This window comes from Ochotona curzoniae, unplaced genomic scaffold (assembly GCF_017591425.1).
Source record: "Ochotona curzoniae isolate NIBS_2020 unplaced genomic scaffold, NIBS_Ocur_1.0 contig_908, whole genome shotgun sequence".
NCBI classification, from domain to species: domain Eukaryota; kingdom Metazoa; phylum Chordata; class Mammalia; order Lagomorpha; family Ochotonidae; genus Ochotona; species Ochotona curzoniae.
In genome coordinates this window covers 30,656,398-30,765,525 of record NW_024466607.1, presented here as the reverse complement: position 1 = coordinate 30,765,525, position 109,128 = coordinate 30,656,398, and the positions used below count along the sequence as shown (strand labels likewise).

Here is a 109,128-nt window from a genome sequence, read left to right as displayed (position 1 = left end):
GATTGTGGAATGGCTTCCTAAGCAAATTAGATAAAATGACAAATATTTTCTAATAGCCCAAGCCTCTCTGAGGACGACACAGGCTGGGTATCTTGGCTCCAGAAAACCCTTGCCTCATCAGTTGCACAGCTCATCCTGAGGCCATGTGGCCATGGGTGAGGGAGACGGAAGGAGACAGCTAGGCGTTTATGCCACACCCACCGAACCCTCAAGCCTTCTGAGCCAGTGCGCAGAGCCCTGGTGATCCAAGCCAGATTGCACAAGAGAATAGCATGCCACACACAGGACACGACAGACTGATTTAGTAACGTTGGAAGTCATTTCTAGAAGTTGTGTCCATTTATACCAGGTGGTTGAAGATGAGGAAAGAGATGGGGTGGCTTATCCACAGAATTCGTATCCTGAATGAATGTCCAGTGGACGTGTCGATCTAAGAAACAAGTACTCGCTCCTACAGCCAGGACTTCTCATAAATGTGTTGAGCTCTAAATATTGTTCTATGTGTGTTATACACACTGTTTTAGAAGAAAGTGAAAAAGTCATTTATTTTTGAATCATGAACATGTTGGAGTTGAAGTCTTGGCTGCTCCACGATCCTTTTGATGCTCCTGAGAAAGCAGCAGGGGATATCCCAAGTACTTGAACCTTTTTCATCTATGTGGGGGACCTCCTATGGCCTGGCCCAGATCTGACTTTTGTGGCCGTTTGGGGATTAAAACAGTGACTTACTCTGTGTGTCTGCCTCTCTGTCTCTCTACCTTTCAAACAGAAAAATCTTTAAAAATTCTGTGAAGTGGATGTGCTTAGGATTGGCTGTTTGGCATAACAGTTTAAGATGCCATTTGGGAAATCTGCAAACCGTGTTGAAATGGTTAGGTTTGAATCCTAGCTCTACTCCTCTTGTGGATCAGGTAGTCAGTGTCATGTGGTTACCTAGGAGTGGATCTGGGACGTGAATACAGGCAAGCTGGCTTCAGATCTTTCTCATTTATATTTAGATCTCTATTTCCCCAAGTATGAATTTTTGGAAAAGTAATTACACATAGCATTAGTGGATGAGTTAACTAATTTCAGTGAGTTCAGTAAGGTTGGCATTAGTTAAACAAATGAGTTTCTTTGCGATTTCTCAAAGTCTCAGAGTTAATATGCTTTACAAAGATCTAACCACACATGCAGAAGGTAGCATTTCTCAAGCCTCCTTGAGCACAATCTTTTGGTCAAGACTTCCTAATTCTTTAATTTTTACTTATTTTCTTTATTGGAAGACATGGAGATTTTTGAGCTTCTAATTTACTCCGCAAATGCCCACAACAGCTCGTAGTAAGCTCGGTCATGACCGGAGCCTGGAACTCCATGGCGGTCTTTCAAGTGGATGGCAGGGACCCACAGACTTGAGCCAATACTGGTGCCTCCCAGAGAACATGTTAGCAGGATGCTGGAGGGTAGAGAAAGGGCTGGAATCTAGACACTCTGATACGGGGGATGTGGGCATTCTCAACGGCAGCTCGACAATTGTATCGAATGCCTGCCCTGGCTCAGTGTCTCTCGATGGCTGTTCTGTGTGCTAAGTCCATGAGTTGGTGGTCTGTGCATCAACAGGCCGCATCTCTCACATCACAGCCAAGCTCTTCCTTTGCCTTTACTGGGACTAAAGGGAGAGCTCATGTGTGCGAGGCCAAAGCAAGGTTGCCCGTGTGTTCTTGTGTTTTAGTTCGTCCGCTGTCATTCAAGTACACTGGTCGTACTTCCCAGGGGATAACATAACCACACGTGAAAAAAGCCTCCCAGCCTTGAGGTGAACACCTGGAGTGGGAAGAAAATACTGCAACTTCCATTTAAAACTTCTCATATTTGATTCCTACCCCTTTTGGGGGGCAAGTTTTAAGACGTCATATATATATATAGTTATCTTTTGGTTTCCACAGGGAATTGTTTTCAAGATCTCTCAAAAATACAAAAATCCATAGATGCCCAAGTGTCTTCTATAAAATAGCACAGTATTTGTATATAATCTACATAAATCCTCTACAGTATTTTAAAATCTGCGTTGCTTACAATTCTTAATACAGCATGAATGCTTTATAAATAGTTACACTTTATCATGTAGGTTTTGAAAAATGACCAGAAAAAAGCTTGTGCACATTCAATGTAGAGACAAAAAATAAATTTTTAAAAAGATTTATTTATTGTTATTGGAAAGTCAGATATTCAAAGAGGAAGAGAGACAGAGGGAAAGATCTTCCGTCCAATGATTCACCCCCCAAGTGAGCGCAACGGCCAGAGCTGCCAATCTGAAGTCAGGAGCCCAGAGCTTCTTCCAGATCTCCCACATGGGTGCAGGGTCCCAAGGCTTTGGGCTGTTCTCCACTGCTTTCCCAGGCCACAAGCAGGGAGCTGGATGGGAAGTGGAGCTGCCAGGATTAGAACCAGTGTCCGTATGGGATTCGGGAGCGTGCAAGGCGAGGACTTTAGCTGTTAGGCCACTGCGCCAGGCCCACAAAATAGTTTTTTATTGTTTTTTTTTTAAGATTTATTTATTTATTGTTACAAAGTCAGATATATAGAGAGGAGGAGAGACAGGGAGGAAAATCTTCCATCCACTGATTTACTCCCCAAGTGACTATAACGGCCAGTGCTGTGCCGATCCAAAACCAAGAGCCAGGAACTTCCTCCAGGTCTGGAGGTGCAGGGTCACAAGGCTTTGGGCCATCCTTAACTGCTTTCCCAGGTTACAAGCAGGGAGCTGGATGGGAAGTGGAGCTGCTGGGACCTGAACCAGCACCCATATGGGATCCTGGTGCATGCAAGGCAAGGACTTTAGTCACTAGGCTACCGTGCTGGGCCCCTTTCATGAACTTCTTGAAGAACCTTTATACTAAGCTTACAGGAATCCCAACAGCCCTGTTTCTATCCAGCTCCCTGACCGAGGGAGTATACCCAGATGAAAAGACTGGAAACGTAAACCAAAATGCTAATAGGATAGCACTTAGTGGTGAGATAAGTGCAAATTTTGTTTCCTCTTGGCCTCTACCATCTATGTTACCTTAACTTTCATACAATAAATGTGTATGTCTGAATAAATATTATTTTGGCAGAGCTGCAAGTTTAGAAAATCTAAGAAGGTATATGGTACCGTTCCTTTTCCTGTCTCCCACTCAGCGTATTTCTTTTGCAAATTATTCAAGGGTTTTGGTTTCTTGTATATCTTTCCAATGATGTATTATGTTTACAACGCGTCTTCTTTTGAACCTGTCAGGCCGATATTACGTACACTGTTTTGTACTTTGCATCACTTTGTACGTCTGTCATTTCCCTCCAGGCTGGAATATACCAGGATAGTTTTTGGAAAATGGAATTCTGAATCCAAAGAAAACAAACCTTTATAATTTGGGTAAACCAGGCCATGTTGCCCCCTGAGGTAACAAGAAAACTTGTCAAAGTTTCTTCCAGCACTGTGGTGACTTGAGGAATTTCTCAAATTTCACTTTCGATCCATTTCAAGCTTTCCTGGCTTAATGGCTACTTTACAAGAGCAGTAATTTAAAATACTAAACTCCCTACTCACGGTGGAAATTCAAGTGCGGGGCAGCCTCATCTAGATCCTATGATCTAGATGCAAGTGAGGAGACCTGGAGAAGGTTCAGCTTACACGGCGTCTGAGCCGCATCACCTCTGCTCCACTTTGTGCAGTGTCGCTGGCTGCCAGAGCGGCACGGCGGGCAAGTGGCAGACCCCAAGGGCTTGCCTGGAAGACTTTCACTACTCGGGATCTCCCACGGGCGGTTGGCTTTCCCCTCTGAAGTGTTGTAAGTTGCTGTAGTCGTTTCAATACAAAGGAGCAGCTCTCCAGGAGTGTGTAGGTATTGACAGGGAGAGGGGTGTGTGTGAGTGTGTGAGAGAGAGAGAGGACATGGTGAAGGAATGAACTTGACTCCTAGGGACATTTTGGAGGCCAGTTACTCACTGGCCAGTGCAAGCAGCTGTACCGAAATGTCAGACGGATTTGCACAGCTGACTCAAGTTGCCGAAAAGGGAGCAGCATAGTAGTTCCATAAATCGGCCTGCTCCCCGCCTCCCCCGTCAGCCAAATCCTGCTTAATATAGATCCAGCAGGCGCTCAGCTGCAGTCACTCCTAGCTGCTTTGCAAACACCACTGAACTTCTTGGAGGAAAAAAAAAAATCTCCAGGGTAGATTGATTGGGACCTTTGCTAACTGTTGGACCCTCTAAAGTTGATTTATCTTTTTCATTTTAAGAAATCATCTCTTGATTATTTCTTCTTTTCTACTCAAATAGAAACAGGCAGAACAATGTCTGAGACCAGCAGGAATTCAGATGAGGAACTCCTTGATGGAGAGATTGATGAAGACGCAATCTTGGCCAACCTGTCCCCCGAAGAACTGAAAGAATTGCAGTCAGAGATGGAGGTCATGGCCCCTGACCCCCACCTGCCCGTGGGAATGATTCAGAAGGACCAGACTGACAAGCCCCCGACTGGAAACTTCGACCATAAATCCCTGGTTGATTATATGTATTGGCAGAAGGCATCAAGGCGCATGCTGGAAGACGAGCGTGTTCCGGTCACTTTCGTGCAGTCTGAGGTAACCAAGGGTTGGTGTAGAGGAATGGCTACGGGGGGTCTAGGCCAACAAGTGGTTGCCTTGTAGCTGTTGTGTCTCCAGACCCCGGGGTTTTTGTCACGCCAGTGTTAAATAGTCACGTTCAATCCTGCTACAGAGTGGAGTTTTCTCATACACTGACATGGCAGGGCTCTAAGAAGAAAGTTGGCCGTTTCTTACAAAGATCTTATGCCAAAGATGACTTTTGAGTTTGCTATTTTGGAAAACCTTTATTTTATAGACACAATATTTAATGACTTGTGATGACCCAGCAGCAGTTGTCCTTAATATGAATTTTTGCTTGTTTTTTGTTTTGTTTTGCTTTGTTTTGTTTTGTTTGTTTATTGCAGGTGGTGCCTGTGAGAGGCCAATGAATGCTCTGCTTTCTCTTTCTCTGATACATCCATAGCATGTGGGCTTTTAGATACAATGGCCAAGATTCCATCATTTCCTTGGAGTCTAGGCCACCTACCTAGCAATTATATCAAGTTGAATAACAAAACATATTAAATATTCTCCATCCTGTACTGGGCCTCATTGATGGCATTTAGAACTAGATAGCTATTAAATTGTTTTAAAGAGCTTTCTTGTATTTTTAAAAATTTAAAACTAAATATTTGATTCTCAAGACTTACTGTGTATCAGCACAATTCTTGCGCTATTCCACCTAAAAACTTACTTAGCAAAAAACAAGCAAACAAAAAATGACTTCACAAAGTTGGACGAGAACCCTAAGTCAAGTTTCTCAGTTTTGCCTGTTGACACAGAAATATCTTGCTAAATTATTGTGCCTGTGTTTAAGGAAAACCAGTGAAAGTATAGTATTAGATTGTTTCACGGCCAGAAGAGTTGAAACATGAACTGAGCTCTAGGAATTAAATTGTTACCTTGATTAAGTTAAGGTTTTAGGTACACTTTGGGGAGCATTTACCATGAGAGGTCAGAGAATTAAAGGGCAATTGTACAGGAAAGCCAATTACAAAAGTTAAACACGAGTAGTTGTCTTCCTTGTGTGTAAACGGCCTGATGGTTGGCCCCCCCCTGCTGGGACAGATGGGAAATGCAGGGGTACAGGCTTTCATTGGTGAAGGTGACTGTGTATCCTGAACATCAAAGATTGAGTTTTTGCTCACAGGAAGCTGAGCCTAAAACTGCTATGCCTTCCCAAATGACACCTGAGATGTAAGACTGTATAGAAGAGAATAATCACTGATGTGCAAAGATCTAACAAAAATTGTTGACAAACGTCAAAGCCTCAATGAAAATGATAGAAAATACCGTTTTCTTCCCCAAATGAAAGAATTCTCTCTCAATCTCTGCATAATCCAGTTCCATTTCATAGCTGGATTTGCCTTACAGACCCTTCCGTTCGGAGAAGTTGCACTGGTAATCCTGCCCGCAGAACTGGAAACACAAAAGCAAATAAAAATAAAAATAAAAATTTTAAAACGCATGAGGTCTTCAAAAAGTCCATTTAAACTGCACGTTTTTGAAAAACCTATTCATGGATTTCCATTTTTTTTTATGCCAAGAAAACCTTTCTGAAATTCACTTGAATAATCTAAAATACCAGCCTGCTCTCATGTTCTCCACATTATGGTCTCAGGGAAATCTGATGCTCTTGTTAGCCTAAATAGCAGACATTTCACATATATAAATCTTACTTAGGGCAACAGAGAAATGTGAGTCCCAAGGTTGAATACAAAGATGTATCTTGAGCAACATAGGAAGAGGAAAAAATGTAGTATGTTGATAAATTTAATATAGTTTTTTCAAAGGTTTATTTTATTTTCATTTGAAAAGCAGATTTACAGAGAGGAGAGCTAGGGAAAAGGTCCTCCATCCACTGGTCCACTCCCCAAATGGCTACAATGGCCAGAGCTGGGAAGATCCGAAGCTAGGAGCAAGAAGCCTCTGGATCTCCTGTGTAGACAAAGGGTCCCAAGGACCTGGACCATCCATGGCTGCTTTCCCAGATCCTAAGTAGAGAGCTGAATGGGAAGTAAGGTAGCTGGGACACAAAACAGTACCCACATGGGATGCTTGTGCCACAGGGTAGAGAATTAGCCTGTTGAGCCATGGCGCCAGCCTCCACATAGTTTTAAAACAATTTTCACTGGTTCTAGAATTGAATACCAAAAAAATATATATGATCTAAAAAACTTAAGTCATTTTAACTTACTGAATAGATCAGTATAGCTTAAATGGGTATCTAAAATTATCTAGTTTTAAAAAAGATTTAATTTATTTTACTTGCCAGTCAGACTTGCAGAGAGAAAGGGAAAGACAGATCTTCTGTTTGGTGATTCACTACCCAGAAGGTTGCAACAGTGAGAACTGGACTGATCTGAAACTGGGACCAGGAGCTTCTTTCAGGTCGTCCATGTGGGTGCAGGGGCCTTGCATCCTTGGGCCAACCTCTGCTGTTTTTCCAGGTCATAAACAGGGAGCTAGATCAAAACTGGAGCAGCTAGGAATTGAGCTGGTGGCCATATGGGATGCAGGAGGATTAGCCTGCCATAAGCTCCAATTATTTTAATTTTTAAAGATATATATATATATATACACTCTATATGTTGTTTGTTGTTGATATATATATTTTTTGTAGTATTTTGTAAAACAAAAACAAGATTCATTATATAACAACCAAAGTGAATGTCCTCTAAATATTTTTCCACCTCTGAGTTTTTTGTTTGTTTGTTTGTTTTGTGGTTATCCCCCTTCCACAGAAACAACCACAGATTTGGTAAACATTCTAACATATTTGCCCTATACATATGTAAACCTTCATATGCTCCATTTGTATACACATCCACATATTCTTGAATGGAATACTGTCATACATAAAACTTACTGGTTTTTATTGTTGTTGTTACTGGAAATGTTTCTTTCCCAGTAGACACTACTCTACTTCTATAGACTGCCACATATTCTAACCCTCACCAACCTCTCTTTTAGGAAAATCCTCAAGAAAAGCATGAAGAGATTAAAAAAGGTATTAAAAATGTGCCCCAATTTCTAAAGGAAAAGCTCAATAGTGAAATCGTAGCACGTAAAAGAGATTCAGAGAGCAGTGATGATGACAATGAAGAGGAAGATGAAGATGATGACAATGACGGAGATGACAGTGAGGAAGAGAGTGAGGCAAATACAGAAAGAGAAGATCAAAGTGAAGCAAAGGACCCTATCAGAAATGGTAAGAGCAATTGCCAAGCAGTAGCTACAACCGCATCAGAAGAACAGGGAGACAGACCCGATCCCCAGGAGACCAGTGAGAAAAAAATATCTAAATTAGACCCCAAGAAGTTAACTCTAGACACCAGTTTTTTGAAAGTAAGCGCAAGACCTTCAGGAAACCAGACAGACCTGGATGGGAGCTTGCGGAGGGTAAGACAGAACGATCCTGACATGAAAGAGCTCAACCTGAACAACATCGAAAACATCCCCAAAGAAATGTTACTGGACTTCGTCAATGCAATGAAGAAAAACAAGCACATCAAAACGGTCAGCTTGGCCAACGTGGGCGCTGACGAGAACGTAGCATTTGCGTTGGCCAACATGCTGCGTGAAAATCGGAGCATTACCACTCTCAACATCGAGTCCAACTTCATCACAGGGAAGGGCATCGTGGCCATCATGAGGTGTCTCCAGTTCAATGAGACGCTGACCGAACTTCGCTTTCATAATCAAAGGCACATGTTGGGCCATCACGCCGAGATGGAGATATCCAGGCTATTGAAGGCCAACACCACTCTCCTGAAGATGGGCTACCATTTTGAGCTCCCGGGTCCCAGGATGGTGGTCACCAATCTGCTCACCAGGAATCAGGATAAGCAGAGGCAGAAAAGACAAGAAGAACAGAAACAGCAGCAGCTCAAGGAGCAGAGAAAGTTGATAGCCATGTTGGAGAACGGGTTGGGGCTGCCTCCCGGGATGTGGGAGATGTTGGGAGGACCCATGCCAGACCCCAGAATGCAGCAGTTCCTCCAGCCTCCTGCTCGCCCTCCCAATGCCCAAGCAGTGCCATTTGGTCAAAGAAATGAAACCATGACAAAGCCCTCACCGCCACCGGAGGGCAAGGCGAGGACGGATCCCGATTCCTTCCGCGTGGTCAAGCTCAAGAGAATCCAGCGCAAATCGCGCATGCCCGAAGCCAGAGAAGCTCCAGAGAAAACCAACCTCAAAGACGTGATTAAAACCCTCAAACCGGTGCCACGGAATAGGCCTCCGCCGCTGGTAGAAATCACTCCCCGAGATCAGCTCCTGAACGACATTCGCCAAAGCAATGTCGCCTACCTTAAACCTGTAAGTAGGAGGGAGCAGAGGTGAACTAACGCCCTACACGACGGATCACAGCTCATTGTAGCAAATGGAGAAATTCACCAATAGTGACTAACTGGGGGAGACCAGTGAGTGTTCGCAGTAGATGTGAATTACTGCTTATCCCTAAGAACAGACACCTTTACAACGTCTGTAACAGTAACATTAGCAGCTAACACCCATCAAGCAGTTATATAGGCCAGAGCTGTAGTCCCCTAAAGGTAGGTATTATAATTGTCAGTGTGGTATAAAGAAGAAAAATGAAGGCTTAGAGAAGTTCATACCATGTCTGGGAGGCACAACAAAGAAACCATAGAGCTGACATTGAAACTCAGTCCTGTGTCCAAGGCCAAACCTCGATTCATCCCACTCTTCTGAACCCCGCAGGTGCATATTCAACACAGTTCTAGCCACTCAGAACTGACAGTTAGGATACCCTTAGGAGCCTGTGATGAGGAATAAGTAAGAACAGGTCTAATTTAGGCCAAAAGATAAAGAATGCTTAGCAACCATCTAATAGATGAACAGTATGACTGCAATTGCATTTACATTCCTCGCGTTGTAGGTGGATACATGAGTGGTAAACTCCAGATCTGCACCTCTCTGAATGCATGGAGTTTTAAAATATTTTAGTCAGAATATTGACTCAATGGACTATTACTGCCAACAAGTGAAAATCTCGGAATGGATGTGTTTCAGTTATGATGGTGCTTACAGAGGCTGAAAGGTGAACCTTCAAAGACCACAGGCGACTAAACCAACTACAGTATTTTAAAATCATGTATGAAGTTTAGCTAAAAGTAGCCTTAGAATAGTGAATATGAGATTCACAAATTTAACAAGACATGTTAAACCAATTTTCATGTCAGCTTCTTTTTTTCCCTGAAAACTTTTGTGCTATTTACACACAAATGCAGGTATCTCAAAGTTTTTTTTTTTTTTTTTGATCAAAAGCTTACTTGGCTATAAGAATTTAGAAATCCATAAATACAGGAAGATCTTCAAAAAGTTCAGAGGGAATGCATATTATGAAAAAATTTTGCATGGATTTCAAAAATTTGGGGGATCTAGAAAACTCTGAATTGCATTTTTTTTTTCCAACAAACTTCTGGGAGGTTTTTTTCCTCCAGAAGGATGCGTGTGTGTTCCATCTCCAAGTAAAGCAAAATCGTCAGTATTCAGTTTTTGGCCATCAGAGATGGCTTTCACCTACAGCTCTGTTCCTGAGGAAAGAGCCAGGATCAGAGCCTTGGAGGTCACATGAGGTCAGACAAGAGTTCTTTGCCTGCCCTTGGACACAATGTTGAGATATGTCGCACCTGTTCTTCCCCCAGCAGCTGGACCTCCCTCCACTGCGGGTGAATAACAGTGTGTCTGATAGGAAAGAGCTCTGTGACTTCCTCCACAAACAGTCATCAGTAAAGAATCTTCTAACCACCTTTGTGGCAATACCAAAATTAAAAAAAAAAAAATCTGAAAAGTACCTTTCTGAAAAGAATAAGCTTCCAAAAAAAAAAAAAAAGTCTATAAAGACTGTGAATGTAGAGGAGAAGAGGAAGTTCAAATTTCAACCTGAACCAACTCCTTGACTTCTGGGTATGTGCCATGGGCAGACTCGCTTCTGCTGAGTCTGTTTCATTCATTTATTCATTAGTACGACAAACACTTCGAGGGACATCAGTGAGTCAGACAGTTAGTGTTAGCTGCTCACAGTGTTTAACAATTTCAGGTCAAGACTCCTGGCTTTTTGCTCAGCAGAGTTCAGCTTTGGGTCCATATCTCAGAGCAAAAGCTACTCACGTACCTACATGATGCTAGCCTCAAAAACACTTCCATTAAGTACTACATGTTTCATATTTTAATCAGTTCCAGGATGCTGTCAGTTTCAAGCGTGCTTGCTTGCTTTTGAATAAACTATGAAAACGTGCCACGAAGTAAACGCTGCTGTGCTTTTTGAATGGCAGTCGTGGGTGCTGGAGTCTGCTTTGAACTGGCTTTCCTCTGTCCTGAGGGCCTGGTGGTCTGTGCTGCTCTCATTTGCAATCAGCATCTTTTCGCAGGTGTCGCACCACTTCATCTGTTGGGGTCTGCAAAATGCGCTTCAAGAAGAGTAAGAAAAGGCACTGATCTGCTGATGAAAAAGTGCTTCACTAACACCCATGTACTCCCTGCTGCTGTTGGGGCACCTTGCTGCTTACACAATATGGTTCTGTTTTAAAGCCATGTTGTATGCCATAGTCTTCCAACAGACATTTTGATTGTTTAAGTCTTTTTGTTTTTAACTGAATTTAGGCTTACAGATGTTCAAAAATAGTACATTGAATTCTTTAAAAATAATAACAACACTGGAGCTGGCACTGCAGTGCAGTGGGTTAAGCCACTGCTTGCCATGCCAGTATACCACATTTGAGTGCTGTTGTAAGTCCCAACTGCTCCAATTCCTGTCCATCTTCCTGCTAATGTGCCTGGGAAGGAGTAGAACGTGTAATAAGTACTTAAGTCCCTGACATTCAAATGGGAGTCCCAGGTGGAATTCCTGGCTCCTATCCATTAGTTCTGCAAAATAATAATAATAATAATAATAATAAAGTAATACCTTTGCATAAAAAAGAAAACAACTATGTATTTGAAAGGCAGAGTAATAGATTTTCCACCCACTGGCTCACTCCCCAAGTGCCAGCAACATCCAGGAATTCAGAACTACGTCTAAGTTTCCCATGTGGGGCTCCAGAATTGGGCCATCATCCACTGCCTTTCCCGTGCACTAGCAGGAAGCTGGACAGGAAGTGGAGCAGCCTAGACTCAACAAGTATTCCGGTATGAGTTATGGAATCAGGTGGTTTATGTGGTGGTTTCATCTGCTATGTCACAATGAATTCCCCATGTACAAAGAGTTCTTACCTACTCATTATATTCTGCAAGATTACCTTTTCATTCCTTAGAATACGTTTTTTTAAGTGGCAGGAAATCTGTATAGAGTCCCAACAAGACACACAATTCATTGCAGGTGGTAAGACCACAAGTAACTATGATTCTTGCACTTAGAGCCAGCTGTTATAAAACACCATGGAGTTAAAGATGCATTCTGGCTTCAGAGCTACTGGAACATCATAAAATATGCATCTTTGACTCAACAAAATACTAGAAACATGAGCAGTGATGTTATAAAATTGCTACAGAAAGGGATGTTTTGGTTAATGAGACATGGCAATGCTTACATTATAACGGTGAAGTTTTGGGGTTTCAGGCAGAGATGTTCATTATTCTTAGCTCTTCACCGATCAGGTGAGGTAAAATTACAAGGTTTTGACATCTTGTAATTTTTTTTCTTGGCTGGGATTTTTAGCAGTGATTTTTTTCCAAAGCACACACAGACACTTATTCTAAGAAAACTTTCAAAAAATAGTATTTTCCTTTCATAATTTTCTTTCAGAATAAATGTAAACGTTTTTGTATTTTGCAGAGCACATTCCAATCAGTTTATATTGAAAATTTTTTTCATATTTTGTTTTACTGCTTCTGACACAGAACCTAAGCTGAAAAAAAATCCTCAAATACCACTTCTCCCATAAAAATACCATTCAGCTCACTCTAAGAGAGGTGTTCTCTGTGGACCAGGTATTGAAAACTGCTGGTGGACAACAGGCTGGCTCTTCAGGCCCTCTTACTCTATAAACTTTTGAAAATGTCACATATAAAAATGCCATGATGCTTCAGTTGTTGTTAGGATAAATTTAGGATTATCATCCTTGAATGTTTACTTCATCTCTGGATCTCTCCTTGCTTCATTCATTAGATCTTTTTTCTCTTGAACCAAGTTCTTCAGAGTTTTTTCTTTTACACTCTTCTTTCCAATCCTATCCCTTTATTTCAATGCCACACAATCAAGGCCAAATCCCAAATCTCTTTCTCTTTGAATCACTTGGAGTTTTCTTAGCATCCCTCTCCTAAGTGAACTCTTGGCTTTGAGGTCTGATGGTTGCCTCTGGTTCCCAGTTATCCAAGTTTTCTCTGCTTTCTGGTCTGAAAGCCTGGAGTTATCATTAACTGCTTTACTGCTTTTTTCCTAACCCTGTTTCTTACCTGTCGAGATCTAATCAGGAGAGTCTACAAAAGCCAAAGCCAGAGGTTGGTCACAGCTTTGACAATGTCGTGATTCTTGGGAAGGGTAGTCTATCTTGGAAAAAGCAACGTAGCATTTCAAACTCAGGAAAAAAAAAACAGATTTCAGGAATTGTCTCATCATATCTGGAGAGTGTTTGGTCTATATAAAGAATATATCTCAAATGTCCTAGTGCATCAAAAGTCACATTGAGGAACTTCAAGATGAATGGGTGTTCCTGGTGGATGAAGTGCCTGGAGAGCATGTGGAGGCTTTTCCCTACAGCTTGCCTTGTGCTTCCGTTCATCTAGAGTTACCTCTGGTCATTATTCTTCAACTACTTTAGATAGATACATCAAACTAAAAAGGTGAAGTTTATATAAGACATGGAGGAGTCCCAGGCCAGGCTGCAGCACAGTTCTAGACACAATGCTGGCCCCTGCTCTAAGTTGGTTTTTTTTTGTTGTTGTTGTTTTTGTTTTAATTTCGTATTACAAATGTATTAAAGGGTTAAATTTTAAAAGGATTAAGAAGCAGTAGATTCACTGTATCATTTTCTTTTCCAAGTGATTAATCAAGGATTGTTTGGTGGCTCATTCTCTTTTTTCCCAAGAGCTAACTTGGCTATATTTGAAACATGTCAGTATGTCTTTAAAAATATGTTTGCTTCTTTATTTACGTTCATTTGAAAGGGAGGGATGGGGGAAAGGGAATAAGGGGGTTACACAGGGTTCCTAAATGATTGCAGTAGCCAGGACTGGGCCAGGCAGAAGCCAGGATTCTGAAGATCCAGCTAGGTAATCCGTGTGGATGGCAGGGAACAAAGTACTGTAGCCATCACTTGCTGCCTCCAAGGCTGTGCATTAGTCAAAAGCTGGATCAGAAGTAGAGGTGGGATTTCTGTTGTTCAAGTGGTACATACTGAAAACTAGTACAATATGGGATGCCAGCATTTCAAGCAGCATCTTAGTGCCGAGCAGCCCTTCCATAAATATATCAACATACTCCTAGGTGCAGGATGTTACATTGTGTAACATTCTTCCCACTCCATCACAGAATTTACTGTTTTAGCTATTTATTGCTACTTTATATTAAATACATGGCATAATTTTTTAAAGATGTATTTATTTGGAAGGCAAAGTTACAGATGGGATGGGAGAATAAATAGCTTTTAATCTTGTGGCTTGCTCCCCAAATGGCCACAGTGGATGTGGCTGAGACCAAAGCCAGAAGCCAGCAACTTAATGCAAATCTACCATGTGAGTGTAGGTGCCCAAGCCCTTGGACTATCTTCCACTGCTTTCCTAGGCACATTAGTAGGAGCTCATAGAGGATGTGGCATTGCAGGCAGAGCCTTAATTTGCAGTGCTAGTTGTTCTTTTATCCATGGATGAGCTCTGCACAGGTGCAATCATAACCTTCCTTTCTCCCAAAGTCTGGTATCAGAGAGAGAGAAGGTCAGAAGCCCAATGTGGGTGGGAAGGCTCAGGTTGAAGGCTGGCTGGATATAGCCCATCCAAAGTCCTTGCTGGTGAGCAGGATCTGGGAAATGTTTCAGGCCAAGATCATGGGCAGAGAACTGGCTGCAAGAACTGGCAGGTGACAGAAATGTTGGATCCCGTTGGCAGGTGAGCATGGGCAAGGGAGGGAGAAATATTGCTGTCAGTCAGATGGAGATAGCATCCGCTGCACTTTCCAGTGTCCTCCAGCAGGTCCACACAGGCTGCATGCGTCACGCTCCTAACACATAGAGCATTTGGAACCCTTATTGTTTGCTTTTTGGGGAGAGGTCTCCAAATATTTTACATTTCATTGAGCTTCAAATTAGAAGTATACTTCAAAGAGAAAAGACCAATCTAAAAAGAACATATAGTTTTTGATGTGATGTTTTTATAGGATATATAAAAAGTAAGTACTGAAATTGGGCAAATGTGATTGATACCTCCTATTTCATTTGTTAGCTGTGTGATGTTAGGCAAAACACTGTCTTCTCTAAGCTATTTTCTTTCTTACAAAGTTGTAGAATGCAATGAGATAATGTTCCTAAGACGACAGGTGCAGGCGTTTGGCCTGCTAGGTTAGGTTGCTGGTTGGGACATGCACATAGCACATGGAGTCCTCCAATTCCAATTCAACTGCCTACCAAATGGACATGGGAAGACAGGGGAAGGTCACCCAAGTCCTTGGGCCCCTGCCATTCATGTGGGAGCCCAGGATGGGGCTCCTGACTTCAGACAATATTCCAGCACAGCCCAATTTAGCCCAGCCCTCACTGCTGTGGCTATGTGGGGAATGGACTCCATAAATGGTGGTTGATATTATCTGGGAGGTTTTCTGGCCAGAATTCTGAACTCTTTCTACATCCTTTGAAACAAGTACATTTTGGCACTTTTTGCTGTAAATTTACAGAATCAACTTTCTTACTTTTGTTTGAATGTTTCCACCACAGGTGCAGTTACCTAAAGAACTGGCCTAAGGAGCAATCAGGTCATCTAGAAGAACAAGAATTTGGCGTGATGACTCTTGAATCAGAGCCTGGAGACTTTTGGATACAGGTGGCAGAACCGGGAACAATGCTGATTAACATCTGATGGGTTATCTGTAAAGGAGAGCGTGATTGAGCCATGGCAAAATAGGGGCTGAAAGGAAGGGGGGAGAGGAGGCAAAATAAAATTCAGGGCAACATTCTGTAGTTCCAGTCAATCTGAATGATTTAGGGGACATTCGGTTACCCTTCTAGAAATAGAAGTTCCCGAACATTGTTTTGGTCTTTGCTTTTACCACTACTTTCTTCTGGTTAATTTACAGCAAATGCGATAGAAGTATTAACTATTCTACTCCCATTATTTTTCTCTTTCTGTCTCCTGCATTGAGTGAGATTGATCACTCAGAGTCATAAAGGGAACAAATCATGTTTCGCACTGTGGAAATGTGAAGGGTGACATGAGCTGCAGACCCTTTGATGCTCTCAAATGGTTAATTAGTTCTTCTTGGGACTATCAGTGCTGTCCAGTTTCCACCCTTGCCTTGCTTTCACCTCCTGTTACTCCTCTGGTGTTCCGGGGCATTCTTCCAACCCGACTGGAGAGTCCTTGAGAAGCAGAACAAGCTGGAGGATGCAGAGAAGACAAAAGAGAAAGCAGTGGGAAAAGTAAGGCCTTGGGGTGGGTGAAACTTGCCAGCAGCGAGTTCCACACACAGAAGAACAATGGGAGATAGCACAGGTTTTGTAGAAAAAAAAAATTGTTTTGGATTAGTAATAAAGTCACTGACAAGCTTAAGGTTGTCATGGTTTTAACTAACTAGTACACACATACAGTCAGCCCTCTCAAGGTTCCTCATCTGTGGATTCAACCTACTGGATACTGACAACATTTGAAAACAAATTGCGTTTGTATTCAACATTCACAGATGGTTCTTCTTGTCGTGATTCCCTACACAATGTGGTAAAACACCTGTTTTTAGAATATTTACATTGTATTAGATATTCTAAATCATCTGGAGAGGATTTAAATGTTTTGGGAACAGGTTGCATAGGTTACGTGCAAATACTCCATCAATTTGCCTGAGAGACTTGAGTATCTGTGGATTTTGGTATCCTTGGGGGATACGGGAACCACTTCCCAAGAATGCCAAGGGATAATTTTCCTGAGTTTGTGAATCTAATCTCACCTCCATTACTCTCCTCAAAAATCTTGTAAAGAATACTTATGTACAGGATTTAATTTAAACCCATGCAATCCTTCAACTCTCCCATTGCCCAGCCTTAATTAATGCAATCTTATTGCCCTCCAATTATCTACGCTTCTCTTGATAACACACCATCATGGACACCCTATGCCCTGCTGTTGACTTTGCCATAGAACACACCCACTGTCTTTCGCTCCCCGCTTATCAGGGTCCTACCCAAGTCCACCCAGGTCACATAACCTGCACAAACACTTCCCTGACAACTCCTACATGTGTTTTTTCAAGTTTTCAGCACCCTTAATTCTCCTTCTCGTCATTAGAGACATAGCCTTGAGAATTTCTAGTAACAGTAGTGGTGTGAACCCTGAAAATGAGGAAAATAAGCTTTGGTGCTTTTTCTCCTTCGGCCAAGTGAATAACTGGCATCCGCCTTCTTTTAAATCACAAATTGCACATAACAAACCAAGCAGGCTAGTAATGGATGTAATGTGGGGAAAGCAATGCATTACTTGGAAGGACAAGCCATGCAGGAAAGATGGCGGGCCTATGTTTTAAAGAGAGAGTGCACTAAAGTATGCAAATATAAACTTTGAATTTTTAATCAAATAACTAATTTTAGAGAGGCCAACAGTTATAAAACATTTTGCACACAAAGCAGGATAGTTAAGAAAGGGCTGTAATAGATAAAACTTTTTCAGTGTCTAGCAGTTTCTACAGATAAGGGGCTAAGCTCTGTTAGGGCTAAGTGCTGTAAACATATTTGAATGCCTAGTGCATATTAGTAGTTGAATTTCTGAAAAGCTCTTTTGCTTTTGCTTGTACAGCCACAGCATTAAAATCGGCAATCTGAAAAAGTGCTCATTTTTGTGAAAGCAGATTTTAATTCTTGATGAACAAAAGAAAAGATGATCCAATTTCATAGCTTACTGCCTCCATACACAGGTTTTGTCAAGAGACGAAGCTCATGTTGTGCTTTTCCTGTCTGTTGCCCTACCGCAAGATTTTTGTGGAGGATTTTAACTTGTTTTTAAAATTTAATACTAGTCTACATTTTTTCTGGTTTTTTTTTTCCCATCATTATCACTCCATAATAGATCACTGGCTATTTGTTGTTATAATGTGTTCTTTTTTATCCAAATTGCAACTTTTTTCCAAAATTCATTGCATTTAGTTGACAGCATTCACCACATACAGAATGCAAGAGGGTAAAATGTATATATAACCTATGTCAGGTTAAAGAAAGAATCCCAGTGGAATTCAGTTTTATTCTAGTTGCAAATGAATAAAGTAACAAGGTTTTGCTAAACCGTGTTTACACATGTTAATAGTATTTGCTGTATGGTACTTCCTCATGGCTTAGAGTGTTGTCACTGAGTTTTTTCAGATATTTAATACTATGTGCATTCAATAAAGTCTCACCAAAAAAAAAAAAATCCCACAACTTCAATCAATTTTATTCTTCACATTTGGGTAAGAGTACAGATTCTAGACCATTTCTGTGAAGTCATGTTATAACAATGTGTGATTCTGAAGGTTACACCTTAGCTGAGAAACTAAGAAGGAAGAAACGCCAGGCACAGCATGTACTATTGCTTCTTATTCTAGGACACACAGAGAGTTTCTTCGTTAAGTACTGCTTGGTTGTCTTCACAACTCTCCATTAGGGACACCTAACTCTTCTCCACGTCACCTCAATAATCACTCAGTTGGTAAGCAGAATGTTTTTATTATCTATTTCCAAGTTCATGAAAAATAAGGGGATGAAGATAATAGAATATATGAACTCATGGTATCCTGATTCTAATGTGTATCTAAACGAGTGTATGGTCATGATAGTTACTGGGGAAAATTCTGACAAATGATAGAAGCTGGTGGATTCTCATTTTAAAAGTCTTTCCATCTAAAGATGTCTTGCAGATTTAAAAAAATACTACTGCTTTTCTCTCTGAGCACAGGGACTATTAAAATGCAAATTCATTTCCTTCTTTCCATATGTAAATGTTAAGAATTAAACAAAAAAATACTTAAAACTCTGTTGGACATATTTTTTTTTCCATTGTTAACAACAACAACAAAAATGCCATACAAACAGAACTCATTTATTTTATTTATTTTTGTGGTTTTCTTTTTTAATAAGTCTGTCAAGAATAATACAGGTAACACAGCTGTAACCTCCATAAGGAAGAAACCATTACCTTTGCAGCGAATACCAGCTGGGGAAAACACATGACTAGCATTTCAAAAATTTACAAAAATTTAACAAAATATGCTCCTAAACAGCTGTCTTTATATTTGTAAACAAAGTATAAACAACCGGTTTATCCAGTTTCCACTGCACAGCAAACAGGCAGCCAAGTGATAGAGATCATCTGTGATTTTAAAAGAAGAATAAAAAGTCAACTAGTTTATGCCCCACACATTACAATCCTAGGGAATTTTTGTCAGGGAGGGGATTAGAAACAGGCTAAATGCACAGCATTATCTACCTCAGCAGCCTTTCACTTACTCCTGTGGCCTTGATACCTTACAATTACTTTTATTTTTCCCTACTAGATAGCAATGTTGTTGCTGTGGAATCTAATTTTATTCCTCTCAAGAAATGGGCATGATCCATTTTTTCTTTTCATAAACAAACGTGAAGCTTCGGACACGCTAAGGGGACTGTGTGGGTTTCTGAGGCCTTTGCTCTGCTCCGTCACAGATGGTAACAGCTGGGCCTACACATGCATGCTGCCATCCATGGTTGGGTGTGCATGCACCTCCTATTTCAAAAACACAAGCAGAAATTGGGTCTGATCGAGGGAGAACTGCAGCTCGATTTCTGCAGCAGCCCTCTCCCCAGGTGAGCTACAGTTACTCCTTGACTTTGCTGATGTATTCCGTGAATTTGCTGATGTTTTCTTCCTGCTGTTCTAGGGCATCCAGAACAATGCCCATGGGTGTCCTCTTCAGCCCGATCCCTTCAATTTTATTCTCCAGCTTGTTCTTGAGGTTCCTGAGTCGCAGCGATGCGTGGATGAACATCACTGCCGAGAAGTGACATGTGATTAGCACCAAAGCAGCAACTCTCTCCCACCACATCAACTTTACTCCCCCTCTTTCCATTTTCAGTAAGCTATCTGTTAGCTGCAGTCCAAATTGACTCTCAAAATAGACCCAAGCTTTCAAATCTTTCTGTCCAGCTCTTTGCCAAGCACCGTGGTTGTGCAGGAATCAATGATGGGTACCAGTGATAGGCAGGTACATTCCTTCCTGCTGATGTCATTTCCTTTGCAGAGCCATGCAGCTTTGATGCTCTGACCTTCCAAGTGAATCCATGTCCTTCCAACAGACATGGAAAGGGAGGCACCCAAGCTTTTCCACCAAGAACCTCCTGCCAGTTTGGAGATTATTTTGTTCTTGCCACAAGGCAAGAGGGTAAAGTTTACTATTAAGGAACCTCCTAACATGCAGTTTTCCAAAGTGTTGGATGTAGTTCCGCATTTTAAAAACCTAAAGGTTTTCTAGAGCATTGTGTGGCCCACAATTGTTCACATTTGCTCCATCATGAGGAATTTTAATTTGTTCCTAGAAGAAGCAGGTGCCTTTGTCACTCTTTGGGAGCTCTCAGAGTCAGCTACACCTCCCCCCAGCCCAGGTGATCTACACCAGTGATGCTTCAACTTCTGTGTACATCCAAACAACTGAGACAGGATGGCAAGCAAATCCCAGGCTCTACTGCAAGTTGAGTGTAGGGCTGAGGTCCCAAGAATCAGTCATTTTCCAACTCCCTCAGTAGGGTGGAATCTGAAAGCAGGCCTGTGGAATCTGAAAGCAGGCCTGGAACCCTTATTCTGACTAATGCTGTTGTGGATTATTTCTGAAGGTTTCCAGAAACATCTGAGGAGCTTAGATTATTTCTGGAGGTTCCAAGCCTAGACGGGTTATCAGAAACATCTGAGAGGCTTTCTGAAAACACAGGGTCTGTGGGCATCACTGTTGCATTAGAATCAAGATTCCCAGGGGGTGTGACTGGAAAGCTTCTATTACTAAAAAATCACTCTGGATGATTCTCACAATCATCAAAGCTGGAGAATTGTTGCTCATAGGTAATTTTTTTCACGTGATAGGTGAGCGAGGATGACTGGTCCCAATCACCCACTGGCTTCTAGCAGAACAAGGAAGAGAGGTCACCACCCCGGACTCACCGCCTATCACAGATCCCATTCACCTGGCCTGCCTCCAGTTCTGAAGTGGCAAGGTAACAAGCAATGTTTAAACAGTTGCTGAAATATGAAGCTTGTGGCATGTATGGAAGAAAATTTCAATGAGTCTGAATTTGCGGATTTTCCTCAGGAAGGTGTAGAATTCATCCATAAGAGTCTGAGCTCAATCTAACAAAATTGCAAACAAGTAAATACTTAATAGAATAAATGCATTGTGAAATGCAATGATAAGTTAAAGGGATGTTCTTGACCCTAGAATTTTAACTGGCTTTCTACTGATGACATTGGGATCTGTTTTTGATTTCAGGCTTGGGATCTTTGTAATCCACTCACAATTTAGAAAATATTGAGTTCATTCCTCCAGAACCCAAGTACTTGATGTGTATACTCAGGTCAATCAGGTTAGATCTTTCACTCATTTTGACACTATCATTTTCTAAGGAGGCAAAATGACAAGTAAATTCTCTCCTGTGTCAGGAAGAGGAGGAGTAGATTCTAGGATCAGACAAAACAGGGGTTCAGTGAAGGCAGTGCCATGCTCCTGCTGCATGGCTTGGGGTTTGTATGTGTTGATTGTGTCCCCACCCTAATGTTCAAAAATACTTGTGGAGTTAATCAACAATTAGGTCTTGATCTGCTGTTTCAGAAGCTTCTGAACTTTTATAAACATGCCAACACATAGATGTGTATCATTCCCACCAGACATTAACCACTTGCTCCAACATCTGTTTTAGCAATGTAACAAAAGCAAAGCTCAGGTTCACTTACACAGCAAAGGGAAAGTGATGCCGAACACAAAGACCATGACTCCGCCAAACATGGAAATGAGGAAATAGCTGGCCAGCATGACCACCATCACGAAAGTTGTGGGGTATTGCTTCTTCATCCGGCGGAGGATGTCTTTGTTGTGGGCGGCCCACACAAACCCTGTGAACACCAGCACCACCACAATCCCTCCTAGGATCATGTTGAAGGGGCTCAGAAACCTGCAGTACAAAAGAAAAGACAGACTGGATCAGCAGGAGGAGCAGCAGACAGAGGAAGAGGAGGAAAGACAAGGGACCGTATGAATGAGTATTACTAATTCATACCTCACAGGAAGAAAGGCCCAAACGTTAGCAGACGGTGGTGCTAAGACCACACAGGCAGTTGGATTCCCACTAAAGTGGTCAGGTCATTTTACCTACAGGCCCACCCTTTTTTTTTTTTTTTTTAGGATGACAGTTACTTTTGCAGTGATTGCTGTGTGGTACTTCCTCATGGCTCGTAGGGTTATCACTGAGTTTTTCAGATACTTAACACTGATGTGCATTCAATAGTCTCACCATACTTCCGGGCTCTAGTATGTACAGGTTGAATTTTATGAGCTCTTTACAAGTATTTCATCCACCACAGATGCTTGTCTGATAGATGAGTGTAGAGTAGAGGACTCTATGGGATAGATCCAGCTTAAATTCATATCTTTGTATGCCCTGGAGAGTGGAGATGGTGTTGTGTTTGTTTTTGTTTTTAGCCCATAAAATATTGGGTTTCTTGCTTCTCCTAAACCAGGAAATTTGACAACAGCAGACCCATGCCAACACCTGGCTGAAGCATCTTCTAATTTCTATTAGAATAAATGTTCTCTATTTAGCTTCAGTCCCCACCACTCTCTGTTGCATGTTTGACAAAGAGGCCCAAAGTGAGCTGTTGTTGATAATTGTGTTTCTAAGAGGCTGATCTTTTTTTTTTTTTTTTTTTTTAAAGATTTATTTTTATTATTTTTTCATTGGAAAGGCGGATATACAGAGAGAGGAGAGACAGAGAGAAAGATCTTCCGTCCGATGATTCACTCCCCAAGTGAGCGCAACGGGCCGATGCTATGCCGATCCGAAGCCAGGAGCCTCTTCCGGGTCTCCCACGCGGGTGCAGGTTCCCAAAGCTTTTGGGCCATCCTCGACTGCTTTCCCAGGCCACAGGCAGGGAGCTGGAAGGGAAGCGGGGCTGCCGGGATTAGAACCGGCGCCCATATGGGATCCCGGGCGTGCTAGGCGAGGACCTTTAACCACTTGCGCCACCGCTCCGGGCCCTAAGAGGCTGATCTTAATCACTATCTTGTATCACCCACTTGCTCCATAGAGGCATTTGAATGGATGGCCTACGTGGTACATTACAAGTGTTTCTAAAGACTCAAAGTACCATTAAGAGCCAGCTTGCTACCTGATTTCTGAGTTGTCCAGAGTCGTTCATAATGAACCAAAGCAATTACACTACTCTTGGCAATGGAGGGAACGTACTAAGAAAAAGAAACCTAGGCCAAGTTTTTTTGTAAATGAGAATGGGCATTAGAGTCCCCACCCTCATGGTCGTGTATTCCCAACACTCAAAGAAGTGCTTGTGATGGAGAAGTAGAATGGGCTACTAAGTTTTTATCCTAGAATTTAACAGATATTTTTTCCTTGTGAAGGACAGGGTTGGGTGTTTGTATCAGGCTCTGAGTATCAACATAACTGTTTTGAAAATGAGAAACGAGGGAAAAATAGGGCAGAGAAAGGTGATACAAGAGCTTACTTTCTCTGAAATGCAACAAGGACTCAAATTGATATTTAGGATAATCCTGGTTCTTAAAAAAAAAAATCCTTCAGGTTTTAGCTCTGCTTCTGTCTACTGAAACACATAAGCTTTATTAAATAGTTTTTAAATAAGAATGAAAGATTTTCACACATTCTTGAGTGAAAGCAAGAAATATAATGAATGTCAAACTGCTTTGAAAAACTTAGAAAAAAAACTGATGAAAAGTACAGAGCAGCGGGGTGATGCTATGGTGCGGTGGGTGAAGCCAGTCAAGTCCCTGCTGTTCCACCCACGTGGGAGAACAGGAAGAAGCTCCTGGCTCCTGATTTTGGCCTGACCCAGCCCAGCCCGCACTGTGGCCGTCTGGAGAGTGAATCAGCAGATGAAAGATTCTCGCTCAGTCTCTCTGTGTGTATCACTTCCCTCTCTCTCTGTAAATCTGGCTTTCCAAATAAAGCAATATTTTAGCAAATAGATATTTGGAAAATGTATATTTTGTACTTCTTTTACTTGAAATAGTTAGAGAGGGAGAGACAAAAAGAGAGGTTTTCCATCCTCTGGTTCATTCCCCAAATGGCTGCATTGGCCAGAGCTGGGCTGGTCTGAAGCTGGAAGCAAGGAGTTTCTTCTGGGTCTCCCTCATGGGTGCAGGGGCCCAAGGATCTAGGCTGTCCTACACTCTCCCAGGCCATAGGCAGGGAGCTGAATTGGAAGTAAAGCAGCTGGGACTAGAACCAGGTACCCATATGGGATGCCAGCGTCACAGGGTGAGGTGTCTGCTATGCCACCAACCTGGTCCCAATAAATAAGTATATCTATTTAAGGATTTATTTATGTTTATTGGAAAGTCAGATTTACAGAGAGAGAAGGAGAGACAGAGAGAAAGATCCTCCATCTGCAGGTTTACTCTCCAAGAGGCCGCAATGGCCAGAGCTGAGCCAGTCCAAAGCCAGGAGCCAGTAGCCAGGAATTTCTTCCGGGTCTCCCACATGGGTGCAGAGTCCCAAAGCTTTGAACTCTCCTATGCAGCTTTCCTAGGCCACAAGCAAGGAGCTGGATGGGAAGTGGGGCTGCCGGGGATTAGAACCGGCATCCGTATGGGATCCCTGCTCTTATAGGGCAAGAACTCTAGCCACTAGGCTACTACGTGGGTGCAATAAATATTTGTAAAATAACAACAACAAAACAAAAACAAATCCTCTTTGGCAGGTGGAAGGAAATAGAATGAAGAGGCCCCCAAACTCTCCCAGTCTAATAAATCTCATTCCTCGTGGAAAAAAAAAAAAATCAGAGGGAAGCTACAGCAAAAACTATACTAGTTTTACTGGGCATTTTATTGCATGTGCTAACATCTACTTTCCTTTTTTAATAACCATTACTTGGCTTTAAAAAAAAGATATTTAAAAATGTATGCATAAAACTGCTAAAATGGGGCCCAGCACAGTGGCCTAGTGGCTAAGGTCCTCGCCTTGAACATGTGGGGATCCCATGTGGGTCCCGGCAGCTCCACTTCCCATCCAGCTCCCTGCTTGTGGCCTGGGAAAGCAGTCTAGGACAGCCCAAAGCCTTGGAACCCTGCACCCTCATAGGAGATCTGGAAGAAGCTCCTGGCTCCTTGCTTTGGATCAGCACAGCATCGGCCGTTGTGGTCACTTGGGGAGTGAATCATGGGACAGAAGATCCTCCTCTGTTCTCCTCCTCTCTGTATTTCTGACTTTGTAATAAAAAATATATAAATCTTTAAAAAAAAAAACAAACTGAGAAAATGTGTCTGTCAGCCCACCCAGACATTCCTGAGCTATATACTGAAAAGCAAAGGTTGAAATTCACACAAAGAACTACGATGGAGGGTTCAGGTTTCAGGAAACTGCATAAGCAGCAAAATAGATGACCTGCTGTCAGCAAGGTCCCAATGGTCTCCTCCTCAGCTCTTTCTAGCACACCTATTAGACTAATTCATCAAGTGAAGCTTATAATCAGTTCATGTCAAGTTTTATTTTCTATCTTACTCTGGATACGTGAAGTATACCTCTATGAGTAAAGTATACCAGAGCAAAGAACAATGAAAAACCCACGCCTGACAAGCAATGAGCTTTTCACCTGTTTCTGTGGCTCATGTTCAAGGGAACGGATCAGAGCAAGGAGTCCTATAGAACTGGTTTTAGTTTACAAGCCCAGCCACAAGCTATAATTAGCAAGCAGCCACGTTTCTAAGTTGAAAAAAAAAAATCACAAAGTTACTCATCGCGAAAATTATTGTTTCTTCCATGTTCTGATTACATACAGTTCCATTCTGAGAAATGGGAAAAACGCGTAACCACTGAATTGCCTTGGCAACCATCTGTACTTGGAGCAAAATAAGACACACCCACACACACCCACACACAACCACGGGATTAATTTGATTTTCCAATGAGTGTAGGCATTTGGGAACCAGTTCTTGAACCAAGTTCTTGTTCTTTAGTCAACAGTTGGTCTGTTTGTCACACCAGTCAGGACAAACCCCAAGAACATTTAAGACAAAACTTTCCAAAAATATGCTGCCCATCTCTCATGTGGACAACTGGTGCTGGGCTCTGCTGGGTGGGGTTTCACTTACTGGCAGGTGTGAGTAACAGAGAGGGAGACGAGGCAGGGAGGAGGGGAGAGAGATGAAACACTCGACCTTCTTCTGGCCTTGGTGTAAGGACCTAGTTTTGTGGATCAAAAATGTTCAACGTCTTTATTATGAGATTAAAATATTTATATGTCATATGACCCCATTCCAAAAAATAATATTTTTTCTGATATAGTTTAAAAATTTTTAGTGGAGTCATTTATGGTTATACAAATATTTTAGAGGGGTTGGCATTGTGGCACAGCAGGTTTATCTACCACTTAGATGCTCGTGTAAGAGTGCCTGCTTCAAGTCCTAGCTGCTTGGCTAAACGTGCGAAGGAAGGCAGTAGATGATGACTCAAGAAGCTGAGTCTGTGCCAGCCATGTGGGGGACCTGGATAGACTTCCAGGCTCCTGGCTTCCGTCTGACCAGCTCTGGCTCTTGCAAGCATTTGGGAAGTACTCAGTGGGGCAAAGATCTGTCTGTTCCCCGCCCCTTTTCTGTCCCTCTGTCTTTTGAATAAATAAGAAGGTAAATAAGTAAATCTCTTTGAAAAAATAAAGCTTCAGGGGCCGCTGGTGGAGGAGCCTAGTGGCTGAAGTCCTTGCCTTACAAGCACTGGGATCCCACATGGGTGCTGGTTCTAATCCAGGCAGCCCTGTATCCAATTCAGCCCCCTGCTTGTGACCTGGGAAAGCAGTTGAGGACTGTCCAAAGCCTTGGGACCCTGTACCCATGTGGGAGACCCAGAAGAAGCTCTGGGCTTCTGGCTTCAGACAGGCTCAGCTCTAGCCTTTGCAGCCACTTTTGGGACATGAACCAAACTGAGAGAAGAGCTTCCTCTCTGTCTCTCCTCCTCTCTGTATATCTGACTTTGCAATAAAAATAAGTAAAGCTTCAGAATCCCCCTCACAGAATTTTGTGGTAGAATCTTCAAAGATGTCAATTCAGGCCCATTGAGTGGAGGAATACATTGGGGCCCAGAAATATGAATATATGCAAGGGACCTAGAAGGGGGAAGGCTGCCCTTGGTGACACCAAATCACACTGTAACCCACTCTGCCACCATTCTAACCAGACCCGTTCATCCATGTGGGCCAAGACACCAAATGTCACCCTGGGAGATCTTCTAGCAATATCGTATCTCTCGGGAGGACGGTGGCTATTCGTGGGCATGGACACAGGTACCAAATTTACCAAAAAGTTCAGTGACCCAGAGCCAGTTTCAGCACAGTGCTACAAGTGGAAAAAAAAATCTTGGGAAAACACAGAATTATAGAGCAAGGAGTTTCAGATGCATGAATATGTGTGTGTGTGTGAGTTTTGGGGAAAAAAAGGCATAGATTTAAAATTTTTTGCATCAAAATAAACTTTCAATTTCATTTTCCATGAATTGAGAAAAATACATTTGAAACACACAGAGAGAGAGAAAAACAGGGCAAACGAGAGAGACAAAGTGTTCTTATCTGCTATTTCACTCCCAAATTCCCCCCAGAGCCAGCACTGAACCAGGTCAAAACCAGGAACCAGCAGTTCGGTCCAGGTCTCTCACATGGGTGACAGGGACCCAATTCCTTGAGCCAACATTGGTGCCTCCCAAGGTTTGTATTTTCAATAAAATGGAAGTCAGATACTGGAGCCAGGACTTGAAGCAAAGTATTCCAATATAGTATGCATGCATCCAACCCGTTAGGTCAAGACTCCTCCCTTATGGACGAGCTGAGGCATAGACCCATTAACATGTTTGTGCAAAGCCCCTGATGACAGAGTTGGCAGTGACAGTTTACAAAAGCAGAAAACCTGATCAACTCGAGTGCACATTTGGTAGCTCCCAGGGTGTTGCAGTGCCAACAAGACCCAAAGAGGCAGCGAAATATTTCCTAAGCGTTAGAAGCAGCTTTGTACTCAACTCCAATTTTCTAACCCAAAAATCTATTTTTGAAGTACACTTCCTGAGACAGCCTGACTCACCAAGAAAGCGGGGTTGGTTCAGTTACTGACAGCGTACTTCTGTAAAACGCTGAGCTTTCTCAGCATCCTCCAACAGACAGAGGTATCACAGCAAATACCAATCTACCCGCTCATCTTCTTGCTTCTCATTGCTCTTAGGATAAGAACAGATTTTTTTTTTTTAGCCCATCCTGCAAGGCCTCGCAGCACTGGCCCCTGGCTGCCTCTGCCACCAGGAACATCATTTACAGTTGGCACCTGGGACAAAAGGGCCTGGTGGAAGGCGTAGGGGAAGCCTGAAAGCCTAAGCTACACTCAGCTGGCCACGCCTGAACACTTGCCGTGAGCTGGGTCCTCCAGGAGAGTCAGGCCTGTCATTAGCATGACGGCCCCCTGCAGGCCAGCAGCAGCCCTCCCTGACAACTTGTTTATGCCATTTCCTAACTCCATGTCCAGTCCATTCCAAACTTGCATCTTTCCCCAGAGCTTCCTCCTGCCTCTTGGCCATCCCCAGGCCTGCACACAAGCTGTTCTCCCTGGCTGAGTCATTCCAAAGTCCCAGCTCAGGCAGCCTTTGCTCAGTCTTTCTGAACAGGCACAGAACCATCTGGCTCAGCTTCACAGAACTCACACACCAGCACATGTGCATTTGAGCTTGTATTAAAGGAACATCGCTAGCCTCTCTACAGACTAAGCTTCCTAAGGGTAGGTCAGTGACATTTTATCACCGTACAAAACCTGACACAGAGTAGGAATTCAGTAAGAAAAAAGTCAAAACCTAAAACACTTTCCCATTATTTAAACCAACTCAGTGTGAGTTAAGTGACATGAGTCACAAACATCAATATTGTTCTTTTTTTTTTGTAAGATTTATTTATTTAATTTATTGGAGAGGTAGATTTACAGAGGAGGAGAGACAGAAGGAAGATCTTCTGTCAATTGGTTCACTTCCCAAGCGGCCAAACAGCCGGAGCTGAGCCAATCCAAAGCCAGGAGCCAGGGGCTTCTTCTGAGTCTCCCACACAGGTGCAGGGTCCCAAGGTTTGGGCAGTCCTCACTGCTTTCCCAGGCCACAAGCAGGGAGCTGGATGGGAAGCAGGGCTGCCTGGATTAGAACCGGTGCCCATATGGGATCCCGGTGCTTGTAAGGCAAGGACTTTAGCCACTAGGCTCCTCCACCATGCCGGGCCCATCTGTATTGTTCTAATTGTACACTAAATAGTCTGGAAGGGAGGAAAGTCCCTTTCCTTGTTCTTTTACAGGGCTATGATTAAAGGGACAAATGAAAAAGCAGAAGTGAGAAAAAAAAATACCTAGCCTCCTATGCAAAGATAAGGACCAATTCTGAAATGACTGGATGAGGCAGAAGGGCACCTTGCCTTGCTGGAGGAAGGTGCCATTGCATACTTTAATGCACCTGCAGGCCAAGGATGGGAAGGAGTCAGGACGAGATGCAGGAAAATCACTCCCTCTGAACACCTGTCCCTCCACAGGCTGCTCTTCTCTTTGATTTCCCTTACAACTCAACAGATGTTTGTGAGGGTTTGGGTTTCCTAACCAGACTGCCATTATGGCAAGAACAAATGATGACTGATAGCAGGTTAGACCTGGGTTATAACCCCTAAATGGAGGCCAGCATTGTGGCACAGTGGGTTAAGCTCTCTACTAATGCATCAGGGAAAGCAGCAGCAGAGTTGAGTACTTGAGGCCCTGTTACCCATGTGGGAAACCCAGATGGAGTTCCCGGCTTCTGGTTTTAGCGTGGCCCAGTCCCAGCTACTCTGTCCTGTTGGGGAGTGAATCGGCAGCTTGAGGATATGTTTTTCTGTCTTTCAAATAAATAAAAATCAATCTTTAAAAGGAAGAGACTCTATAAATTTGACACTTCCACGATGAATCTACAAACAAAAGCACAAGATTCCAGTTAGACTGTAATAAGTCTCTTTAACTATTTATTACAGAAAATTTCTAACATATACAAAGGCAGAAGTATATAGTGTATACTTATCAGTTTTGTTTTGTTTTTAACAATTAAAAACTCATGGTTGGGCCTGGTGGTGCGGTCTAACAGCTAAAGTCCTCGCCTTAAATGCGCCAGGATCCCATATGGGTGCCGGTTCTAATTCCCGGCAGCTCCACTTCCCATCCAGCTCCCTGCCCGTGGCCTGGGAAAGCAGTTGAGGACGGCCTAAGGCTTTGGGAACCTGCACCTGTGTGGGATACCTGGAGGAAGTTCCTTGATCCTGGCTTTGGATCGGCATAGCATCGGCCTTTGTGCTCACTTGGGGAGTGAATCATCAGATGGAAGATCTTCCTCTCTGTATATCTGACTTTCCAGTAAAATAAATAAATCTTAAAAAAAAAAAAAAAACTCATGGTTATACCCACAAATAGTAATTTTTGGGACCTAGTGTGGGAAGATTTTTTTTTTTACTGCTTGTTCTTTCTGATTGCTTCAGATAAATTTCAAAACAAGCAAATTCTAAATTATTATCACAGAGCAGGTTCTGTGAATTACTGTCACAGGGCAGGTTCTTACAGAGCCGTGGAGATGGGGACTGGATACATGGTAATGAGTTTGTTGACATATAAATGCCCTTCCCACAAGTTTCCTATTCACCTTGCACTAACAGCCAATTGCTTTATTTCCTTCCTTTCAAAGAAGGAATACATACTCATGGCATCTGATGCAGCTGAGCAGAGGAGAAATCAAAGCATTCATTTGCTACTTGTGCTCTGCATTCATAGGTATCTATCTCAGTTAGAACATGCTTAATGGGAGGGCAGGCCAGGAAATCCTATCCATTCACGGTGAAGGTTTGCAGGATGGGAGTCAACCTGCAGGTCTTGTCTGAGATGGCAGATCTTAAGAGCACTCCCTCAAACAGGAAGCCAAACCCCTTGCAAGAAACAAGAGTGGCTAAGGGTAAGTATTCTGAGTGATAAAGGGTGGAATTCATTTGTGGAAAAGGAAAAGTAATAAGAAAGGTCAATATTGCCATTTAGTTAGATGTCAAGAGCTAGATTTTGCCCTTTTCTACCTGGATTTCCTGTCTAGAGCTCTCTGCCTGCAATGTGATTGACAACTTCCGCTTTCTAGCACATGGGGCCAGGACCCCAGAGCATGCTCACTTACTTGCACACCTAACTTAGAATCAGTGTAAATCCTTATCTAGGGAAAGGAGATGGAAACTGCCAAATGGTTAACAGCGGGGAGGGGGGCGGGGGGGGGGGGAAGGAACCTGTGTGTTGGGGGAATGGGATGGTGAAGGTAGGGAAAAGTCAGTTACATAATCAGTGCCACAAGGTAAAATAAGAAAGACAATTCTTACTAGGTTAAAATTGTAAGAGTGTTAACATATCCCTTAAAGCTCTGCACTCATAAGAAACTCATGATCTATTAGGGGAACACACAGATCAGCGTTTCATTTGTAAATGAAGCAGGAAGAGAGGGCAGGAGGAGCTTTGTTCTGGAAGGTTTGGGGAATACTGGGTGGAGCTCTATTCCTGACTATCCTCAGAGCCCAGACAGGGCCTGGGCTGTGCTAAGTGGCCAGTAAATAAATAGCTGTTCCACTGAGTAGCAGGCATCCGAGCTTCCAGTGAGAACAAGTAAAATGTAATCACCGTCTTGCTGGTGCATATACATAATTCCCAACCAGTGAGACTTACGAAATTTGGGATTATAATGCACAGGGAAGAGCAGACAAGTCAGAAAGGATGTGTGCATGTGTCTGAACACTTGGTTGTCTTGGTGCTTCTCAGGTGTCTAAACTTGATGAAAGAGTGAGTCGGTGTCACCTCATCTCCCAGCGCAGTGTCCGAGAAATTGGTAATAATTTCATACTCTTTGCTGAGTGAACGAATAAAGCAATAGAAAAAAAGAGCGATACTGCAGAACCAGTGTTGAAGCTGACTAATCTCAAAAACACTCCCAGGAAGCAGGTGTTTGGCACTGTCATGGAGATGCTGCTTGCCACAACCCCTCCCACCCCCCCACATCCCATCCCGAAGTACCTGGGTTTGAGTTCTGCCTTGCCTCTGATTCCAGCTTCCTGCTAACACATACCCTAAGCAGCAGGGGATGCCTCTGACTTCGGTCTGGCCCAGGCCATGACAGACATTTGGGAAAGGAACCAGGGGGTGGAAGATATCTCTTTATCCTGTGTCTGTGTCTCTCTGCCTTTCAAATAGATTTTAGAACAATGCAAAAAAAAAAAAATTTTTTTAAGACAAGCCTTAGCAGAAGCAGACTACGATTCATTTTAAATGCCAAGGCTTCATACCTACATCACTTTCTTTGTCTACCAGCTGGAAACTTCTTCATCCTTGGAGCATTTGAAGGGACAAATAATACCAACAGTTCCTAGTACCAGTTGCTGCCAGGGTTAGACTTAAAACATCATGGAGCCACAGTCACGTTGAAAGGATAACCAATAATGTGCTTCTCAAGCTGACAACTACCAGGGTTCCAGAAACTCCTTACCATCTTGAGAAACCACAGACATCAATCGGCCGCTGTCAGTCCCACCCTCCTGTAACACATCCACAGACCCAATTATCAGGACACACGGTGAGCGGTTACTTTAGCCAAGAAAACATGGGCTCATTCGTTCATCAACCACACTGTCCATGCCTAGGGCAGTGGCATGAATGTATGCACATCAGAGGAAATGTACCTTTTTGGTTGGAGAAGCAGAGGGACATTTAAACAGAGGTAAATTTAGTGTATTCTTGATGATTCTGAGATCACACTGGAAAATACCAGTTCAGAAGGAAGGAAGAAAATCTTCTTTTTAAAAAAGATTTATTTATCTGAATGGTTGAAAGAGGGAGAGACAGAACAATAGGCTAGTTCACTCCCCAGATGGCTGCAAAAGCCTGGCTGAAGCGAGGAGCTAGGCTCTTCAGCCTGGTTTCCCACCAGGGTGGAAAGGGCCCCAGTCCTTGGGCTACCTTCTACTGCTTTCCCAGGTGCCTTAGTGGGAATCTGGATGAGAAGAAAAGTAGGCAGGGCTCAAATGAAAATGCTGACGCAGCCCAAGGGCAGCCTAAACCACTGCACCACTACAACCTCCCCAGAAAGTGATTTTTGAGATGAATACATTCACAATACTGTAAAAGTTAAGATCAGTTGAATTTGGTTATCAAGAGCTCTATGAATTTTGTAGTATGCTCATATAAAGGAAAAATGGTTTCACTTCCTGTTCAATAAATGAAGCTTCTATTAGCAGCCTCAGTTCCAATTAACCATATAATATCAAGTCTTAATATTCCTGAAAGTTAGGGGTTCAGTAGAATCCGTATGTCTCAATTGTAACTTGGAGCTGTTTATCACACTTGGGGAGTCATAAATAAATAAAAAAATCAATAAAACCAACAAAACCAGGTGCCTGGATTCAGCCCAAGACCTAGACATTTAGGATCTGTGAAGGTGACACCTAGGCACACAGGTAGATTTATGCAGATCTGTCAATGTTTCTTTGGAGCCAGACAAAGCCAGCGCTTCTTGGATTTCAATGTGCCCATCTGAAGCTCATACTAAAACGGAGTCTAACGCAGCAGGTGTGAAACAGGGCCAACGATGCTTTATGGCTGACAAGCTGTGAGAGTGAGAGATAACTGCTGTCCCATGTTCTGCAATTGGAGTTGATTTCTCTAGCTCAAATCTTACTGCATTCTGTTCAGTTCATAGAAATTCCCATAAGCTACTAGGCTGTATCACAGGCTCAGTACTTCTATTGTAAGTGCAATTAGGCACTAGTTTGCAGATCAAATAGAGACTTCTTGAGGCATGATGTGAGAAGACCTTCTCTGTGTGAGTGCTTAGAGACCTTATGTCACAGAGTGGGAGGGCAAGTCACCAGTTCTTTAACCTTAGATGCCTTTCCTTTCTGAATTTGAAGGACCCAAAGCCGTTTTCAGTGCCACGTTTACTCCCTGATTGGTTGTTTATGCTACTCCTTTGAAGTCATTCAATCTCTTCTGCAGTGACACCTGAATCTCAAAAAGAAATTCAAGTCTCTGAAGGAAGCAAAGTTCTTTTAAGAAATATAAGTTCCAGGGCAGGTGTTATATAGGTTCGCCTCTTGTATCTAAATACCTGGATTTGATTCCAAGCTGATGTAACAATAATAGTATAACATAATAGCAATAAAAACTGTGTGAAACTTCTTGTGTGTGCATTCCTAGGTTTGAAAGGCCGGGAGCAAGACACTGAGGTCAACATGCTTTGCTACGTAATTGTCAAGAATTCTATTTTCGAAACTTGTGATGAAGCAACTTATATTTAGGGAATGCTAATGTTATGGAATCATCATGACTTTCCTGGTAAGTAGTTCTCAATGTCTATGAAACATTGCCGGTGTCATGACCCAAAGTGGGTTGCTACCAGTTCCAAGAGTGAGCAAGGGGCAGAAATGGTGCTAACCATCCCACAATGCACAGCACAGCTCCATGGACACAGAGGGTTACCTTCTTAAGTGTCAGTAGTGCTGTGCTTGAGAAATCTTACAACTGAGTATTTCACCAAGATTTTACAAAGACAGTAAAAAATAGTGAAGAGCATAAATTACAGCTTTTTCAGCTAAAGCCATCCTATCCAGTCGACAGCAGCTTTTTTCACTGCAGGCGTGTATGGCCGTGTGTGTGTGCTGCTAGCAGCTTCCAAAGAATCTATTCTGTTCAGTAGGTTAAATGTGGTACCTGGGAGCATGCCAAGGTCTTGTGTTCATTTATGGACCCTTTGCACTCATCAACTGTGTATTGTTGTATAATCAGCCTTGGGCATTATAGAGAATAAAAATGACAATAACAACACAAATGAGAGAAGGAAAAAAAAATGATCACAAGCAAAACGTACAGTGCTGAGTCCAAGGAGTCCACAGATTAGACCAGAGACAGTATGCAATTCAAAATCCCAGTGGAGGGGGGTGGAGGTTTGGCCGAGTCGTTATCACAGTGATTAGGCTGCCACATGCTGCCATCTGAGTGCCTGACTTTGGTCCCCTACCTGAGGCTCCTGACTCCAGCATCCTGTTAGTGCAGACCCTGAGAGGCAATGATGATGATTCAAGTAACCTGTCACTAACACGGAAGACCTGGAATTGCAATCTCAACCCCTGTCTGCAGCCCAGCCCAGTCTTGACCCTTGAGGGCATCTTTGGGCAAGAATGGGCGAGAAGGACTGGAGTCTGCTTTGCACATGCTGCCGACGCTTCTCAGGATCTCTGTTAACACCAATAATAGAAATAATTAACATTTTGTGAAGTAAAAACTAGGAGCTGGGCTACAATCAGACCCATTTTTACAGATGAGGAAACTGAGACACAACATAGTCCACTAGGGTCACACAGGTAGTCACCTTAATTCAAACTCACTTACTCTGGCTCTGATGGTTAAACTCTTAATCACTTAGTTTTATCACAGAAAGAGCCAGAAGACATGAACAAGTGGCTTTAGAAGCAGAACAAGTTCAAGAGATTCAGAGTTTTCCTGAGGTTTGGTAGCTCATCTGTGTGGTTGTCAGGTGCCTGGGAAATTGTGCTTTCAAGATGAAGGCCAAACTTTCCACCATGGCTAGGAAGCTGCTTCAGCAGGACTTCAAACAGATTTCTTGCTATCCTAATCCCGTTTGGTCTCCGTGTTGGTATAGACAGTCCTTTCCTATGTTTCCAGATCTAGAATATGCATGCCCAAGTCTTCCCTCTTCCTTCCACCTTCATGAGCAGGCTCTCTCTCACCTCAACCAAACAGCTGTCAAGAGCAGAGAGCTGAGGCTGGTACCCAGCAACACCCGCACACCCTGCTGAACACAGTCCCTGTCCCAGGTCGCATTCAGGCCTGGCTTCCATTTCGATTGCAGCAATAATTTTCCCCCAGAAACCATCAGATGCCAGCAGAGGATCCAGATAAACAGCCTCCAGATGTGTGTTGACCCGCATGTCCACTGGTCCTCATCAGAATGAGAATGTTCCAGAATGAACTAGGCTCTCTGACTCTGAAGGTACCTGGTATCTTTCAGCTTTAAGAGACAGACATTCTAGATCTCCTGACTCCTGGAAAGATGCCATATAATAGCTAAGAGCTGGGACTCTGGGTCCCTGAACCTCTCTAAGATTGGGTTTAATGCTAATCACAACACAAACAACACTTTACAAGTCTGCTTCAATTCACAGATAGTTAAATTCAAAGACACGTCTATCTTGGTCACAAAATCTAAAATCTTCACACACAAGGAGTTCTCTAAAAGCTCACAGAAAAACAGGAATTATGAAAAAAAAAAACTGGCTTTCCAATTTTGGCACTAAAATTTTTCCCACAAAATTTAGGAAGCACCCTCATATTTACTAAGTTATAAGACACTATGTAGGCAAGATACTTCACAAGGTAAGCCCATACAACAGATGTTCAATTTATTGTTGTTGAACTATAAATAAAGAAAACACTGGGTGCTTATAGATGCACAGAACTGAAGGCTGTACACCAGACCTTCCCTGAATTGTGCAGCAAATTTCACATTTTATACTGGTGTTCTTTTACTAGGGGTTGGCATCTTTTGTAAGCTTTTATAAATGAGATTAATTAAAAGGAAAAAAAAAATTCTTCCTGGTTACTTTTCACCTTTTCCTTCAGACAAGTACCTGACAGTCAACATAGCATCATTTGAAAGGGGAAGGAGAACAGCCCCAAGCAGCTAAGTGGCTGACCCAACTCACAGGCCCCACCCCAGGCCTTCCCAGAGGAAAATGGAGTCCATCCAGGCAACCTTTCTGCACCTCTGATTGGGCCACCCCAAACCTTGCCTCAGGTTTTTAAGGTTAGCTCAACAACAACATTCCTCCTAGACGAGATAACCAACCAGATTAGAAGCCTGTAGATTTCTTCAGAAAGTACAGATGCAAGCCTTCTGTCTATTTCCTTGAGTTGAAAGGGATATTTTAGTATACAGGACAGGAGCACCCAGCATAGGACTGGGCAGACCCAGAAAGCAGCTGCCTCAAGTCTGCCCTTCCTGCCAGCCACAGTCACAGTCCGCACAGGACCCAGGCCCTTTCTCCGCAGGGTCCTTCTCAGCACTCCCAGCTTCCCCAGGTTAACTGAGACAGACCTACGGGTCTTAACCACACCCTGAAACCTTGCCCTCCCCCCTGCGACCTGTGCAGCTCCCTAGGCTTCCCAGCAACTGCCATGTGCCCCTGGGCCAGAATTCAAGTCTGATTCATCCTGGTGTCCTCCAACCTTGGCCTGGGGCCTGGACCACAGAGAGGTGGCTCAACAAAGCATGCCAACCACCAGGCAGCCCATCACCCTCCTAGGCGTAGCTTCTCCACTTCCTCTTTCTCTGTGTTGACCAGGTCATATCTTAAAGGGCAGATGAAGTCCCTGTTCAACTCTAAGGGAGACCCTTTAAAAAAAATACACAGGAGATAGCAAGATGAGAGACTGACTGTGGGAGAAGCATTTCTTGCAGGCTTAAGGGCATGGAAGGATGGTTCCAAGGGAAGGGTGTGTGTGTGCAGTGTTGACACAGGATGCCTACCAGCACCAGGTACAGCAAACTGCCTTCCCATAACACTGAGCAGCCTAAGGGCGTGAAGACAAGGAAGACAATTAACTCTTGCAAGAAAAAGAGCCAGGGACCCCGGTTCTCACTGTCAGGGAGGCCTCTCTCCACTCAGGGCCACCCACCCACCAGCTCCCAAGCCTGGCTTTCGTGTCCCAGGCGGAGTCAGATGCCCTTTCATGCCACCATCTGGGCTTGCCCCAGCCTGGCCTGGGCGGCCTGCCCCAGCAACACCCCCCTCCCCAGGACCACTCTTCCTCTCTCTATTGTCGAAAAGGTGCTTCAAGTACCTCCCTGGCCTGGAGGGGGACCCGGGCAGAACAGAACGCTGCTAGAGAAAGTCATTGTCCCTGTTCGGGGCTGGCCAAATGTCCCCCTCCCCTTGGCCTCCCCTTAGGGCTTTAGCTTGGCGCGGAGAGACCCCGGACGGCTGCGGCCTGGCCTTAAGGACAAGTTTGTACTAGCAGAATTGGGGAGGCAGGAAGGGAGGCAGGGGCTGAGCGTGGACTGGGGGCGTCCCTGCCTTGGGGGCACCTCGCACACACAGCCCGCTCCGGGTGGACCTCGGCTCCATGCTCTTCACCTACCCCTTCTCCACTCCCACGTAGGGAAAAACACCACACTTACCCCACGACGGAAATCATCATGGCAGCCACCACTAGGTAGTTGGTCTGGTAATACAGCAGGTTGCTCACCACGCGGTTGTTCCATTTGGAAATGTCCCTGAAATCCGGCCGAGCGAAGCGATCGGAGCCCGGGAAGAAATCGTCCCAAGCGCGGAGCGGAGCGATAGTCACGTCCATGTCTTCTTCTTCTTCTTAGCTTTCCGTTCTGGGCCTCCGGAATCCGGCGGCGGCGGCGACCCAGCTGGGCGAACCAGATGACAGCGGCTCCGTCTCGATCGGCTCTGCGGTTGGCGAGCCGCCCAGCAGGGGAGATCGGGAGCGGGAGGGCGTGTTTTTCTCCGCGTCTTCACTTCATTGGCTCTGAGAGGTTAGTTACAGGAAAACCGAGGCCTCGCGGCAGAGCTAGGGGCCCAATCTACAAGAAATGACAGAAAGCTATCAGCGAAAATCCCGGCTGAAGGGAGGTGGCAAATGCGTTCCCTCCCTCCTGGGACTGAATACAAAGTGTCCCGTTTCTAACACTCCACGTTGAGCACTTAACCTAGGAATCTAACCTGGAAACCTGCCTTGCAGAAATAATACGCAGCTATTTAGATGCTGCTGTAAGAAACAGACCGGAAGGAGACCACGGTGTCGCTGGAAAATGAGCTGGCTTTAAGGATTGAGTGTTACACACCGCTGCATGTCTGATTACAATCCTCATATGTTTTTGGTTTCATTCTGAGTCGCTGAGGGTGAAATCAGATGAGCAAAAACGAAGGGCGGGGAGGATGGGAGAAGGGCCTTTTTATTTCTTGGCACTTCTCTTTTCTGTTCTCATGCCCTATTCTCTCCTGATAAAATTAGTGAAGTGCTGTGCTGTTCTCAAAACAAAACAAAAATCGACCAACTAGGCACCCAAGTCACTAAGAGCCAGCCATTGCCTGCAGTGAACTAACAGTTCCACACCCAGAATTTTCCTGGCAGAAACAGGAGTTCCCACTCCAAAATAGCTTTCTTACGTTCACCCCCTTATTTGGTGACAACTCTCCTTAAGGGAACACGGTGTTATCACAGATAAGGTGAGGGTGTGTATCCCAGCCATGGATTACCTGTACATCTTCTAAGACCCTAAAGGGCTGGCTTCGTTTCCGTTAAGGGGCTGCTTGGTGCGGTAAGCCTTGTTACCTGTGATATTTAAGAAGAAGAAGGAAAAAAAAATGCAGCTGTCCCTTTGTATCCACGGAGGAATATGCAAATCTGCAGGTGCTCGGTGACTTAAGAAAGTGAAGTACAACCTGCTCACATTCTCCTGGGAGATCATCTGTACAAGCCTCACAATGCCTAATGCAGTGCTGCTTAGGCAGAAATGGCAAGAACGTGTACATGTTTGGCACATTTTTAAAAAGATTTATTTTATTTTTGTTGGAAAGTCAGATATACAGAGAGGAGAAGAGACAGAGAGGAACCTCTTCCATCCGTTGATTCACTCCCCAAGTGGCTGCAGCTGCGCCAATCCGAAGCCAGGAACCAGGAGCTTCTTCTGGTCTCCCACACAGGTAGAGGATCCCAAGGCTTTGGGCTGTCCTCAACTGCTTTCCTCAGCCACAAGCAGGGAGCTGGATGGGAAGCGGGGCTACAAGGAATATGAACCGGCGACTATATGAGATCCTGGGCGTGCAAGGCGAGGACTTGAACCACTATGTTATCATGCTGGACCCTGGGTGCCGATTCTAATCCTAGCAGCCCCACTTCCCATCCAGCTCCCTGCTTGTGGCCTGGGAAAGCAGTTGAGGAAGGCCCAAAGCCTTGGGACCCTGCACCTGCGTGGGGAGACCCGGAAGAAGCTTCAGGCCCTGGATTCAGATCGGCACAGCACCAGCTGTTGCGGTCACTTGGGGAGTGAATCATCAGACGGAAGGTATTTCTTTCTATCTCTCATCCTCTCTCTTTATATATATCTCTATCTGACTTTGCAATAAAAATAAAATAAATCTTTAAAAAAAAAGATTTAAAATGTGAAAGTATTTCCAAGTTGTTTCTTGGCTCTGAAAATGGGTGAGGGTTTAAAGTCAGAGACAGCACAATTAGAACCCGGCTCCTCCCCTGCTGGCAGGTGCCTTGGGGGAAATTTTTTCACTCCTCTCCCAGCCCTGGTGACTTCATGTTAAAAGTGTGGACAACAGGATGTTAGCCACATAGGTGAGGTTAAAGAATGCTTAGTGTGTCAAATGTACTTAGTATACTTAGTCCTTAGTGTGTAAAATGTGTTCACAGATACTACTGTTGCTGTTAATAATAATATACCTAGTAACAATGGGCTTTTACGATGACATCCACTGGCGTTTGCACATTTTGTGGCCACGTTAGATAGTGCTGGTTTACTCAGGTAGATCTAAAAAATGGTGGAGTACTCAGTGCAATAACGACTGGCATCTTAAGTCCTTTTAGGCTCTGTGAAAGCACCGCGGAGCCACAGCAGGGCAAGAAGGGCACAGCTCTGCCTTACATTCAGGGATCCCGCCAGGCATTGACAACTTCACTTCGATGTGAGAGTGCTAAATCGAGATGTGCCAGGCCTCAGGGTTCAGTTACAGGAAGTCAGAGGGTGTGGAGGAATTTCCTGGAGCTGAAGAATCTCACCCAGCAAAACAGCCCTGCAGGCAAGCAGAGAAAATGACCTTGCCACAGCCAGCAATGTGGGAGCCCGGGTGGGGTCCACACCTGTCGGAGAGCTCTGTGGGCATCGGAAGCTGGGACCAAGGACTCTCGCCTTCCAACTGTTCAGAAGGGCATCATCAAAAGCTGTCATGTGTACATTAGTGACACTGTGAGAACTCATCGATTGCAGGTGGCTAACAGCCAGCTAAGAGTTGCTCAGTGCATTATTTGTTTGCTTAAGCCTCTAAAAAGAAAGGGTGGATCTTTTCCCCTTCAGAAGTTCACTACCATTAATATGAAAGTATTCTGAAAATGGCACTGTGAGAGGCACAGCTCAGAGGAGACCATTTTGACCAGGGAGGATTGAATCTCACAGCTGTCTGGGCAAGAAAAAGAGATTTCTGCGTTGATAATGAAACATGTGACCTAGAAAGGGGCTGGCATCTGTTGCCGTGACGCACCTCCCGCACCCCGCTGCCTGGCACTGAGTGTCAGCCCCATGAATGCCACTGATGAGCCCAGCTGGGGGACGGCAGAGGACAAGGCTTCCTTAAGGATCAGCAGAAAATACCACAAAGAAGAGATTAAATATCACGAATCAGTCACAGCAGGTACACACATGGAGTACCCATAGACTGCAAGCACTCCCATCAATGGTTCTCAGGCAGGAAGAGCCCAGGGCTGCACCAGATTCACAGCAGATTCCCAAGTGATGTGGTGCTGAATGTAGAGACTTCTCTTAATGCACACTTTTTTTTTTTTTTTTAAGAACTTGTTTATTTGAAAGGCAGAGTTATATACATAAGAGAGAGAGAGAGAGATCTTCCCCCTGCTGGCTCTTTCCCCAAATGACTGCAACAGCCGGAGCTAGGCCCATCTGAAGTCAGAAGCCAGGAACTTCTGCAGAGCTTCCCATATGGGTGCAGGGACTCAAGCACTGGGGCCATCCTCCACTGCTTTCCCAAGCCATTTAGTAGGGAGCTGGATGGGAAGTGGAGCAGTCAGAACCTCAACCAGAACCCTTTCGGGACAATGGTGTCCCTCTGCATGTTGTGCTTGATGCTTGGAGGGAGACTCAGAAGAAATTTTTGGTGATTGGCCCAAATCTGAGGTTGGGTGGGAGATCTCTCTCTGTCACTCTCCCCCGCCCCCCTTAAACTTTGTCTCTCAAATAAAATTTTTAAAAAATTTAAAACAGGACCTGGCACAGTGGCCTAGCGGCTAAAGTCCTCGCCTTGAGCACTCCAGGATCCCATATGGGCACTGGTTCTAATCCCAGCAGCTCCACTTCCCATCCAGCTCCCTGCTTGTGACCTGGGAAAGCAGCTGAGGACGGCCCAAAGCCCTGGGACCCTACCACCCACGTGGGAGACCTGGAGGAGGTTCCTGGCTCCTAGCTTCAGATTGGCTCAGCACTGGCCATTGCGGCCACTTGGGGAGTGAATGAATGGACGGAAGATTCTCTCTGTCTCTCCTCCTCTCTGTATATCTGACTTTCCAGTAAAAATAAATAAATTAGGGCCTGGCACAGTGGCCTAGCGGCTAAAGTCCTCGCCTTGAGCACTCCAGGATCCCATATGGGCGCTGGTTCTAATCTCGATGGCTTCATTTCCCATCCAGCTCCCTGCTTGTGGCCTGGGAAAGCAGTTGAGGACGGCCCAAGGCTTTGGGTCCCTGCACCCTTGTGGGAGACCTGGAGGAAATTCCTGGCTCCTGGCTCCAGATCGGCTCAGCACTGGCCGTTGTGGCTCACTTGGGAAGTAAATCATCAGATGGAAGATCTTCCTCTCTGTCTCTCCTCCTCTCTGTATATCTGACTTTGTAATAAAAAAAAAATAGATAAATCTTAAACCCAGCGTTTAAAAATGAAGTGCTCAAGTTTTATGGTTAATAACTAAGGAGTGAGTCTTTAAATGTGGTTCTTTTTGACTCTGGAACCACTCCTGCCCCTCTGCAAACAAGGAAAGGTTTTCTGAATATATTCATTCTGATTTGCCTATGCATGGCTTTTTTTTTATTCTGGAAGAAAAGTTATGATTTTATCACATTTATTTATAGGTGATGGAATTATGAGTTTAAAAAATTTTTCTCCTTTTAAAATATTTTCCTTCTACCTGTATATATACATTTATCTGCCTCTCCAAAGGCTTAAATTTAATCTCGTTGTTTGTTGAATTTACCTGACAGAATGGGATAACGTTAAAATACTGATTTTCAAAGAAGAAAAAAATAACATCTCTATGCTATAAACGGGTTTAGATAATCTGTTCTTACATTGCGGACCTGTACATACGGGCAAAGACTTTGGAGCAGTTCTGAAAAGTAGAAAATGAACATTCTCCCGGTTCTTGGCCTATGCGAGTGATTCTTCCACAATTTTTTCATAGAATACACCAACATCCTACATAATTATCAGCATATAGATTGCATAAATACACAATCTTTTGCTGCTATATTTTCACCCTGTATCATAACACTGTATATCCGATAAGAGTTTTCTGTTTAGGGGTAGTTAATTAAGATTCTAACTACAGTGAAAAGCTTTCAGGTCCCTGCGCTGGCCCGGCCCCATCACTCTCCGCCAGCTCCGCCCCTGTCACTCTCCACCAGCTCCGCCTTCCGGCTCGGTCCCTGTCACTCAGCCCCGCCCCATCCTTCCCATCCGGCTCCGCTCCTGTCACTCCGCCAGCTCCGCCCTCCGCTCCGCTCCTGTAACTCCCCGCCAGCTCCGCCCCTCCGGCTCCGCCCCTCCGGCTCCGCCCCTCCGGCTCCACCCCTCCGGCTCCACCCCTCCGGCTCCGCTCTTGTCACTCACCGCCAGTTCCGCCCCTCCGGCTCCGCTCCTGTCACTCTCCACCAGCTCCGCCCCTCCGGCTCCGCCCCTCCGGCTCTGCTGCTGTGACTCTCCGCCAGTTCCGCCCCTCCGGCTCCGGCCCTGTCACTCCGCCAGCTCCGCCCCTCCGGCTCCGCCCCTCCGGCTCCGCCCCTCCGGCTCCGCCCCTCCGGCTCCGCCCCTCCGGCTCCGCTGCTGTCACTCTCCGCCAGTTCCGCCCCTCCCGCTCCGCCCCTCCCGCTCCGCTCCTGTCACTCTCTGCCGGCTCCGCCCCTCCCACTCCACCCCCACCAGCTCCGCCCCTGATGGCTCCGCCCCCCGAGAGGGCGCCTGGGAAGAGGCGGAGAACAATATGGCGGATGGCGAGGAGCCGTAAGTACCGGACTCCGCTGGCGCGCCGGGCTAGGCTGGGATGTGAGAGAGCGTGGCGGAGGGCGGTCGCCGCCCCCACCCGGGGTCCCCTTCACCGCCCCGCCTCGTCCCCTCGCCCCCCCCATCCTCTCGCGGCGCCCAGTGTGTAGCGTGTTGCTGACCCTTCTTTTATTCTCTCTTTCTTTTAGGGAGAAGAAAAGAAGGAGAATAGAGGAGCTGCTGGCTGAGAAGTTAGTGCTGCCGGGAGGCCGGGGCCCTCTCCGGGGACCCCCGCCTCCCCTCCCCCAGGCCTAGGGGACAGCCGCAGCGGGCCCAGGGGGCTGGGAGGGGGGCTGCAGGGCGCAGGCCGCGCGGCCTCCACCCCGACCCCCGCAGCCCTGGGCGCCCAGAGGGCCGCTCCGGGCTCCTGCTCCGGGGGGCGTCGGGGCCGGGGTGCACCTGCAGGGCCTCCGGGGCGCCCGAGTTCTAGGTTTTGCGGAAGGCCGGTTGTGGCCCCCCCTTCCTCCTTCCCAAATTGTCAAAGCCGCGACCTTATGAAAAGAGAATCCAACTTTAAACACACACCTAACGGGCACAAGGCCTTGTTTGTTTGTTCTTGTTTAATCTGTCATAAACACTGAGATAATAGTACTCATGGCAGACTCCCTGTGAAAATCTTTTGTCTCAGTTATTGTACTAAGCACGTCAACCATTTTTTTTTTTTGCGACATAATTGACTCTTAAAGAATGTTGACCCCCAAGAACTTATTTTTCCCACTTATGCGCCCTGTGCCTTATCAGAGGTTCAGTTTCACGCTGGTGGACAGTTTTAAAGAATGTGTTCTGACTGGGCTAACGCCACAGGACTTCTTTGCTCCCCTACCTGGGAGGGGAGGGCACCCTGCTGAGAGGTGTGGTGGGTGTGCAGTTCCTAGTGCTTTGGGAATTCTTGAGGCATCTCCCACAGAAGAGTTTCAGCTGTTCAGACTGGAATGACAAGCTCTCCCCACCTTTCGATTTCCCTCCCACTGTTGCATAAAGTGCTTACTCTATGCCAAGCGGTTTATTGAGTATCTCTTTATCCCCTAGGCCCTAAGCAGTTGCTCCCAGCAACCTGCCGAGGAGGTTCATGGCTGTTTAGTAACCGGCTCAAGGTCACAGTGCTATTAACTGTGGAACCAAACCCAACATAGATAGATTCATCAAGGAAGAACTGAATAGTACTAATACATTTGAAAGCGGAAGCTGGGGTTGATAAGAAATAAAATGAAAAATCATCACAACCAGCCATGAATCCTGACTTTGATGAGAAAATGTGTGCATTGTGTTAGAGAAGTCCCACTTTTTTTCAGTTGGCTAATCTGAAAGGTTTCCAGGCATAATTACAAGCCACAACCTTTTATACATTTTAATTTTTTTTTTATTTCAGCAGCAACGAAAACAGCCTCACTTTATTAAATTCTTTTTTGTTGTTGTTGTTTAACTTGAATCTTTGAGAATAGTGTGTCGAAGTTGTGATCATTAACAGCGATCTTTAAATGGTACTTTTCAGGCCTAGAAGGGCACTGATTCCTGAAATTGTGGCTTTGCTTTCCCCATGAGAGTGGCATTTCCTGGTCCAGCCATCTTGATACTGGGGCAAGCTGCTGTGTGATCTTTGTAAATGCCAACACGTGGAGAAGTCGGCCTCTCGTTGGCAGCAGTATCCCAAGTTTGATCGAAAGTCTCTTGAGGGACCCAGAAACAGACTGATCTTTGGTCAGGAGAATGGAAAAAAAAAAAAATTGAAAAAAAGAGAAAAACTAGCAAACAGCCAGTGGTTCTTCAAGGACCCACGTAGCAGACAAGAAGTAGGAAAGACTAAATATAAATGTGTTGAACAGTTTGAGCAGGTCTGATGTGGATACCTTTGTGTTTAGGGAAACCCTTATAACTGTAGGTATAGCTTTTTCTGACTGACCTTTGCAGCTGAATTTACTGTGTTCTGTGCAGAATGGCTGTTGATGGTGGGTGTGGGGACACTGGAGACTGGGAAGGTCGCTGGAACCATGTAAAGAAGTTCCTCGAGCGATCTGGACCCTTCACACACCCTGATTTCGACCCGAACACTGAAGTGAGACACATTTATTTTTAAATAACTGCTCTAATAGTTTTGTTTCAAAAATAGTTAAAATGCTTCCTTTTTAATTTGCTCTTATCATAAAAACTAATTTTCTCCTAAAACCTAGTATCTTGAAATACTGAATTGTACATTTACGATTTATTTGAGTGATTTTCGCATTTCTCACGTAATATAAGTTGATTTTAAGAGGAAAATAGCTGTATAACTTTTTGAGTTCTATTAGACTTAAATTTCCAATTCAAAATGATTTGAGACAAATTCCTCTTAAGTAGCCCTTTGTTGTAAGAAATTAATTTTGATAACACTATAGATATGCTTGTTTAAATTTTGCAGTTTAGATGGATTATCTTTACTTACAATTGAATGTATTTAGTTGCATGCCAAACATGAGTGCTATATAGTACCTGGCATAGAATTTATGATAGTGAGATGCCTGATCTTTTATTAGTTATAGTATGTAGAAAAATACTTTTACAGTGTTTAAATAGTTTTTTTCTTTAAAGATAATTTAAATAGAAATGTTCTAGTACGTTTAAAGTGATGTTTAATCTTTTACATTTGGCATGATGTCTTTTCTGAGTAACTTTTCTCCTTTAATATTGGATAGATCCAACAGTAAGAATTTTACCTTTTTGGGGTAGTATGCCCTAGTTTCTTCTGTTTCTGACACTTTTTGGCCTGATGATTTCAAATTACTACCTCTGCTAAATAATTGTTCCAAATTATACTTTGAAGACTTGCAGTTTTCTAAGTTGCCCTTCATAAAATCGTGTTTTATAAATTTAGCTCACTGTTGTTGCTTTTAACATCTTTAAGACCTTTTCACATCTGCTGTGCTTGATCCTCTTTTTAAAATTTTAAAATTTTTCTGTTTTTAGGGAGTCAGTTAATTTGATGTTTTCCTTCTCAAAAGTTCAGAAAAACAAACGTGAATAGTCAATTTAAAAGATATTAAAACTGAAACTCTGACATCATTGGCAGCTTTAGAATTTCTGGCGCTGCATAATTTGAACCAGTTTGTTAAGAATGAAAGGATGCTGTTTGTCCTTAACTGCATTTTTGGTTTGTCTTCTTTGTTGTCTGTTGTTGGTATTTCTGATTGTCAGCAGATTTTAATTTGGCTTTCTGTTCCTTCCAGCCTCTCCGGTTTTTGTTTGAGACATGTAAAGTTCTGGTCATTGGAGCTGGCGGCTTAGGATGTGAGCTCCTCAAGAACCTGGTAATACATGTGTATGAAATGTTCCCCCCTTGTGATAAGTAGTCTTCTTTTGTACTAAAGAATACTTTTCTATGTGTATATTTCGAGATAGGTTTAAACTTTTAAAGCAGACATGGTGAAGTAGTACAAAGCTCCCCTATATCCCAGTCAGCTTCCCCTGTTATGTTAGTATATTTGTCAGCCTGTCAGTAACACGCAGCTTACTGCTGTTACTATCTCAGATTGGTAAGATATGTGTATTACAATCTATAAAACACACCCAGCTTTTCTTACTTGCATCTTGTGTTGGTATATTGGTATTTATTTGTCACAAGGAGATTTTTTTTATTGTGATTGTGAACCTTTTCTCTTGAGCTTTCATTAGGTAAGTTTTACAAGTCAGATTCCAGATGGTAACTAAAATGATAATATAGCTGAATTTTTTTTAATACTAAAGTTCTCAATTACCTAAAGTCACCGGTAGGATTTATGTCCAATTACTCTTCTGTTCTTTGTTGAACAAATTATGATGGTTCTTGCACAGTGATCGTTAATTTCAGTGAAATAAGAGGTGATTAGGATTTTATTGCATGGCTTCAAATAATTTAGCGTCTTCTTTTGTTTCCAGCTGTGGTGGGCAGGGCATTCATTGTCCTGTTTTATGTGGTGGCAAGTGTTCAAGTTCAGGGATGTTAGATGATTATTGTGAGTATTAAATGATTACTGTGAGTGTTAAGATTACATTCTTAATCTAGGCCATCAGTCCTAAATTAAGTGTTCTTTTTCACGGTAACATTTAGCTCATTATTTGACCTCATTAGATGGTAACTTGACCATATGGTGGTAAACCCATAAAGATTTAAAAACTAAGATTTTTTTTTAAAAAAGTATTTATTTACTTTTATTTGGAAGACAGAAAGATGTCTTCCATCTTTTGTTCCTTCCTTAAATGCCCATAGTAGCCAGGGCTTTTCGGGCCAAAGGAGGTAGGAAGCAGTCTCAGGGTCAGATGTGGGTGACAGATATCTCAGTGCTTGAACCCACCAGAATGTGCATTAGTAGGAAGCCAGAAAGCAAGCTGAGCTAGTACCTGAATCCAGGCACTCCGATGTGAGTGTCCCTAGAAGTGTTTTTCTAAGATTTATTTATTTGTGTTTTTAGTAGAAAGGCGGATGCACAGAGAGGAGAGAGAGAGAGGAAGATCTTAAGTTTGCTGGTTGACTCCCCAAGTGGCCACAACTGCCAGAGCTGAACCTATCTGAAGCCAGGAGCCAGGAGCTTCTTCTAGGTCTCCTACTTGGGTGTAGGGTCCCAGGGCTTTGGGCCATCCTCTACTGCTTTCTCAGCCTATAAGCAGGGAGCTGGATGGGAAGTAGAGCAGCTAGGACACAAACTGGTGCCCATTTGGGATCTTGGTGCGTGTAAGGTGAGGATTTATCCACTAGACTATTGCACCAGGCCATGCATTTACTCCTCATAAGTAAAAAGCAGCTTTTAATAAATTCCATACTAGTTGTTTTTTAATAAAATGAGTGGGAGAACTTGTTTAGAGTTATATGCCCTACTATGGAAAAGTGAAGATGTTGCAGTCAGTTGCTTAAAACATTTAAGTAGGTAGAGAACTTCAAAAGTCAGCCAAAGGAGTTAAAGGATAAACACAGCCACATTAATTATGATAGGGGACACTAGTGTCACTCCTGTGAGTTTGGAAAAACTAAATGTGCTTCACTGTACGTAGTGCTGGGCCGGGTTCCTTGGGGGTTGTGGGTCCTCCAAGTGTGTTCTTAGTGAATCTGATGCTTCACTGGGAGACAGGTCTCACATGAGATAGGTAGCAGTGTGCTGGGTGGGTTGCTAAAATTACAGAACCTTATCATACCTGGCTATTCCATAGTGTGAGGGCCCGCCCGACATGCTGGAAAAGGTTTGCAGAGATGCAATGTGGTTTTTTTGTTTGTTTAAGATTTATTTATTTTTATTGCAAACTCAGATATACAGAGAGGAGGAGAGAGAGAGAGGGGAAGATCTTCCATCCGATGATTTACTCCCCAAGCAGCCGCAATGGCCAGTACTGCACCGATCTGAAGCTGGGAACCAGGAGCTCTTCCAGGTCTCCCACACAGGTGCAGGATCCCAAGGCTTTGGGCCATCCTTGACTGCTTTCCCAGGCCACAAGCTGGATGGGAAGTGGAGCTGCTGGGATTAGAACCAGTGCCCATATGCGATCCCGGCGCATTCAAGGCGAGGATTTTAGCTGCTAGGCCATCGTTCTGGGCCCACAACATGTTTTTGTTAGTGTTGTTTTTGTTGTTAGGTGTAATGAAGTTATAGTTCCCTTAAAGCTTAACTTTTTCCATTTTGAAGACATTAATTGCAAATGTTATATACACTGATTTTGAAATGTAGAGCAGTTGAAGATTAAATCTGAGGGTTAGTCATCAAGCAGCTTTGAAGGAGTGGCCCTATTACTGCTTTATAATAACCTTTAACAACAACAACAGCAAAAGAAACTCTCAGGGCTTTCCATTTTACATTACTTTGTTTATCACAGATATGGACACATAAGAGGTATGTCTGAAGTTTTTTATGGTTACATGCTCTCAAAGGGTCATTCTAGGAAAAAGAATTGGAAGTTAGTATTATTGATTGAGTGAATACTTACTGAACCTCTTCCCTACCTGCCAAACACCATTTTAAATGATGAAGATACAATATTGAACAACACAGACATCCCTGTGTTTGTGGGGTTCATGTTTCAGTTTAAGGAAAGGCCCAAGTAAAATATGGTAGTGTATGTTTTATAAAGAAGGGAAAGATGGAAGGCAGGTAAGGAAAGAAAAGTGTTTTTGGAAAGATGAGCAAGTGAATTGCCCCTCTGGAGGAAGACCATGCTGGTCAGAGGAGACAGCAGGTGTGGTAGCTGTGAAGTGGAAGTGCACTTGCTCAGGGATGGCAAGGAGACCATTTGAGCTGCAGCAGACACGAGCAAGGGGAAGCATTCAAGGAGTTGTAACTGGAGAGGTAACTGGTGATGAAGAGGCTCAGAGCAAATGTCACAGAAGGCCTTGGAAACAGCTGTAAGAACTCTGGATCAGGAAGTGACTTGATTGCATTAAGTTGGATCATTATGGCTGGTCATTGCAAATAGACTAAAGGAAGGAGCTGGGGATGGGGAACTACGTACGACATTGTGCTGTTGCGGATCTAACCTTTGTTTGTTGTGGGGGCATCCGAGTGCCGATCTGAGTCCTGGGAATTCTGGTCCAGCTCTTTGCTAATGTTCACAGGAAGGGAGTGGAGTGTGGGCCAAATACTTGGGTCACTGCCACACATGTGGGAGACCTGGGTGAAGTGGGCCGAGTTCCATACTGTTGTCTCACCTGGCCCATCTTTGGCTGTTGTGGCTGTTTGGGGAAGTGTAAATATTTCTCTCCTTTCCCCCTCTTTTTCTTGGATTGCTAGCTCTGGCCCTACCTCCTGATTTCTCTGTCGCTGCCTTTCGAGTAAAGTATGCACAGATTGTAATAGAGGCACTACTTTTGCTGTGATCCTCTAAGGCAGGAGATGACAGTGACTCGGAGAACAGGGTCTAATTGTGGGAAGGCGGTCAGATTATGGATATATGTTGAAGACTGAGTCAACAGAATTTGCTAATGGGGTGGTTGTGTTATGTGATATTAAAGAGGAGTTAAGGATGACCCAACAAGGTTTTTGCTTGAGAAACTTGAAAGTTGGAGCTACTGTTTGTTGAAATGAGGAATATGGAAAGGAACAGGTTTGGAGGTGGTGGTGAGCAAAGGCGATCAAGTTTGATTTTGGATGTTTAAGTCTGTGATGTCTGTTGGATGATCTTTCTCTTATAAGATGGTCTGAACAAAACACAAAGGCACTCTAAACTCTCATGAGTAAAGAGCAAAAACAGAATGAATTGGAAACCCATTTTTCAAAAGTGTTCCCATTCTTATGGGTGTAACGACCAGATGCAGTGTGCATTTTAAGGTGCTCAGTTGCTCAGAAGCGTAAAGGTCAGATGGAACGTGGCAGTCCTGGGAGTTGGCAGCAAGGAGTTGTGCTGTGGTCACTTCATCTCAGACTTGGGAGATAGTGCTTTCGTTGGTGCATTGCACAGACGTATGTGTGCTTTTGAAAAACACAGCAGTTGTCTCTTCTGAATTGTGGCATGCTTAATGTTGAGTAAACTAAAGGAGTTGATTTTTAACAGTATTTTGAAGAAAGAATTGCAGCTACAATTAACTAGTAAGACAGTAAAATGAAACTATTGCAACAGTAGTAAAATAGCAAAGCTTATGAATATATATGAATATATAAATATATATATAAAACATCCTTAATCTATAGAAATTGCGTTTTCTGTTGGTTATAGATGTTTTGAAATTAAATGGTTACACATATTTTATTTGAAATATAGATTTCATATACTTTGCAAGACTTTTTAGCTATCAAGTACAATGTCACATAATTTATTACTGAGAATTTGTGGATGTAGGACTACATTGAAAGCAAATACTAAGTTTTCACATGTGAAAGACCCTCCTCATTGGTTGTTTTTATTCCTGCAGGCTTTGTCTGGTTTTAGACAGATTCATGTCATAGACATGGACACTGTCGATGTTTCCAATCTCAATAGGCAGTTCTTATTTAGGTAAGTTATAGTATGTTAGTTGTTTTTCTTAAACGCTTAACATCATCTGAACTTGAGCTTATTTGAATTTTAGTAAGTAAAAACTATGGAGAGGGTTATACCAATTTTATTTGAAAAGTAAAACTATCACTTCCATTTTAGATACAATTTTGGTTGTTCTGGTAAAAACAGTTTTGTAAGAAAGCAGTTTTTATTTTTGTTTTTAAATCTTTTGAAAAGAAAAAAAATAAACACAGGAAAATGAGTCGTCCTGCGCTATTTACTCTCACAGTGGTTGTGCCCTGAATATTTGGGGTACGTTTCTTTTCGGCCTATTGATCTCATAAGAGAATGGTCCCTGAACTGAAGACTCTCTTGAGATATTTTATTAAACTTTAAAATGTTTGTGGAAAATGGAATTATAAGAAAAATGAGCTTATCGTAGGGTGGCCATTTAGCCTGGTGTTTAAGAAGCGGACATCCTATATGGGAGTGCCTGGGCTTGGTAGTTAGCTCCTGCTGCCAGCGTCCTGCCGCCATGGACTCGGGAGGCTGCAGCGATGCTCAGGCCGCTGGGCCCCTGCCACCCTCATGAGAGAGCCTGATTCCATTCCTAGCTTGCAGCATTAGCTCAGCGTGGCCTTGGCTGTTTTGAGCCTTTTGGAAGTGAACAGCACTTTTCTCTCTTTCTTCTCTCTGTGTTTGAGTCTCTAATAAAATATTGTGAGGCCTTAAATTTTGAAATCATCGCTTTTTTTTTTAATAACACATTTTTTAAAAGATTTATTTATTTTTATTGGGAAGGCAGATATATGGAGAGGAGATACAGAGACAAAGATCTTCCATCTGCTGGTTCACTTCCCAAGTGGCCACAACCGCCAGAGCTAAGCTGGTCTGAAGCCAGAAGCCAGGAGCTAGGAGCTTCTTCCAGGTCTCTCACGTGGGAGCAGGGTCCAGAGGCCTTGGGCCTTCTTCTACTGCTTTCCCAGGCCACAAACAGGGACTTGGAAGAAGGTGGAGCACCTGGGACGCAAATTTGCACCCATATGGGATCCTGGCTTGTGCCAGGTGAGGATTTAGCCACTAGGCTACCGTGCTGGGTCCTTAGTAGTACACATTTTTTATGTACTCTTTGAAGACTCACTGGTTGCATGAATTTCAAATTTATTGTACCCAAATGAGCTTTTGCCTTTCAACTCCTTTTTCTACAAGCTTTTTGAATTACCTTGTGTTAGCCACTTAAGAGCCAAAATTGAAATGATGATTATGGAACAATTAAATATTGGATTGGTTGGAGCTTTTTATACAAGGAAAATTAACATGGACCATTCTATTTAAGATATCTTAGGCTGAGCATTCTGATTCTCTTATCCTGGTGATGATAAACTAGCAGTCTGCACAGAAATCATGTAGGCATTCTGCTGTGCCTTTCCTGTGACAGCACGTAGACTATGTGACTTCAACTGCGTCTTGCCAGTCCATCCACTTATATAACTAATGAGACTTCTGTGTAGGATAATTGAAGCAATGCTGAAATCAAGTTCTCTAATTTGTAGTAAGATGCTATTCAATGCAAGTTAAAACAGCAAGAGTAAAGCTCTCAGCAGATTTGAACCAAAAGCAGTGCTTGTGTTGAAGGAAGCAAACTGATCTGTTTCAAGAGTTTCACTTTGAAAGTCCGGTTTGAAATGAAGTGTCTGACGAGCACATTAGATTGGCTGTTTTCAAGCTGTTTTCTCTGCTGTAAAAGGAAGGGATTCACAATCAAAATCATATAACCACGTTGTTCCACCTGGTAGTGGTCTGGTGGGTACAACAGGCATGTGTGTAACGAGAAATGTGCTACAGACAAGAAGCAGTAACGAAGTTCTGTGCGTTTGTGAAGGGCTGATTACTCCCTGACAGGAGGAGGAAGCATCAGCAAATAAGATATCATGTGTATAAAGATTGGAAGTGGCATCAGTGCCCACTGCTGTCTGTATCCAAGGTTATTGTCTTAAGAATGATTTTTTAAGACTTTGTATTTTTAAGTTTCTTAAAAATGGGGGGAACATTTGCGATTTTAGGTAATTCTTTTGAAATTGTTTTTTTTTTTTTTTAAATATGTAGTTGCAACTATATAAGCAACCCAGCTTTTTCCGCGTGGTCAGCGCAGTGGGACCAGAGGAGTATCACTAACACTTCGTGCCTCTCTTAACAGGAATCGTGCTGTGTGGTTTCAGCAAAGACCCACACAGAAACTAATACTTTGAGGTTTTAAGGTTGAAAGGGGATAAATACCTGGAAAGCTCTGGTCTTTGGGGTGATTTTTACACTGGGAAATAGAGTAGGAACTACCCAGAAAACCTACCATTACACTTCACCTGGGGGGAAAAGCACTGTTTATATCTTTGTGTAAGACATGGTTCATTAAATTTGTGATAATTTGAATCATCACTAGTATTGACATTGGGCTGGGTACTTATTCATCAGAGTTTTTACTGATATGCAAAGTGCTTTGGAAAAGATATTATTTCCTGATGTCTTATAAATTCACTGTGGATTTATGTTTGTGTTTAAAAGTAGACTATGTAGTTTAAACAAGTTTAAATACTGAATGATAATTTAAAGATTTTTCCTATAGGCCCGGAGATGTTGGAAGACCCAAGGCTGAAGTTGCTGCAGAATTTCTAAATAACAGGATTCCTAATTGCAATGTAGTTCCGTATCCTTTTGAAAAGCAATTAAGTTTTTTTTTTTTTTTTAATTTTTATTGAAAAGGTGGATATACAGAGAGGAGAGACAGAGAGGAAGATCTTCTGTCCGATGATTCACTCCCCAGGTGGCCGCAACGGCTGGAGCTGAGTCAATCCGAAGCCAGGAGCCCCTTCCGGGTTTCCCACGTGGATGCAGAGTCCCAAAGCTTTGGGCCGTCCTCGATTGCTTTCCTGGGCCACAGGCCGGGAACCGGATGGGAAGTGGGGCTGCTAGGATTAGAACCGACGCCCATATGGGATCCCAGGTATGCAAGGCAAGGACCTTAACCACTGCGCATCGTGCCAGGCCCAAAGCAATTAAGTTTTAAGGCTTTTTAAAGAAAAGATTATTTTTTCATTCATTGTTCATTTGTTTATTGTTAACTTGGCAGGTAGAATGACAGAGAGAGGAGAGACCTAATGATTTTGCATCTGCTTGTTGATTTCCCAAATGCTTACAAGAGCCAGGCCTGGGCCAGACTAAACTAGAATGTATAACTCCCTCTGGGTGACAGAGGTCCAAGCCCTTGGGACCCTGCACACACCCTGGCTCCTGGCTTTGAATCAGCTCAGCTCAGGCTGTTGCTACCACTTGCGGAGTGCACCGGCTGATGGGAGATCGTGGTCTCTCCTCCTCTCTGTAATTCTGCCTTTGCAATAAAAGTAAATAAATCTTAAAAAGAAAAAAAAAAAAAAAGGAAAACAAAAAGTCAGTGTTACAGAGGAGAGAAAGAGTGAGAGATTGCCCATCAATCACTCTCAAGGTGGCTACAGCAGCTGGTGCTGTGCCAGGCTGGGGCACGAGGCAGGGGTTTTCGGTCTGGTCTCCTATTGGGGTGACAGGGCCCATACACTTGGTCCATCTTCTACTGCTTTTTCTAGGCACATTAAGCAGAGAGATCTCCCATCCACTAGTTCACACCCCAAATGACCATGAAGGTCAGAGCTAAGCCAATCTGAAGCCAGGAGCCAGGAGCTTCTTCTGAGTTTCCCATGCGGATGCAGGGTCCCAAAGCTTTGGGCCATCTCTATTGCTTTCCCAGATCATAAGCAGGGAGCTGGAAGGGAAGTGGAGCAGCCAGAACATGAACTGGCGCCCATATGGGATCCCAACTCATGCTAGGTGAGTTTAGCCTCTGGGTTATCATGCTGGGCCCTAGTGCACATCTGCTAAGGATGTGTGTCCCCAGAGAGGGGTGCCAAGTCCATCATCTGGATGCCTGGTGAAAGAGCAGATCTGTTAAAGCCAGGCATGCTCTTGGATGGTGGTTTGTGGCATCTTCAGTTCCTCCTGGCAATTCACGTAGTGGGTCTGGACGACGAGACTCATGATTTTATTTTCGCAGTTCAGAGCACACAGTACTGTGTGGGTCCTAGGCCCAAGAATGGCCAGTGATAGCCACTGTTGAGAGCCTTTCAATGGCAGCATAAGGAGGTGTATTTTCTACCTGTTAGAGAGGCAGAAAATAAGGCAAAACTAGTCCTTCATCTATGAGGATCTGATTCTCAGAGCTGTCATGTCGTAGCCATCATGGCCCTGGCTTTTGAGGTAACCTTGGATTACTGCTGCTGCTGATTTTAGTCTGGAGGGTCATAATTCAGAGTCAGTGGCCCCGTTATTCTGGTGTGTGATGGAGGCTGGCCTTGGTGAAGTGGGTGTGGAGAAAGTCGCACTGTGAGCCAGGAAGCAGAGGAAAATAACACTTATAAAACACTCATGCTTGGGCCCGGCTCTGAGGCGTAGTGACTAAAGTCCTCCCCTTCAACGCACCAGGATCCTATATGAGTGTCGGTTCTAATCCTAGCAGCCCTGCTTCCCATCCAGCTCCCTGCTTGTGGCTTGAGAAAGCAGTGGAGGACGGCCCAAAGCTTTGGGATCCTGCATCCGTGTGGGAGACCCGGAAGAGCTCCTGGCTTCGGATCAGCACAGTTCCGGCCACTGCAGTCACTTGAAGAGTGACTCATCGGACAGAAGATCTTCCTCTCTGTCTCTCCTCCTCTTTATTGTATATCTGACTTTGCAATAAAAATAAATAAATCTTTTTAAAAAAAACAAAAAAAAATTTATGCTCTATTATGTGAATTAGGATGGTTTTTAAAAATTTAATAGGAAACCAGGAAACGGGATTTTTTGGTAGGGAATCATTGAGAAGTATATTTCCATACAAAGCAAACATGTAGAAACTGAAATTTAAAATGCCATTTACAACTGCTGGAAAAGAGAAACAGATGTGTATCAGGTAGGTGCTTGTACACTGAAACTTCAAAATGCTGCTAAGAGAAAGATATGCAGGCCCGGCGGCGTGGCCTAGCAGCCAAAATCCTCGCTTTGAACGCGCCAGGATCCCATATGGGCGCCGGTTCTAATCCCAGCAGCTCCACTTCCCATCCAGCTTGTGGCCTGGGAAAGCAGTCGAGGACGATCCAAAGCTTTGGGACCCTGCACCCGTGTGGGAGACCTGGAAGAGCTCCTGGTTCCCGGCTTTGGATCGCTGCAGTACTAGCTGTTGGGCTCACTTGGGGAGTGAATCATCGGATGGAAGATCTTCCTCTCTGTCTTTCCTCCTCTCTGCATATCTGACTTTCCAATAAAAATCAATAAATCTTTAAAAAAAGAGAGAAAGATATGAATATGAATACTAGAAAAAACCTGAAATGGCTGCATGCAATTGTGACTAACTGATTTTTGACAAAGATGCAAAATCGCTCAATGGAGGAAGGATTGTTTCCTCATCAAATCGCACTGGAGCAATTGGATATCCATAGGCGACACATAAAACCTAAGCCTCACACCTTCTATAATAATGAATTCCAACTGGGTCGTCAAACGTGTAAGCATAGGATGTGAAACTAAAATCTTCGAATACATATTTTGAAGGAATGTGTGATCAAGGTGCCTGTGTTCCAGCTAGGAGCGCCTAGTAGTAGCTGCTCATTCTAGCTGTTTGCTCCTGCAGGCTCATGAAATTGGGTCCCTGCTAACTCTGGAAGACCTAGACTGAGTTGCCATCTCCTGGTTTTTCCCTAGCCTGTCCCCTTGCCTCTTCTGGGCATTTGGGGAGTGAACCAGTGGAAGATCTGGCCGGCCGTTGGGGCATACAGGTTAAGCGGTGATTTAGGAGAGCCTGGGTTAAGTCCCAGCTATTCTGGTTTTCCAGTCCAGCTTCCTGCTAATGTGTCCCAGTGCCTTGATTCCTACTTCCCAAATGGGAGACCTGGATGGAGTTCCTGGTTCCTGGCTTTAGTATGGTTTAGGCTAGGTTGCTACAGGCTTTTGGGGTGCAAACCAGCTGATTTAAGATATCTCTCACTCTGCCTTTTAAATAAATACATTAAAACACCTTTTTTTTTTTTTAACATTCGGTTTTATTGGAAAGGCAGATATACAAAGAGCAGGAGAGACAGAGGAAGATCTTCCATCTATTGATTCAGTCCCCAAGCAGCGCAATTGTTGGAGCTGAGCCAATCAGGACCCAGGACCCAGGAGCCAGAAGCCTCTTCCAGGTCTCCCCTGTGGGTGCAGGGTCCCAAAACTTTGGGGTCATCCTCGACTGCTTTCCCAGGCCACAAGCAGGGAGCTGGATGGGAAGCGAGGCCTGCTGGGATTAGAACCGGTGCCCATATGGGATCCCAGTACATTCAAGGTGAGGACTTTAGCTGCTATGCTATCACGCCGAACCCTAAAAAAAAAATTTTTTAAGTGAAAAAATAGAAGATCTCTGGCAGCAAGGGCTTTGTGAAGAATCCTTAGACCACACTGAAAATATGACCTGTAGAAGAAAAACAATGACAAGCGCTGACTCCATCAAATATAAAAACTTGCTTTATGAATGACCCTCTTATGAAGATAAAAAGACAAGCTATGGACTGGAGAAAATAGCAGTAAAGCAGTGCCAGAAGACCTGCATCTGGAATACATGAAGAACTCCAAACTCAACATTGAAACCGTGCAGAAGATGCTATAGGGTATTTTTGTAAAACAGATGGGAAAAGTACACATTGAAAGATGTTTAATATCAAATAAAAAAATATCAAAGATGTACAGAGGAGAGACAAAGAGAAAGACCTTCCATAAGCTCCCTAACTCCCCAGGTAGCCACAGTGGTTGGAGTGGAGCTGATCCGAAACGAGGAGACAGGAGCTTCTTCCCGGTCGCCCACGCAGGTGCAGGGTCCCAAGGCTTTGGGGTCATCCTCGACTGCTTTCCTAGGCCACAAGCAGGGAGCTGGATGGGAAGTAGAACAGCTGGGACACAAACTGGTGCCCATATGGAATTCTGGTGCATACAAGGCAAGAACTTCAGCACTAGGCTACAGCGTTGGGCCCTGTTTCTTTTGATCTAGCTTTAGCTTATATCTCCTGCTTGTCTAGCATTCGGAGGGAATAAAATCTGGCATGGGTGAGAATTAAAATTTATTATTTTTTTTAAATACTTGCAGGCAAAAATTAAAAACAGAACAAGCATAATATATATTTCACGATTCATGTTGCTTTTGAAACTGTAGCATGGACTTTTTAAATATAGAGCAGGGATATGATGTGTGTTTTTTTTTTAATTGCTCCTCTAAAAATTTGAAACCGTTTTTAATGCATAAATGTACATAAGCGTGGGACTGGCATGGTAGCAGTGTGCGCCTAGCCACCCCCTGCAGTGTGGGTTTCCCTTGTTGGAGCAATGGTTTGGGTCTTGGCTGCTCTGCTTCCTCTCCATCTCCCTGCTAATGTGTGGGAATGCCAGAGATGACCCAACTGCTTGGGCCCAAGTGCTTCCGTTCCTGCTACCTTCGAGGGAGACCCAATGGAGTTTGTGACTCCAGGCCTCTGCCTGGCCCAGCCCTGGCATTTATGGCTCTTTAAAGGAGTAAACCAATATTTGGGAGATAGGTTGATTTCATTCTCTCCTTGAAATAAATGCTAACTTAATTATTTTTGAACGAGTTATTTGTATATTTTTAAAATCACAGAGTTGCAGGGAGCTGGACTGGAAATGGATCAGGCAGGACTTGAACCTGGTGTCCCCTACAGGATTGCCAGCATGGCAGGCAGCAGCTTCACCCTCTACACTGTAACATGAGCCCCAATATATAGATCTTAAAAAAAAAAAAAAAGAAGTGCTTATGTTTTGTCTAATGTGACACCAATTCTGTTGTCTTTGCGATGGTTTTCTTTTTTGGTAAGAGAGTGCACTTGCTCGGCCAGGCATCTCAGGAAAGGGCTGAGACCCACAGGCGCTTCCGAGTGGGTTTCTCTGCCGCGTCCAGACACAGAAAGAACTGGTTGTAGGATCTGATACCGGAAAAGGAGAGACTTGCCATCCGAGTTAAACGAAACAGGCAGAAACAATTCCGACCTTATCTCCCAATCCCCAGAGAAAACCAACAGTATAAAATCATTAGCACTGAAAAAAAAAAAAAAGCTCTTTGCATCTTCTGCAATTTTCTTAAAATGAGCTCTGTAATAACTTAAAACTACTTATTATATAAGAACTGTTAAGTGTATGTTCCTTTCGCTAAGCAAACAGCATTTCCTCTTGGTGCTGATAATTGAGACCATATCTTTCCTGGGGCTTTTGCTTTCAAAATAGAAAGTTCAGTGTGATATGGGGGATTAGAAAAACGGACAGAGGGGGAACTGTCGAAAATAGTTTTTGTCAGAGAGAAGCTATGCTCGTTTTGTCAGAGTTCCTTGTTTTCTGCTGAGATCATTCATTGTTTTAAATATTTTTAGTGCGTAATTTGTGGCATTATTATGAAAATCGTTTTAGAAATATAAAAATTTAGCAGCTTAAATTCCTTTACTCCTGTCCAGATATTTCAACAAGATTCAAGACTTCGATGACACCTTTTATCGACGTAAGTTGTTCTATTTGAAATTTAACATTTGTTAGATTCTTAAAAATTTTAAATTGCTAAGTATATATAATATTTTAAAATTTGAACACTAGTAGCTATCGAAGGCTTTATTTCTTTAGTTACTTCTCTCACTATCGGCTTTTCAGGAAGGCTGTGGACGGAGTGAAAAGATATTTTAATTCTTACTTGAGATCTCTATATTTTTTACTGCAGATTTGAATGAAAATTCCTAAAGGGTTAGAAACTGTGTTTATAGCAAAGAACAAGTTTATTTCCTAGAAAATGAGTTATTTTGTGTAATTTTAAGCTTTCTGGAGCACTTGTTGGCTCATAGCAAAATGGAGTCCTCTTAGACGCGCGTCCCTGCACATGCGCAGCCTGCCCCGCTCGTATACCATCTTCCTGCAGTCACATCTCCCGTGTGTTATGAACTGAACTGACAAGTCATTATGCAGCTGTACTTTCAGACTGATTTGCTGTATTTTTTTTCTCCTAGAATTTCACATTATTGTCTGTGGACTGGATTCCATCATTGCCAGAAGGTGGATAAATGGCATGCTGGTAAAGACTTTAGTCCTGTTATCTGTCTCTCAACTTCCTGCTGCTGCTGCTGCTGGCATGCAACAAATTAGAATTGCATATTACATGTTTTTAAATTGAGAATTTATTATTTCATTTTGAGTTCAATAAATGTCACTGTTACATCATTGATTTTTCAGTTTAGATAGAAGCTATTTACATTATGACCCCTTATTTGGTGCATGGATTACACCTCACTTCCACAGCTAATTCAGAATTACTTGGAAACATGCCCCTCTTTTTGAATTCTTATGCCTTCTCCTTTTAAATACTTCAAATGGTTTTTCTAGATATCTCTTCTGAACTATGAAGAGGAGGGGTTAGATACACGCTCCATTGTCCCTTTGATAGATGGGGGAACAGAAGGTTTTAAAGGAAATGCCCGGGTGATTCTGCCTGGAATGACTGCTTGTATTGAATGCACGCTGGAACTTTATCCACCACAGGTAATCAGAAAACCACCGCATTCCTTTTATGGTGTTTGGGGTGGGCTGAGAGAGTTGCATTCTTTTTGTTCTTGTTTTTTAGATTTATTTATGTTCATTGCAAAGTCAGATACACAGAGAGGAGAGACAGAGAGGAGGATCTTCTGTCCGATGATTCACTCCCCAAGTGAGTAAAATGCTGGTGCTGTGCTGATCCAAAGCCAGGAGCCAGGAGCTTCTTCCAGATCTCCCATGGGCTTTGGGCCGTCCTTGACTGCTTTCCCAGGCCACCAGCAGGGAGCTGGATAGGAAGTGGAGCTGCCGGGATTAGAACCAGTGCCTATATGAGATCCTGGCGCGTTCAAAGCGAGGACTTTAGCTGCTAGGTCACCGCGGCCGGGCACAGTGTTATTTGCTTTTAAGATTCATTTATTTTTATCAGGAAATCAAATTTGCAAAGAGAAGAAACAGAGAGAAAGATCCTCCTTCCACTGGTTCCCTAAACAGCTGTAGTGGCTGCAGCCGAGCCGTTCTGAAGCCAGGAGCCAGGAGCTTCTTCCAAGTCTTCCACAAGGGTGCAGGTTCCAAAGGCTTTGAAGAGTCCTGGACTGCTTTCTCAGGCCACAAGCAGGGAACTGGATGGGAAGTGGAGCAGCTGGGATTAGAACTGATGCCCCTATGAGATCCCAGCACATAAAAGGCGAGGACTTTAGCTACTAGGCTACTGCGCCAGGCCCAAGAGTTAGTCTAGTTAATATTTAGGTTTAGTTAATATTTAGGATTCAGTTAGAGGTAACCATGGTTTTACAATTATACTAATAAGGTAGTAAAATGTGAGGAAAATATGCTTTTATAGTTTCTTTTTATTGGTGTTCTATTTGAGATCAAGGGCAGATACAAAGCTATGTCAGGTTAGAGGTGTAATTTATTGGTTATCAGCCATAAACTATCCCCCATTTTTCTGCATTTTGACTTTACATAATTTAGCTTTCCCCGATTACGGTTTGAAAATATCATATGAAAAGATACAGCATTAAATCCTTTTAAATTCTAGTAGTTTTGATTTATCTGCCATCATCAGTAGCATGATGACATATTTCACCATCCTTCTTCGTATCACCTGTCCCGTCCCGTCCTGCTCTCTTGGCACATCCATCCCATCAACACTACCTGCCTGTTCGTCACGAGTGGCCCTGTCGGCTGTCACGTCAGCCGTTGAGGTCGGTGTGCCAGAAATCCCCAGAAGATCACTGAGTCTGAAGTCGGTGCTGACACTTAAAGGGCAGTGTTTTCAGGTTAACCTAGGTCTCCCAGCCACCCAGCCCACAGAGCAGCAGGGCCGGGCAGGGGAAGGGCAGCTGCAGCCTAGGCTGCAGCACGAACAGCAAGGCAGAAAAAGAGAGCAAGGTTCCACAGCACAGAGTTCTTACACATTTCAGGACAGTTCCATATAATTGTACAGTCATGATTGGGTCAGTTTTAACTGTTTACTTTCAAAAAGATCAAGTTGGCAGGCTTCTTTTGGTACATTTGAAGCCAGCAACTTTCAAAAGGTACAAACTGATGAGCTACAGGGCAGTGGGTCTTTTCCAACATCAGGGAGTGCTCTTCTTAAGTGACCTGCCAGGTGACCTGCCGCGTGTCACATAGACTGGCAGGCCTGGAGTTGACACAGCCCCCAGCCGAGCAATTAAGGCAGATCACAAAAGCAGAAAACATCAAGGTTCTTCAAAGTGTCACAGTGCTTGTGTTCAAGTAACCTGTATTTTACTTAATATGCAAGGATGTAGCCACTAGGCTATTGCACTGAGCCCAATTTCTTACTGGATCTAGTTTACAAATTAAACACTCATGTTTAGGAAAACACACACAGTCCATGTAGGATTTGTGGCTGTCTGTGATTTCAGGTAAGCCCTGGGAATCTTGAAATATATTTTAAGGAAGATAAGATACAAAGATGGAGGTGTTTGATCTATATAATCTTTGTAAAGAACAGTTGAAAATTTTAAGAAGTAGAGGCTTTTTTATGAGTATGCATTTATAATTGATTTAACTCTGCATATGCTTTTGTTTTGCTTCGTAAGTTTCTAAATGTCTGGTTGATCTAATGCAGTACTCATATTTGAGAATGTATTGAGCACTTTTTTTCTCATGTTCTAACAAAGAATAAAATGTGGGGCAAATCTGGGGCAAATCTGGGGTCTGGCACAATGGCTCAGTTGGCTAGTGCTCTTTCTGCAAGCACCAGGATCTCATATGGTTGCCAGTTCATGTCCCTGCTGCTCCACTTCCCATCCGGCTCCCTGCTTGTGGCCTGGGAAATCAGCAGAGGATGGCCCAATGCCTTGGGACCCTGCATCCATGTGGGAGACCCGGAAGAGGCTCCTGGATTCAGATTGGCTCAGCTGCAGCTGTCGCAGCTATTTGAGGAGTGAAGAAGCAGAAGATGAAGATCTTTCTGCCTCTCATTCCTTTGTAAATCGGCCTTTCCATTAAAAACAGATGCTATGTCTGAGGTAAGCTACAAGATTGAGAACTGATGGGACAAATATTTATAAGTAGATCATCCTTAGGTGAGTGAGGTGAGTTGGCTGCTTCCTGTTGGTTTTAGAAGCCTTATTAATGTGCGTACTGGCGTGGAGAGCGGAGATGAATTATAAGAAACAATTACAAACTAAATCATAACTGTGTTACATTTTAAAATCATTCATCATTTGCACTTCACTAAAAGAGATAAACTGTGATTTTTAGGTTAATTTTCCCATGTGTACCATTGCGTCTATGCCCAGGCTACCAGAGCACTGTATCGAGTATGTAAGGATGCTGCAGTGGCCGAAGGAGCAGCCTTTTGGAGGTAACATAGATGTAGATTTCATAAAAAAATTTTTTATCCATAACTTTCCTTATGGATAGTTTTGTTAAAAAAAATTGCTTTTTGATTACATACTTTGCTTCTTTTTTCTTACCAGACGGAACGGCATTAGATGGGGATGACCCTGAACACATTCAGTGGATTTTCCAAAAGTCCTTAGAGAGAGCATCGCAGTATAACATTACGGGTGTGACGTACAGACTCACTCAAGGTAAGGCGGTCACTCACCATGAATGATGATTTCTCAGGGCATCGTTTTTGTTAGGCCTGATGTGTCTTGAGGGAAGTAATTGATAAATGACTTTAGATCGCATCCTCCATATAAGATCCAGCAAAGGTACCATGGAAATAACAGGTACCCCACAAATAGGAGAGGACCAAGTTCAGCTAGAAATCATTTAGTAAAGTTGTGGGTTAGTATCTTTGGACTGGAGGAGACTCTAAATCTTCCAAGTTAAACCAACTACTTTGTCTTTCACGAAAAGAAATTCGTCACCTCATGAGGACAGTCTGTTTCATATTCTGACACAAGTGAATAGACAGTTTATGCTATACAAAAACCATTACCTTTTGTGTCTGAGTATTGTCCTGGTACAAAATATAATTCCCTTTTAAGTAATAATTTATAAAACACTGAGTATAGGGCCTGGTGCAGTAGCCTAACAGCTAAAGTCCTTGCCTTGAATGTGCCAGGATCCCATATGGGCACCGGTTCTAATCCTGGCAGCTCCGCTTCCTATCCAGCCTCCTGCTTGTAGCCTGGGAAAGCAGTGGAGGATGGCCCCAAGCCTTTGGGACCCTGCACCTGCATGGGGAGGCCAGGAGGAAGTTCCTGGCTCCTGGCTTTGGATCGGTGCAGCTCCGGCCATTGCAGCCACTTGGGCAGTGAATCATCGGACAGAAGATCTTCCTCTGTTTTTCCTCCTCTCTGTATATCTGACTTTCCAATGTAAATAGATAAATCTTTAAAAAAAATACTGAGGATAGAGCTGTAGGCTTAATCCCTCTAGAACTGACTTTAAAAGGAAGAGACTAGTCAATCAACCATAAATAAAATACAATGAAAATACCATTTTTCAGAGGGTCCTGTTCACTTGTCACATTAGTCCTGTATTATTTGAGTGGGTAACTTAAGTCAAAAAGCCCCTTTGCCAAGTAATTTGTTGTTGTTGTTAAAGATTTATTTTATTTGATTGAGGGAGAGACAGAGTGAGATTTTCCATGGCTGGTTCACTCCTCAAATGCCCACAGTCGGCCAGAGCTGCACCAGTCTGAAGCCAGGAGCTTCTTCGGTCTCTCACATGGGTGCAGCAGCCTAGGGTATGGGTCAGGCTTCACTGCTTTCCAGGCACATTAGCAGAGAGTGGAATCAAAAGTCGCACAGCCAGGACTTGAACCTGTACCCATATAGGATGCTAGAAGAGCAGGTGGTAACTTTACCTGCTTGTGTCACAGCACCAGGGTCAGAACTGAAGGATTTAAGACAGTAAGGGCTACGTACTCGATTGAAAAACGTAAAATGGACCAAAGAGACTGAAAGCTGTGTATTGTATGTGAGGAAAGGGATCATCAGGAATAGAAATGAGCCAAGTAAGATACGCTACCATCCAGAGCAGTGAGAAGTTGAGAAGTGAAGTAGACCCTCCAGGAAAAGTGGTTTTAAAACCTGATGTGGGCCCCGGCGCAGTGGCGCAAGTGGTTAAAGGTGCTCGCCTTGCACACCCGGGATCCCATATGGGCGCCGGTTCTAATCCCGGCAGCCCCGCTTCCCTTCCAGCTCCCTGCCTGTGGCCTGGGAAAGCAGTCGAGGACGGCCCAAAGCTTTGGGAACCTGCACCCGCGTGGGAGACCCGGAAGAGGCTCCTGGCTTTGGATCGGCATAGCATCGGCCTGTTGCGCTCACTTGGGGAGTGAATCATCGGATGGAAGATCTTCCTCTCTGTCTCTCCTCTCTGTATATCCGCCTTTCCAATGAAAAAATAATAAAAATAAATCTTTAAAAAAAAAAAAACCTGATGTGATTTCAGAAGTCCAGTAGCAGAGAACTAATTAAGAACTGGAAAAGGCCGTGTCCCCGCAATCAGAATACATGCACAGATGTGGCAGTCACCGATGTTGGTTCCCTTCGTTGTCGAGGTGAAAGCAGCCCTGTGAGGAAAGGCCGCAGCATCGGTGATGGGGAAGCCTGAGTCAGCTGCGTGTGCCTTTCCAGGGAACTGCAGTGGCGGGTGGTCAGTCTGTGCAAGGGAATGCATGTGCTACAGAAGGCCTCTTCCAGCCTTTCAGCTTGATTCTATAAATGTCTTATACTCAGCTCCCTGAGAATTTTTTCTGTAAAGATTTTTTTTTTTTTGGAAAATTATTCTTACAGGAGGCAGTATGACAGAGAGAAAGAGAGGCCCAGTGAGAGGTCATTCTCTGTTAGTTCACTTCCCAAATATCCTCAAGAGCCAAAGGTAGGACATCCCAAAGCCAGGAGCCAGGGGCTTCAGCCAGCCTTCCTGTGTGCGTGGCAGGAAGCTGTATACTTCAGCTGGCAGTCACTGCTTCCCACGTACACTAGCAGGAAGCGGAAATGGAAACATGACAAAGCTGGGCGTCTTAAGTCAGGCACTCTGCTGATGTGATGTGGGTCTCCCAGGTAGCAGCTTAACGTGCTGCACCACACCAAAGCCTGTGAAGGTTCTACACAGAGTTTATGGAACATGGAATTAAAGTATAATTTATTTAGCTGCAAAATCTTCCAAAATCTGTGCATGATTTGTAATTTCTTGAAAGGTTGTTCTATTCGAAAGAGTTACAGAGAGAGGCAGCCAGACAGTGAGAGATCTTCCTGTGAGCTTCTGAGCCCTCCCCCTCCTGAGGGCAGGTCATTCAGTGAAAGTTTTTCTAGCTCCAAAGGGGAGAGGGTGGTGCTCTAGATCTCAGGAGCACAGTTACTTTTCCAAACAACTGGTTTAGGATTTTTTCTAACAAGATAGCATTGTCTGACACAGACATCTGAACTTTACCTTTCTGTGGCCAGGCACTTTCTGGTTCCTCTTTTGTTAAACCAGACTGTTATTTGTCTTGTTTGACTGACTTTTTCTGAAACGAACAATTGGAATGTAGTTATAAAATGGCATGTTTATTTTGCATCTTAAAGATTATTTTGTTCAAACATAAAAGATGTTTAAAATGGAGCTTTGTTCATTCCTGATTGTGACTACTGATGCAAAAAATATCTGATAGACCACCATAATATTGTATGTAGCTCGGGTTATAGTGAAACATGATATGGGGCAGTTTTTCTTTTTGTTATTTTTTATATTGAATGTGTGTCAAAGAATGTATACTTCGGGACATGTTGAGGAGGTGTGCCATCTGTTTACTAGGTGTATTGCTATGAATAAGTTATTTAACTTTTTCAGCCTCATTTTCCTTACCTTTAAATCAGAGTAATAAGGGTCCAGTGTGTGTGGTTAAGGGCAGTGGATTGAGCTGCCACTTTAGACACGTGAATCCTGTATTGGTTATGGCCTGGATTTTCTACTTCTGATTCAACTGTTTCTTTTTAGATGTGTATTTGTTTTTATTTGGAAGGCACAGTTACAGCAGAGAAGGAGAGACAGAGATCTCCTAACCACTGATTTACTCCTTAAATAGCTGAAGCGGCTGGAGCTGGCCCTGTCTAAACCAAGGAACCAGAATCATGTCTGGGTCTCCCATGTAGGAGCAGGGTCCCAATGACTTGGGCCATCCTCTGCTGCTTTCCCAGGCCTTTAGCAGAGAGGTGGATCAGAACTGGAACAGCTAGGACTGGCTTTGGCACCTATGTGGGATGCAAGCACTACACAGAGCATCTTTACCTAGTATAGCACCGTGCCAGCTCCCAGGTCCCTGTTGATGCTTTCTGGAAGCAGCAGATGATGTATTAAGAACTTGAGCCTATGCCACCCATATGGGAGACCTGAATAGAATTCCTGAATTCTGGCTCCATCCTGTTTCAACTCCAGCTATTGAGGCCATCAGGAGAATGAACCAGCAAATGGAATGTTTCTCTCTCTCTCTCTCTCTCTCTTTTTAAAATAAATAAGTCTTCAAAAACAACTACACCTACGCACACTATGAAACTCAAATATCTTTGGGCCTGGTGTGATGACTCAATGGCTAAATTCTCACCTTGCAAGTGGTGGGATCCCATATTGGTACCAGTTTGTGTCCCAGCTGCTGCACTTTCCATCCAGCTCCCTGCTTATGGCCAGGGAAAGCAGTCGAGGGTGATCCAAAGCCTTGGGACCCTGCACCCGTGTGGGAGACCAGGAAGAGGCTCTTGGCTTCAGATAGGCTCAGCTCCAGCAGTTGTGGCCACTTGGGGAGTGAACTAGAGGTTGGAAGATCTTTCTCTCTGTCTCTCCTTCTCTCTATAAATCTGATCTGCCTTTCCAATGAAAAATAAATCTTAAAAAAAGAAAAACTTCCCTTTTTTTTAAGTTAAATACCACAAAATTCACAACGTAGATAGAACACTAATAAACACACTGTTAACAATTATTGTCTTATTTTAATTAAAATCTTACTTGACAGAGTTTTTTTGGTTCCATAGCTTAAAATTCGTAACTGACTACAGTAGTGGGAATATGAAAAGAAAATTGCTTCATGATTAAGCTTTCAGTTTATTTTCTTACTTGAAGCCTGAAAAAGCAAGTTTTAGTTCTGTCTAATTTAAGGTAGCTGTTTTCTAACAGAAATGACCACCTTTTTATTCTTTTTTTTCAGGAGTAATAAAACGAATCATTCCTGCAGTAGCTTCCACAAATGCAGTCATAGCAGGTGAGGAAGAGAAGACCATCCATTCGTTTTATTTTTCTTTGTTTGTTTTGTGACTCAGTATCTGAAGTGACATTTCTGCATCTAGTTCTGTTCTGGGAGTTTGATGTAAAGAATTTTAGTGGGGGAGGGTTGTATAATTGAGCAGTTGAAAAAGAACAAGTTACTGTACTTTTTGCTTCCTTTATGCCTCTTCTGTGCACTGTTTTAAGTTAATGTATATTAAGTTGATGAAGAAAAAAGAAAACATGTATTACTTGGATCATACAAAAACATTTTTTTTCTTTTTCAGTTTTCCAAGTAATAATATATTGTTTTAATCAATAACAGTTACAAGTTTATCTGTCCTGATTGAGTTAATTTGTCATTTTTTTCTCTTTTTAGCTGTATGTGCCGCTGAAGTTTTTAAACTAGCCACAAGGTAATGGGTTTTATTTTTAATATTTATGAAATCTGTATTTTAACATGGCTTAGTTATATAATGATCATAATTTTTTTTTTGTCACAGTGCATACATTCCTATGAATAATTACTTGGTATTCAATGATGTAGACGGACTGTACACATATACATTTGAAGCAGAGAGGAAGGTTAGTAGTATTAAATAAGGAAAATATTTTTAATCCTATATCCTTTGATTTAAAAAAATATTATTTAGAAATTTGAATATGATTATCCATACAGTAAATATTTTATTTTCTAACTTGCCCTTCTCATTATTGTATATCTTTTGTTGTATAGCCTAAAATAAATATGGGATAGCAAAAATAGTTAATTAAGAAAAATACATTAAACCATAAATTTTTCATAGGCTTTTATGAGTATAAAACAAGTTAATTTCATTGTCTATAATGAGATTGATTCTGATGTATTGAAACTGTAATTTATTATATTTTATGTCTGTAGGAAAACTGCCCAGCTTGTAGTCAACTTCCTCAAAACATTCAGTTTTCTCCATCTGCTAAACTACAGGAAGTTTTGGATTATCTAACCAACAGTGCTTCTCTGTAAGTGTCTCAGAATTTTGTTATGTTGTGAAAACTATAATTTGAAACTCCAAAAACCAGATTTTAAAGTGATATTTGATACTTCTTGTTCATATTTATGCATAGGCAGATGAAATCTCCAGCCATCACAGCCACATTAGAGGGAAAAAATAGAACACTTTATTTACAGGTGATCACTGTTAGTTTTTTATTTTTTTCAAAATATATTAACAATTAAACTTTACTTTCATGTGTCTTACATTGAAATGATTTTGTTTTCTAGTCAGTAACCTCTATTGAAGAACGAACAAGGCCAAATCTTTCCAAGACATTGGAAGGTATTTTAAATAAGTATATTTACTAATAGTTTTCCCTTGCTTTAGTAAAAATGATGAATGGTTGATTTAAAGTTGCTCTCAGTGTGTTTTTTTATAACCTGATTAGATTGTAATAACATTTGGAAATAATGATATGAATGCTCTTCTAGTAAAACTAAAATTTATAAATCCCAAAGGTATCAAACATTACCTTGGTGAAAGAGATCTAGATTTTGATGGCTGACTGCATTAGAAAGCTCGTTGGTTTGTGTATGTGTGTGCTTAGCTTTTCTGTGGAGTTTTTGCTTGGGTTAATTATGGTTTCTCTCTCTTTAGAGTTAGGCCTTGTTGATGGACAAGAGCTAGCAGTTGCTGATGTCACCACCCCACAGACTGTCCTCTTCAAACTGCATTTTACTTCTTAAGGAGAAGCAATCTGCACAAGTACAGAAAACTTCTGGAAACAGTATATTCGGGAATGTTAAGGAATTTAGTTGATATCCTTTTTAGCATTAGTGCAAATGGAATCCGACGTTTTTTAAATGTAATGAACCACTCTTTTTTAACTTAAAAATTTTCTCTTGATTTATTTGGGCATGAAGCTCATAAACATTGTTAACAAAATGGGGAGATGATGCCTGAAGAGAAAGATTATGAGCAACTGTACTGCTTCTTGATGAGGAGGCAAACACTCTTTTATGTTTGAATTTTTTTATTATGGTCAAAGAATATAATCCTTTGTTTTCAGTTGAGCACGCCCCCCCCAAAAAAAAACCAAGAAAATAAAGAATTATCTTTTAAAAACATTGAGTATTACAGCCCGACATGTAGGGTGTGTTGAGCATAGGCTATTTCTTGATTTGTTATTCATTTAATTGTGGCTGTCCAAATGAATATTGCAAAGTTTATTTTTTCTCTAATTATTTGTCAATGGTGTTCACCTGAATACTTGTGCATGGAAATGTAACGTGTTTTCATGTGTTTGTTTGCAGTGCCATAGAAGCCAATGTGCACAATATTAAAGCCAAGACATGGCTGTTTAAAAGTTTAATGTTTAAACAGTTGTCAGTGATGCTTTCACAATATTTATTAATAAAACCATATATTGTCTACTTTTTTCAATGTTTTTTTTTTCAAGTACATAAAGAATAGTAAGTAGTTTCCTATTAATGTAGGAATAATTTTTAAATGTATCATAATTGTATAATTTTAAAATGCTTTTTTGTAGCCATTGTTCCTGCTAGGACAGGAGGTGAACTGAGTAGGGCTGGCTCATGGACCCACTGGTATGCGCGAAATCTGACATTGGGAGAGGTTCTGATGGAGGAGCCTGGGCAACTCCTCTGGCAAGACAGATCCAGCAGGTAACCGCAGGAAACATGATAGGAAACAGCCCAGAACAGGCCATGGAAAGTTACCCACTGGCATACATTTGGCATGGTTCGGGGGCAGAGCAGGCTGAATCAGTTCACGTCATCCACTGGCAAATCTGAGCACCAGAACAGTGTGGGTCAAGCCGGGTTCGGTCACAACAAAAACTAGTGCATAATACGGAATGCCAAGGTGAGGTTGCCTGTACCGGAAGGGACCGCAGCGCCCAACCAGTAAGTGTGAGAACCAGGAAGGGAGGGGGCGAAGCCAGCAGGAGGAATATGGGAGGGTTCCCTTGCTGGACGGCTCTCCCACTGAAGAGCATGAGCTGGGATGGGGGGCAGACCAGATTAAGCAGGGATATAACATCTGTGGGCCTCATGTGGACTAGATCAGGGAAAAGCCAGGATGGGCTGATCATTCCTACTGGTACAAACAGAATTAGAGTGGGTGAGGGTTGTTTGGGCTTAGCCGCAGCATCAGCTGGCAGAAGCTGGCACTGGGGTCCACTGGGGTCTAATTCTGTCAAGTTAAACCACAGAACCACCTGGAGAGTGCATAATCCAGGAGTGGGAGAGGCCTGGGAGGGAAATAGTGGGCTCCTCCCTCTTCTGTTATCACTTTATTATGTGAGCTGGTTAGATGGAACAAAGCTTTAATACCCATTGACATGTATGAGAGCTGAATGGGGTGTGGGACAGACTGGACTACTGCTACACATACTGGCAAACCAGGGTAGGGGGCAGGCCTGGTGGGGGTTATTGTGGGTCACTCTCATTAGGCTGCAGCTCCCACTTGCTTATGCGAGGGCCGAGTATGTGCTGAGCAGAACCAGGCTGGACTGCAACACCCATTGGTTCTAGTGGAAGTCGGGGCTGAAAACAGAACCAACCCAGCAATTGCAACCACCAGCTGATCGGGGCAATGGACTGTGCCGGGCCCTGTACTTGCTAGCACATACAAGAATTTGGTCTGAGAACACCTCAAAGTTTCTTTGGAGATCTCCCCAATCTAAAGGCTGGACTCAAAACCCTAACCATGAAAAGACAGAAGACAGAACAGGTCAACACCTCAGCTATATGTTGGCAGCAAAATACGGGGCAAACGGAGACTCTATGATGGACTATGTCAATCAGTGGATTCTTCAAAGACCTCATCATGCTTGGAGTGGCAAGACTGGCAGAGATTCATAACTGGTGAACCATCAAAACCACTTGAGCAAGAACCTCGGAGCATGCCCTACATCAGGGACCTGGGGAGGGTGGGAAATTGGGTGGGCCTTCTCCCTTAATACCCCCCTTTAAACATGAAGGAAACAATATAGAAATAATAGTCTTACCCATTTGCCTATAGCCCTTGAACCTTTTTACTCAAATTAACTATGTAAAGATTGTAAAAAGTATAATAAAGAAATAATAAAAATTTAAAAATGCTTTTTTGTGACCTTTTTTTCTATTTTATTTTTAATTTTATGGTACAATTATGTAGGCTCTGGAATTCCCCCTATCCCTTTTCCCAAATTCCCTCCCCCACAAATGATTTATCCAATAATAGTATAGTTCTTCATAAGCAGCCATAAGTCATCATTCTATTTAAGTGTTTTCTGACATTGCTAGTACAGACAGTAGCTGACTGTCCAGCATCCTTTATCAAGTTATATCCAACAGTTTCATTGGGAGTCCATCTTTGATTTGGAAATAGAGATGCATGCTGCATTGTATCTTCACATCTGGATATGACAGACTTTATTATACAGTTACTATACATTCCCTTAAATGAGAAGCCATGAAACTAAATCAACAACAGGAATAAAATTAAAACAAAAAACTTATAGCATTACGGAATTAAGTTACATGCTACTGAATAAAATAATTTTGACTATAACTATTGCACTATAATTAATACTTCAATATGGTGATTTCCACAGTAAAGATCTAGTATCTAGTATATTAGTTTTACTTAAAGTTGTTCTAACAAGGTAATGTAATGAATTGGAAGAACTCTGTAAAAGTTTCCTAACATGCTTTTGTTTTTACTAAATGACTAAAACTCTAAGGTCCAGTATTAGAAAACAGGGTTTAGAACCTTTCTTTTTTGTTTGTTTGTTTTTAATAAAATGTTTGAATGGAAGCAGGATGGAGACGGGGGGAGGAAGAGGGATCACTTATCCATTAGTTTACTCCACAAATGTGTATGAGAGCCAAGCATGATCCTGGCCAAAGCCAGCAACCAGTAACTCAGTGTGGACCTCCCTTGCTGCTGGCAGAGACAGCAACCTAGTCATTAGCTGCTGTATTTAGTAAGCCTTGCATTGGGAGAGGACCAGGGTACTCTCCTAGCTGACTAAGGCAGCTCCTTCACCACTGCGCCAAATGCCTGCTCTAGATTCTAGTATCTTTTTTCCTTTTGAAAGATGTATGTATTTATTTATTTTTAATTGGAAAGTCATATTCACAGAGAGAAGGAGAGAGAAATGTCTTCCATCCACTGGTTTACTCCCTGAGTGACTGCAATGGCTAGAGCCAAGAGCTTCTTCCAGGTCTGTCACACGGGTGCAGAGTCCCAAGGCTTTGGATCATCCTTGACTGCTTCTGCAGGCCACAAGTAGGGAGCTGGAAGGGAAGTGAAGCAGCTGGGATATGAACTGGGATATGTAGGATCCTGGCACTTGAAATGGGAGGATTAGCCTGTTGAGCTATTGTGTCAGCTCCCAGACTGCAGAACTTTCAAGAAATAAATTTGTTTAAATAAGCCACTCAATTCATGGTAATGGTTTTAACAGTTTAAAGGGCCTGAAAAATCTAAAAGTAAACTATATTACCTAAAACTAAAGCCTACAGTCTTAAAAACAAAGAATTCTACCAACATTTTAAAGCTAGATTTCACCCAAAAATCCAGATGGAGCTCAAACAGGAGTACCAGCATGGGAACAGGCAGCTGCAGGAGGTTGTGCTGGATGATGGACCCCTCCCTCTAGCTTGCCACACACTGTCCACTCACCCGACTGCACCCTTCCTGCTGTGGTTCGTAATTCCTGCCGGCCCCTCCTGTCTCCTTACCACACTGCTGGAAACTGCCATAAAGGAATTCCTTCTCTTTCCCTCATGCCCCCCAAATTAGATTGAAACCCTCCCTTTAAGAAGCTGTGGTACTCTTCCAATAATTGCCTAAATATCAAAAGTCTGCATGTTAAAACTTTCAATTTAGTAATTCACAAGAAGCACTAAATACCTCCAGCGCTTCCCAACAGCTAAGCTATCTAAAGAGCAGATCTGGGGCAATTGAGGGTTGAGTTCCAGTTCCATGCTGTACAGTCTCGAATAAAATGATCTAAAACTTAAGTTATTGACTCAACTCTCAGTTGGGGATAGCTTCACTACTTGGAGAATCATGCTGTTGTACAAAGGAAGTGTTACATGTTCACTCTTTTACTTTCAAATCTAACAAAGTGAATATATTTAGGGCCTGGCATGATGGCTCAGTGGCTAAATCCTCACCTTGCAAGCACCACGATCCCATGCTAAGTGCTGGTTCCTGTCCTGGCTGCTGCACTTCCCATCCAGTTCCCTGCTGTGTCCTGGGAAAACAGTAGAGGATGGCCCAAAGCCTTGGGACCCTGCACCCGCTTGGGAGACCCGGAAGAGGCTTCTGGCTCCTGGCTTCAGATCAGCTCAGCTTTGGCTGTTGCAGCCACTTGGGGAGTGAACCAGCAGTTGGAAGATCTTTGTTTCTGTCTCTCCTCTCTGTAAATCTACCTTTCTAACAAAAATAAATAAATCTTTTTTTAAAAATGGTGTATATATTTAACACATAGGTTTTACAATGAAATTCCAAGTTACTTGTCATTGTGGAGTTAGAAATGTAATAAAATAATATGTAACCTTCATATCTTTTTAAGCAGAAAACTTATTCAAGCCAAAAAATAAAGAATGAAAACACATTCTACATAATCCCACTTTAAGATACTAGGATCTGTGCCCAGTGTGGTAGCCTGGTGACCAAAGTTCTCACCTTGCACATTCCAGGATATCTGGCTTTGGATCAGAGCTCAGCTCGGGCCGTTTTAGCCTTTGGAGAGTGAACCAGCAGATGGAAGATCTTTCTTTCCTTTTCTCTGTAAATCTGCCTTTGCAGTGAAATTAAATAAATTTTAAAAAGAAAATGTTCTGCAGCCTGGGACGTTTAAGATCCAGGCACCAGCAGATGGGTGTCTGGTGAGGGCTGTGTGTGCTGTTCATAGGTGATACGCTCCGATGGTGGAAGGAGACTTTGAGGCCCCTTTGCTAAGGGAATATTAATTCCACTCACCAGGGCCCCGTAGTTGTGATCTTTGTAACTCTTGCAAGGTTCCACTTCTCTGGGAGATTGTCAGCATATGAATTTGGGTAGAATATAAAACCGCAGATCATACTACTACTGAGTGTGCTCTGGCAGGAGGCAATGAGGACCGGTTTGTGCCTTCTGCAGTGTGTGAGCCTCACGTCCGGTCTTCATAGACAAGCCCAAACCGGAGTTTGTACTTAACCTAAACTAACACAGAACTGATTAAACTGGTATTTGAGACAAAGCATTAAGAGAGATGAGAGACTCAAATATCTGCTCTTCTTAGCGCGAGGACCCCGTTCTCTAAGAAAGAGCGTAGTTGGAACTCTTACTTCTCCCGGAGAAACAGACCTCTGTTGGAGGGTTGGTGGACGACTCCCGCTTTGGGCGCGTCATCTATCAACAAACTGTTCCGCGTTTCTCGGTAACTACGGGCAACCCTGAGCTCCCGGACATGACGTCAGCGTTCCTTGCTGCTGTTCCGTCCGTCGACGGAACTCTGGGCTCCCGGATTTGGTGATTGTGTACGTGGAAGCGTCCTGCGCATGCGCAGGCGGGACCTTCCCCCTCAGCTGTGCCGGACGAGCCGAGGCTGACATCCCGGGGTCCGGGGAGCCCGTCGGGGTCATGGCCGCTCGCTGACAGGGCCCTGCGAGGGGCGAAGGGGCCGAGGCTGCCCCGCTGCACCCGTCCCCGGCCCTGAAACCTGCGGGCCCGGCGCTCGGCGTTCCCGCTTAGTACTGCCGCCGCCGCCGCCGGTCGGGGAGCGCGATGAGTTGGTTCAACGCCTCCCAGCTCTCCAGCTTCGCCAAGCAGGCCCTGTCCCAGGCCCAGAAGTCCATCGACAGGGTCCTGGACATCCAAGAGGAGGAGCCGGGCGCCTGGGCCGAGACCATTCCGTACGGAGAGCCCGGTAAGGGGGAGGGGCGCGGGGCGAGCCGTGGGGACCGGGACCCCACAAGGCTTGGGAAGCCGTCTCTCCCCCGACCCCCGTTCCCAGATGCCGCTCGAGTGTCCAACGTGGACTTGGGGAGTCCGGCTCCGGTCCCTGGTGCGGGTCTTGCGGATTTGGGGTTGTCATTCGTTGCCCTTGGCCCCCTCACCCTGACTCGACAGCCCTGAGCAACACAGTCCGACCATAATATCAACAGGGAAGGGCAGAACCGTCGCCGGCGTTCTGCGAGCACTTGGTGCCTAGTGGCGCGTCCTGTGCCTTTTTTTATGGCTTTGTTGTCTTCAAAACAACAGAAATGGAAAATGAGACTCAGAATAGCTAAGCAGCCTGCCCTGGGTCACACAGTGGCGAGGGGCAGGATATCCTGGAGTCGTGTCTCTGGAATCCGTGGCCCAAGAGTTTGGGATTGGATCACATTTTTATTTCTGAAGAGCTAGGTCTCTTTTTTTTTGTCAGAGCCCTTGAACTGAACTTTGCTAGTAACTTCACTTGGTTTTGTCTTTAAGGTTACAAGTGTGATATGTAGGATAAAGCTGTGTAGGTTTGATGGATGTTAAACCTTTGTGTGAAACAGAATAAGCTATTCCTGACTACTCCTGCTTTTGGAAAGTCAGGACCTAAATTGTAACTAGGTAATTTTCTGGTGTTTTTGTCCATGTGTGTATGTCGTTATCTTGCTGCTTTTTACAAAATGTGATAACGCTTTGCTGGAGTAGTGTAACTTGCTTTTTTTCCTACACATCCCACATTTTGTTTTTAAATTTCATATGTATATGTTTTTATTTTGAATTTTTGAATTATGTGATACAATTTCGTATAGACTGGGATTTCCCACCAAACTCCCACCCCCCAACAGATTTTCCCCATTTTACTACAATGGTGTAGTCCTTCATAAGGAATCACAATTCCATCAGTCTCTTATTTAAGTGTACCCCGACATTGCTGGCACATTGTCTACACATTTCCACCAGTTTCACTGCGTATCCATTTTTCGTCTGGAAGCAGGAATGAATGTTGCATTGTACCCCCACATCTGGATATGGTGGACCCCAGTTCTCCATTACTGTGTACATTTCCATAATTGAGAAGCCATGAAACAAGGTCAACAACTGGTATGAGTTAAAACAATCGCAACAACAACAACAACAACAAAAATGAATTACAGTACCATAAAAAAGTGCCCCACTGAGTAACCAACACTTGGATGACAAAAAGGAAACACAAAGGTCTCTTGGGAAAAATGATGCCACCATAAAAGCCATGAGCCAGCAATGAATTTGACAAGAGAAAAGAAAGTCTTTGAAATAAATAAAACTGAGATAAAAAAAACATGTGGGCCCATCCTATATTTTGGATTTCTTTAGAGATGATAGATATGAAGATGACTAGTTTTTAAAATCTGAGTCATTTCATTGTGTCATACAATTTGTATTTAAAAATAGGTGAGTTATATTTTAGGGTCAGATTTTAGTGAATTATCATAAATGTTGTTGACCACCTTCTGTGTTTTAGATTAGAAAAATGGCCATAAGTCTTGACAATAGAGTACTTTAAATGTGTGTCAGAAAACACCAGGATTATGCAAAGCATTCTCCAAGAGGCCAGTTTAATTCCTGTCATCTATTAAGATGATGATAAAATAATAGAATAATTATCTCTATATTACAGAAATGAATCTCAAATTGTGTCTGAACTGAAGGTTTCTAAATACTGTTAATCGATATGAGCTTTGAGGTGATGTTAAAAGACAAACTTTGCTATAGAGCTTGCTGGTTTTCAGCTTTTAGTTCTGCAGAATTTGTAATAATTCTACTTAGCCGCTGTTGAATTTAGAGAAACAAAAATACATTTAAAGAAGTGTTTTAAATGCTGGAGTGAATACACCATGTTTTTTGTCATTAGGTTTTTATTTGCATTTATTTCTGTGACTGAATAATTATCCTTTTCACCCTTGGAAGACAGTTTAAAAAGTTTTTTTTTTTTTAAAGATCCTAGTGTCAACCACTTTTTATATGAATAAACAGTAGAACTAAAAAAGTACGCATTTCTGAAGTTAACAGTAATTTAATTGCTGGTGCAGAGGGAACAGAACAAAATTGTTTTAGAGTGAATTTATAGAGTGGGGCTTGCAAAACAGGCTTGTCATTAAATGAGTGGAAATGGTAACTTATTGTACCCATCGGTTTAGCATATTCTTTGGAAAATAACATTCACCACCAGTATCTTGTGTTCAGCTTCTGACTGTTGCCCTCTTTGCGATGAATTACTGTGTTTTATTGTTGAGGAGAATAAGATTAACATGCAACTGAATAGATGAGGTTTTTTTTGCTGTGACTACACATGACCTGTAGATATACTGCTTATTGTTGAGAAATGAATAATACATATCTTGAACTTACTAGGAGTTGTGAATTAGATGCCATTGCTGTCTTAATTTGTTGTGGAGCAGAATAATGTGTTTGTTTCTGGTGATCCAGGCTAGTTTATCTGTACTCTTTGCTTCTTAGGCAAAAGCACACTTTTTATTTTTTAATATTTGCTTATTTTTTGTTGGATAGGCCAACTTACAGAGAGAAGGAGAAACAGAGAAAGATCTTTTGCTCCTGGCTTACTCCCCTAAATGGCCACAATAGCCAGAGCTGAGCTGATCCAAAGCCAGAAGCCAGGAACTTCTTCTAGGTCTCCCACAAAGGTGCAGGGCCCAAGGCTTTGGGCCATTCTCCACTGCTTTCTCAGGCCACAAGCAGGGAGCTGGCAGGGAAGTGGGGCAGCTGGGACATGAATGCACTTGTATGGGATGTTGGCACTTGCAGACAGAGGATTAACTAGCTCAGCCATCATGCTGGCCCCATCAGTATTTTTTTTAAGAGCCTCGTTAACCCAGGAACTGATAAGTAATACAGTAGGGATTTTAACGTACAAATCACAGGTTGTAACTCTAGATTTTCTTTCTTCTAGTTTTGTGTTCATATTTATTTGTAACAGTGATTGAAATGTGAGTGTAATACATGTATTTTTAATATTTCTTGTTGTAGGAATAAGTTCTGTCAGCGGAGGATGGGACAGTTCAAATTGGGGGCTGAAAACCAACGCAGAACCCCAGAGTCCACCAGCAGCCTCCCCTAAAGCCATCACAAAGCCGGTCCGGAGGACTGTGGTCGACGAATCGGAGAACTTCTTCAGCGCCTTCCTCCCTCCAGTGGACGTGCAGACTGTTCAGAAGAGTGCAGTGGTATCAAAGCCTCCTGCCAAGTCACAGCGACCAGAAAAGGAGGTGCAGAGCACCTTGCACGAATCCTTGCACACTGGACAGTCAAGAGCTACGGACCCAACCGAAGCAAAAGTGAAAGACTCTTCGTGTGCGTCAGGGGAGGCTCAGGCAGTAGAAGTTCCAGCTCCTAAACCTGAAGGCCAGCAGGAAGAAACTGCTAGTAAGGAATCTGATAGCAAGGCCCCGACTGTGCATTTAAAAGTATCTGAAACGGTCGTTAATGTGAAAACACCTGCAGAAAGTGTGCCTCATCTGTCCACACAGTCTCTCGCCGTGGAAACCAAGGAACAAAAACACGAAGACAGACAGAGCAATACCCCGTCTCCTCCCATTAGTACTTTCTCCTCAGGCACTTCTACCACCAGCGATATTGAAGTTTTAGATCATGAAAGTGTAATAAGTGAGAGCTCGGCAAGTTCGAGACAGGAGGCCACAGATTCGAAATCAAGTCTTCACCTGATGCACACATCTTTTCAGCTGCTCTCTGCGTCTGCTTGCCCTGAGTATAACCGTTTAGACGAGTTCCAGAAGCTCACCGAGAGTTGCTGCTCATCTGATGCTTTCGAAAGAATAGACTCATTTAGTGTACAGTCCTTAGATAGCCGGAGTGTGAGCGAGATCAACTCCGACGATGAGTTATCAGGCAAGGGGTATGCGTCAGTGCCTATTGTGGTTAGTCCGTCAACTCCAAAGACTAAAAAAACCGAGTCTGTGGAAGGCAAATCTCAAGATGAAGTGAATGAAACATTAATTATACCCACTGAGGAGGCAGAAATGGAAGAAAGTGGGCGAAGCGCAACACCTGTTAACAGCGATCAGCCTGACATCTTGGTTTCTCCTGCCCCAATAAATGAGGAGCAGAGTGTCTTAGCCAAGGTGGTTGAGCAGAGTGAAGCTGCTGAGAGTCAGCCGGAATCACTTCCTGAGAAGGAAGATATTAGCAAGGTAATTGTAGAAAGTGATGTACTTTTTGGAGCTAAACTCAGCTGATTTATTAAAAATGCTTTCAAGAATGTATAATGATTTGTGTCGATAAGGAAAGATTCATGTTTTACTGGTTCAGTTTTCTCTTAAGGACTTTCAAATTGAACTACTGATACTAAATTATTTGAAATTTTATCATAGCAGCTGATGAAATGAGTTTTACCATTTCAGTATGGTTTTAAATTGAGTTATTGATATTTCAAATCTTGTCATAGCAGCTGTGATAAAATGAGTTGTCTGTTTCACGTGAACATAAAAGTTTACATCTTGAATCTTTATTGTTAACTGTTATTGAAACCTTAAAATTTCGTTATACTGTGCTTTTTTGGTTTATTTGTCAAGGACTGCTTCCTTAAATATTTATCTTGAACTTCTTGGCACATGTGCTAAAATGAACATAAATATCATAGTTTATGTTTTGCAATATTTTGTGTCTTGGCATTATTTGTAGCAAATGTTAAAGTGTCTTTTTTTAATCTTTAGGTTGATAATTGAATATTCTCGTTGATTCATATGGAGTGTGTTCTCCTTGGATTGTTCCAGCTTTGTGTTATTTTCATATTGTTGATCTCTAAAAAGTTTAAGAAGCAAAGTCATAGCTTGTGAATGCACATTGCTTCTACCTAATACGTACTAAAGAAAAGTGGTATATATGCCTTAACAAAGTAGAATTTTCTGCATCAAAGCACTATGTAGACCTTCAACCAGAAATTGCTTGGTTATTTTCTGGAGTGGTTTGCTATTCTTCCCCTCGCGGCAGCAATGTGGTTTGTCCAGTTTGTACCTTTAGTTCTTAGTTTTGTGCGTTCATTGTGTTCCATTATCATTTTAAGAATTTATTTCTGTATTATTTCAAAGACAGGCAAAATAAACAGACATTACATAGGCTGATTCACTTCCCAAATGCTAACAAGCTCCTAGGCTGGGCCAGGTGAAAACCTGAGCCCAAAACTTGGCGCAGGACCCCCACGTGGGTGGCACGGTGACATGAGCCATGGCCTGCTGCTTCCCAGGGTATGTGTGAACAGGAGACTCAGCTGGAAAAGCAGCTGGGATGTGAACGCAGACCCTCCTTTAGGGGTGCAGCAGACCCTCCTTTAGGGGTACAGCTGCCCCAAGTAGCTTTTGAATTGCTGTGCCAAACGTCTACCCTCTTAGTATTGTTTATTTTTTATGAGATAATGCTATATTATTTTAGTGAATGGTATACCTTTAAAAGTTAATCTCCTGCATGTGTAAAAATGGCCTTGTGTTTTGACTTTTATGTATTTTAATTCAGACAGTTGAATTTCTGAATGAGAAACTGGAAAAAAGAGAGGCTCAGTTATTAACACTTAGTAAAGAAAAAGCACTTTTAGAAGAAGCTTATGATAACCTGAAAGAGTAAGTATTTTATAAATGTGAATAATTTTATACATTTTCATGGAGGTCCAAAAACAACTTTGTTACTTGTTTTTGAAATTAAAATGCTTTGTAATTTAATTTGCTCATAATTACTGATAATTGCTTAAAGATTACTTTTGTACTAAAATTATGTTTGCCATGTTATCTTGGGCATTGTAAAGAGGTATTATGCAAACATGAAAATAAAACTATTATTAATAATATTTTGTATAAAGTAAAATGCATTTAAAGAAAGCCATGATATTGTCTTTAGCTAAAAAAATCTGATTAGTTTTTGAGTATGCCCTAGATAGATTTTAGGAAAAAAATAGATTTTTGAGATGTTTTAATATCAAGATCTAGCAAGTAACTTTGAAGATTAGTAAGCCCAAAAAGTTTATAAGTAATGATGAGATAAATGTTGCAGAAAATTTTGTCCTGTTTTTGACGACTGACCTCGTCTTGTTACCTTTGGAATATATAAGCAGTATCCTCATTGTCAAATATTTTAAATTTAGTGAAGTGTTTCGAGTGAAAGAAGAAAGTAGTAGTATTTCTTCGTTGAAAGATGAATTCACTCAAAGAATTGCAGAAGCAGAGAAGAAAGTTCAGCTAGCATGCAAAGAGAGAGATGCTGCTAAAAAGGTAACCAAAATTAATGTTGAACTGTATAAAAACAGAGTTTTGAGGAATACACTACTGTTGAATGTATTTTGAGTTTAAAAAAAGTAAGATAGGATGAAAGCATACACACACATAAATAGTATAAACAGTTTTTTGGGTAAATTAGAAAAAATTATCATTAATCTTGTTTGTTGCTTATATTCTACTTCAAACATCTTATGTACCTCTTCATGCCAAAGTAATTCTAAAATTTGGATTTCTGATGGTTAATGACTCTTAGAGTCATAAAGTTAACTTACTCTGATGAGAGTTTCCCAGTGTCTATGGTGCTGACATGTTAGACTGGGTAGTTGTATGGTGCAGGAGGTAATCTGGTGCATGGTAGCAGTGTTCCTGGCCCCTACCCATGACACTGAGCACTACCACCTTCACCACAACCGCCCAGCCAGATGTCATATAGCTAGATAGCCCTATCGCAGCAAAGCCATCCTGGTTGGAGACCGTTGTTTTTCCATCCAAGTACTAACAAGTCCCACCCTGCTTAGCTTTGGAGATCAGATGACAGTGGGTGCATTGGGGTTGCCTGACTATAGATGGGGACCATTACTCTAATGTATCTAATTTGGAACTAATGCCAATTTTAAACGTTGGTAATAATTAAGGTTAATAATTACTGAGTGTATTGCAACTTTGTAACATTATCTCAGGACTTGTCCTTTCTTTGTCTTCTGGCTCAGTGTAATAGGAGTTTATAATTTCTATATATTCCTGCAGAAATGAGGTATCACATGCTGTCTTCATTTCAGAGAGCTAATTTATAACTAAGGGTGTCTGTCCAGTGTATCTCTTCCTGTAGAATGTTTGTAGAGATATGGGAGGTTATTGAAAGTTAACTTATCCTTGTTTATATCTCCATATGAAATCCTATATTTATGTCTGAATTTAGATTTGTGTATCATATACAGAACCTATTGCCTCAAGATATTAAGTTTACTGGAGAAAACTTAGATTCTTTGGGAACGTATTACGGATGGTTTCTTTGGACAGGAGGAACAATTGAAATATCTGAATAGAATTAAAGCAATTTTTTTGATATTCACAGATTTTCTTTTTATTAGGAAGTGAAAAATATAAAAGAGGAACTTGCCACAAGATTAAACAGTAGTCAGACTGCTGACCTTTTGAAAGAAAAAGACGAGCAGATTCGAGGGTTGATGGAAGAAGGTGCGTATTTTGGTGATGTTGAGGAATAGTGTAAGAACAGCTGATGCTTCCTAATTGAAAAAAATATATTGAAAGCAAGAAATATTTGGACTTAAACTACAGAAATTGAACATGACAGTGTATGGTAGAATAGGAGTAAGATACATAGTGATGGGATAAAAGGCATAAATTTATGCCTGTTGGTAGCCCCTCCCCTTTTTAAAATTGATTTATTGTTATTTGAAAGAGTTACAGAGAGAAGAGAGACACAAAGAGACTTAGACATCTTCAGTTCACCAGTTTGCTCACTAAATAGCTGCATTGGCGGAAGTTGGGCCAATCTGAAGACAGGAGTGAGGATCCTCTTCTGGGTCTCCTATGTGGCTGCAGGAGCCCAAGAACTTGACCCTCCTCCACTGCCTTCCCAGGCCATCAGTGGGATTGGAAGTGGAGCCACCAGGACCCAAGCTGGCACCTGTATGATGCTGGCACCACAGGCAGAATCTTAGCCTGATGCACAGTGTCACCAAACACCCATTTTTTAAAATGATGTATTTGTTTAAAAACAAACAAACAAACCAGAGAATCTTCCATCCACTGATTCACTCCCCAGATGGTTGCAATGGTTAGGGTGGGCCAGGCTAAAGGCAAGAATCAGGAGCTTCTTTTCTATGTCCACTAAGGGTGGCAGGGGCCCAAGCGCTAGGGCCATCTTCCATTGCTTTGCCCAGGTCATTAGGAGGGTTCTGGATTGGAAGTGAGCCAGAATCTGCACCTAGGTGGGATTCAGCATCATAGGTTATGACTTTTCATGGTACACCACAATGCTGGCCCCGGGAGTCCATTATTTAAACCAATACATGATTTCATTAATTTCATGAAAAAGCAAGGATTCTTTGTGTTGATATAAATTTCTAAAAGGCTTAGTTCATTATATACATTTTCATAAAATTTTTGAGAATTCCTTATTATATATGGATTTCAAAGTCTTTATCCTAAAATAAACTTTTCATTCTATTTTTCAGGAACCTTTTTTAAAACAAACAAACAAAAAACCCCACTTGATCTTAGCCAAAAGTCTGAGAAGCGATTTTTTTGTTTTAGAGACTTATTTATTTTTATTGGAAAGGCAGATACACAGAGAGGAGGACAGTGAGAAAGATCTTCCATCCAGTAATTCATTCCCCAAGCAGCAACAACGGCTGATGCTATGCTGATCCAAAGCCAGGAGCCAGGAACCTCTTCTGGGTCTCCCACATGGGTGGAGTCCCAAGGCTTTGGGTCATCCTCAACTGCTTTCCCAGGCCACAAGCAGGGAGCTGGATAGGAAGTGGAGCTGCTGGGATTAGAACCGGCGTCCATATGGGATCCCGGAACATTTAAGATGATGACTTGAGCTGCTAGGCCACAGCACCGGCCCGAGAAGCAGTTTTTTTTTAAAGATTTCTTTAGGGCCCTGTGCGGTGGCCTAGTGGCTAAAGTCCTTGCCTTGAATGAGCTGGGGTCCCATATGTGTGCTGGTTCTAATCCTGGTGGTCCTGCTTCCTATCCAGCTCCCTGCTTGTGGCCTGGGAAATTAGTTGAGGATGGCCCAAAGCCTTGAGACCTTGCACCCATGTGGGAGACCTGGAAGAGCTGCTGGCTTCGGATTGGCTCAGCTCTGGTTCTTGTGGTCACTTGGGGAGTGAATCATTGGATGGAGAATCTTCCTCTCTGTCTCTCCTGCTCTCTGTATATCTGACTTTGAAATAACAATAAATAAATTTTTAAAAATATTTATTTTTATTGGAAAGGCAAATTTATAGAGAGGAGTAGAGATCAAGAGACAGATCTTTTTTTTGTTTGTTTTTTTAAAGATTTGTTTAAAGTCAGATACACAGAGAGGGGAAGAGAGAGAAAGATCCTCCATCTGGTGATTCACTCCCCAAGTGGTCACAGTGGCCGGAGTTGAGCCAATCCGAAGCCAGGAGCCAGGAGCTCTTCCGGGTCTCCCACGCGGGTGCAGAGTCCCAAGGCTTTGGGATGTCCTTGATTGCTTTCCCAGGCCACAGGCAGGGAGCTGGATGGGAAGCGGGGCTGCCGGGATTAGAACCGGCACCCATATGGGATCCTAGTGCTTGCAAGGCGAGGACTTTAAGCATTATGCTGTTGTGCCGGGCCCCATACATTTTTGAAGTACATTTCTATTTAAGGTTCTTATTCTGAGGTTGTGTGGTGTCTTGTTTGATTATTTTATGTTGTGTTTTGCTTTACTGGTGTTTGATAGTAATCTTTTCACTGCATTTATGCTTTTATTTCGTATTATGTGCTTGTGCCTCTTAAAAGATTTGTAGTTAACAGAGTTTCAGAAATTAAAAATCTCTTGTGAGATCAGTCATTGGTATTGGGCATTGAATTCATTTCCAGGAGAGAGGTGACTTTGGAAAAGGTAGTCAAGTGAATATCTCTATTCTTAAAATTTTTCTTACTGTAACACTTCATGGGAGTCAGTGTTATGGGTCGTGGATTAAGTGGCTGCCTGTGATGCCTGCATCCCAGATTGGAGCTCCAGTTTGAGTTCTGGCTGCTCTGCTTCTGGTCCAGTTTCCTACTAGCCATGGCCCGAGTGTTTGTGCCTCTGCCATTCGTGTGGGATGCCCGCATGGAATTCCAGATTCTTGGCTTCATTCTGGAATAGCCCTGGTGATGGCAGCTATTTGGAGAGAAACCAGTTGACGGAAGAGCTCTTCCGTTCAGTCTCTCCCTCTGTCTCAGCTGCTGTTTCTCTTACATACATAAGTACTTTTTTTTTTTTAAAGGAGTAACACTGCTTGCAGAATTTTTTCAAATTTTAGGGGAGCATAGGAATAAAGAGAAAAATAGGTTATATTCCAATATATTAAATATTAGTTTCTTTTAAAACGCTTTCAATAGTTAAAATTGACTATATGTTTAGTTTGCAATCTTCTTTCTTTTGCATCTCCCTTTGTCATTAAGTATTTATTTTTATTAATGGCCATGTTAAAATATCTTACGTGGACATACCATAATTTGTTCTGTTTTCCTACTAATATGCATGAACTGGTGCTTGTCTGAGATGTCCATGTTGCAGGCAGCAGCTTAACCCAGTATGCCTCAGTGCTCAAGCCCAAGAAATGAAATGTTTTTAAAGCTTAAAGCAGAGGTACTAAACAACTCAGGACTGAAGCATATCAGAAGGAGAGCTTGATTTGCTACCCGGAAGAATAATTGTTCACATCTTGGCGTAACTTCATCATTGTCTTTCTGTACATTGCCTTTTGCCAAATAATTTCCAGATAGGTTACAGATGTCAAATATGGTGCTCTGATGTGGGATGCAAGAATTCTGAAAAATTTATTTATTTGTGTAAGTAGAATAGATTTCATGTATTTCACATCTACAATTTTGAGAACATAATGATACTTCCCAACCTCCCTGCTCCTTTCCCTATTATTTGTGTATTTTTTGCTAAAACACTTTGTTTACTCCATAATCATAAGTTTAATCCTTCACTTAATGAAAAATTCAAAAAGTAGAAAGACAACTAATAGTCAAATCTTAGGATGTCAGCTTAAAGTTTTTCTTATTGTAACACTTGCTGGGAGTCAGTATGGGTCCCCATAACTACATTTTGTGTATCCATATACATTACATTTTGAGTATCCTATATATTAGCTACCACAAGTCAAGAGACAACATACTTTTTTTGGTGGGGATGTTGCTGCTGGTTTATTTCAGTAAGCATAATCTCTAATTATGTGCATTTTGTTGCAAATGGCAAGATTTCTTTTTTTTCTGGCAGAATAGTATTCTCTCTCTATGTATAGTAACATATATATACTATGTAGTCTATAGTATATATAGTCTATAGTGTGTGTATATACTATACATGTAGTGTGTGTACTATATCATCTATATACAGAATATATGCATGTGTGTAGTATGTATGTATATATCTATGTATATATACACATACACACATACCATATTTTCTTTATCCAGTCATTGGTTGGTGAACGTCTTGGTTGATTCCTTATCTATTGTGAATTGTACTACTATTAATTTGGTGATATAGATAACTTTTTCATATCCTGAGTTTATATACTTTGGAAAAATTTCCAGTAGTGGGATGGCTGAGTCAAATGGTAGATCAATTTTCAGATTTCTCAGCAGTCTCCATACTATTTTCTATAAATGGCTGTACAAGTTTACATTCCCACCAACAGTGTATTAAGATATCTTTTCCCCATATCCTCACCAACACTTGTTATTTTTGATGATAACCATTGTCTCTGGCATGAGGTGAAACAGCCGTGTGGTAGTTGAAACCCCTGAACCACAATACCTCTCACTTGATATGACTAGTTGGATAACACATTCTATTCAGATTCTGAAGGAATCATTTGAATTTATACTTTTTTACCATTGCCAGGAGAAAAACTTTCAAAACAGCAGCTACATAATTCTAACATCATTAAGAAATTAAGAGCTAAAGACAAAGAAAATGAAAATACTATTACAAAGCTGAACAAGAAAGTTAAAGAGCTAGAAGAGGAGTTGCAGCATTTAAAACAGGTAGCAATCATTATTCTATACATTTATGCATTTATGTTATTCTGATATCAGCACTTTGCCATGGCTTATGAAGCACTTGGAATGGTTTAATTGGTATCCTGTTAGCGTATGCTAAATAATTTAATAGGTGAATATGAGGATTTTTTCATTATTATAATACATGACAACCTTGGAAAATGCTCATTTATCATGCTGTTTCTTATTGAAAAATGCTTATTATACATTTTAACTCAGGTCCTAGATGGCAAAGAAGATGTTGAGAAGCAACATAGAGAAAATATTAAAAAGCTCAATACTGTGGTAGAACGCCAGGAGAAGGATCTTGGCCGACTCCAGGTAGACAAAGAAGAACTTGAAGAAAAGAACCGAAGTATTCAGGCCGCCCTGGATAGTGCATACAAGTAAGAAAACAAACAAGTAGGCGTCTCATTTAGAACCTAGAGTGTTGAAGCTCCTTTTCTGTTGTTACTGCCATACTTATAAACTTACCTACTTGTGAGCCTCTTACTGATCAAAGCAAAATGGATTGAGAGTACTTACCGTGTCCAGTGTTGAATGTTCCCTCTTCTGTATATTTCTTTGGTATATAGACATTTCATTAACTGGGTGTGTGGTTAACTGTGTGTTATTCTAAATAAAAATTACTGATCTAATTTTTAAGAGAACTTACTGATCTTCACAAAGCGAATGCTGCAAAGGATAGTGAGGCACAAGAGGCTGCTCTGAGTCGGGAAATGAGAGCAAAGGAAGAACTGTCCTCAGCACTGGAGAAGGTCCAGGAAGAGGCCCGTCAGCAGCAAGAAACATTGGCTCTTCAAGTGAGTTATGACGATGGCTAAACTTATCTATGTATTTATGCTGCTGCAAATTAAACAATGTGTTAGCTAGTTTGAGCCAAACCTTAGGTAGTGGTTTCTGCATTAAACTTTGTAGTCTTGTTATAGATTTTTCAGAGTGTTGCATTGTATAAAACTTAGTTCTAGTTTTTAGTATTTTGTGTTACTTTAATTTACTGTGTTTTATTTTATTGTAAAGGTACAGTTACAGGAAAGGAGATAGAAAAATCTTCCATCCTCTGACTCATATGGTAGATGGCATAATGTTCCTTTAAACCTGTTGGCCTGATGTTTTCCAAAAAGGATAATGTAATTACAATGTGTTTAGGTGTGCGTGTGTTGTGCTCTCTTTTTATAGTTCATCTTGCTCCTGTCTTGCTCTACTTTTTGCTTTTTTGTTTTTGTTGTTCTTTTGAAAGATTGATTCATTTCAAAGTCAGAGTTAGAAACGGAGAAAGAGGGACAGACAGGACCTTTCATCCTCTGATTGACCTCCCAGAGGACTGCAGTGCTGGAGCTAGGTCTGTCCGAAGCTAGGAGCAAGGAGGCCCTTCTGGATGTTCCTTGTGGGTAGCAGGGCTCTAAGTCCTTGGCCCATTTTCCTCTGCTTCTCCAGGCATGTTGGCAGGGAACTGAATAGGAAGTGGCTGAATAGCAGATGAGACTCAATCTACGGCCAATATGGGATGCCGGTGCTACAGATGGTGGCTTACCTACTGTGCCATGGCACTGGCCCCAGTCTGTTTGTTCATGTCAGAATGTATAGTTGCTTTGTCTTTCTTTAGTATTACATGGCTGGAGCTGTGCTTGTACGCATTCATATGTTTTTCTTTGCTTAGCAGAATGTTTTATTAAGTAGTCATTTTAAAAATTTTGGAATTGCTTGGTGTAAATATTTGTGATAATCACATGTAAAACTAATTTTCTAGTAGAAAGTATTGTACATGATCAATAGGTCAACACAACACATAGTTATTACAAAATTATAGATGTTTTGGCATTGTGACAGTATGTTTTCTGTTTTCTCTTGCAGGTGGGGGACCTTAGGCTGGCACTGCAGCGTGCAGAACAAGCTGCTGCTAGGAAAGAAGATTATTTACGCCACGAGATCAGTGAACTCCAGCAGGTATCCTCACGGATTTCCTAAGTACAAATCCAAGAAGAGTGTTTTCCTAAAAATAAAATTGATTCATTGACATTCATGGAACTGAGAAGTTTACTGTGCACTAGTCATTCGTTGCATTTATTTTTTGAGTGTTTATTTTTTGAGTGTACCTGCTCATGAGAGAGGGAGAGAGAGAAGATAAATTTATCTGCTGACATGCCCCCCCAAACCTTGAAAAAGCTGGGAGCCTGGAGCTCCATGTGGATCTCCCGCATTGATGGCAGGCCAAGCAGTTGAGTCATCATCTCTGCCTCCCAGGGTGCGTTAGCAGGAAACTGGATTGGAAGTGGAGGTACCAGAACATGAACCAGTATGTCAGTATGGGATGCAGGCATTTCAAGTGGCAACTTAAGGTTTTGCATTGCAGTTCTCCATTTGCCAGATGCTTGTGGCTTCTGTGAATGAGAGCAGAATGAGCACCCTGTAAGTATATGGTGGGCTGGCATGGCGGCTCAACAGATTAATCCTTCGCTTTAAAGAGCCGACATCCCATATGGATACCAGTTCATGTCTCAGCTGCCCCACTTCACTTCCAGCTCCCCAATTATGACCTAAGAAAGCAGCAGAGGTTAGCCCAACGTCTTGAGACCCTGCACTCACTTAGGGGACCCAAAAGAATCTCCTGGCTATCCTGTCTTCAGGTCAGCTTAACTCTGGCCATTGCAGCTAGTAGAGGAGTGAACTAGTGGATGGAAAAATGTTTCCCTCTCTGTCTGCTTCTGTAAACCAGCCATTCCAATAAAATAAATCTTAAAATACACACACACACACGCGTGCGCACACACACTCACACACACACACACACACACACACAGAGGAGAGACCGGCATTGTTGTATATAGTGACTAAAGATGCCATTTGTGACACTCAGCACTTCTGGGTGCTGGCTCACGTCCTGGCTGTTCCGCTTCTGATCCAGCTCCGTTCTCTTGGCCTTGGCAAAGTAGCAGATGATTACCCAAGTACTGGTCCTCTCCCATCCTCATGGAAGACTCGACCAAAGCTCCTGGTCCTGACTTCTACCTGGTCCAGCTATGGGAGGGAACCGGCGGATGAGAGATCTCTCTCTTTCCCTTAGTGTGTTTTTCTTTCCATAGCTTTGGCTTTCAAATGAATAAATCAATCTTTGATTACTGTGGAATGGGTAAGCAGTGCCTGCTTACAATGCCACTACTCTTGACCAGTTTTCAGTTAGTGGATGCATATAGTCAAAGGGAGAGGAAAATAATTTAGGTTGATCCTTCTCTTTTTATCAATTACTGATAGTAGCTGGATGAAGAGGCAGTGCTGAGAGGTTTGCGTGAGCTCTTTTATCTTCATATAGTCAGAGGCTGTCCTAGAAATGCTTTGTGAAGAAGCACTTACTTAGATATTACTTAACAGTTCAAACTGAAGGATTGAATAGTTGGAAAAGTAACTTTAGAAAGCAAGTAATTCTCTTTTGGAAAAAATACTTTGTTTCTGAAATCCCTCATAAGTCTGAGTTTGCTAGTATTTTCAGTAGTTCTAATTGCTATCTGTGGTGATAACTTAAGATGTCATGATTCAGAGACTTCAAGAAGCAGAGAATCGAAACCAGGAACTGAGTCAAAGTGTTTCATCAGCATCCAGACCGTTGCTTCGACAAATAGAAAATTTGCAAGCAACTCTAGGATCCCAGACATTATCATGGGAGAAACTGGAGAAGAATCTTTCTGATAGGCTTGGTAAGTGCTTTAATTTTTGTGCTTAATGCCACAGCCTCTCTTGTTTGTATTTTAAAATAATGGTATGAAAGTTTGTGTGGTCTAATGTTAGATTTTACATCTGGCTTATAGATATCTACTTCTCCTTTTCTCTGTTCCTTTATAAGACCTTAATTATGACTTCTAAGCAATTTTGCCTCTTATATAATATGTCAGGTACTACCTAACATACTCCTGTATAATTTTTTCATTCATTTTTATTGGCTACTGGTTTTGTGTTTCATTGTCTCTTGCTCAATCTTTTCCCAGTTTAGCTTGTCTGCAACAGTGCTTAGGGTGGTGATCAGATGTGACTCCAGTCAGGTATAGAATCCAGAAGCAGGGTTGGTGCTGTGGTGTAGCAAGTTAGGCTTCTGCCTGCAACGCTGGCATCTCATATGGGAATGGTTTGAGCTCTGGCTGCTCCACTCCTGATCCAGCTCCCTGCTAATGACCTGGGAAAGCAACAGAGAATGACCCAAGTGCTTGGAGATTCCCGCACCCACGTGGCAGACCTAGGAGAAGCTCCTGGCTCCTGACTTCCGATTAGACCAGTTCTGGCTGCTGCAGCTGTTTTGGGGGGAAGAGGGTGAACCAGCAGATGGAAGTTCTCTCTTATCTCTCTGTCTCTATAATTTTGCTTTTCAAATCAAAGTAAATCTAAAAAAAAAAAAAAAGGAATTCCTGGAGCAAAGGTAAGTGTGAGAATTGTAAAGATGGAACCTTTAAAGAGCAGTAAACTATGAACTCAGAAGATTCCACATTCTGTTTCTAAATAGACAGGTAGCATAACAGGAAGCTTACAGATTCACTAAGAATTCATGTATGCTTGCCACTCTCTAGTTTGAGAAGTATCATGGCGTATTGATAAAAGCAGACCTAACATGGGCGTTAAGAGACATGGACTGCAGCTGTTTCGTTTTATTTTGAATTATTCAGTTAGACTCTTCCTCTGAACTATTGTGAATCAGGGGGAGTCCGTTTGATGAGTGGCTTTCAGATGATCTTCAGTGCCCGCTTGGGTTGCTTTGTACTGCTGGCATGGTGAGAAGGAGGCTCCATAGGTAAGGAACTGTGCCTCTGCAGGCTGCTTGACTTAAAATAGGGCCTCCTAAGTCTACTTTTTTTTTTTTTTTGAACCAGAGTGAGTTTATCTTTTTTCTTTTTAAATTTTATTTTAAATATTATTTACGTAGTTGGGAGGGATGCAAACCTATGTGGGCCTCTCATTGGCATGGTGAGGGTCAGATGGGGGAAGGTGGGTGGGACACATGTTTCAGTCTTTTTTTTTTTTTCTTTTTTCTTTTTCTCCTGTGTCTGCAGGGAAGAAAGGGGAAAGGGCCGCTCCTTGCCGTCAAACTACATTAGCACCCAGGGGCAGGGGATGGTATTTTGGTGACGCCCCAGAGACCCAGAAGAGTTTCTGAGGGTGTTATGTGCGTGGTCTTGATAGCCCTGAGCCATTGTCGGTTTTGTTGTCTATTGACTGACAAAGTGCACCTTCATGCATCCACAGACCTAGGAACATGGTGCAAAGCTTGGCCAGGAAAATGGTCCAACTTGTGCTTTCCATCCTCTGATGAGGCTGTTGGTGTTCCTTGGTTGCGTGGATGAGCTGGCCACCATGTTCTCCGAGCGCATCTAAACGTGCTGCCCACTGCACAGGCATCAGCAGCTGAGGAGGCTGAGTCCCTAAACATGTACTTTGGGTCAGACTATATGCGTTGTGATTTTTTTTTTTTCCTGTAGTTAGGGTCTCAGTCCAGTGGTGCATTCAGGAAATCCCTCAGGAAACCATGCCTGGGGTGATCTCAGACTTGACTTTTGTATTCCAGCCAGTGCCAGTACTGACGTAGATGTGGCTTGGTCAATTCTATCTCAGCCTTATATATCACACAAACTGAAGGATGCTGTGGCTCAGGCATAGCAGTGGGTGCTGTGGCCTGGTTGGGGTGCTGTGGTGTAGCAAGTTACCCCCACCAGGCCTGCCCCTAGCCCCAGGCTTTGCACATTCCAACCTCTGCTGCGGTCTAGCCTAACCCACATCCCATCCAGCTGTCATGAACACCCATGGATGCTACAGCTTAGCTCAGCTCAGTCTGCCCCAGATACAATCCTCAGGTATGGTGATAGGTGCTCGTGCCCCAGCCCTGGTTCTTGTGCTAACTAGCAATAGGTATAGCCTGCGGTCCCGGCAGCGTGGCCTAGCAGCTAAAGGCCTCACCTTGAACGCGCTGGGATCCCATATGGGTGCCAGATCTAATCCCAGCAGCTCCACTTCCCATCCAGCTCCCTGCTTGTGGCCTGGGAAAGCAGTCGAGGACAGCCCAAAGCTTTGGGACCCTAGTGGAAGACCCAGAAGAGGCTCCTGGCTTCGGATCGGCATAGCATTGACCGTTGCGCTCACTTGGGAAGTGAATCATCGGACAGGAGATTTTCCTCTCTGTCTCTCCTCCTCTCTGTATATCTGACTTTCCAATAAATGAATAAATCTTTAAAAAAAAAAAAAATAGGTATAGCCTGGTAGGCAAAGCCCAAAGTTCTCCTGCCAGGTATGTTGTTTCCAGCCCCAGTCCTGTACCTATCAGGGGATACTGTGGTCCAGCCTGATATGACTCGCACCAAGTCCCAGCATTTGCCAGCTGGTGCTGCAGCCTAGTTCAGCTGGTCTGTACCTATTCTGGCTCTCATGCATGCTAGTGGGTGTAGCAGTCTAGCAGTCTAGTTCAGCAGGAGCCCAGCAAGGGTGTCTCCAAAGTTCCCTTACCAGGCCAGTACCCAGTCCTAGATCTTGTGTGTGCCAGCAGGCACTGCGGTCCAGTTTCAGATAGCTTGCCTCCAGTCACAGCTCTTGCCAGCAGATGCAGCAGCCTAGCCCAGCCTGGCCCACCCCAGCCTTCATGTGAACTGGTGGATATTGTGGTCCAACCTGACCTGCACCCTGTCATGTCTTTCACTTGTCCCAGTGTATACTGTGAACTGACCCTTCCTGGCATGCCCCCATACCCAGCTCAAATGTGTGGTGGTAGATGGTACAGCCCTGGCTCTTGCACTTACCCACAGGAGCTGTGCCTAGCAAGGTAGTTTCCCAAGTTACCCTACCAGGCCCACTCCCAGCACTGGATCTCGCATGTGCCGGTGGGTGCTGCTGCCCAGACTGACATGCCCAGCCAACCCCTGCCAGGAGCTAGGAGCTTCATCTGGATCTGTTATGTAACTGCACAGGCTCAAGCAAGTGAGCCATTATGTGCTGCTTTCCCAAGCACATAACCAGCAAGATGGATCAGAAGTGGAGCAGCTGGAACTTAAACCAGTATTCTGATATGAGAACTGATATCAGTGTGCAAGCAGGAGTTTAACTCGCTGTGCTACACTACTGGCCCTCCAAACTGTACAGTGTGTGGCATTTTGTCTTTTTTCCGTCTCAATTCCTGGAAGTTCAAGTGATTGTATCACTAGTCCAGCCTTCTTATCACTGAGAGTTAATCCCTGACAAGTATCAGTTGATGACATCTAGACTGATTGCAGGATTTGACTGTCATGCCGAAGGCTGCTGCTAACGTTTCTGCACAGGGTTCAGTGTGGACACCAGTTTTCTTGTCTCTGGAAACGTGTCAAGCACATTTCACTTGCTGATAATAGTGGTGATTTCTTATGCAGTTTCTTTTCTTTTTTTTTTTTTAAGATTTATTTATGTTTATTAGAAAGGTAGATTTACGGAGAGAAGGAGAAACAGAGAAAAAAGTCTTTTATCTGCTGGTTCATTCCCTAATGGTTGCAGTGGCTGGAGCCTGAAGCGAGGAGCCAGTAGCCTCAAGGTCTGCCCTGTAGGTGCAGGATCCCAAGGCTTTGGGCCGTCCTCTGCTGCTCTCCGTGGCCACAAGCAGGGAGCTGGGCGGGAAGTGGAACAGCTGGGACACAGACTGCAGCTTCTAAGGCGTCCTGATGCTTGGAAGCGGGGAGGATTAGAGTTGAGCCATCGCACCAGGCCCGTATATGCATTTCCTTAGGAAGATGCTGAATTATTTCCAGAGTGGCTGTATGTATCAAGGTAATTTTTTTTTAATATTCTTGCTAGCATTTTGTGATATTCCAATTATTTATTTGGAAGGTAAAGCATCAAAGAGGAAAGGTAGAGAGAAAGGAAGAGATCTTGCGTCCCACTGTTCCACTGCACAGATGGCTGCGACAGTTGGGGCTGGGCCAGGCCAAAGCCAGGAGCCTGAAATGCCATCCAGGTCTGGCCCTTGGGTGGGCACCGTCATCATGCCTTCCCATGCACATTGGCAGGGAGCTAGATCCAGGGTAGAGCTGTCAGGACTTGAACCTGTGTGCCAGTACAGAATGCTGGCTGTAAAGTGGTGGCTTCACCTGAGCTGCACAGCAGTGCCAGTCCCCCGTTCAGGCAGGAGTGTGGTCATATTTCATGTGTTTACTTTCCATTTGTCTGTTGTTTACAGTGAAATGTATGCTAAAGGTTTTTGCTTATTTTTTATCAAATTGTTTAGATTTTAGATGTTGAATTTTGAGATTCTAGAAACTAGTCCTCAGTCTGTGATTAGCATTCAGTTTCTCCCAGTTTATAGCTTGTTCGTTCAACTTTTTCACATACAATGAAAGTTAAAATTTTAAAGTTCATGTTGTCAGTTTTCCTCCATGATCTACGCTTTTGGTGTCAAACCTAAATATACTTTGCCCAGCTCTGGATCCTGAAGATTTTCTTCTGTGTTTTCTTCCTAGAACTTTTATGCTTTTCGTTTGTCTGTGAATTTGGATTTTTGATGTTCATATGTGATGCTGTGTCCAGGTTGAGGTTCATGTGTGTTTTTTTGCTTAAGGTTTTCAACTTGCTTAGGACTATTTGTTGTTCTTAAAGCAAGGATCTACTTTCAAATTTAAATTCTTGGGAAAAGAATGATAGAGCAGGTATGAATTAAGATTGATTTCTTTATTTTAGCAGACAGTCCTATCTTACACATTCAGTAGCCCACAGTTAAGCACCATTAAAAATTTGAAGAATTAACTTGGTATCTTGGTTTCTCAGGTATATTGAAGTGTGATTTTTTTTTTTGCCTCCTATCCCACAATTAGGTGAATCCCAGACCTTGTTGGCAGCAGCAGTTGAAAGAGAGCGAGCAGCTACAGAAGAACTTCTGGCCAACAAAATTCAGATGTCTTCCATGGAGTCACAGAATTCTTTGTTAAGACAGGAAAACAGTAGATTTCAGGCCCAGCTGGATTCAGAGAAAAATAAGCTAAGAAAATTAGAAGATGAAAATAATCGGTGAGCATGTTTTTTGGATGATAGTAATGTTCCTGATAATTTGATCAGACTTTAAAGCACTTTTTAATTTAAAGCATGCTGTTGGCTTTTATCTTCACAGCACTGAGAGCTAGATAGTTTCAGGGTCAGTAGTAATAAATTATTATAGTAAGTCTGTACTGTAATTCATTGGCCCTCGTAGAGATTCTTAAAATTTTATGAAATTTTTTTGTTTTAATTTGCTAGGGAAAGGATTCATACCTTTTTTTTTTAAGGGTCTATAACATCATAAAATAGTTTGGTGGCTGGTCATTGGTTAATTTTTATATTATAAGGGTTTTAGCAGTGTTCCAGTCTTTTTGTTTTTTTTAAGAGGTACTTTTCTTTGTTCTTTTTTTTTCTTCAAAGGCAGATTTAGAGAAGGAGAGACAAAGAGAGGAAAAATCTTACATCTGCTGGTTCATTCCCCAGTTGGCGACAACTATTGGATCTGAGCTGATGCTTAGCCAGGAACCAGGAGCTGCAGGGATCCATCCTCTGCTCCTTTCACAGGCCATAAGCAGGGAGCTGGATGTGCAATGGAGCAGCCAGGACATGAACCAGCACCCCTGTGAAATGCCAGTGCTGGCCGGAGAAGCATTAGTTTGTTGAGCCACTATGCCAGCCCCTGTTGCAGTTTTCTGAATAAATCTGTGGGTTCTTTGGGAGGCTCTGCTTATGGCCTGGGAGGGCACCAGGGGATGGCCTAAATTCTAGGGACACTGTATCTATATAGGAGAACCAGAAGAAATTCCTGGCTCCTGGCTTCAAATAAGCTCAGTTCCACTAGTTGCTGCCATTTGGGGAATCAAGCAGGAGATGCAGGATCTTTCTCTCTGTCTCTTTTTCTTTGTAAGTCTACCTTTCCAATAAAAATAAGTAAGTCTTAAAATAACAAGAAAATCATGAATATGAAGTTCACCTATTTGAAATTAATGTGTTTTTTTAACACTCAGACTTTTTTTTCAGAGCTTTAAAAAAAATAATCAAGTAAGAATGACTTATAAAGTAGAGTGGCATCTGATCTTTCAGCAGCATTTTCATAAAACCCCCAGTAAGGTTTTTTAAACTCTGTGGCACTTTAGAATATTATATTCAGAAGCCTAGCACAGAATATTAGTAGTAAAATGCACGGAAGTAGAGCTTATGGTTCTTTCTGAATTAAACCCAAGTGATCTAGAACTCAGTTCAGAAATGATATCAAGTTGGTAATAAAAATGATTGCTAACATTTAACAATTCAGTAATGTAAATTTTAGTAGTTTGTACTATCATCTTTTTTATATCATTTAATTTCTTGGTTTAATAGATATCAAGTCGAATTAGAAAACCTGAAAGATGAATATGTAAGAACACTTGAAGAAACAAAGAAAGAAAAGGTATTTCACTTTTTTTTTTTAAAGTTTTATTTTTATTGGAAAGTCAGATACCCAGAGAGGAGGAGAGACAGAAAGGAAGATCTTCTGTCCGATGATTCATTCCCTAAGGGGTCACAATGGCTGGAGCTGCGCCAATCTGAAACCAGGAACCTGGAGCCAATTCTGGGTCTCCCATGTGGGTGCAGGGTCCCAAGGCTTTGTGCCATCCTGGACTGTTTTCCCAGGCCACAAGCAAGGAGCTGCATGGGAAGCGGGGCCACCAGGATTAGAACAGGATCCCAGCATTCAAGGCCAGGACTTTAGCCACTAGGCTACCACACTGGGCCCGTATTTCACTTACTTTGTATGGCTCATGATGGAGAATTAATTATTAGGGTTGGCAGTGAGCTAGTAAGATAATTACATGAAGTGCATGGTGCCATTGCTTTTGGAACTTGATTTTTAGTAATAAAGCATACCGTTTATTCATGTTTTTAATCTTTTAGATTGACTTATTAGGAAAACATGAGTAATTAATTAACTGTATCTCTCTCCATTAGACACTACTGAATAGCCAATTAGAAATGGAAAAAATGAAAGTGGAACAAGAAAGGAAGAAAGCCATTTTCACTCAAGAAGTAATAAAAGAAAAGGTTCATATTTGTTATCTTTTGGTATAACCTTATAGTTGTGATTAATTATTGATTACTTTGAGCTGTGATTTATAAGATCCATTTTTTGACTAAAATCAATCAAGTGATGAATTCTAGTGCTATTAATAGTGTCCTGCACAGGGCGGATCCAAATTTGAACATTGTCCAAAGAGATGTGGTTTCTAGGATTTGAATTAAAGAACTTGCCTGTTTAATTTTCTGGTCTCTAATGTAAAACAGTGCACCTTATGTGGCCTGTTAGACACCTTAGGAGTAAAACTGGCTTGTTCTCTTTCTTTCTGGTTAATGAAGGTAATGTTTCTGAAGTAAATTTTATGATTAAAAAATGTTAGATTCTTATAGTTAGTGTAATACATTCAGAATACCTGTATGTAAATTCAAATTACCCTATGAATATATTTGGAATTTTAAAAATACGCTTAAAATGGATAAGCCAGAAACTTTATGGTATGTAAAACTTTTTGATAATTTGCTTTTAAAAGATGTAGGTTTAAACTGGTGGTGTGGTACATGAGGCAGTTACTTTGTATAATGGAACAAAAACATTCTCATGCTTGAAAAACTGCAACCAGCTATGTTATTAAAATGTAACTAAGTCCCATGGTGATTTGGTGAAGTCTGACTATACTTTTAATTACTAAATATTGAACCTTGGTTAAGACTACCGACTGTTCAACTCTCACATCAATACCATTTTGGGGGACAAGCAGAATGAATTTTTATTTCATTATTCCCTGAAACTTTTCTTGTTTTGTTCTGTTTTTTCGATCTTTTATCTGAATGGTTTTTCTTCTTCACTTCTAAGGAACGCAAGCCTTTTTCTGTGTCTAGCACTCCAACCCTGTCACGGTCAAGTTCTATAAGTGGAGTTGATATGGCCGGACTACAAACGTCTTTTCTTTCTCAGGTGATGTTTCATTTCTTACTTGGTTATTAAGCTGAATAATGATGGGGTGGATATGCAGATGGAAGTTTGCCTATAATCATGGCCTTGCCGTTGCATAGGCAGTGTGTTCATCTGTGTGTTTGTGAAGGAGTGCCAGTTGCAGTGATGAAATGTGGGTTTTTTTTCTGCCTGTGAGAGAGTCATAGAGCTTTTACAGTAAGAATAGACCGAGCCATTTTGTTTGAGCCTGATGATGGAACTTCCTGGGTACTAATTGAATAACTGGGTTTTCTTTCCCTAGCAGGATGAGTCTCATGATCACTCGTTTGGACCAATGTCTGTATCAGCAAATGGAAGCAACCTGTATGAAGCTGTGAGGATGGGGGCAGGATCAAGCATTATTGAAAACCTACAGTCTCAGTTAAAGCTAAGGGAAGGAGAAATTACTCACTTACAGGTATTGGCAAAATATAGCGTAGAAGAAGAAATTTGGGGATTGAATGAATAGCACCCATGATTTCCAATTGGATTCTGAGCAAATTGAGAAGTAAGATGAAAAGGCCGCTCCTGAAACCCAAAATGTGTCACATGTGTTAATGATACAGTGTAACTGGAGAAAAGAGCTGAATGAGACAGCTGATTGCCAGGATAAGGGACACTTACACCTTCTCCCTGACAGTGCTGGAGCAGGCTGTCTCACCTGCTGCCGCCCGCCACAGGGAGATCTCAGTATACTGTGGAGCTACTTGTAGGCAGCCCTATGTCAACAGAGTAAAGGGAAGTTCCTGAGCTGGCTGTGTCCCTGTTACTCTTCACCAGCGATCTCAGCAAGGAAGGTGTAAGGGAATGAGAGGTAGAGACTGTTAACACTTTTACATGGAAAGAAAGCATCAATGGAGAGAGAGCATCCTCCCAACTTATTAATATTTTGCTTTTTAAAATTGTGTGCATGGGAAATCTTAAAGTATCTTAGCGGTATTTGAAGTTAAGCTAGACACACACATAATCAGAAATAAGCAAAAATTTTCTCCTGTTCCCATGATGTGTTCTTGAGTCTATGAAAGTATTACTCTTTTTTTTTTTTTTAAAGATTTTCTTATTTATTGTTATTAGAAAGTGAGTAAGATTTACAGAGGGAAGGAGAATCAAAGAGAATGCTCTTCCATCTGCTGGTTCACTCCTCAAATGGCTACAATGGCTGGAGCTGAACTGATTCAAAGCCAGGAGCCAGGAGCTTCTTCCAGGTCTTCTGCTATGCAGGCTCAGGGTCCCAAGGCTTTGGGCCTTCCTCCACTGCCCTCCCAGACCACAAACAGGGATGGGAAGTGGAGCAGCTGGGACACAAACAGGTGCCTTTGTAAGATCCTGGCCCTTGCAAGGTGAGGATTTAAGCATTGAGTCATTGTACCAGCTCAGAAATACTACCCTTCTCAGGAAGAACTTAAATTGGCAGGAAAAAAAAGATCAAAGTAATCTCAATATCCGGTATGTGTATGTAGACAGTGTGTTGTGCTTGACGGCTGGCATTTATTTCTTTGTTGGTGATAGTTCCTATTGGTGTGACTTAATGTGTCTGGGATGACGTTAAAGTGTTTTTTTATTCTCCTGGGTTCCAGAAGCAATTCAGAATAACTGGAACATACATGTCATTTCCTTAGATTATTTTGTGTGTATCACACACACATCTATATCTCAATGTCATATTTCCAAGGAAAATCAGGACTTTCCTGTCATTTTTTTTAACTTTAGGAGCTAACTCAAATATGTTGACATATTTGTTTCTTCAAAAATTGTCCATTAAATACTTTTTGTATTAGTGTGTTAATTAAACAAGAGATTTTCATTCAGACTGTCTTATGATATTTTGCAGCTAGAAATTGGCAATCTAGAAAAAACTCGCTCAATAATGGCTGAAGAGCTGGTTAAATTAACAAATCAAACTGATGAACTTGAAGAGAAAGTAAAGGAAATACCAAAACTTCGAACTCAGCTAAGAGTAAGATATTTTAATCCATTACATTAATCTCATTTTTTATTTACATAAAATGTGTATGCATGCTGAAGTGATTTCTTTGGAAATTAACTACATTAATGTTTGAGTAAGGACATTTAAAGATAAATTTATTTATATCATTAATATGCAAAAATATTTTTATAATATTTGTCTCATTATAGAAAAAAATAAGTAAAATTTAGGTTTTTTTTAAAAGCAGCCAGGATATGAACTAGCACCCATATGGAATACAAACGTTGTAGGTGACCCTAAGAACTAAGTTTTATTTACCTCATTCACAGCATTGCACTTCACGTGATCTTAGTAGTAGTTTATTCATTGAATCTCAGCCTATACGTGTGTGTGTGTGTTTATCTCATCACAATTACTGCAGTTAGATACTAGGAGATTCAGTTAAGCTGTAAAAAAAGAATATATATTATATTTATATATATATATATATGTATATTTAATACCAAGGAATATTTAAGCCACAGAGACAAGCCTCACTGAGTGTGCTACAAAAGAGACTGAAGTATAACGTGTGTGGGAGAAAACTGGATACATAATTAAGGAGTGAGATGGCTTAGATTGATAGTCATCACTCTTGATGTTTTTTTCTAATTCCTTTATTTATTTTAAAATTTTATGATTATCATATATTATGATTATTTTGCTGTTCTATCGTAGTGTGTAAGTCCCTTTTCTGTTACTGTAGCAAAATACTTGAAGATGATTACTTTATAAAGAGGTGTCTCTTTTTGGCCTCTGATGAAAGTCTTCTGGGCTGTGTTACAAAATAGCCCATGGTATCATCATGAGAATGCACACAGGAGATTACATGGTAAGGTATGAAGCAGAAGAATTCAGAGGACAGGCTTATACTTTTTATAAAAGCCTATTTGTTTTACTTGCAGAAGGCTTACTTTATATTTGAAAGAGAGAAGGAGAAATAAATAGATCTTTCCCATCTGCTATCTCACTGCTTGCACTGTGACATTTTAGGGTTGGACCAGGCCCATATGGGTCTCCTACAGGCATGGTAGGAACCCAAATGCTTGGGCCATCTTCTGCTGCTTTTCCCAGGTTCATTATCAGGGAGCTTGAACGGAAGCGGAATAGCCAGGACTTCAGTGAGAGCTCATATGAGATGGCAGTATTGCAGGCTGTGGCTTTAACCCTTTGTGCCACTTTAGTTGTACAGTGTTGACCCCCTAATAACCTATTGTTGCTAGAACTTATTTAATCTGAGACATTAATGCCTTTGCTGATGGATGCCTCCTCTGACCTAATGGCCTCCCACTCAGCCCCATTAAAAAGGGTCTACCAGCTCTTAATATCACTGCTTGAGGACCAAGCCTCCAGCATAGGAACCCTTGCAGGACAAATCACATCCAATCTATATCTGAATAAAAATTATGACATTTAAGCGGAAGTGTGAATTTAATTTTTAAGATAGATACAGGTTAGATAAAAAATCACACCAGAACAGTGGGACTACCAAGACCAGAATGATGATAAAACCACGTTTATTGAGATCTGCTCCCGGGTGAGGTTCACCGGGGTCTGCAAGTTAGAGGGCCACGGAAGTGGCAAAGACTGAGACGCACCTAGCTTTAGTAGCAGTGGTCAAGGTATGTGTTGTCTTCTGATTGGTCAGCTCCACTTAAATGAGTTGGGGACGTCTATTCTCCTTGGGAACTTTGGTGCCACCTAGGGGCTTTCTGTCTGCTCCCTGCACCCCAAGCCCTCTGGGCTAACAATATATTTATTCAAATTGTAGGTTTTCAATGTAGTTACTTTAAGCATTGTAAACAAATATATTTTTCAGGATTTGGATCAGAGATACAATACTATCCTGCAGATGTATGGAGAAAAAGCAGAAGAGGCAGAAGAACTTCGATTAGATCTTGAAGATGTAAAAAATATGTATAAGAGTCAAATTGATGAACTTTTACGACAGAGGCTTGCTTAACTTCTGAAAATTGAGTTCTTAGTAAACTGAATGTAAACATTTAATATCTAACTGCAGACTTCAATAAATTCTTTTATAGAATTAGAAAATGGAATTTGCTGTAGAATGCCAAAATTTGAAGATTTTCTGCAGTATGTAGTAATATTTGTGGTTAAATTATTTTGTGCAATATTTGAACTTTATTTTTGAAACTATTCTTTAAAGATTTATTTTTCAAAGCATCTGATTTTTTCTTTTTGCCTTAAATAGCACAGAAATTTATTACTTTATCCTCATATCAGTATGGTTGGGGAAGGAGAATGGTGTTCATTTATGTATAGATATAAAAATAACTAATTGTCACTGTAATTTATATGTTTGTGTATATTAACGGCGTTAATGTACTGAAACTTTTAAATCTTTCATACAAATCTTTAACATGATTGCTACTCATGCAAATGTATATTAAATGTTGAAGTAGGAAAGTTACTAAACCTGTGGCTATTAAAGTTTACACAGATTTTGAGTAGAAGTCACACTGACATTGAGATTTGAAGAATGAGTAACTTTAAAAAGTTTACTCTGAAATTTTATTTTGCCCAGCTTCCACAATTCAAGTCAATAAATTTTGCTGTTTTTAGGTACCTGTATGGAGAAAGCTATACAAATTTAAAGGTGTTGAGACGTAAGTAAATAATAGAAAAAGTTCAGTTATACTGAGTTTGTAATGACATTAATAACACTTAAGTGATTTTACTGTCCTATAAAATGAATCCAAAATAATGCCATTAGCATAATTTTCTCTGAACATTTCCTGTTTGCATTTGTAAAACCTTGCTTTTGGGAACATTAAAAATTGTTTGATATTACAGAATGTCAGTAATATAAAAGATTGTAGGAATTCATTTAAAGTTGGTATTTTATATCTCTACTTACCACTTAATTTTTTTTCGTGAAGCTTTAAACACAAAAATAACATGGAATAGCTTTAGAAAACAGCTGTGCTTTCTTCCAAGCGTTATTTCATTCAGAAGTTAACCAGGCTATTTTAGACCTGTGAAATATTTTGATACATTTTGTAACTGAGTGACATTTAACCATCTTTGTTTGCAAATTACGCTGGCATTTAATGTTTTCGCTAAATAGTAGTACTTTAGAGGAAGACCATCTTGAAGATTTGGGGGAGCTTTCCAGGGCAGACCAGGTGACCTCATTTTTGTTTGTTTTGTATTCCGGGCAGTCTTTCTGTCACTGGAGCTCTGATTTATGGCATTAATAAATCTTTTGGTGTGAGCCAAATTCATAAGGTCAGTTTTCTGTATTTTAGTGTTTAAAAACTAGTCTGTTAACTTTTTGTCAGCTTGATTTTTTTTTTTTAATGTTCAAAAGCAGAATGACAAGACTAATAGCAATAAGAATAGAGAAACTACAGGAAACTGAACTAGGCAGAATTCTGTGAAGCATTTGAAAGTAGCAGTTTAGGAATTATGAAACAATCCTTTAAAAATATACGTTGTAAAAAAAGACCTAAAACCTTCATTTGCAGAGAAACAATTGAATTAAAACTTCATTTTGTCTTTTAGTGTTATAATATTGAATGTTCCTTTGTCAGGCCTCATTCATGCTACTTTTCACTGAAAAGTTGAAAGTGTTCAGCCTCTTAGCAGTGACAGTTATTTAAATCTCTGCATATTCCCTTATATTGTTTTTTATTCATAAGCAGAGTTGATATTCACACTAATCTTGCTTTGATTACTGTGCTCTGAGATCCCGAAGTCATGCCGAAGTTCAGAAGATGTGCTGAGTCAGCCTCTTGGAAACTGCCAGTTAATGGCATACTGTCTGTTGAATAATTGGTTGCCACATGTTGCTGTTTTGTCATTAAAACTTCCCAGTCCATAAAATGTATTCTTAGTCTGATGGATAAGAAACTAGTTTAAAATTTGTTGCCACCATGTTAAAAGAGAGGAAGACTGCTAATGATAGAAAAAGAAAAAGAATAAAAGAGGTGAGCTTCCTTGTTGGGTGACATTCATAAATAGGACAAAGAACAGAATGCTTACAACTCTTAGGAGGTATGTTGGAATTAACCTTTCTTGCCTTATGTTTGCCTTTTTTTTTTTTGAGAACCTCCAGTTGTATAATGTTTAGCATGTGGAATGTACCAGATATTTCCGTATTGTGATTTAAGATATTATAAACTTGATCTAGAAAAACGCGAGTTTTTATGGTTAAGTAAGTGAAAAGAATGTTCAGGGAAGTTTCTTTTTTATTCATGATATCTCAAATGACATGTTCATTTATTAATTTAAATTTTATTTGGACATATCAAGAGCATATAATTTGAAGTATTTACAGAATAGCCATAAGAAATAAGAGAAAGTGGTGCAGATGTCGTATTTTGTTTACTGTTGTTGGTTTAATGCATATGTATGTTTATGTTCTAGTGTATTATAATTTTTCGTTTCAGTTGAAGAAATGTTAATCTGATTTTTCCTATTATAGGTCAGTTTTAAACAATATAAATTTTCATAATGTTTTGTAAAGGGCTAAAAGTGTGATTAAGATTGCTACTATAATATTTTAATTCTAAATGAAAAACAATGTAAATAATAAATATGGATCTGATTTGAATAAAGATTTTACAATAGTAATAATGTCTTTCCTTTTTAACAGTTCAAGTGGTCAGTATCAGTGAATGAAGATGGCATTGTTATGAAGATAACTTCTATAGCCTTGGAAGCTATATTTTAGGAAATTAAAGATAAGCCCAAATTTTATTATGAATTCTGCAAGCAAGAGTATTACTAGTAAATTAAATGCAGTTTTTCTAATGAAGATAAGTATATGGAAAAATGTTAGCAGTAAGAATTGACTTATTTTAACTATATGATGGTCAGCAACAGGGATCATTTGTTTCCATTTTTATTTGCAAGCAGTATCAAAACAGCCATCTGGGGGCCAGTTCTATGGCATAGTGGGTAAAGCTGCTGCCTGTGACACTGTGCTCACGTGGCATCCTGGCAGATGCAAGGCAAGGATTTAGCCACTGAGCCATACTGGGCCTTCTTTTTGTAACTTTTGACTTTGAAATAAATAAATGTTAAAGGAAAAAAATAAACAACTTAACAAAAATCTTTTTAGGTTTTCTAACATTTCTGTATTCAGATAACAACAGGTTGAAGGCATTGTCGCTGCCCTTCGCACAGGTAAGAGTCCCTGTTCTCGAGTTTCTGTTTTTTGTTTTTTATTAAGCTCTTTGTTTCCTTTGAAGTATTTTCATGCTGTTGCTTTCACATGTGTTTTACTTTTTAGCACATCATGTTCCTTTTACAAAAAATGTTTAAGTGTCTTTCTTCAGTATTTTTTTTTTCTGAAAAAGTACATAAAAATAATTGTAAAGAGCTACAGTAGCCCATAATTGTCATATGGGAATTTAATCTTAGAGCTATCCAGAATCCCCTGTGCTGAAGGGCAGAGGGTGCGTTCAGCATTGGCTCAGCTGGTTAAGCCACAAGCTGTGATGTAACCAGTTCTCATAGTAGAGCACTGCTTCAAGTCCCTGCTGGTCCACTTATGACCGACCCAGCATCCCTGATGATGATGATGCTGAATGCAGAAGATGGCCAAGTGCTTAGGCCAGTGCTATCCATGTGAGAGAACCAAATGGAGTTCCAGGCCTCTGGGTTTGTTCTGACCCAGCCCTGGCCATTTTGGCTGTTTTGACTGTTTCGGGGAGAAAGCAGCAGGTGAAATGTCTCTTCCTATTCTCAGGAACCCAGTTTTTCTCCCCTAATTGTACTATGGGCACAGAGTTAAGTGGTGCCCAGATTACCCTATGCAGAAATGTACAACTGTGGGTATGGCACAATGACTCAATTAGCTAATTCTCACCTTGCAAGCACAAAGATCCCATATGGGCGCCAGTATGTGTCCCAGCTACTTTGCATCGGTTCCA

General features: G+C 42.2%; 4 protein-coding genes across 9 annotated transcripts; 3 read left to right on the top strand and 1 right to left on the bottom strand.

The window, feature by feature from the left end:
• Window positions 1-4,217: 4,217 nt before the first annotated feature.
• Window positions 4,218-15,517, top strand: LMOD3 (leiomodin 3). The gene is made up of 3 exons (XM_040995067.1): window positions 4,218-4,601; window positions 7,578-8,924; window positions 15,491-15,517. The coding sequence occupies exons 1-3, from the start codon at window positions 4,311-4,313 to the stop codon at window positions 15,515-15,517; spliced, it is 1,665 nt and encodes a 554-aa protein (XP_040851001.1). The 5' UTR covers window positions 4,218-4,310.
• A 3,309-nt stretch (window positions 15,518-18,826) lies between these two features.
• Window positions 18,827-38,841, bottom strand: ARL6IP5 (ADP ribosylation factor like GTPase 6 interacting protein 5). Its single transcript, XM_040994797.1, has 3 exons — window positions 38,231-38,841; window positions 21,705-21,922; window positions 18,827-19,757 (listed from the first exon to the last, which is right to left on the bottom strand). Exons 1-3 carry the CDS (start codon window positions 38,404-38,406, stop codon window positions 19,585-19,587), a joined length of 567 nt encoding a protein of 188 aa, XP_040850731.1. The 5' UTR covers window positions 38,407-38,841; the 3' UTR covers window positions 18,827-19,584.
• A 5,174-nt stretch (window positions 38,842-44,015) lies between these two features.
• UBA3 (ubiquitin like modifier activating enzyme 3) lies at window positions 44,016-71,354 on the top strand. Of its 4 annotated transcripts, XM_040994793.1 has the most exons (18): window positions 44,016-44,074; window positions 44,263-44,304; window positions 46,046-46,166; window positions 47,314-47,394; window positions 51,954-52,036; window positions 54,639-54,719; window positions 60,559-60,602; window positions 61,099-61,163; window positions 61,472-61,627; window positions 64,358-64,460; window positions 64,576-64,689; window positions 69,237-69,290; window positions 69,672-69,708; window positions 69,796-69,877; window positions 70,194-70,294; window positions 70,400-70,463; window positions 70,557-70,611; window positions 70,927-71,354. In XM_040994793.1, exons 1-18 carry the CDS (start codon window positions 44,055-44,057, stop codon window positions 71,013-71,015), a joined length of 1,392 nt encoding a protein of 463 aa, XP_040850727.1. In that variant the 5' UTR covers window positions 44,016-44,054; the 3' UTR covers window positions 71,016-71,354. The 4 variants fall into 4 exon arrangements, with proteins under 4 accessions (XP_040850727.1, XP_040850728.1, XP_040850730.1 ...); XM_040994794.1 differs by lacking the exon at window positions 44,263-44,304 and having other exon boundaries at window positions 44,021-44,074; XM_040994795.1 differs by lacking the exon at window positions 47,314-47,394 and having other exon boundaries at window positions 44,022-44,074.
• A 5,497-nt stretch (window positions 71,355-76,851) lies between these two features.
• Window positions 76,852-107,824, top strand: TMF1 (TATA element modulatory factor 1). Of its 3 annotated transcripts, none has more exons than XM_040994791.1 (17): window positions 76,852-77,197; window positions 80,275-81,455; window positions 82,774-82,877; window positions 83,396-83,522; window positions 84,620-84,725; window positions 89,137-89,279; window positions 89,514-89,680; window positions 89,941-90,097; window positions 91,149-91,241; window positions 92,830-92,986; window positions 98,096-98,288; window positions 99,615-99,684; window positions 100,224-100,316; window positions 101,143-101,244; window positions 101,528-101,680; window positions 103,094-103,219; window positions 105,048-107,824. In XM_040994791.1, the coding sequence occupies exons 1-17, from the start codon at window positions 77,056-77,058 to the stop codon at window positions 105,189-105,191; spliced, it is 3,258 nt and encodes a 1,085-aa protein (XP_040850725.1). In that variant the 5' UTR covers window positions 76,852-77,055; the 3' UTR covers window positions 105,192-107,824. The 3 variants fall into 3 exon arrangements, with proteins under 3 accessions (XP_040850725.1, XP_040850726.1, XP_040850724.1); XM_040994792.1 differs by having other exon boundaries at window positions 76,883-77,197; window positions 80,275-81,468; window positions 82,778-82,877; XM_040994790.1 differs by having other exon boundaries at window positions 76,884-77,197; window positions 101,525-101,680.
• Window positions 107,825-109,128: the final 1,304 nt, after the last annotated feature.

What these genes read in the sequence shown, in the direction of transcription:
- TMF1 (XM_040994792.1), top strand. Translation starts at nt 77,056, where the DNA reads ATGAGTTGGTTCAACGCCTCCCAGCTCTCCAGCTTCGCCAAGCAGGCC. An exon ending in GAATCTTTCTGATAGGCTTG is followed by an intron (nt 92,987 to 98,095) that starts GTAAGTGCTTTA and finishes TCCCACAATTAG; the next exon opens with GTGAATCCCAGACCTTGTTG. An exon ending in AAGAAACAAAGAAAGAAAAG is followed by an intron (nt 99,685 to 100,223) that starts GTATTTCACTTT and finishes TCTCTCCATTAG; the next exon opens with ACACTACTGAATAGCCAATT.
- UBA3 (XM_040994793.1), top strand. Translation starts at nt 44,055, where the DNA reads ATGGCGGATGGCGAGGAGCC. An exon ending in GAGGAGCTGCTGGCTGAGAA is followed by an intron (nt 44,305 to 46,045) that starts GTTAGTGCTGCC and finishes TGTTCTGTGCAG; the next exon opens with AATGGCTGTTGATGGTGGGT. An exon ending in TGGAACTTTATCCACCACAG is followed by an intron (nt 61,628 to 64,357) that starts GTAATCAGAAAA and finishes TGTGATTTTTAG; the next exon opens with GTTAATTTTCCCATGTGTAC.
- LMOD3 (XM_040995067.1), top strand. Translation starts at nt 4,311, where the DNA reads ATGTCTGAGACCAGCAGGAATTCAGATGAGGAACTCCTTGATGGAGAG. An exon ending in TCACTTTCGTGCAGTCTGAG is followed by an intron (nt 4,602 to 7,577) that starts GTAACCAAGGGT and finishes CCTCTCTTTTAG; the next exon opens with GAAAATCCTCAAGAAAAGCA. An exon ending in ATGTCGCCTACCTTAAACCT is followed by an intron (nt 8,925 to 15,490) that starts GTAAGTAGGAGG and finishes TTTCCACCACAG; the next exon opens with GTGCAGTTACCTAAAGAACT.
- ARL6IP5 (XM_040994797.1), bottom strand. Translation starts at nt 38,406, where the DNA reads ATGGACGTGACTATCGCTCCGCTCCGCGCTTGGGACGATTTCTTCCCG. An exon ending in ATGATGATTTCCGTCGTGGG is followed by an intron (nt 21,923 to 38,230) that starts GTAAGTGTGGTG and finishes TTTGTACTGCAG; the next exon opens with GTTTCTGAGCCCCTTCAACA. An exon ending in CATCACTTTCCCTTTGCTGT is followed by an intron (nt 19,758 to 21,704) that starts GTAAGTGAACCT and finishes ACTTCTCGGCAG; the next exon opens with TGATGTTCATCCACGCATCG.